The sequence below is a fragment of the Bidens hawaiensis genome, unplaced genomic scaffold (assembly GCF_021521415.1).
Source record: "Bidens hawaiensis isolate Kalapana, Puna unplaced genomic scaffold, B.hawaiensis_p1.1 tig00020696_1, whole genome shotgun sequence".
NCBI lineage: Eukaryota > Viridiplantae > Streptophyta > Magnoliopsida > Asterales > Asteraceae > Bidens > Bidens hawaiensis.
In genome coordinates, this window is record NW_027493183.1 from 175,706 (window position 1) to 303,218 (window position 127,513).

At 37.4% G+C, this 127,513-nt stretch overlaps 7 protein-coding genes and 1 pseudogene across 7 annotated transcripts; 6 read left to right on the forward strand and 2 right to left on the reverse strand.

Moving 5' to 3' along the window:
• Positions 1–4,157: 4,157 nt before the first annotated feature.
• Positions 4,158–6,386, reverse strand: LOC143561512 (ACT domain-containing protein ACR8-like). Its single transcript, XM_077049577.1, has 6 exons — positions 6,304–6,386; positions 6,130–6,175; positions 5,934–6,048; positions 5,760–5,827; positions 5,081–5,650; positions 4,158–4,625 (listed from the first exon to the last, which is right to left on the reverse strand). Exons 1-6 carry the CDS (start codon positions 6,372–6,374, stop codon positions 4,161–4,163), a joined length of 1,335 nt encoding a protein of 444 aa, XP_076905692.1. The 5' UTR covers positions 6,375–6,386; the 3' UTR covers positions 4,158–4,160.
• A 36,661-nt stretch (positions 6,387–43,047) lies between these two features.
• Positions 43,048–43,932, forward strand: LOC143561513 (AT-hook motif nuclear-localized protein 24 pseudogene; annotated as a pseudogene).
• A 13,574-nt stretch (positions 43,933–57,506) lies between these two features.
• On the forward strand, positions 57,507–58,829 carry LOC143561514 (uncharacterized). Its single transcript, XM_077049579.1, has 4 exons — positions 57,507–57,704; positions 57,810–58,046; positions 58,313–58,530; positions 58,611–58,829. Exons 1-4 carry the CDS (start codon positions 57,507–57,509, stop codon positions 58,792–58,794), a joined length of 837 nt encoding a protein of 278 aa, XP_076905694.1. The 3' UTR covers positions 58,795–58,829.
• A 382-nt stretch (positions 58,830–59,211) lies between these two features.
• On the reverse strand, positions 59,212–62,483 carry LOC143561515 (putative aminotransferase ACS12). Its single transcript, XM_077049580.1, has 4 exons — positions 61,836–62,483; positions 61,611–61,736; positions 60,959–61,119; positions 59,212–60,250 (listed from the first exon to the last, which is right to left on the reverse strand). Exons 1-4 carry the CDS (start codon positions 62,313–62,315, stop codon positions 59,404–59,406), a joined length of 1,614 nt encoding a protein of 537 aa, XP_076905695.1. The 5' UTR covers positions 62,316–62,483; the 3' UTR covers positions 59,212–59,403.
• Positions 62,484–74,813: 12,330 nt separating this feature from the next.
• On the forward strand, positions 74,814–79,175 carry LOC143561532 (protein TPX2-like; the record flags this gene model as incomplete). Its single annotated transcript, XM_077049592.1, has 13 exons — positions 74,814–75,305; positions 76,671–76,814; positions 76,908–77,139; positions 77,263–77,347; positions 77,497–77,547; positions 77,627–77,724; positions 77,830–77,905; positions 77,977–78,039; positions 78,504–78,590; positions 78,692–78,750; positions 78,824–78,902; positions 79,002–79,067; positions 79,140–79,175. Coding segments are annotated over exons 1-13 (1,278 nt in total), but the record flags the coding sequence as incomplete, so codon positions are not given.
• A 10,344-nt stretch (positions 79,176–89,519) lies between these two features.
• LOC143561516 (protein STAY-GREEN 1, chloroplastic-like) lies at positions 89,520–93,670 on the forward strand. The gene is made up of 4 exons (XM_077049581.1): positions 89,520–89,655; positions 89,743–89,916; positions 93,119–93,286; positions 93,353–93,670. Exons 1-4 carry the CDS (start codon positions 89,539–89,541, stop codon positions 93,668–93,670), a joined length of 777 nt encoding a protein of 258 aa, XP_076905696.1. The 5' UTR covers positions 89,520–89,538.
• Positions 93,671–100,303: 6,633 nt separating this feature from the next.
• LOC143561517 (protein MODIFYING WALL LIGNIN-1-like) lies at positions 100,304–101,561 on the forward strand. Its single transcript, XM_077049582.1, has 3 exons — positions 100,304–100,414; positions 100,499–100,689; positions 101,228–101,561. The coding sequence occupies exons 1-3, from the start codon at positions 100,319–100,321 to the stop codon at positions 101,544–101,546; spliced, it is 606 nt and encodes a 201-aa protein (XP_076905697.1). The 5' UTR covers positions 100,304–100,318; the 3' UTR covers positions 101,547–101,561.
• A 14,580-nt stretch (positions 101,562–116,141) lies between these two features.
• Positions 116,142–116,996, forward strand: LOC143561518 (protein MODIFYING WALL LIGNIN-1-like). Its single transcript, XM_077049583.1, has 3 exons — positions 116,142–116,254; positions 116,372–116,562; positions 116,629–116,996. The coding sequence occupies exons 1-3, from the start codon at positions 116,159–116,161 to the stop codon at positions 116,972–116,974; spliced, it is 633 nt and encodes a 210-aa protein (XP_076905698.1). The 5' UTR covers positions 116,142–116,158; the 3' UTR covers positions 116,975–116,996.
• Positions 116,997–127,513: the final 10,517 nt, after the last annotated feature.

Consider the following 127,513-nt stretch of genomic DNA (forward strand, 5'->3'; position numbering starts at 1 on the left):
GGCAACATGCAGCCAAACAGAGGGGGAAAACCCTGAGAGGCGATGAGGCTGTCAAGATCGGCCTGCCTCAATTTGCAGGGGATTTCATTCCACCTCTTCACGGCCTTGGTCCTCCCTACCTCCTCCGATGAGACCTCAGCAGCCTTCTTCCCCTTGCCGGTCTTCTTCAATGTAGACATCACTAACGATTTCACACGGCGATGGATAGGGGAGGTTGTGTTGTCTGAGCTATCAGACATACAACTGTAAAACGGACAAAGGATGATCTGAAGAACAGAGACCTGGAAGCAGAAGACACGTAATCGGAATAGAAAGAAAGAAAAGAGCTCAGAATAAAACAGCAAAGAAGATGAAGAAATAAAACTCTAAGGGCTGGCTTTTATAGGCCCAGGAGAGAGAAATATTGGTGCTGATCGGACTTCACGCGCCCCCACTCGCAGGTGTAAGCCAACGCGAGCGCGACACGTGTCCCTGACACTGTGTGGGGGGACACGAAAAGAAACTACAGCTGTTGCCAGAATTCACGCGCCACCACTCGCAGGAACGGACCAACGCGAGCGCGACACGTGTCCCTGACAGCATGTGAGGGGACACGAAAGGCAACTGTAGCACCTCGAGCACACGAAAGGTCTGACACGTCTCCATCACTGGCCCACGTCAGCAACAACCAACCATGTACAGGGACGATTCGTTTGCAACCAAAAGGATAGAATTTCGCGCAACGATGAATAATAAGAAGAAAAAGACAAACCCCTACTAAAAGAACAAACTGTTAAGTCTAATATCTATCTTGCCTCGCTCGCGCGAGACAAGACACACATTAGACTGAGGGGGCTTGAAGAGGTATGTACCCGCCTCAACACCGAGCAAGGCGGGTCAACCCACAAGATATAGACAAGAGGCTTGAAATCAAGACATTATGAAGGCACAAAGCCAAAACCTATGCGCATGGCGCATATCACATATGCTCATGCATCACATGCTCAGGCATCATATGCCCAGGCACCACACATGCTCAGGCATCATATGCCCAGGCACCACAGATGCCCAGGCATCACATATGCTCACGCATATCACATATGCGCGTGGCGCATCAGCGCGCGGCGCATATCACATGCTCGTGCATATCACATCTGCGCATGAAACATCTGCGCGTGAGAATAAAGAGAAGACCTCGCGCATCCTCAGGATTGGCGCATATCACACATGCACATAATCAACCTCGTCCTTATCCAAATCAGGATTAGGGCAACCTTGATTGTGCACGTCAGACAACCTTCCAGAAGGTATCTTTTTAAGGAATAAGAATATGCTGATGTTGACAGCCACCAATGAAAGGTGGACAACTCAGCAAAACCTATGTGCCACCACGTGGTTATAACCAATGAAAAAGCACCAGGTGTCCCAAAGGACACGTGGCGCAAAGCTACTGGAAGAGGCTAACAAAGCCCTAATTGGGTCTGAGCCCAATCATTGGAAACCCTAGCACTATAAATACAGCATCAACTCCACAAGGAGAGGACATCATAACACACAGTCACATACAATCACAGAGTATTCAGCTATTAAGCAATACACTCCAAATTCCTTACTCTCTGATATTATTATCTTCTCCCACAAATACTTATTCTCACACCGGAGGGTTACCCCAAAGAGGACCCCTCTGTCCCTTTCTGAGGGGTAAGTTGACGGTGCTGTTCATTTTGTAGGTGGAAGAACCCAGATCCAAGAAAACCATCGGTGAAATAGTATAATCACACCCGAGGAAAGTAGATCGTCTACCAGTGAGTCGATCCACGTCTCTTCAAGAAGCCAAACTACCCCTTTTAGTTTGTTTCATATTTTGGTCTTATGGTGTGCTTTCCTTGTCTAAAAGTTAGTCGACAAAATAACTAATTTGCTAGTTAATTGATTTTTTTTTTGTACATTAGCTCATATTGTTTCTAAGCCTATATTCAATAACTCTTAAACTTTCAAACATAAAGAAATCATGACGACACTGTTAACTTATTAGAATTTCTATCGGTTTAATCAAACATGTTACAAGATTCACCTCTTGCTTAAATCTTGATGATTTTGGTTTCATCTAAATCATTTTATTATAATTAGAATCAATTAATACTGGATGAAAGTTCGAATAAATGATACGAATTAGAAGGAACGTACAAATACATTCATGTCTATTATTATTATTATTATTATTATTATTATTATTATTATTATTATTATTATTATTATTATTATTATTATTATTTCATAAACTAGCATACTTGTGAGTTTAAGGAGGTGGCGCCTCTTGGTGGGGGGTTTGGGGCGACGTCCAATGCGAGGTTAGTGGTTATTCTAGAATAATGAAAACCCCCGTAAGGTATAACGTATTATTGACCAACTATATATAGAAATACAATGAGATAATATAAGAAAACACAATCTCCTAATTATGGTAACAATATAATATTCAAACTTTAATAATATATTATGCAATATTCTTTAATATCCCCCCCCCCCCCCCCAGCAGTCAGAGTGGTAAAAAATCGGATGCTCAAACTGGATCAAAAAGCTTATGAAGATACATGACCGGCTGTCACGTAGAGCAAGAACTCAGTCAGTTGTAGGATCTAAGAAGATCGGTGCGTCTTGACTGTGGTCAAGCGATGGCTAGGCGTGATGACAAGAGCTTCGACTGCAACAACAAGAACTATGGTTGAGTTGGATGATATCTTTGTAATTATGCCATGTTACATATCTTTGCCCCCTCCCGTGCTATATAATTCTTCTTCCTTTGGTGTTTATGTGTAAAAGCATGTTACTTTTTTTTTTTTTTTTTGGTTTTTATTTGATAAAAAGTTGTGGTTACTTTGTATGCATGAACTTATGGTTGAAGAATAGTTTGGAGAAAATTAGTGGAGAGTGTGAGTTTATTTATAAGTGAATTTTTTTAATCCAACGGTAAAAAAAACCAAAAAAAAAAAAAGTAGCCGTTGAACACACACCAAATCTTTTCATCAAATAGTATAACCTGTAATTGTCATCGACAGGTTTTTTATTGGGATGGCGACGGTGTTGCTTGACTACTTAGAGTACCCGGACCAACCTACCCGCTCCTACCCCCATCACCCTTAGGGGTGAAATCTTTTATAAACAACTACAAGGTCTTAGTTTCTACTAGTTTCAGATGACTTGTTACAAACTTTCACACTTTACTTGGCACCCTCATCAGATATACCACACTCAAGTCGATTGAAGCAGCAACTTTGATTCTTAGCTTAAACCTAACTAGTGTTTTTTTAACAGTTGAAACTATCCCTAATGCCAGAGTGAGTCTCCTTGAGACGAGATGTCAACCATCCAAACTGGTTTTGACGCTCCAGGTCTGCCACCAAGTAAGAAAACCATCACTATGGTAAATCCTCTTGAGTCAAGTTTTCGAATCAAAGAATTTAAGATTACAAACCTTAACCATCACCATCATGGGCTCATGGCATTAGACCAAAGTGTTAATGGCATAACTAATTAGTTTACATTGTTGTAAGACAAACATAAATATACTTAAAGAGCATTACAAATCCATCCTCGTCCTCTATTTTAGAGGTGATTGTAAATGGTTGTGAGTGGAGAAGAGAGAAAACCGTTCATGAGTAAATTTTTAGGAGAAACAATGTTCATTCTTACCGGCAAATTTTTTTTAATGTTTTTAAAGTGGTTCTGAGTAAATAAGAGAGAAAATGTAAAGATAGATGTATAAAAAAATATTATTTAATTAAAAAAGAGAAAGAAAAGATGACGTTTTTAGAATAATTATGAGATAGAGATGAAGATTGAATCCTGATTGCGCTTAATTAGTTTACACATATGTTAGACATTGGGTACATCTTAGGATTACCAGATATAAGGTTAGACTAAAATTGTTCTACTACTATCAAAAACAAAATTCAAAAACAGACCAATAAATCAGTTGTGAACCAATATATTTTAATATAAACTTACCTATATAAATAAGATAAGATATATGATATAGCCCTATTCACCATCAAAATCCTAATGTATATCCACCAAACCAACTATCTAAATCACTTTTATATACAAAACATTAACACCAAACCATGCATGCCCTATAATTTTTATCAACAATATAACCATAAATGCATGATGTATAGTCCTCAAGAATAAGACTTGATCAACCCCAATAGATTTCTTCTTAGCAAGCTACCAAGTGAAAGCAAAACCGCACCACCAATACCACCTGTGTTTTGTTCATCACTATCTGTTTTCTGATGATACATTGATGGTAGCTCCTTTACTCTTAGATAGCCCGACCCAATTCCTTGCATAACTGAATCTACAAGTTTTGAATCCACAGGGTTTCCAATCGCGTCCGTTACATAGAAAATGTTTAAAGCCATGCCCATTTTTGTGGATATCTCGGCTTGTGTTACATTCATAGCATTTTCTCTAAATGTTCGGGTCACTTGGGCCAAAAGCCCAGGTTTGTCGGGTTTATATAGTTCAAGCCTCACACCCTCGGGTGCCCGTCTTTCAATAGCTGCTTTTAAACACATGATCACTCGTTGCTTTTCAGCTTCTGAACTAATTGGGCTTCCATCAATATGCCTGATAAAGAATTCCTGAAAAAGATTCAAATTTTAGCAATATGAACAAAAGCTCGTGAAAAAGATTCAAAATTCGGCAAAATGAACAAAACCCCATTTTAAAATTTTCTTTAAGTAACCGTCAGAAACTAAGAAACCACTGTCAACTGGATCTGGACCTAAGGCCTCTGCTCGTGATCGGCATTAGATAAAATATATTAGCTAGGGTTTGTTGTTATATGGTTACCATAGTTAGAAAAATACGATTTGATTACGATTCCTTTGTAATTATCTCATTGTTTAAGGATATGATTTAATGTATCTCATCGTAATCATATACTAGCCAGGGTTTATTTGTTATATCATTACCATAAGGAGATAATAAAATCTGATTAGGCTCCTATCATATTAATTATCATTACACAATACCTTACAAGGTTTTCATTATCCTATAACCAGATAACTATAATATGAATGGTGGGAATACATACCAGATACGCTTCGTCTTCTCTAGTAATGATGGTTGCATGAAACACAACGTATTGCATATCCGTTAACGTGCAAACGACATCAAACAAAAGCTTGGGCCGATCTTTACACTGGATATTCACAACCGAGTACTCTTTCTCCGCACAATTTTGAACCGACACCAACGGTGCATATCTCCCATGAGTCTTAACAATCGGAGTTCTATCATAATCACGATCCGCAAACATCATCTGGTGAAGCCTTCTTTCTGTGTGAGTAACAGCCAACGAAACCAACGTCTTGGCACTTCTTATATCATTATCCCCTTTCAACACATTCCTTAACCGAGCCTCGATTTTCTCAATCTTTTTACGGTCTTGAATTGGACACCCGGAATCACAATCTTTTAAGTGAATTATCGATGCGATTCGACCGTTATGCGTCCATACTTTTGACTCAACCACATCACAGTTAAGTTCAGACAAAATCGCAAAGATTTCAGATAATAATCCAACTCTATCGGTACCGGTTAACTCTAATGTCGTCATACCATCAATGGAGTTTGAACTTGTTCTATGAATAGTTCCAAGTGACTGTATTAAACAATGACAGAATATTATCATTTATGAGTAAAAATTGATAAACAATGACATGATCTTATTATTAAAAAGTTACATTAAGATATATCAATATAACAATCACCTGTTCAATGCAATTGATGATGCTATCATCTGCTAATTTACTGCCATCCAAATTGGTGACATGGAAAACTGCAGATAATGAATCAAAACAAAAAATCAGACCGCATAATAAAAAGTCAAAAAGTCAACAAAAGTCAAAAAGTCAACAACGTCAAAATTAAAAAAGTAAACTTACCATCCATGTTCCATCTTCCATCTGATGAAACATAACCTTTTTTAATTGAAAGATTCAGATCTGTGAGAACTTGAACAGCCTCAAGAAGAATCCCATCGTTTCTGGCACTATCAATCTAAAATATAAAGATTAAAATAAAAAAAAAAATCATTAAAAAAATGCAAAGCTTAACCAGTAAAAAAATATAAAAACTTACCATGATGCGAGTTGCATCTGCACAACCAGCATTGTCAATCATAACCCTACAAACAATAACACACCAACGACATAAGTTACCAATTTTAACCAAGAAAACTAGGGCAAAACCAATTAAAACTTAAAACCCTAACAAACCCAGATGAGAATAACAATTATACAGCAATTAACTCACCTGGGTGTGTTCATACGAACAATTAGCTTCTCATACTCTTCCAGAAATGGCTTCCGGTCCATCTGCATCATCTTGTAGTCTTTTTCCGGGTTTGAAGAGTGAACAAGGAGACAAGAAGAAAGAGTACAGGTAATAGAGAGCCCAGATTTGAAGAAATTGGTAGCTTTATATATTTGTTATATTATATTATCGACTAAACCGCCATGAAAGCTCTTTCTTTCTCTCTCTAGGGAAGCAGGCTTTTCGGTTAACTGTCTCCTTGGGGAATGAATGTGAAGGTATTTATATTGAGGCGCCGGTTTGGTTGGAGGATTTTAAAGGATTTCAAAGGAATTGAATTCGAATTCCATTGTTTGGTCTGTTTGGTTGGGTATATGAAGGAATTGGAATTGGTTTCCATTCAAATTCATCATTTAATGGAATTTAGATTCCTTCCATATATAAAAGGATTTTAAGGTATTTCAAATGAATGTTCACAATTTACTCAAATAACCCTAGCAAGTAGTAACCAAAGTCACCTGCATAGTCACCAACTACCACCACTGAAGAGGTAGGTCCCAGCAGAGCCCAGTTGGACCCGCAAGACCCACCTTGAACAGGGACGTCTGCGCAACGACCAACTGCTTCCGCAGGACCCACCATGCTCAGAGAAGACCTTACGCGCAGTACGCCAGCTGTACCCGCAGGGAAAGCCTCCCAATGGTGAAGTACCCCGCTTGTTCCCGCAGTTGCGGATACAAGCCATCAGGGAAGGCTACCCGCACTGATAGCAAGGCTACACGCACAAGGCACTATTGCTACTTCAGTAGTCACCTGAAGGAATGAGCAAGGCGGGAATACTCCCGCCCAAATGAGCCAGTCCGTATGCTTCTGGAAGATCTTTTGTACTATACCTACCAAGGTATGGGCAAAACAGACGATCTGACCAGAGACGCCCATGAACCAATCACAGGGTGACAGCTCACCGACAACAGTACGAGGAGGAGCACCCTCTAGTACTGTTTGTCACTATTAGCCGCTGCCTACTCACCAACCCTTACTGTGGGACGTGCGCAGCCTACAGTTGGTGGAACAGTGCATAGCCGGCAGTAAAGGAACAGTATACAGCCGACCTTGTCACTGTAGGCCGCAGCCTATCCACCAACCAGCATGGCTTGAGCGTAGCCCACTGTTGGTAGAACAGGAATACTATTCAGCCGGCTGTACCTTCTAGGAAACCTACCTTCGGCTATAAATACGCCAACACATTGGAATGGTAAGGACATCATCTGATATCTCGTTATCTTATCTAGCAATCTCTTAATATACACTTATATTCAGAGCAATCTAGTCTGATTCTCACGCCGGAGGGTGGTCACAATGAGGAACCCCCCCCCCTTCTCAGTGACGAGCTTACGGTGTCTGTTTTGCAGGTCACCTGAAGAACAACCTTCTCTGCTGGACCTCATCCTCGTGGGAAACATTACTTAACCCCCAGATTATCCGTAATCTGCCCTGGGTCATTTAGTGTTTCTTCATTGGCGCCATCCGTGCATAAAAGCTAGAACTAATTCTTAGTTTTTTCAAAATTTCTGAAGAAATGGTTAACGTTACTCCGGTCCCAAGGCCAGTAAGTGACCAAGAAACCCCGGTGACCACAACCCCAGCAACTGGGAACACCGGCGGTTATACAAATTTTACGAACACTACCCCGGTTACCCAAGCCGGGACAAGTGCAGTAAACAATATTTCACTGGGGTTCACTGATGCCCAGTTGGAGAAACGGACGAGGGTCCCTCGCCAAACACTAGATCAAGTTAAGGCATGGGCCGAAGCATGTCAGAAAGAGTTCCAAGCTGAGTTGGATGAACGCTTGCGTTCACTTCAACAGGCTGACGAATTCGGCAGTACTCGCCAACATCTCAATATGAACAGTGAGTGCGAGTACTCAGACGATGGGCGGGAAGAATCCGATACCGACACAAACCCTCGCCATAAGGCAAAAGGGAAGCGTAAGGAAACGGACTTCCAACCGACAAGGAATTTTGGAGAAGCCTTTAAACCGACGAATGCGGAGAGAAACCCGCGTGACTTCTCCAAAACCTTTAGACCAACTGCTGCAAATGCAGGAAAGTCAAAGTTTGCAAGGGACATTGCGGAAGCAATCGCCCCGAGAAGTGCCAAACAAATGTCCAACATCGGCACTTATGATGGTCTATCCGACCCAGACGACCACTTGAACAGATTCATTGCGGAGGCAACCGTCAGTAACTGGACGGAACCCACGTGGTGTTATATGTTCCAGATAACTCTGGTTGGAGCGGCCAGGGCATGGTTTGATCGTTTACCGGTCCACCACATCTATGACTGGACGGACTTTCAGAACAAGTTCAGCCAACACTTCAGCCAACAAAGGAAATATACTGACGAACAGTGGACGATTCTCAACTGCGTGAGAGAGGATGATGAATCTTTACTAGACTTCATCACTCGCTTCAACTCCAAAAAGCTAAGTCTGGGCAACATAAGTGAAGATCTTGTTCGCCGCTTTCATCCAGGGCGCCGAATACCCAGAGCTTATCCGCACATTGACGGGTAAGGACGGCATGCCATCCACATGGGATGCCATCATGACGGCGGCCAAGCGCTTTGCCGAGACGGAGAAGCAACTGGGAAGAGATCTTCCCCAGAGTACACACCTCTACACGCAAAGGACTAGAGAAAACAATGTTCGGATCGCCCGGCAGAACAAAAAGAGGAAGCTAGGTATTTGGCAGTCAAGGGTAAACTTTGACACCTCATCCAGCTCTCACCCTCTTGTTGTCGGAAGAGATAACACACACCCTTCAAACCGAAAACACCGGTGGACGCCACTCACCAAAAGCGTCACGGAGATATTTGCCACCGAAAAACTACCATGGCCAAAAGCTCCAATGATCCGGCAGCGACCTAATGCGGATCAAAGCAAATCCTGTGACTTCCACGGGACAAAAGGTCATAGTACGGAGGAGTGTACATCCTTGAAGGATATTGTTGAAACATTCGTCAAAGATGGAAGACTTGCACACCTTGTGGCATCAATCAAGAAGGGAGGAAGGAATGATAACCGATACAGAGGCAACGGACGAAAGCCCGTTGACATCAGCATCAACATGGTTCATGGTAAGATCAGAGGAAGAAAAAGGCGAGCGACAGAACCATGCGCATGGAAGGAAGCTGAGGTGCGCTTCCCGCGAGTGCCAGGAGGACCCAGCAAAGAAGGCCCTATCGTCATCAAAAGCCAGCTGGGGCACTACATCACTTCTCGCACTCTTGCTGACAACGGCGCCTCGTCAATGGTGATGTACAGGCAGTTCTTCGACAAGCTAGATGACGAAGACAAGGGACGCCTGGAAACGATCTACGCCTCGATGGAAGGGTTCGACGGCAGCACAAACACCCCCCTGGGTATCCTATCTTTCCCCGTCACTCTTACGGACGGGAATCACTCACGCACAGAAGACGTGGATTTTGTCGTAATGAGGAAGCCACACCACACATACGACATTCTCTTCGGAAGAGACGGGATGGCAAGATTCAACGCCGTGGTATCTTCAGTCCACGGCATGATGGGATGGCCAACAGCTGAGGGTGTAGCGATGATCACCGGCATTCCCCAGGTATGCATCGCATCTGTCTCATCTAAACCCAAACCAAATATGGCTAAACCAACCATCACCGAACCGGAAAGATGGGCCTTCAACGGCAAATACCCCGACCAGGCCGTTTCCATTGGCCCAACAGTTGTTGATCCCACACGCACCTTACTCAAGCGCTTATTACAGAAAAACGCTGACATCTTCGCGTGGACACCAGCTGACATGACTGGTGTACCCCGAAGTAAGGCAGAGCATAAGCTCAAATGCGATCCGGCTGTTACGCCAGTCGTACAAAAGCGCAGAGTAATGGGGCCAGAACAAACTAACGCGTGTAGAACCCAAGTCAAGGAACTCCTTGACGCAGGCATCGTACGCGTTAGTAAATATCAAACATGGGTTGCAAATCCCGTTATGGTACCGAAGAATAACAAACAATGGCGCATGTGCATAGATTTCAAAGACTTAAACAAAGCATGCCCTAAAGATTGTTATCCGTTATCCGAAATTGATCTTAAGGTGGATTCGTTAGCACCGTTTCGCCTTAAATGCTTCCTGGATGCGTATAAGGGGTACCATCAAATCCACATGGCCGTTGATGATCAGGACAAAACCGCTTTTCGGACGCCGGATGGCACATTTTGTTACCAAATGATGCCATTCGGACTTAAGAATGCCGGGTCCACATACCAACGCCTGATGGACAACCAGTTTCATGCCCAAATTGGGAGGAACTTGGAAGTCTACATGGATGACTTGGTCATCAAAAGCCCTGACGCAGAAGCGATATTGAAAGACATCGAAGAAACTTTCAACACGCTTAGGAAGATAAACATGAAACTCAACCCGGGCAAGTGTGCCTTTGGAATGGAAGAAGGGAAGTTCTTGGGGGTCATCGTCACTAAAGATGGCTTCAGAGCGAACCCTGAAAAGGTCGAAGCCATTATCAAAATGGAATCACCTACTACCATCAAACAGGCTCAGACACTGAATGGACGACTAGTGGCACTTAATCGCTTTTTGGCAAACCACGCGGATAAGTCGTTTCCTTTCGTGTCAACGTTGAGAAACTGTTTAAAGAAAACGCACTTCCGCTGGACACCAGAAGCGGAAGCAGCTTTTCAGGAGATTCGGTCACGCTTGATTGAACTCCCAACGCTCACAGCACCAAAAGCGGGAGAGGAGTTAATCCTATACCTTTCCGCAACAGATAGAGCAACCGGGGCAGTCCTGCTAGTAGAGCGAAAAGGCATCCAGATGCCAATCTATTATGTCAGCCGTATCCTAACAGACGTAGAAACCCGGTACTCTACCCTCGAAAAATTAGTCTTAGCACTTATACACGCTTCACGCAGGTTAAGACGATATTTCCAGGGTCACCCAATCACCATTCTCTCCAACTTCAAACTTGCAAACGTTCTACGCAAACCCGAGTTATCGGGACGCCTAGCCAAATGGGCAATTGAGTTGGGGGAGTACTCGATAAAGTATAAGCCAATACCAGCCATAAAAGGCCAGGTTTTGGCCGACTTTATTGCGGAAGTGCCTGCATCGCGGGAAAAAGAGTGCCAGGAAGAGGCTCAACCCTCTCCAGCACAAGACATCAATGATGTCTGGCGACTCTACACTGATGGAGCAGCCAGTAACGAGGGTTCAGGCGCAGGGCTGAAACTAACCAACCCAGCAAGCCAAGAATACACTTACGCTATTCGACTGGATTTTCCAAGTACGAATAACGAAGCCGAGTATGAGGCATTCTTGGCTGGGCTGAGAATTGCGCGTAAGATGGGAGTGAAACACTTGGAAGCCCACGTGGATTCCATGTTAGTAGCCAATCAAATCAACGGGACGTACACGGCCGTGAACGACACAATGGCCCTGTACCTCGCACAAGCAAAAACCCTTATGCGCGATTTCAACGACTGCAAAGTCATACACGTTAAGCGTAGTGAAAACAAATCTGCGGATGCGTTAAGCAAGCTTGCATCATTAGACTTCACCCACTTGGGAAAGGACATCCGCATTGAACTCCTCGAGGCACCTTCGGTCCCGCACAAGGAAATTTGTGTCATCCAAACCGGCACAGAAACGTGGATGACACCAATAATAAAATACCTCGCGGCAGGTACACTACCAGATTCAAAAACACAGGCAAGAAAACTACGCTGTAAAGCATTGAATTATCAACTCATCGATGACATCCTTTACAGACGTAACTTTCTTGGCCCACTCTTAAGATGCGTGGACAACCAAGATGCTGACTACCTCATAAGGGAAGTACACGAAGGCATCTGTGAAGTACACGCAGGTCCACGCGCTGTTGTAGCTAAGCTAAACAACGCGGGATACTTTTGGCCGGGGATGCATACGGATGCGCTGGCATACATTAGAAAATGCAAGTCTTGTTAGCTCTACGCACCCAACACGCACCGCCCGAAGAATGAACTTGTTCCAGTCACCTCTTCATGGCCATTTCAGAAGTGGGCCATCGATGTGACAGGCCCATTTCCTACAGCAGCAGGAAATGTTCAGTTCCTAGTGGTAGCCATCGACTACTTCACCAAGTGGATAGAAGCAAAACCCTTAGCCCAAACAACCGCGAAACATATCAAAAAATTTATTTGGGAATTTATTATTTGTCGTTTTGGACTTCCACAGAATTTGGTGAGCGATAACGGCACCAACTTTGCTGACAAGAAGCTACAACAGTGGCTGAAAGAACTTCAAATCACCCACACCTTTACCTCAGTGGCACACCCGCAAGGTAATGGTGAGGTGGAAAGAGCAAATAAGAGCATCGTCGAAGGCATAAAGAAAAGACTCTTGGAACACAGATCCGGCTGGGTGGACGAGCTTCCGCACGTCCTTTGGGCAAACAGAACGCTGAAGAAGGCCAGTACGGAAGAAACCCCGTTCAGTCTCACTTATGGCACTGAAGCCATGGTCCCGGTCGAAATTGGTTTACCCTCACCAAGGGTCTTGATTCAGCCAGAAGACAATGATGCGGAAAGACGGTTAGACCTTATGCTAACCGAGGAACGCAGAGACTTAGCCGCAGTGCGTGAAGAGAACTACAAGCGACAAATGCAAAAGTACTACAACACGCAGGTAAAACTCTGCAACTTCAATGTAGGAGACTACATACTGCGTAACAACGAGGCTTCGAACCAAGAACGCCCAGGAAAGCTGGCCTCGGTCTGGGAAGGGCCATACATTATCAAAGAAGTTCTGGGAAAGGGCGCATACCGGCTCGAAAGGCTCGATGGCACTCCCATCCCAAGAACATGGAATGGAGCTCAATTACGCAAATGTTATATGTAGATCAATTCCAAACTTGTAAAGAAAAGGCCTAGAGCCACTTCTAATGGAAATGATTCTCCTTTCACAATGTGTTGATAGCCTTACCTTTATACTTATGAACTTCCCACACTGATGTGCCGGTATTCACCGCATAAATAGGGGAAGAAGTAAGTCGTTACGTGTGGAAGGCGGCAAAACCCGCATAAACACAACGGTAAAAATTTCAAGTTTTAAGGAAAACCTACACGCAGGTCAGATGTAGGCAAAGTTAAGCCATCCTACTAAGTGCAAGTGACGGTCTTACCCGCACAATCACGAACAAGGAGGAAAAACTTCAACCTATTATCTACCACGTTCAAAGGTTAACTTATTCTGAACACTTAGAAAATTTCAAAGGAAAAGATGAGGAAAACTTCCACGCAGGTCAGATATAAGTAAAGTTTAGCCATCCTACTAAGTGTAAGTGACGGTAATACCCACACAATCATGAAAGAGGAAGCGAAACAAACTTATAATTTGCCACGTTAAAAAGTTAACTTATCTAAGTACTAAAGAAATTGCTAAGTTAAAACATGCGTAAAATAAACAAGGCAAGGAATTAACACAATCTTTATTCCATTAAAATTTAAATATTACAAAGATTGCTGGTGCATACCCGCATACAAAAGAAGCTATACAAAAACAAAAATCTACGCTAATGGTGGAAAGGGATCTTCAGGATCATGCTTTAGGACCACTTCCACTTGGACCCGCACCATCAGTAGAGCGTGGCGGTTCAAGGAAAGCTTTAAGGATAGCTAGCCCATCATCAGCAGCAGCGATTTCGTTTACCTTCTCCACCACCGGATGCGGGAAGGCGGCATACTGATTCACTGCTTGGTCATAAACAGCTTCAGTATCCACATCATACAAAGGGAAGTTGGAAGGCGGGATGCCTTTCTCAACAAACCCTAGACCAAGCAGGAAGCCGGCCTTTTCCCCATCCTCATGAGAAGCGTTGAGGGCTGTGCTCATAGCATCGTCATAAGACGTCTCCGTGAAGACCCGATGCACAACCTACAAAAAGAAAAAAAAAATAATACAAGTATCAAAACCTTTTCTATTTACAAAGAAAAGCGTAAAGACATGAAAAGCTTACCTGGGACAACGCTTCTCGAAGAAGCCATTCCTTGGCAACCAGAGCTTATTGGAGGGCGGCTTGAGCTTGGTTACAGGCGCGTTCGGCTTCACTTTTATTGAGGTTGGCAAGCAACACTTCCTTTGCAGCAGCCTCTTCGACGCCCTTTAGCTTCCGCTCAGTGTGGTCAAGCACGCCCCTCTGGTCCAGGATCTCTTGGAGCTTCTTCGCGTCCTCCATCGCCAAGGCATCATGAGCCTGTTGGAGCGCCTCTAATTTAGCTTTAAGTTCCTCATTCTCGAGGCGTAGAGGCTCAGCAACAGCTTCAGCCTTGGTGGCCCTTTCAGTTGCGTTCCTAGCAGTTTCCTTAGCCAGCCGAAGCTGTTCGTTAACAGCTTGGGCAGCCTTGGAACGGGCCTCGAGACGGGCCTGAACCTCAACTTCAAGGGCCTTGAACGCCTTCTCCTTCTCCGCAGCCGCGGCGGAGAGCCTCCTATTCTCCTCCCGGACAGCCCGCGCCTGAGCTACTTCTTGAATGCGAGCTGCTTTTAACTTGTCGTTTTCACGACAAAATAGCTCGACGCGCGGCTGCATCCGGGCCAGGAGAACCCGAAGCTCATTGGTTAGCCTACCCTCCTGGTAGCTAGCCATGGCTTCCCCCAACGCACCACTGGGAGCTGCGTGACGAGCCCACTCCACGCACTCCACAGGTGTGCGAAGGGTTGTTCCTCGGCGGATGTTCCATCGTGGAACATACACTTCATTGGAATCCGACACTGCAAAAAACAAAAAGCAGTTAAGAAAAGATGATATATAAAAAAAAAGTATAGGCCAAAAGAACCCTACGCACCTGTAGGGTCAATAACAAGCCGATAGCCGCCAAACCCATCACCTGAACCCAAGGGAAATCCGTCCAAGAGGTCAGGTAGATGGGAAGGAGGCAGAGGTTGGCGAGAAGCCCCATGCATACCTGAAGGATCGGCCGTCGTTACCGATGACGGAGGAGGCATGGTGAAGGCCGCCGCGGTCGCCGCCGCGGAGTCCGCAGCAAAAGTAACCGCCGGCTCAGTGAAAGATGCGGTAAATATGGCACTGACGGCCGGCGGTGATGTCATCACAGCTGGAACAGTTGGCTCAACGGAGTGAGCAACTGAACCAGCGGAAGCAGGCGTAGGCGCAGCCGCCTGGGTCGTCGCCTCAGGTAGGCTGACCAAGCCTACCGTCATGGGCGGGGAGGTACTCCTCCCCGCTCCACCCTGGAATGCGGTAGCATCCACGCCTGCACAAGGAAAATAAGTATTAATGATGGAAAGCTATGAAGTTAAAAATAAAGGAAGTTTGTACTTATGGGTTTTCTTGAGCCTAAAAGTGCGAACAGGCGGGGACGAACCCGATGGAGCCGGCCTCTTTGCGCCGCTCACCGTCGTCATCCTGGGCTCTCCGGAGGTGACAGTCGCAGCCTCCGGAGCAGTGGTCTTATCACCACCGGGGTTCCCCGCCACCTCCACGCTCTCGGTCTCTGAGTCAGACCGAGGCACCGGATCGGCAGTGGAGGCCACCTTCGCCTTCCCCTTCCCGCCGGCAGCCTTCTTCTTCCGCACCAACGAAGGACCATCTGCGGATTCCTCATCAGAACACAGGATTAGAGGAATTCCAGCAGAGGTTTCAACATTGAGGGGTCGAGGGTTGAATAACGCCTTACCTGGCCGCCTGGCGCTCAGGATCTCGTGGCCTGGCGGGTAGACCTCAACGAACCGATCCGCCATCTGTGCAAGGATGGGCAACTCGTTCTCATCTAGAGCACGAGTACCCATCCGAGCGGGACTATCAGCCTCCCGCGGATACAGGAGCGACTGCAAGTCGTTCCCCTCTGAAATAAAAGACAAACAGTTAGAAGACAAACAAATATAAACAAAGAAGACAGACCGTACCGTAAGGAACAGAGTTCAAACCGTATTCGAGGACGATCGGGACCTTTTGCGCATCCGCATCCTTCCATACCCGGCTCATCCCGAGCATCACCATCCCGGACTCCGCAAAGAAGTAAACCGGAGATTGGACTCGGGATATCTTTGAGAACCATTCCGCCTCCTGGTAGTTGGAGGCGTGAAGGCTGGGAAGTGCTTGCCCATTCTTGAACTTCATAGCAAGGGGGATGGCGCGAGCGGAGATAAAAAAGAACTCCCGCTTCCATGAACTAAGACTGCGCTCGGTTGCGCAAATCTTCAAACCCTTGATCCGGGTTATCAGGGTATACCACCCCTGGATGCACCTCCAAGAGTAGAAGGTCATCAGGCGGTCAACGAAGGGCTCAATGCCCAGAATCCGGCACACCCACTCGAAGTGGCGAATCTTCGCGATCGCCATCGGGTGCACCTCGGTCAGGTGTACACCGTGCCTCTCTAGGACACGGTACACAAACTTTGTCAATGGGAACCTAAGATTCCCATAGACAAAGAATGCGGCATATACCCCGATCTTGCCTCTGGGGGCATCATACACCGTCTGATGAGGTTCAGGAAACTCAGGCTCGAGAGACTCGAGCATGAACTTCCTGACGATGTACTGATATAAATCGACAGGCAGAGCACACTGGCACTCGCCAGCAGTACTCTTGTCATCCTTGTCGGACGTGGATGACGGGTGCTCGGCGTGCACCCCAGCCTCCTGGGCTGTACCCTCAAGATCGTAAGCAGAAGACATCTTGCAGATATGAAAGAAGAGAACGATTTCGAGAGAATGCTCGACTGAAAAGTTGAGTATTCGCCGGAAATCGTTTTGAAGATGAAGAGAAAAGTGAAAGTGTGGATTACAAAGAACCCTCTCCCCCTTTATATACTAATCGCAATTAATGCGGTGAATTTAATGCGGAAGAGAGAGAAATCGAATGTGCAATGAAACTATGACACGTGGCAAAAAGCAAGCTGGCAACAGCTGTTGAAAGGACGCGTACCATTAATTTCGCGGCCACGCGCCCGAAAAATCGCGCCCACGCGCCTGAAAAAGCGTCTGGAATGACCAGGTACCGTCACGTCGCCATAACTTCCTGCACGTCCTGACACAGTCAGAAGAAACCGTCGCACGACGTTTCAGCAGTTTGGACTGTTCTTATCCTTTCACCAACTCTTCGAATTTCAAAATTTTCAAAAAAAAAGATTCAAAAGTAAGCGGGAAAATACCCCTTACCTTGGCAACCAAGTAACTGTAAGACAGGTGCGGGTACAGTGTTAAGGCAAAACCCTTCACATACTTAGCACCTGCAGGGAATTGAAGCCATGAATACCTCGGCAACCAAGTAACTATAAGACGGGTGCGGGTACAGTGTCAAGGCAAAACCCTTCACATACTTAGCACCCGCAGGGAATTGACGCCAGGAATACCTTGGAAGTAAAGTAACCGTAAGACGAGTGCGGGTACAGTGTCAAGGCAAAACCCTTCACATACTTAGCACTCCGCAGGGAATTCAAACCAGGAAGGATCTTCTGGGCCATGCTTGCGGAATCGGGAATAACATCCCCGCATGGCGGGAACGTCGAGAACTATATTGTTTGAAACTCCAAGATGGAATTGGTGGTTTTAACATAATTGATCACTATGTTGAAAACTACCAAAACCCCATGGAGAATCCACACAAGGGGGACTCAACGCTCCTGACTTGCGAGGAGGTTACAAACCTACCCGCTTCATACCCAAAGATCAAGCAGAAAAGTCGGGAATTTCTGCGTGACATTAGGAAAACCGCGGGAAGAATCCCCACGGAAAACCTTAAAACTAAAAACCCTTTTCAAAACCCCTTGCTAGTCCAAAAGTTCACCTCACTTATTAATAATTCATGAGAAGAACATTGGACTGGGGGGACTTGAAGAGGTAGGTCCCAGCAGAGCCCAGTTGGACCCGCAAGACCCACCTTGAACAGGGACGTCTGCGCAACGACCAACTGCTTCCGCAGGACCCACCATGCTCAGAGAAGACCTTACGCGCAGTACGCCAGCTGTACCCGCAGGGAAAGCCTCCCAATGGTGAAGTACCCCGCTTGTTCCCGCAGTTGCGGATACAAGCCATCAGGGAAGGCTACCCGCACTGATAGCAAGGCTACACGCACAAGGCACTATTGCTACTTCAGTAGTCACCTGAAGGAATGAGCAAGGCGGGAATACTCCCGCCCAAATGAGCCAGTCCGTATGCTTCTGGAAGATCTTTTGTACTATACCTACCAAGGTATGGGCAAAACAGACGATCTGACCAGAGACGCCCATGAACCAATCACAGGGTGACAGCTCACCGACAACAGTATGAGGAGGAGCACCCTCTAGTACTGTTTGTCACTATTAGCCGCTGCCTACTCACCAACCCTTACTGTGGGACGTGCGCAGCCTACAGTTGGTGGAACAGTGCATAGCCGGCAGTAAAGGAACAGTATACAGCCGACCTTGTCACTGTAGGCCGCAGCCTATCCACCAACCAGCATGGCTTGAGCGTAGCCCACTGTTGGTAGAACAGGAATACTATTCAGCCGGCTGTACCTTCTAGGAAACCTACCTTCGGCTATAAATACTCCAACACATTGGAATGGTAAGGACATCATCTGATATCTCGTTATCTTATCTAGCAATCTCTTAATATACACTTATATTCAGAGCAATCTAGTCTGATTCTCACGCCGGAGGGTGGTCACAAGGAGGAACCCCCCCCCCTTCTCAGTGACGAGCTTACGGTGTCTGTTTTGCAGGTCACCTGAAAAACAACCTTCTCTGCTGGACCTCATCCTCGTGGGAAACATTACTTAACCCCCAGATTATCCGTAATCTGCCCCGGGTCATTTAGTGTTTCTTCAACCACCATTTTTTCCGCCCACTAACATTTTATTCCGGCACCACCATTTTTTCCGGCCAACACCAACGAAATTCCGGCGAGATCTGAATCATGTTTTTCCGACCCGGAAACAACGGCTAATTAGAGCGTTTTCCGGCCAGATATAAACGTGCGTTTTCCGGTCAGATCTAAACCCGTATTTTCCGGCCATGTTTAAGTCAACGCAACCCTTTTTTTCAACAGTTTTGATTGCTAGCGGTGGTCGGAGATGGTGGTTGACAGTGCTGACCGACGGTGGTGAGTAACAAAGGAGCAGTGGTGGTGGTGACGATTGTGACCGGCGGTGGTGGCTGGCAGCTTCAAAGAAAAAGGAAGAAGTCTGATAATTTTACAAATGGGTAGGGTTAGTTATATTTGATAATTTGGAAGGATAATTTTGTCTTTTTAGGTGTTTTTCAATTCCAATTCCTTTTAACAAATGTATAACCAAACAAGATATGGATTTGTAATGGAATTCATAAATTCCAATTCCAATAAAGTCCACGAACCAAACGCACCCTAAGTTTTTAAATAATGGTAAGAAATAGTTGAATTTGGAAACATTATTATTTTTGTAATAAATTGCTTTACTTATGAGATTCTTCTATAATAATGCTATGTAAATATATATTCTTAAATTTATTTTATGTGATTGTAGAGGATTTTTAAAGTCCGTTAACACTCTAACTCGGCTTATCTTTAACGTCCCTTAATCCATGAAGGGAGTGGTGTCCCGTTCGTTAACCTTTGTCAAACCAGCTTTAATGTCCTGAACGTTAAATCATACGCTAAGGCTTGGTCTTCTTTAATAATTTAAATTACGAGTATCTAGTCTTAACTACGAGCATTCATAATGACAACTCTAAAAACCGCTACTTGTCTCTCTCGCAACCAAAAAGTTGGCAGAAATGTCAACCCACCTCCCAACGTCACTCATATAAACGCTACCTGCCCCTCTCGAAACCATAAAAGCCAACAAACATGGCATATCTTTCTCTCCAACATTCTCATAACTCATCTGATATCATCTTGGTACGCAGATGATTGACATATGGACTAGAGCCAACCTAAACGTGTCCATTGTAAATGCTCTAAGATTAGTTGGTTGCATGAATTATTTTCGAGTAATAAATATTCAAAAACATGTTGTTATGTTTCTAACCAAAAAAAAAGGTTTCAGTGAATATACTTAATTCATATAGCTTCTAAAATCAAAATAGTATATCTATATATAAAAGAACTTGGGCGTTGATAAATGTAGAATTTTAATATCAATTAGTTTTTATTATGAGTTATTTTAAGTAAAAATATATAGTTATTTATTTTTGAAGTAAAAAGTTTATATATTTTTAGGAGTTTATTTGGCATATTTTGTTACATTTATGATTTATCTGCAAATTTCATTTTAAAATTTCCACAAACAAAAAAATAAAGTTAAAATATATGGTTATGTTATTATTGTTTCTGATTTTCAATAAGAAGATAATTTATTATGTGATATAGATTTCGACGAATTTGGAAAGCCGGATTTTGCAAGATTTCAATTTCTTTCTAAACAAGTCAAACTTGACACGTGTCGGTAGGATTGGATGCCATGTAGGACCGTTTGGGTCAGCTGCTACCCTTTGCTTGCCTTCAACTTCAAACCATGGGAACATTCTAAAAGAAGCAACGGCAGGGGGGGGGGCCGGCCACCTGGAGAATAGTCATCCTTATAATTAATTAAGTTTTTTTTTTACCCCAAAGGCTCGGCCACCCTGGATTATTTTGACAAATATATCACTTTTACGCATGAAAAACGAAGCATGGTTATCCAACGCATTCATCTAATTGCGTTAGTCTACTTTAATAAAATAAAATAACCGGAAACATACGTCACTTGGACATTTATTACTAGCCTAAATTTTTCACTCAAACAATTTTCTATTTTTAATAAAAATATATTTATATTTATGTCAGTGAATTAAAACGTATAAATCCATCATTTAATCAAATAAATAGTTACCCAAATTATAGCAATTCAAAATATAAGGGTATTTATATCAATATAATCAAAATATTTATATGTTTAATGAAATTATATCTAAACTTTTTTATTAAATCAATTGAGAATATCTCAAAGAATAGTAATCGACTTTCAAAAGCGTTCCAATTAGGTCACTCATGAGTATTTTCCCTAGATCGGGTCGCTAAATCTTTAAATTGAGTCTCGCCGATTTTTTTGTGCGTCAAGAAAGAAATGGAGGATAAGATGTGGGTATCGAAATTTGCAATATATGTAGTTAAATTTTAAAACTTAAAAAACATTAATTATATTAAAATTTAAAAATAAAAAATAAAATCCACGTTGCCACTTAAAGTCAACTTCAAAATAAGATAAAAAAATTTTCTATGTGAAATAGAAAAGACTAAAAAAACATATTAAAACATTTAATTTAAAAAAGTATGAAAGTTGAATGTATTAATTGGAACACTTTTAAAATTGAGTAACCTAATTGAAACACTTTTGAAACTTATTCATCTGGGCTGAAGAATTTAAAAAACATGCAAATTTCTATGAAGGTGATTTTCAGACCAAAGTTACCGGCGAAGATATATTTGATTATAAAACTATCTGGGCCGATTGATTTGAAGGCAAAAGCCACATGGTATGTAAGGCTAGATACACTTGCCAGACTCTTATAGGCCGGCGAAATCCATCGCTGGGAATACCAATATCAAGGATCCGATTGACTTGGGCGAATTGTTTTGGTAAATTAAAATTTTCAAAAATTATTTTCATACTCTCTCTATAAAAATGGACTAATTTTAGAATTTTCCTAATATTCTGGGTTCTATCATTTAATTGATTTTAAAATATTGATATGTACAAGAATTGAAGTGATGGACCAATCATCAATCATTTTGAATTATGATATTTTAAGAATAATATAAATATTTATATCTATATTTGTGTTTTATGGCAAATTAAGGTGTTGATGTACAAGTCTTTATTGCATATGGTACAAGTCTTGTGGTGACAATAAGGCTGCCACCGTATCCAAAACTTGAATACTGAAGGAATGCTCACGTGACCGGCAAAATGGTCAGTGATGACGGTTCTACAGTCCTACAACAGGCACACGATATTCGTTTGAGAAAATTCTCGAAATAGTTTCTTTTTAGAGAGAGAAGTTTCAACATAACCTCTTTTTTCTCCAAATCTTTTATAATTTGGACTGTCAAGACGTATTGGAAAAAGATAAAAATAAAGACGAGATTTCGAAAGAAAGTCAGGTAAAAGACGAGATTTTGGGAAATAATGTCGGTAAAGTCCAAATTATTTGTAATCTTGAAGCAAAAGTTCGATTTTTTTCGAAAACTTTTTTACTCAAAAAAACCGTACTGTTTTTTTATGTTTTCAACCTTTCCTGTCCAGATTTTCAAATTCGTGAAAAAATATATTTTTTACGATTATACCCCTGAACCACCACCATCACCGACGCCGTCGGCCCCACCCCATCACCACCACCACCGTCACTACCACCATAGCCGCCTCCACCACCACCTTGAACCACCACCATAGCCAGATCAGAACCATGTCGCAGATTTCAAAATGGGTGAATAAATAAATCATAAGCACCAGAAAGATTAGTACTTTGTACATAACTTGTGACCAAGTTATAATCAGCATGGCTGATCATGAGAGAGAGAGAGAGAGAGAGAGAGAGGGTTTTAAATTGGGGATTTATTTGTTTCTTTTGTTTGTTTACAAAACCGATTTGTAAGTGACCCTTGATTGCTTGAACAAATAGTGGGATTGGGACATTCACGGCCAAGAAAGTAATGTAAAATAGTGGCTTTAACATCATCGGTGCTGGTGGATCTGGCTATGGTGGTAGTGACGACGGTGGTTCAAGGTGGTGGTGGAGGCGGCTATGGTGGTAGTGACGGTGGTGATGATGTGGTGGGGCCGACGGCGTTGGTGATGGTGGTGGTTCAAGGGGGTGGGGTGGTTCAGGGGTATAATCGTAAAAAATATATTTTTTCACGAATTTGAAAATCTGGATGGGAAAGGTAGGAAATATAAAAAAAAGTCTCTCAAGACGGTTTTTTTGAGTAAAAAAATTTTTGAAAAATTTGAACTTTTGCTCAAAGATTACAAATAATTTGTACTTTACCGACATTATTTCCCAAAATTTCGTCTTTTACTTGACTTTCTTTTAAAATCTCGTCTTTATTTTTATCTTTTTCCCAATCCGTCTTGGCAGTCCAAATTATAAAAGATTTTGAGAAAAAAGGGGCTATTTTGTGACTTCTCTCTCTAAATTGGGCTATTTTGAGAACTTTCCCTATTCGTTTTGCAAATTACCGCCCGTCCTTTTCAGTAACGAACGTTAATTATTTTTGTTCAATCAGTCACGTGTAATATACGTAAGGGTATTTTAATCCTCTTATCTATTTATCTACAAAATATATATATTTAAAATAAAATTTACCCGACATCCATCATCTCCAACACTAACCACATTTATATTTTATTACGCCGATCACACTCCATTTTATCGGCTTTTGATGGTATCCCAATGATGGATACTAGTAATCCATACAGAAACCTCTAGGGAGTCCATAGATTTCACGAAAAAATACATATATTTTGGTATTAAAAACTTAAAATTTAAACCAATTAAAAAGAGTTATAATGCCCTATAATTTTCTTTTGCCTATTCTTTCACGAAATATCGACTTTCAAAATCACTAATTTTTTTTAAGAAAGTTAAAAATCATAAACTATGTCTTATATCATACCCTTTATTGAATGAAAAAAATAGACTTGTATAATTTTATTATTTTTTTTTGAACTACAGAATTTTCATTTAAAATCCCTCAAATATTTCATTTGTAAGGATTTACGCCTATGATCCATCAGTTTACAACCTCACATTATAAGGGAAGACCATATCAACAGATCAATGTTTATAAGTACTTTATACAATTTAATTAATTATATCATATCACGTCGGTTTTAAATTATAAGATAATAATTAATAAGGTATTTTGAAAATGCAGAGTTTTTAAAATGTGACTTTATAAAACTATAAAATATAAGTAGAAAACAAAGGAAATTTGAATTTAGCAATTTGAAGCTAATTATTCAACTGCACCAAACACCTTGGCGCGAACATGGTGGGGATAGGATATATCTTCCCGCCACAAAATCCAAATGGGATATACTCATTGGACTCATTTAAGTAGTTATTATTGGACATATAGACAACAGGTCATCCTTTTTTGAAAGGTAAATTTCTTTACTGGTAGTGAGACTTGAACCCAATATCTTGATGATAATACCATTAGGCCACCACCCCAATGACAGACAACAGGTCATCTGACAAGACACTTGTAACTTTTTTTTGCATCGTTTCTAATTTCATAAAGCATCTATATTTGGTTGATAAAGAAAGAAAATTATATCGTTGTTTCTTTATTACAACTTATTACAAGAGTGCCTAACTGCCTAATGAAAGAACCATGAATTTTGGTTTGAGGTGACAAGGTGTATTGGTGGGAACACCATCCCCGCCTTCAGGTGTCACCAAAGCTACAACCATTGCAATCTATGATGAAGACAAAAAAAAAGGGCGAGGAAGCCTCGCGCTTTCACTTCCTCCGCTCTAAGAGAAAGCTAGGAAAGTACTTACGAGAAATAGTTGTGTACATAGACAGGATATAGTGAATTAATGGTTACAATTACATATATAACTTCGCTTGTGTGTATGAGAATGTTCTCATAAACCCAACTAAAAGGCACGTCACACGCAAATTATCACTTGTGTATCAAAAGGAACTTACGCTCGCATAACATTATCAAATGTACGGCCAATTGACCAAATGTTTAACGCATATGTGAGATGGACTCTTGAAGCATATGTTTTATATACGCATTTGGTAATTATTTAACGCGTAAATATTTTGAGTTCTACTTTAGCCAAATCTACACAATTTGCACCAACTAATTAAAACATATCAGGTTTCTTCAGATGTTGTTTTGTGGTTGACTTGTAAGACCAATCATGCAAGTGACGGTGTTCAACATTTTCAACTTATGAAGAAAGCAGAACATGACTTGTGCTGTGCTATCGGTGTTCGTATAGATATGTAGAAAACTGGATTTTGGATTTTGCCAAACCTAGTCACTTTTAAAACCGGTTCATTTTATCATTAAAAATTTACAAGCATGCAAAATGTGATATATGAAAGTTAATCACGTGTGGTACATAGAAAATAATTGGCATAGGGCACAACATACATACAATGATACAAATGAGATTTAAGTCTACATAAACAAATATGAAAACATACTACTTAAATTAATTTTTTTATTATTGTAATCTAAAGATATAATTGTGATGACTCATGACTCATATTTCATTTTTTATTTTTATTTGTCAACTAAAACTTTAAAAGAGCTATTACGTAATCGATGGTCAAATGTATATTTGACATTGCGTATTGTGTTATTTCGGCTGGGCAAAGGAAAGACGAAAAGAGCGCCATATTTGGGGTGTGGTGAGCTTTTGCTTTCTTGACCATTTTGGCTCCTCATCAAGTTTTTTGGCGCCAAACTGGAGTATTATTATCTATTTAATTGTTACAATACTAACAAGAAATCATATGTAGATGATATTATATAGTTGTTAATGATAAGTCGCCTAAATTTTTGAGGTGAGACAATCAAGAACATCAATTTTTAAAAATAAGAGGCCTTGGGTTCAAGTCTAATTTGTGATAGAAGAAAATAGAGGGTTTCAGATTGAGCTAAAGAGTTTTCTCACATAAGATGGATTTTTTTAGGGTGGATAAAGATGATCCGTGAAGATGATCGAGTGGGTCATTAGCCCGTCAGTTATTCAAAAGGTCTTTCAAATATAGTCACGATGTAACCATTGAAACACATTTCCATTAAAATAGCTAGCAATATAAAGCCAAATATATACATACAATAACAATTGATATAAAGTTTATAATTATTATATGAAAAATTGAAAACAAAGAGGTAAAGTTGAACCTCCAGTACCTTAATTTGTAAACAGTAATCACAAAACAATTAAATAAATATAATAATAATAATATTGTGGCCGGTGTTGATTGTACATATCACGGGAAGAAAGTAAACCATGGGTGGGGTGGGGTGGGGTGGGGTGGGGGTGGATTTGTACCAAATATTGGTGATACGAGGATCCACTGGCCACGGAGATCGCTCCGCCAGACACTCCACGCATGTTTTCCTCAACCGTTGACTTCTATCTTAAATATGTTAAATTAATCCACACATGCAAACCTGTTAGTCTTGTTTTTGTGTGCGTGCCATGATTCATGTGAAATCATCTACACCGTACAAACCAAATCCAACGACTAACTTTGAAAGTTGAAACCTGTTGAATCGGACCTAGTCAATATTGGACGAGAGAGGTGGACCAGGGCTACACGTCTAGAACCATATTTCATCCTTTTGCTTTAATAGATATAATTTGACATTGATGTATACATTTTTGATACTTACACTATTGGGGGTGTATGCGTGCAATTTTACTTCCTACTTTATGGTGTCATGTTAGTGTCACATCAATTCACTTCACTCTTTTTAACAATATCAAAGAGAACGGTGATGGTGGACGGGTGGTGGCAGACGGCAGGTGATGGTGGTTGTGACGGGTGGTGGACGGTGGTGGTGGTGGGCGATAGTGGGTGGTGGTGGTGGCAGACGGCAGGTGATGGTGGTGGACGGTTGTGATGGGTGGTGGAGGTAGTGGACGATGGTGGCGGCCGACAGTGGGTGGTGGTGGTGATGGACGGTGGTGGTGGCGGACAATGGGTGGTGGTAGTGGACGATGGTTGTGGCCGACAGTGGGGGGGTGATGGATGATGGTGGTGGGGGCGGTGGGTGGTGGTGGGACGGTGGCGGCGGCGAACGGTGGGTTGTGGTAGTGGACGGTGGTTGTCGCTGACGGTGGGTGGTGGTGGTGATGACGGTGGTGGGTGGTGGTGGACGGTGATAGTGGTGGCGCACGGTGGGCGGTGGTGGTGTTGGACATTGGGTGTTGATAGGATGTGAAGAAATGTGAAGAAGTTGAATAATAGCTTATTTTTTAATATCATAAAAGCATTTTTCAGTTCTTTTTCTTCTAAAAAAACAAATAGTCTTTAGAAACTTATGTTCACGCACTCGCAGACGTAAACCCCTTGTAGAGATTTTAAACAAAAACAAACAGAACCTTAGAGCATTCACAACCCGTTCCCCATCCCTATCTCTATAATTACACTAAAAAACACTACATTTCTCTCTTCTATTCAATTAAACAATACTTTTTTTATACCTTTATCATTACAGTTTTCTCCACCCTATAATTTACAAAAAATCACTACCTTTTCTTCAAATTTATAGGAAATCACTACATTTTCTCTCTCAACCCTATAATTTACACTCACAACCACTCACAACCCCATCCTATAATTTACAATCCATCCTCACATAATTTTAGAGGATGGATTGAGACTGCTCTTAAAGTATTCTCATCCATTCCCCCATTTTAAAATTCAAAATTAAACTAAAAAATATTACATTCTTTCTTTCTTTTTTTTTTCAATTAAATAATAATTTTTCATACTTTTATTATTACCTTTTCTCTTACATTCACTCACAAACCACTTTCAACAAATAGTAAAAGCTATGCTGGCAAACCCATGATGATATGTTGTTTATTGGTCTAGCTTGATCGACAATAATGATAATGATATTCAGCTAGTTAGGATAAAGGCTAGATGGATGTTGTACGTAGTGTTGAAGAGTCAATGTCGGTTCGTAGATTAAAAAGACCCTATGCTAGTATGCTACCAGTAAAAATGGTTCTTTAAAATAGAAACTTATATATGTGTTTTTGTTAATGATGTATGTGGGTCTTTAAAAATTTGAGATCGGGCTCGACTTATTTATAAACCGAATCAACTTAGATTGGTTCGCTTCAAGTACTAATTATACTTGTTTATGCTTTACAATGATAATAAAGTTCACAATTTAGAGGAAGGGGTACTTGTTTACGTTTTAGATTTGTTGCTGGGTGTACGGGACATGAATGTTTAGGGAGAGAAGGACAAGGTTTCTTATTGTGGAGAATGCGTAACTTACAAATGAATAAACAAGGAGAAGTGAGCAAAAGAGAAAGAAGTGCTGCGGATTAATCTTGAACCAGTGACCTTACATGTGGTGTTGAAGAGATTCTTATTGAGGTTGTTAAGACCATATTCACTAGCAATCAGTGATGAATACATGACTTTTCGAGAAAAGGGGAAGAGGGTGGGTTTTGGGGGTGGATACAGGTGGGTAAAAAAATGGGTCTAATAGATTTTTTTTTGTTATAAAACGCCGTTAAATACAACATAAAAGATGATTATTTCTTCAACATAATAGAAACTTGCTGGATTGCACATGTTCCCTATATGTTTACCACTTAAATCTAATAATTTATGCATAAAAGAAATATTCATCTATGGAAAATATAAAATTAGATAGATTTTATCTTGGAGATGAAACCTTTAAAAAAAATTCTATAGCTAGTAAAGGAAAAGATAAGATATAAATTATTGTTTAAACCAACAGTTAAAACAATCTAATATGAGAAACAAAGGAAATTAAATTAAACAACTATTAAAATTCCCTTTTCTTTCAAATAATTCTCAAAGCCTTAGCATGAATCAACTAGTCAACTAATCAATCAATAATATATATAAACGAAACCTTTAAAAGCCATCAGGTTACTTTCTAAATTCTCTCAAATCATCAGATTGCTTTATTTGTAAATGAAGGCTTCTCATGTATTTGACCCGAATTCACGGGTATGGGTCTCACCAAACCCAGATAGATCTTAAACGGATTATAACATCTCATTAAATTAAAAATTAATGTTACCAAATATTTGATATTTAATCCTATAAAATAGGGATATAATAAAAATTAATATCCGATTTAAAAAAAAAAAGATATTATTTTATAATTAAGAAACAATTTTATAGTAAAAAAATAAGCGGGTCATGGGTCACCAAACCCAGATAGCTTTTAAACGGGTTATAACATATCATTTATTTGTAAAACCCTTTAATCATCAAACCCTAAGTATATTATTAACATTCTTACAATAAAAAAAAATTAAAATCCAAATAATAAATTTAAAAAATAAAAAATGTAAAACAGCCCCCGTAATACGGGAATAAAACCTAGTGTAGATTATAACATTGACGCTGGAACTTCACCATAGGCTTTAAAAACGATTTTAACAGTTCATGTTAACTTAATTGTGAAATAATTACCACATTTTATTTAAGATACTTTTAAGCAATGTTTTAAAAACCAGTATTTTACTTGTATCGGATTTCATTCAAAAATAAAAAATGATACAACCTGTTGAACCGAAATGTACTGGAAGGTTCAACTGGGTTGAATAATTAACATTATAATTCCATATAAACGCAATTTTAACTCAAAAGTACATTAATAATTTTCACACTTGAGTCAAATATTACATATGAACAATGGTCGGGACAAATTGAAAGTTTGTACTTTGTATACGAAATTAGTCAATCACAAAAAATGTATCAACATTGGATTTGCATGATACAAAATTGGTTGATTAATGAATTGTCGTCTACCATGTTTACTCGTTTCAATTTTATCCGATATGTTAAAGTCATTTTAAAAAAATACGGGCTGCAAAAAAATCAAAATTCTCTTGTATTCAAAACAGGTTTGCCGGTTTAAACTGGTATTTATAAAAAAAAAACCGACAGTATTGATGGTTGGGTAAAAGTTAGTTTATTTTATATATTAATTAGTTAGTTTTAGTTAAATAATCGAATGAACATTGGTACTTCAAGTATGTTTATGTGTTTTCAGGACATTGGAAGCTATGGAGCTTAATGAGGATATTTACGGGCTTGGAATGAAGATCGAGAAGTGAGGAATTGGAAGAGCACGCATCACGAGGCAATCAAGAAAAGAAAATAATAAATTCTGAAAAGTTGCATCTTCGCGATACGCGAAGATGCAGGGGAACAACTTCGCGATACGCGAAGTTGCAAGAATTCAGCCGCGACTATTTTGTCCTTCGCGATACGCGAACGAGCATGCCTATCATATTCGCGATACGCGAAGATGCTCAAAGTCGGCAAAAATTAGGGTTTGCCTTATATAAACCCCTTTACTTCCCCATTCGGATTATAACGACTTCCAGAGGCAGTAGAGGCTACCAAGGACGACTTTCAGCCATCCCGAAGCTTCCGGTTCCATCATTGATCGTATGTTCATCAAGATAAGTGCTTTAACGATTATGTCGATGTCCGGTTAATTGTGTGTGTTCGTTGTAGGCTAAGGTTTTGTGTGAAGTACTGTTTTGATCAGATTCTAATGCTTAATGGATATAGCTTGATTTATTTTATATGATTTGCCTTGCTTAGTTGATTATTTGGTTGATTAAAGTTTGTGTTTGCGATTATTGATTTGTGTAACGTTTGTTTGGTTGTTTATCGGGTTTAAGCTCTGTGTCATTGAACTAAAATCATCAAACCTTATCATTGAGTTAGTTGTCCTAGACATAGATTTGACAATTGTGGAGTCTGGGTTCATTTGTGTCAACAATTCGGTTAGGGTATCGTTTGTCATCATAAATTAAACCATAGGACTAGCAATTATTATAACACCAAAGACGAGAGAATCTGTGATTAACGTATAGAACACATAACCCGAACCTAGAATGAATACTTTTAATTAATATTGTTTAAAAATCTTTTTAAGTAATCATTAGTTTTAATTAAATCTTTTTCTAAAACCGCTTGACATCGTCTGTCCGCTTAGATTAAATAATTAGTTATAAATTAAATAAACTTGCACCTTCCTTGAGTCCATGTGGAGACGACCTTACTTACCCGTACTCTTTATAGGTATTTAACTCTTTAATTAATTGTTTTTGAGTAGATCGCGACAACCTACGTCAAGTACGATTTAGCAAATCGCTCAAAAATATTGGGCTTTAAATAACGGTTACCTTACGAAAATCCGGTACAACCGGTTCAACTGACTAGTACGTACCAACTTTTATAACATTGGTTTTGAGCACAAACCCAACAGACGTAAACTATGTAACTAAAACTTCCAACACTATTAATTTGCAAATAATGTCATGTGATAATTCTATATTGACATGTTGTAATGATATATCAGAGTGCATGGAAGGATAGAGACCATAGTGGGCCTCATTTGTACCTTATTACATCCACTTCACACGCATTGTGGGCCTTGTGGCTAGATCCAAGGTTCCATATACATGGAGTACAGGACAATGCAACGAGACACGTGTCAAGTTATACTGGGTTTCCACCTCTACCTAATGAAATCCCAGACGGTACCCGGCTCAAACCCGTCAAAAATCCGATTATATCAGGAATCGGTTTTTACCCGGCACGATTTTTGACTCTGTTGACCAAACCAAAACCCGTTCCTACCCAATTCTCGATTCCTGAAAAACCCCGATTTGCCCACCTCTAAATCAAAGGCTACATGGTTTTGATGTTGACAGACTTCATATAAGTTATAACCATACCGGGCTGTTTTATTTATTAGGGCTCAACTTGAATCATTACGAATTTTTAAGAAATAAGTGGCAAGTTGGGCCTCTCTTCATGGGCGCTTAGTTAAAGAATTAAGGGTGTAATAAGAGCATTGTCAGCCCATCATTTTACAAATTATAGGGTATAGGGTGAAATTATGAGTAATTGTGAGTAGAGCAGAAAAAAAGTTAGTAATTTTTTTGTAAATTTAGGGATAGTTTGTTTGCCCCTATTTATTTTTTAATATTTGTTGAAATTGGTTGTGAGTATAGCAAAGAAAAACTGTAATAGTAAATACATAAAAAATTATTTAATTGAATAAGAGCGAAAAATTTAGTTATTTTTAATTTAATTATAGAGTGGAAATGGAGATGAAGGATGGGCCAGAAATACTCTTAGGTTATATTCAAAATTGTCTCTCTTTTGGGCTTCCCAATTACATTGGATTGTTTTCAAACGTTTCATGTGATTACTTCTTAATTTATAAATCATTACTCTTATATTTATCATAGATTACCCAATATTTATTGTTAAATAATTTACAGAATGTCAATATTTTTTAACTTAATATTCATTATATTACATCTTGCTTACTTAATTGCATGAAACAAATATCCCCCACTTGTAGCCTAGTGGTAAGAGACTTATGTTCTCTAGTAGAGACTCAAGTTCGAATCTCACTTGTGTCATATTTGGGTAGAAATTGACAATGAAGAATTTGAGCTAGGCTTGTGTAAAGGTTGTCGGTTCGAATCCTGAGCCCACCTAGGTTTTCATCCCTCCGTGTGTTACGTTAGAGAGTTCTGCTCTTGTGGTGACACAACGGTTGTCAAGTGGCAGTTGGTGGTATGGTTTCCGGGGGGAACGCCCAAGCCAAACTCTGAAGCTAGTGTGGGCCTGACTAAGACAACATAGTCTGGCCAGAATTGGACATCGGGGCTCTCCAAATCTGGAGAGTGCGATAGCCTAAATATAAGAAAGTCGCCGTTTTAAAAAAAAATGCATGAAACAAACTGACCTTCATAAATTCGATCTTTGTTCATACCATATGCGTCAATGAAATTCACAACTTTATTAACCCCCCCCCCCAACACACCCACACACCGGTTTCGTCCAAGTTTCACCGGTGCTTGGTAAAAGCTTAATCTATGTTTTACTTTTTAATTGCTCCTTTTTTGGTAACACATCCATATGTATATCTACAAGACTACAACTAGGCCACCTTTTTTTATGGACTTGTATGTGTGAATAATTTTGTGTTGTAAACGTGTTCTTTAACGTTAACATCTGAAAGTGACCTGCATACTCATATAAAAATCACTAATTGTAACACTAATATAATTTGAATTGTGTTACCTAGCATGACCTGTGTGAGTTCATTTAATTGAGGTTATGATCGGAGTGTTAATAGTTTAACATATTGTATTACAGTCTAAAACCTAATTATTTTTGTAACGTGTTTAGGGCGTCAGGTATTAACACTCCAAATTTGTATTTGCATATTAATTTTTTGTCTTTTAAATGGTGTAGCTTTATTAAAAAAATTCTGGTTGTATAAAGTATAAATTAGAGTGTTGAAGTATAAGGGCTGGATTTAGGAAGATATTCGGACATACAATAAATTCAAATGCACTTTAGCACATTAGTCCTAGTTCACCATTGCGTTACACAATTTATCAAAATTAGATAAACCTGATTGGAAAATAGACATTTATAAAGTGATAGTAAATGATACACGATAAGGAAGTGGTTACCAATTCGATTAATGATATACACAATAGGAAAAAAAACAAAGAAATACACGATCAATACTTGCAGAGATACAGAAGACGGTTTTCGCTACATTACTGATAGACAAGAGTTCTCGACCCTAGATTGGAATTTGATGGTAGAAAAATAGTCCCGGAAAAAGTGCATCTTTAAGTTTTTAGTGTTTCTAATTGGATTCTAACGCCACATATATTTATATATGTATATACATGGGTAAATAAACTAAAATGACACATATTTATAAAAATGTGAGGATACGACATGCATGTGCCAGGGAGAAGGATAATTGCATTTTTGTATCCTTTTGTTTTTTTGCGGTACTTTAGGTGTTACCAACATAATACTTTTTATCAATGATGTCTGGTAGCCGATGTTTATAAAACTCAAAACAATCATAAAAAATAATCTAATAGTTAATTAAAATAATCGTTGAAAATCAAAAAAGTAATGTTGTAATTGCATATGTACTAATATTAATCGAATATTAATTATAGTCAACGATTCCAAATGTGTCGCTAATTAATTTGAGCTTCTAGTAATAAACAATATTAAGTTAATGTTTGAATATTATAATAAGTTTGCCACATTCGTCACTAACAACGTTGAATACTTTCTTGTCCTTTTCATGGCGTATAGCTAGATTACTAGATCTAGAATTTAAACCCCTCATAAGGCCGTTTGTTATGGGCGGGGTTGAGGGCGTCTTTGGATTTGAACATTGCCGAGGGGATTCGATGTCTTATTTCTTATGTGACAATGATGTGACGATAATGTGAAGGGGCTTTAAAGTCTCACCATAGTAAAGAGCATAAGCATAAGCATAAGCATAAGCATAAGCATAACATTATTTTTATTCTTAATTTTATATGCCAATTTCTATGCCCATGTCAGAAAGTTTTATACGTGTTTCATGGCTTTTTCCCATTTCAGTTTCTATGCACTAACCCAACACATATAAATGTGATGTAATGTTATTTAATATAATAAAAAGTTGTAGAAAAACATAGATGACAAGTGTCTTATTTTTGTTTTCCCCCCATATATGTGACTTAGGGCATCTATATGGATGTCAACATCGTGCCCAAAAACCTAAAAATTTATCCCTAAAGCATAATTACATAGGGGCTATTTGTTTAGTTAGATCTAACAGGATCAAAAGTGATTCATTCTTTTTCCCATTCAATATCAATTAGAAGCTAACTGATGTTGTCCTATTAAGATGTTTTTCTTTTTGAAACCAAATAGGCTGAGCTCTCACCGAGTCTGATGCTCCCCTCTTGATGGTTTCGTTTAGATGTAAACAAGCATTCCTTTGAATTAAAGAGAATAAAATTATTGATTTTAAACAACTTTTTTATAAAAATAACACAATGTATAAAAGTTTTGTGTGTTTGAAAGATGATTGAAGTAGATAAAAAGTCAATAATTATCGTTTTTTTCTCTCTCGATCATGGTAACACCTAATTAATTACAAAACTGATACAATCTCATTCGAATCATTGATTTATGTTCCAAGATGTAATCAGAGCTCACATATTAAATCTAGTTTTATGTCTTTTTTTAAGAACAGCAAAACACACACTCTAATCTTACTCCCAGAGTATAAATCTCATAAGACTCAAAACTCTTCATTACATAAGAAATAGTGAAATACACACATGTGTGGAGCTTGTGTAACTGTAAGCGGAAAGTGTGGAAGGAATCCTACATATGGTGTTAGACGTAGGTGGGTCTCACATGGCTAGCATCTCTATTAAACTAAATAATAAGTTAATAACCCAACCCATCATTAGTTATTTAATTTGATGCCAAAAGTAATGGATATGTTTATTTATTTGGATAATAACTTGTCATCTATCAATATCTATTTTAATATGTTCGTTTGACATTAAAGTTTTGAGTCCTTCAATATGGCCTTTCACCAAACAAGCATGCATATAATGGACTAACCTTTTCTTTTCCTGTATTCGGCTCCTATTTATATTTGGCCTTTATACCAACGTTTTATACGTTCTAACGCGGATAAATGTATATAGAGAACAGTTTATGATGTGTGGGTGTTTACAATTACACTACTACACAAATGACAATTATCGAAAGCTAGTTTCAGGGGTCTTCCCTAGGTGAAAGTACTTACCGATGAGATCCATCGCTGAAATACCGCCAGTAATGCAGGTTTAAGTAATTGATTTTCATATTTATAATTATAAAAAACGGTGGTGATATTGGCACAAACTCTCAAATAATATAATTTCTGTTTAGACAATTGACAAAGAATTCAATACTAATCCTACATTATCGCAAAGTTTAATTATAAATAGTTAGCACAACGATAAAACAATGAAATTATCATAAAATGTGTATTTATCCATAGTAGCAAGTAGTCTAGACTGATTATGTCCATGTATTAATTGTTTAGCATCTCTAAATCGATCATCATAAGATTAGCATTTAGACACCATCAATAGGTTAACTTGAATTAGACCTAGGTAAATATAGAAGTATATATTTGGTTTCTAAAGTTTTAGAAACTTATTAATTAACCTCACCCTCGCATACATGCTTTCAGGTTCGTGTTTACAGTTCTATTTGAATGGAAACCTTTTTATTTTGTTTGTATGTGGTGACAAAGAGCATCTTTGGTGGTTTACAAATGCATGGAGTTTGATGCATGAGTTTCAGAATTACCAAATCCCAACAACAAGAAAGAAGAAGAGTGGTGGATGATCAGCAAGGAGTCCGCCGGTTGGAGTGATGGGGAGACTGCACACACAGCCCCACGCTAATATTCTATTCTTAATGCTAATATTCGTCTTTAATTACAAGACAAAATACCTATTTGGTTAAAATTAATATACATAATTATTAGGAAAATATACATCAAAATCACTTATATTATAATGCCATCATATGTTATCCCTCCAAAATATACTTGTCAAACCCTTTGGCTAGACAGTGTGGGAATGAACGAGGTGCAACTGTGCAAGTGGTACTAGAGAGAACACCCTAACGTTCGGTACCACAACAAATGCTTATATATGGCTTTAATTAATACTAAGATATATGTAGTCATTAAAAAAAGGTTTAATAAAAAGTGAATATCAAAAGACAACGGACCTGATGATATCTAATGGTGTAATAGTCGACGGGCGCTTCCTCTCTTTTAAGAAAGAGTGCTCAAATCTCATAGTGATGGATTTGGTGGAGTTATGAGTAAAATATTAGCCATTGTAAAAGGTGGGATTTTCCATAAAGAAATAGAGAATATGAATTGGTTGGTCAAACCCCATCTTGGATTAACTTAGTCTTTTAACAAGATGAGTTCTGAAAACTTGTGCCATTCACCTATCCACATGTTCACTACCATGCCTTTATGTTCCTTTTTCCTAGTTTTCCAAGCACGGTGGGGACCGAGGACAAAAAAAAGTCACTTCAAACATGTTTTATGAAACTTTTGCTTCCAAAGGCATTTGTCTCTTTGAGGTAATTATATATCCAATTTGTCGTAACCATTACCCATTTTCCTAAATTTGTTGAACCACTCATAATATCTGAGTGAGCATAGCTTCTTGAGATAAGACAACTGTTGATACTGATTTTGACGTTCCGCAGCTTGACTTACCTACAAATACCATGAAAAAAACTCGCCACTATAAAAACTTTTTTGAGTCAGATTTTAAACCTGAGATATTAAGACCTCAAGCATTAACCATCATATAATGTCCTTGGAGCATAAACCAACTATAATAGAATTATATATTAACAAAAACTATTTCAAAAATATTTTATGACGGGTCAGTTTCTGTATAGATAAATAATAGATAGATATTCTTTTAGTTTTTTAAAAAATAGTTGAATAAATGTATTTTATTATAATTAGAAACTATGTACAGTTTGTTTGTAAATATGTGTTTAGTTAAGAAAAAAGAGTTAAATCTTTAATTAAATATGTTAGATTCTTTTTAGTTAAATCTGTTTTAAAAGTGGAAAAGAGATCCGAAGAAGGAGGAGAACGTGACACGTCAATGACGTGTAAATGAAATAAAACACTTTTAAAGGTAGAATAAAAGATAAAGATTTCCTTGTAGACGTACACCTTGAAAACAATCGGATTTCATCTCAATAAGGTTCCAACTCATTTGTTTGTTTCCCATTTATGGTTTTCAAGGTTTGCATTCCCCACATTTTAAGGCTTTTGGAAAAGTTTGATCATCATCACAGTTTTATACTTTTATAATCCCTCTTCTAATTAGAGATGAGCTTGAAATGATATAAGCACTGATCGGTATCGATCTTGAAAATTGAAAATATTTGATATTGGTATCAAAATATTCGGTTCAATACAGGTATTTTGTGCAAAATTCGGTAAATGCCGATACTGTATCGGTACCAGTACCGAAAACTCAAAACTTAGTACGGATTCGGTACTGACAGTACCAAATCGATACCGGTTTGGTATCCTACCGAAAACGATCATCCCTACTTCAAATAGATTTATAAAGGTTTTTAACACTTTAAACTTTCAATTTTTTAGATTCATCAGAGCATTCACAATAGCTCATCCATAAATATGTGAGTATCTATATTTATGAAGTAGTTGTGAGCGAAGGAGGAGAATAACTTATTGTTCATGAGTAAACTTGAAAACACAGTGTTTTTCATCTATAGGTTTGTAATACTTTTTGAAAGTAGTTGTTAGTGAAGTATAGATAAATATATAATGATACAAATGTAAACAAAAAATATTACTTAATTAAAAATTATAGAGAAAAAATAGTAGTTTATAATGTAATTTTTGAGATAGAGATAGATGATCTACGGGAATGCTGACATACTTTCAAATTTAGAGATTAATTTGACGTAATATACTTATATTATTGTTTCACTGGTTACATTTTTCAGCGCTAGAATATACATCCAATTTAATTATTAAAAGAGAATGAACAAGAATAAAAAATCACAGCAAAAAGGTTGTTTGCAACGGTCTTATGCTCCATCACCGATTATCACGAACTTAGCACCAATGAAGTTCTATATATATCAACTCAGTTAATTGATGATCAGAATATATAGATCATTGTCAATGTAAACAACTAAACTAAACTAAAGTTTCATAATCATGAAATACTTGATGAAGGATGAGTTACTTATTAAAACATAAAAATTATGTAGTATTGAGCCCACATGCCTAAATAGATATTTAAGGTTAAAATATCTTAGTTTCCTTCTGATATCTATATATTGTCCTTTATCCTGGTTTCATCCATGTTTTCTTTTAAGAACCCGGGATAGGGGATTTGGCGACAATCATTCAATAATATTATTAGGCTCTCTATCATGTTCATTGCGCCACAGCGGCCTCATACATACAAAAAACACTAGGCGCCGCCACCACCGAGAACAAGAAGAATTAGTTACTTGGATAGTATCTGGACTTTAACGAGAAGAATTTTACGGGTAAGATATCATAGGATAGTATTTTTAGTTATGCCTAGTAAATTCTTGGCCACAATAACTAAAACCTATCTCCAATTTCTCTTTTAAGGGATGTCTAAGAAAAGGAACTTCCAACATGAAGCTTAGGGTTTATGCATGATTTTTAATTTGTTATGGTTTCTAAAATTTAGGATTGGCGCCTAAATTTTAGTTGTCTCAGCTTTAAAAGTAAAGGTCAGTGACTGATTTGTAGGAATGACATAGAGAGAAAAAGACAAGATAACAAGTATTTGGTCTCGTTAATAGTTATATCTTTGATACCATGAAAGTAAAGGCAAAGATATTAGTGATTATAGCGATGCCAAGTTGTTGGGGTAATCTGGGTTTACTTAAATACCAAATGAAGAAATCGTAACAAACATTAATATGAGCTAAGAGGTATGAAGTATATCATTCTAGATTACTGTGAATGAAAATTGATTTTCCAAGTTACTGATAATAAGACAAGTTTCTACTGATCATTAGTTGCTCATAAGCATCTTAGTCTAGTAGTGACAACTTAATGTCATCAGTGGTAGCTGCGATAAGTGGAAACTGATCGTCAATGACATTATGGGTAAGCTATAATTGTGCAACAATATCATTTTAAGCAGCATCTGGTTCCCACTGACATAACTGATGCGGTCACTCCCCAACTGCCTTGCCTTTTCACAAAAGATTGCGACATTCAACTCGAATCATTGTGTTGATTCAATCCCTGTATAATAGATCGTATGGTCTGATTGAATATATGTAATTTAATACTTGGTTTTTTAAATAAAGAATAATATCTCGTTTTTGAGTTAACACTTTTATCTTTATTAGCATATAGAATTATGTCACATAATACTTTAATGTGAATTAAATTTAAAACAATTAATGGAGTAATAAGAACTCTAAATCCCAAAAAAGAGACTGCCTATAGATTAAATATTGGTGTTTGAATATTGTTTCTAAGTCCTACCGACACGACGCACCAAATAATTGTCAGATGAATCATGGATGTGAAATATATGTTAGTGATATTATATGTTGACCATAATGATCTAAGTATTATTTTAGGATAAGAAAAATATACAAACAGTGTAAACAATTTAATATACAAGTATATAACTGAAATATCTTAATTAATCAAAACGTGATATTTACAATACATTTCTTTTTTATTTGTCTTCTACGGTACTAGTGTGGACGGTGGCAAGTGTCATACAAGAACGTAATCGGACGCATGCATGATGTTGGCTACGACACACCCAACTCAGAAATCAAATGTTCGTCGGCATAGCTTCCTTCGTTGTGTCCAAAGTTGCAATATATAAATATATATAATCTACATTCTACATTTATAGTGGAGTATGCAATAATCTAAATGACATGTGCTTGTTAAGCTTCAGGAATAAACAACATTAAATATATATTGCACATAGCATGTCACACACACACACATGATTAATAGCGTCTTAAGACGAGATGTCAACCGTCTATACTGATTTTGATTCTCCATGTCTATCTTACGCAGAAGCACCATAAAAAAGGAAACCACAATAGAAGAGGCATTAATTCTTTATGTACTCTTGTTCAACATGTGAACTAATTGAGTCATACTCAATTCAACACAATATGCAGTCTCTCTTATGCATATAAGCTACTAGACTGAAAACGTTATAATAAAATCACACACTCTTTATTTTTCTGAGCAAAATGTATATATGTTCTACCTTCTAGACCATGACTTCAAATATTCAATGGATATATTGAAACTTCGATACTTTATTAAAACTCGCATTTGAGGGTTTCATGTACACATCTTTTGATTATAAGTTCCTATTAAGTAAATGAGTTTCGACATCCATTCGTTATGTTTCGTAGTTTTAATATGTCATAGGCTAATTAGAATCCTAACAAATTAAAGTAAAGCATAACTATCAAATTATTACCCTTTTTCTTCTAGTTTCCATATATGATTCTAAGTTTTCAACAAATGCATATCCATGGTTTTCATCTTAGTCGATCAATATCATGATTTCATGAAATGTTTAGCTAAGTTGCATAACTTTTTAAGTGAATATAAACTTGCATTCTACGGTCATACTATTCTAAGTGTTTCCAACCACATGCATATAATATTTTTTGACAAAGACCAACACATATAACTCTTGCGCCAAAGTTTAAATTTTATGATTATTAATGAAGAGTCTTGATCGGAGAATCTTGATGTGTAAGGTGCCTCTCTCATGTGGTGGCAAACTGGCAATTAATGCTATAGTGTATATGTATAGAAAGTAAAAGTAGATTTAGTTTAGATATGTTTTAAAAGGACTAAAGAAATATTTTCAATTAAACAAAATGTATTAAAATAAAGGCGTTGAATCAGGTGCTACGTTACTAAAATTAAGTAGAACAATAAACCTTGAAGTAAACAATTCCAAGAAGATAACACTGAAAAGGACACATAAACTTTATAACTCTTATAAATATTGAGATCATCCGGTTAAATATCTAAATATTATATTCGTATATGTAGATACGTACTTATAAAGATATATGAGCTCTGCTAGTGTTTTAGACTTGTGTTGTATATATAGACCTCTCGCTTCTTTTTAGTTGGGCTTTTTAATAGAAGTTATCGTTTGAAAAAAAAAGATATGTCAATGTTTTTTTCCCCTAAATTGATCTTTTAATTAATCTTTAAAAAAAGCAAAATTGAATTTTAATGATCAAAACCAATATCTATAAGTCATTTATAATTTATATTTATGACTACAATTTTACAAATAGCACTTATTACTCAATTTTGCTTTTATTGTCAACGATATTTTAATCTGAAGATTGAAATATCATTTATTGTATACATTTTCATACACGTCATATGTCATGTCATTAGAGCCATACAAAGTTACGTCTATGTTACAGTGCGATTAACACTCCAAGAAAATGAGAGTTGTAAGTGCCAGTCCAGTTATTAATATTAGTTATAGTCGACCAATGGTTCCTAATTTGAATTGTTTAAATCCAATTTGCCTAAGAAGTAAAGCTCATCTAGAAAAATGAATTTTGCTCGAGGAGCATCCTTTCTAAGTTCAGCATATAAGAAGCATAGAGTACTTATTTTACCCTAGACTAGTGATTATTATTATTATTATTATCTTGTAAGGATCAAAGTTAAATACAATTCGTTCTTATTGTACGAAGCGAAGAAAGAAAAGACTTGGTGTCAAAATTGTTACCTTGAATAAAGTAATCACGATGCAACACATATACGACTAGCATAATTATAATTACACTGCAATTTTACTAACCGAAATAATACTTATTACACTTATTCAAATGTGTTGTAGCATATTATATTATATATAGTACAACAAAATTAACTAGTTTAATAATATTTAAACTAGCTATTAATTTTAACGTAATTATTATTATACTAATTTAAAACTTTCTTGCAGCGAATTAATGTCACCGTTTATTTTTTGCTTCACTACGTACGCTTAAAAATTGAGTATGTCCTCTTACTCATTAACGAAAATGACAAAAGTTATAGTTTACTCACAAGGAAAAAAGAAAAAAAAAAGATGTAGTAAATATCCAGTTCTCTTAAAAAGTTACTACATCCGATAAAAAGTCACCACATATGTTTTTAGTTACCTAACCGTTAATTTCTGATCTCACAAAAGACAAAAACCCATATATATACTTCAAATCTGTTTCATATGTCCTAAATATAAAGATAAGCACGAACATAATTATGTCAACTCTAATCCCCTATCCCATCTGTATCTAACCCTAACCCTAATCTTATTCCATATCTTGTAATAAGCATGAACTCACTTCATACACCTCTTCAAAACCCTAAACCTACCATCCAATTAAACATAACATCATCAGAAGAACCTGTTTAAAACCCTATCTAGATCACCTTAATTCATCACACACTTTATTTCACCAATTAATTATTCAATTTAGTTGTTCGTCTTTAGAGATATGGATCCAGCTTCAGCTCACTCTCTTCCACCTCCGTTTCACACAAGAAACTTCAATTTGCACCAGTTCCAGAGTTCCGAAGCCGATGAACAAAGCGGTACCAGTGGTTTAAACATCGGCGGTCACAAATGCGAACGAGAAGATCAAAAGAACACGGAAGATATGATGAACAACAGCGGCGGTGGCGGTGGTGGCAGTAGTGACGGCAAAGAAGGAGATATGGGAAGAAGACCCCGCGGTCGTCCTTCGGGGTCTAAAAACAAACCGAAACCACCGATTATTATTACTAGAGACAGCGCTAACGCGCTGCGAACTCATGTCATGGAGGTATCCGACGGTTGTGACGTTATGGATAGTATTAGCACGTTTGCTCGCCGCCGCCAACGCGGTGTTTGTATAATAAGTGGCACTGGTACCGTCACAAACGTTACACTCCGGCAACCAGCGTCGCCGGGGTCAGTTTTGACGTTACACGGAAGGTTTGAGATCCTGTCTTTGTCAGGATCTTTTCTGCCACCGCCAGCCACACACCTGCTGCCACAGGCTTAACTATTTATTTAGCTGGTGGTCAAGGGCAGGTGGTGGGCGGTAGCGTGGTGGGAGCGTTGCTAGCGGCGGGGCCAGTGGTTATCATGGCCGCGTCGTTTAGCAACGCTGCTTATGAACGACTTCCTCTTGAAGAGGAAGAGAGTACTTTGCTGGTTCCTGGAGGCTCACTTGGGTCTCCGGGAGCCATCACACAACCACCGGGTCAACCACAACAATTGATGTCGGATCCTTCGATGTTTAAAGGTATGCCACCGAATCTACTCAACTCAATTCAATTGCCGAATGATGGTTACTGGAGTAACAACGGCGGTAGTCGCCCGTCGTTCTGATTAATATTCATGAAGATCACAATTTGTGTGACTGCATATCATCGATCTAGCAAATCTTCAGGTTTAAATTCTTTGATTTAGTCTTTTGTTGTTCCTAATTTATGTCAACTATTTTGCTTCTTGATAACATTGTGTTTTAAGGTTTCTTGACTTGTGTTTGATGTTAAGATGACAATGTATGATTTGTAATGTAAGAACCTTTTAAAATTTTGATTCTTGATAATTTTATATTTTTATATTACCCTTGCATCCTTTTTGTTTACAAACACATATATAACATCCATTATTTTTAGAACCGTTTTATTTTTAATCTAACATTTATCGGAAAACTTACGATATCACGTCAATACAATGATAACAAGATCATGTTTAGCAACACATGCGCTAGACATGTGTCATGTAACAATAACAATGTTAGAGTAGGATACCAGTAAAAGCAAGATTTTAACGGAAGAGAATTAGATGCTTATCATAACACCTTAGTAAAGCATTCTAGAGCTGTTTCATTGGTGGAAACAAGTTGTATGTAAAGCATCCATAGTTGTGTTTTCTTAAATCGCATAAACATATTTGAATAAGTACAAGTTACGCTGCCTGCATTGGTTTGGTTATTTTTGGAAATAGGGATCAGATGCTTTGTAATGAAGCAATATTCAAAAACACAAATTTCTTTTTATTTTATCTTTTACTCTTGATTTACCTGTGTTTGTCTTAATTATAATACCAGAAAGGGTTGTGCTAGATAGAGTAATCAAGGGGAAAAAATAGAACAATAAGTTGATATTAAGTTAAAAAGATTTAATGTACCACAATTCATCCAACGATAATAATAGCATTATTATAATTAAGTAATCCGCACACAGACACATGTAGTAGGTTAAGTGGGCATCAACTGCACGAGGGACAACTGTATTACACTATTATGGTTCATAGAGTCACAGTGGTTCCTAGAAGTTAGTTCTCTATTATTTTTTGAAAGTTACAAAGCACTCTTTTTAAAATGATGTCAGTACTAGATACATGCTTTCTATATAGTTTAAATGGTCGAAAATTTTTATGTGACAAACAACACAACGAAATAACAAAAATATCTCAGATATTGATATAATTTCTTCTATTGTTCCATCATAAAGTTTAAGTTACCAAAGGGATCACACGAAGCAGTTTTCTTAAAATCTTTGGTTTGTATGGTTTACTGTAGGTTAGGTAGTGGCACATGGAAAAGCATACTAATCTATAGTGGTGTACTTCTTTTTTTGAAAAATATAGAGGTGTACCAACCAATGGGGTTGACACTTTATATTTAACCAAATCAATGAAAACCATGTTTTCTAATATAAAATCACAAATATTTATCATGTATGAATATGAGATGTTTAGACTACCAATATGTTTCACAAGATCAAATCAATCGGGAGGATCCATTATGTAGGCCAAAAGCATATTATCGTCAATAGCTGGTGCGGTTGAAGGATCCATTATATATGTCACATGTCGACCGGTAATATCACATTATCGTCAATTTTTAAAGTCGTATGCAATAAAATGCACGCATCCATCACGTTCATAATCTTTTCCAGCTTATAAGACCGGATGGCCTTCTAAGTATACCCCATCTAGCTTTTAAAACAACGAAAAGCGTGTTCAAAATCTTTTTATTTTTTGCCAACTCATGCATCTTCTTGAACTTCTTTTCTGTTGATTCGATTATATGGAAAGCTTTCACAAACGTGAACCAAGTAGGATAGATCCTATCAATAAGATAGTAGCCACGTCATTATTGTTGGCATTTTACATGAAATGGACACCTTGACGCGGTTGCAAGCAACTCGTTAGTAGATATTGGAGATTTTTGGCAAAATTGATGTCGTTGTTTGAGATGGATGGACCACAAAATGCATGCATGCTAAAACCACAAATCATTTGAAGCCACTGTGTGTAACGTCGTGAAACTCTTTTTCAGCCTTTCGTATAGGCCCTCCTGAAATCATTCAAACATAGGCTTGTGTGTATAATTGGGTTGGGGGGGGGGGGGGGTCAGTGGTCCAAATAATCGTTCAAAAAGAAAGATATATGCGTATTCTTACAAAATTTTTAAATCTAAAATAATCTTATCCTCTTATTTGTAGATTGTAGAAGTATAATAATTAGCAATTTATAATTGTTAGAAAAACTAAATTATCAAAAATATAGCATTACTAAGAGTATAATAAGATATTTGATATTTTAAGTTGGTTTGTCATGAGCTTAAGATCATGTTTTGAGTAGGAGTATCACCTGTAAAATTTTAAACTAAACTACAATATAAATGCGTACGCACGGTACTAATGAAAAAAACTTGTAAAGCCAATGTAATGCCAAATGGTTGTGGGCGTATGCCTGTATGGGACATAATTTTAGAACACGGTTATAGAAACTCGTCTCACAGCCATAGCCGGACCCAAAGGGAAATGAGGGTGGGCCAAGGCTCACCGTCTAGCTCTAACATGTAGTCTCGCTCTAGTTCGTAGCGTAATAATAAATTGCTCAATTTTCTTGTTTTAGTCTAACTGTCAACCCTCCAAAACTTCAAGCCAAAGGCTCAAACAATTAAATCTAATCCTGATTGGTATTTTGATTTTTTAATACATCGTGTGATCGTGAATCAACTTCTGCCTCCCAGACACCGCTTCGACTTCTCACATTCTGTCCCTCACCCTGTCGCGTAGCCCAACTATCACCGCCTATCCGTAATGTGCCTCCATACAAAAATTTCTTGTATCCGCATCTGCTCATATATGACTAAATGCGGTCCCTACTCCCTAGTGAAGAGAAGCAAACCGTTATTGATGTTGTTTTAGTTTACTTTTTTTTTTAAACATTTTTCTTATATGCATTAAATGGTTAAATACGTACTTGAACGTTTACATGTAGGAAAAGATTAGAATAGCTTATCCGAGCAAATTAAATATACCTCACGTCTATTCGAAACATATGAATTTAATTAAGTAAAATGATGTAATGTAACATGATTATAAATATCTCTCATAAATATGACTTTTAAATAATCTTAAAGACATAATAACAGGATGTTTGTATTTGATATTTGAACATGTAAACACATGCAACAGTTAGATGGGCTTCACTTAAGCATTAAATGGATCCGTAAGGAGGCCCAAAATACGATGTTCTTTGCTTCATTTTTTTTTTATTTTTATTATTATAGTTTACTATTATCACAAATCCTCAAAACGAAACTCGTAATCAAGTTATGCACCAAAACCTTTATTAATGAATAAACTCTTATTGCCGATATATACGTTCAGCTTCTCACCAAATGATGAAGAAGACGATACAGTAAGTCAATATCAAACAAAGCAATCAGCACGATTGTTAAACAATATTAAAACCCAAGTAAACCAATGAAAATGATGAGCGTTTAGGGTAAAACAAAGACGATGACCCAAGACCGAAGGCTTGCCAGCTTTTTTATCTTGATCCACCAGCTACAAGCCCAACACCAGCCCAAATTCAGCCCATTTAAACATGTATAAACAAATACAAAAAATAAACCAACAATTAAAACTAATATAATCATATTGATATATTTAATATTATTATTTGCTATTGAACTAAAATCTATATATCCTATTAAAAAAATTCATTTTAACTAATTCTTATTGGTCAATTCGTTTTGTTTTCATAAATATCAAGCCATATTATAAATTCTTCTAAATATAATAATTCAAAATTAATTTTATATTTTGATTCAGACGGAACCGAATTAAATCTTTTAACCCATAACCCGACCGAATTCAATCTTGCAAACCCATCGCCCTAAATCTTCATTGTATCTTCTTCCTCGTCTTCCAAAATTCACCCAAAAACTGTGTGTTCAACGTGTCTTCGTCTCTGCTTCTTCTTGATGTTTTGAATTGTATGACATCTCTCGCATTCCCATTTCCGATTCGATTAATCCATGCGTTAAGTGTAAGTATTATTATTATGATCCTTTTTTTTTTCAATTTTCAATTGCTTATTTAGTTATTTGTGTATCATGTAAATCAATTGGAGAAGACTACCTACATATGCTTATATCTTGTGAATTGCTTATGATTTTATCTTTAGATTATGTAATTCAATTGTTAATCAATTATATGGATTCATTTTATAACGATTCCCACCAAATGTTTGATGAAATGCTCTTGACCATATTTGATGACTGCAGTCTTGTGTCGTTCATTCTTTGAAATCAAAATGTTTAGAGAAGCGATGTACTCTAATCTTAAAATTCTACTTATCTTGCATCCATCACAAATCGCATACATATGTTACAAAGATACTTAAAAAAGACTTTGATTAAGATTATTAGTGTACTTTTCTTGCCTGATGTTCACTACTTGAACACCTTTCTTGCTTTTAGAAACCTTTATTATTTCTTCTATTGTCCGAGTAAACACTTCACCTGGTTCATATTGTTGAGCTCATGAGCATTATTATTGATTTTTTTTCTCCACTGGCACCTGCCCCTTTATTGACCTCACAAAATATTACATATGATCTCACTTGGATTGGATCACAAAAATAATATTGCTTCCGTATTTTCAAGTTTTCAACCACTGGCATTTTCTAATTGTTAGTAAAAAGTTAAAGAAAACAACCACATAAACACGTTTCTTCTAATTAGTGAAGAAGTTTAAACCGTGGCATATTTAAACAAAACAACCTGGTTCTTGCATGTTCGCTGCTTATTAATTTTGATTATTATTATGGTTCTTATGTTACATATGTATATATGTATATGTGTTTATTGTTTTTAAAATTTTCTTTCTGAATCCATCACAATCGAAGTTATATATAATTTACTATAAAACGATTACAATAAAGTGGCAGGCAAACGGGCAACAAGCTGCGCCGCAACCCCCTTTTAAAATTTAAACATTCACTTTACTTTAGATCTTTTAATTTTACTTTTAAATATGGTAATGTACTAAAATCAAGGCTTGGCATTCCTAACTTGTGTATACTTATTTAAAGAATGCCGAAATTGTTCAACAGTTTTTGTGATGTGCCTTTAATCTCAGACCGTTTACATACAAGTCAACTATTTTCTATATATAAAATTACAACTGTTTAATGTTGCAATAAAAAATATTTTAAAACATGCATTCTATTATTAAATTAACTTACCAAAATTAATATGTTAACCTCCCAATAAATCATTGTAGTAACATAGAGTTGTTTCACAGCATCATCTTTTCAATCCATTTCATAAGCCTTCTGATTATAAGTGTAATTTCTATTATTCAACTTGTAAATGCATGTATGAACATCAATATCAGTGCTTTGCTAATTGCTTTTATACGATTTTTTAATTTCAGAAACATCCAAATGGAGCAACAAAAGCTAATCATGTGGAAGAATGATCTGGATGTTCTTAAAAATGACCGTGTTCTGAATGTTCGTATTTTGAAGTTATGGTGCTTATTATGGTGTTTAAAGGATGATTTAGCAGTTGGATATGTATCTTCTTTTTTAAAATTCAATTAACCTAATTCTAATTATAAAACTTTTGTAACCTTTATAGAATTAAATAATCTAATATTCAAATGTATAAGTATATATGTTTACTGTATAACGGGCTGTGACTTCAATCCTCGTGTCTTTCTAGTTCTTTTGGTGGCATGCTTATTTTTCTATTAGTGTTTCTGGTTGTAATGGTGTTTCTAACGTCTTGCTAGTTTGATAAATATAAATTTTGTTAGTCGTTCAAAAAAAAAATATATGTTTAGCTGACGAAATTACTAATTTCCACCCGTGTACTACACATGTTAGTAACCTAGTATCTATATATTTGAACAAATATCTATATATTTAAATTGTTGCCTTTCTAAAATAATAATAATAATAACTAACTATTGTCATTATTAAACGGACACAACTCGTATTCATATTACGTGGTTTTTAAATATGCTTAGTTTATAATTAACGTATTTAACTCGAACGTATACGTAAGCCATTATTAGTTAGTCAATTTCAAATCATCAATTTAACTCTGGCAATCCGAATATGGTAATCCAACATGATTACCGTTTTAGCAAAACCGACAACTAGCAACAAATCCTCTTACTCTAAAAACAGTTTTATTTGATGTAATTCTTATAATGGATCAATGTATTATTTTTAAAGAAATGAAAGAGAAGTAAATATAAATATTCTAATAAACTTCTAATTAGTGATTTCTAGCCGTACAAATTCGTAAATTAGGAATATCATTAGTATATAAGATTCACCATCGACACCATGACAACAATTAGGATAGATATTCAAGACTAAAAAACTTTTCTTATTAGCTATGCGTGAAAACAGATTTGACAAAACAAAAATATGTGTCACAAGTTACGACAATTTTTGTGAATTTAGTCTCCTCAACTGTAATCTAAAATGCTCTTTCATACGAATTTGGAACTTGTTAGTATACCCCACGTGGTTTTAAACTTTTAATAATAATAAAACATACATTAAGAGAAATTAGAAAACCACCGAATGTGTCATTCGTGCTAAATATAACGAATAAGCTTCTAGGTACACATATTGAAGTGTAATTTGTCATTAAAAAATGGTAGATCATTGTGTAAACACATGTGAAAAGATTTAGAGATAAAATTATGTAGAATACTTCAAAATATTTATATATTGACCTTACGCTAGTAAGTGTATAAACTTAATAGTTTGCCATGAGCGAAGGTGATCAATATTGGACCTATTAGTCTTAGACAAGTCTTAACCATGTGAAGAAACACTAATCGACCCCGGGCAGATTACGGATAATCTGGGGGTTAAATAAATGTTTCCCACGAGGGGTTAGATCCGGCAAAGATGGTTCTTCTGATAACCTGCAAAACAGACACCGTGAGCTCGTCACTGAGAATGGGGGGGGGGGGTACCTCATTGTGACCACCCTCCGGCGTGAGAATCAGACTAGATTGCTCTTGAATATAAGTGTATATTAAGAGAATGACTAGAACCGATATCAGGTAATATATCAAGATATGAGATATGAGATAAGATGAGATGATCATACCATTCCAAGGTGTTGGAGTATTTATAGCCGAAGGTAGGTTTCCAAGAAGGTACAGCCGGCTGAATAGTGTTCCTGTTCTGCCAACTGTGGGCTACGCACATGCCATGCTGGTGGTTGGTGGGTAGGCAGCGGCTGATAGTGACAAGGCCGGCTGTGTACTATTCCTGTTCCACCAACTGCAGGCTATGCACGTCCTCCGACAGGTTGGTGAGTAGGCAACGGCTAATAGTGACATACAGTACAAGAGCGTGCTGCTCGTCATACTGTTGTCAGTGAGCTGTCGTATCTTTGGTCAGATCTTTTGTCCATACCTCGTCAGGTACAGTACAAAAGATCCTCCAGTATCGTACGGACTGGCTCATTTGGGCGGGAGTATTCCCGGCTTTGCTCATTCCTTCTTCAGGTGACATTACTGAATTATTATGAGAGTTAAGTGCCTTGTGCGTGTAGCCTTGCTGCGCGGGTAGCCTTCCCTGATGGCTTGTATCCGCAGCTGCGGGAACAGGCGGAGTACTTCACCATTGGGAGGCTTTTCCTGCGGGACCAGCTTGCGTACTGCGCGTAAGGACGTCACGTCTCTGAGCATGGTGGGTCCTGCGGATCCAGTTGGTCTCTGCGCAGACGTCCCTTAAGTTTTGCGGGTTCAACCGCGCAGACGTCCGTTAAGGAGTCTTGCGGGTTCAACTGCGCAGACGTTCCTTTTCAAGGTGAGTCTTGCGGGTCCAACTGGGCTCTGCTGGGACCTATCTCTTCAAGTCCCCCCAGTCCAATATTCTTCTCATGAATTGTTAATAAGTGAGGTGAACTTTTGGACTTAGGCAAAGGGTTTTGAAAAGGGTTTAGTTTTATGGTTTTCCATGGGGATTCTTCCCGCGGAAGTCTTAATGTCACGTGCAGAAATTCCCGACTTTTCTGCTTGATCTTTGGGTGTGATGCGGGTAGGTCTGTAACCTCCAAGCAAGTCAGGAGCGTTGAGTTCCACTTGTGTAGATTCTCCATGAGGTTTTGGTAGTTTTGAACATAGTGATCAATTATGTTTAAACAACCAATTCCATCTTGGAGGTTCAAACAATCTAGTTCTCGACGTTCCCGCTATGCGGGGATGTTATTCCCGTTTCCGCAAGCACTGCCCAGAAGATCCTTCTTGGTTTCACCCTGCGGAGTGCTAGGTATGTGAAGGGTTTCGCCTTGACACTGTACCCGCACTCGTCTTATAGTTACTTTACTTCCAAGGTACTCCTGGCTTCAATTCCCTGCGGGTGCTAAGTATGTGAATGGTTTTGCCTTGACACTGTACTCGCACCCGTCTTATGGTTACTTGGTTGCCGAGGTATTCTTGGCTTCAATTCCCTGCAGGTGCTAAGTATGTGAAGGGTTTTGCCTTAACACTGTACTGGCACTTGTCTTATAGTTACTTGGTTGCCAAGGTAAGGGGTATTTTCCCGCTTACTTTTGAATCTTTTTGAAATTCGAAGAGTTGGTGAAAGGATAAGAACAGTCCAAACTGTTGAAACGTCGTCCGACGGTTTCTTCTGACAGTGTCAGGACGTGCAGGAAGTTATGGCGACGTGACAGTATATGGTCATTCCAGGCGCTTTTTCAGGCGTGTGGGCGCGATTTTTCGGGCGCGTGGCCGCGAAATTAATGGCACGCGTCCTTTCAACAACTGTTGCCAGCTTGCTCTTTGCCACGTGTCATAGTTTCATTGCACCTGCGATTTCTCTCTCTTCCGCATTAAATTCATCGCATTAATTGCGATGAGTATATAAAGGGCGAGAGGGTGCATCTTAGTCCACACTTTCACTTCTCTCTTCATCTTCTAAACGATTTCCGGCGAATACTCACTATTCCGTCGAGCATTCTTCTGAAATCGTTGTTCTGTACATCCAAAACATGTCTTCTACCCGTGATTTTGAGGCCACTGCCGAGGAGTCTGAGTTGTTCGTCGAGAACCCGACGTCGACGTCCGAAAAGGACGACAAGAGCACTGCTGGCGAGTGCCAGTGCGCTCTTCCTATTGACCTCTACCAGTACATCGTCCGGAAGTTCATGCTCGAGCCGTTCAAGCCTGAGTTTCCGGAGCCACACCAGACGGTGTACGATGCCCCCAAGGGCAAGATAGGGGTGTACGCTGCATTCTTCGTTTATGGGAATCTCAGGTTCCCATTGACGAAGTTTGTATACCGTGTCTTGGAGAGGCACGGTGTGCATCTGACGGAGGTACAACCGATGGCGATCGCCAAGATCCGCCACTTTGAGTGGGTGTGCCTCATTCTGGGCGTGGAGCCCCACGTTGATCGGTTGATGACTTTCTACTCCTGGAGGTGCATCCAGGGGTGGTACACCTTGGTCAATCGGATCAAGGGTTTGAAGATCTGCGCTACCGAGCGCAGTCTTCGGTCGTGGAAGCGGGAATTTTTCTATATTTCCGCTCGCGTCGTCCCCCTTGCGATGACGTTTAAGAATGGGAGAGCACTCCCCGCCCTTCACGCCCTCAACCACCAGGAGGCGGAGTGGTTCGCCAAGATCTCCCGGATCCAGACTCCGGTGTACCGCTTTGCGGAGTCCGGGATGGTGATTTACTGGATCCACAGGACTTAAGGGACGTCTGCGTAGAGACCAACTGGATCCGCAGGATCCACCATGCTCAGAGACGTGACGTCCTTACGCGCAGTACGCAAGCTGGTCCCGCAGGAAAAGCCTCCCAATGGTGAAGTACTCCGCCTGTTCCCGCAGCTGCGGATACAAGCCATCAGGGAAGGCTACCCGCGCAGCAAGGCTACACGCACAAGGCACTTAACTCTCATAATAATTCAGTAATGTCACCTGAAGAAGGAATGAGCAAAGCCGGGAATACTCCCGCCCAAATGAGCCAGTCCGTACGATACCGGAGGATCTTTTGTACTGTACCTGACGAGGTATGGACAAAAGATCTGACCAAATATACGACAGCTCACTGACAACAGTATGACGAGCAACACGCTCTTGTACTGTATGTCACTATTAGCCGCTGCCTACTCACCAACCTGTCGGAGGACGTGCATAGCCTGCAGTTGGTGGAACAGGAATAGTACGCAGCCGGCCTGGTCACTATCAGCCGCTGCCTACCCACCAACCACCAGCATGGCATGTGCGTAGCCCACAGTTGGCAGAACAGGAACACTATTCAGCCGGCTGTACCTTCTTGGAAACCTACCTTCGGCTATAAATACTCCAACACCTTGGAATGGTATGATCATCTCATCTTATCTCGTATCTCATATCTTGATATATTACCTGATATCGGTTCTAGTCATTCTCTTAATATACACTTATATTCAAGAGCAATCTAGTCTGATTCTCACGCCGGAGGGTGGTCACAAGGAGGTACCCCCCCCTTCTCAGTGACGAGCTCACGGTGTCTGTTTTGCAGGTTATCAGAAGAACCATCTTTGCCGGATCTAACCCTTCGTGGGAAACATTTATTTAACCTCCAGATTATCCGTAATCTGCCCGGGGTCGATTAGTGTTTCTTCACCATGTAACGTTGGGAACAAAGTTACTAACCTTGTAGTTGCATGGTCGTTGTGATTAAAATGTTGCATGTCTTGCTTCATTTCACATTAACCTTTTGGGGTTAGTGCCTTAGTGGTAGGCCATCCAATGTTTTAAAAATTGGAATTTTATTCGTACCGAATTAGATTAAAAAATGGTACAACCGGTTGAACTGGGTTGTACCAGGAGGTTCAACTAGATTGTATAGTTTACTCTAAAATCTCCTATAAATGCAACTTTAACTCTAAAAAAAACTAAAAAATACATAATCTATAATAAAATATCATCCAAAGTTAATCCTAGGGGTGTTCATCGAATCGAATAACAAATTTTCAAGTTAAATCGAATCGAATAATCCAAATAATTGTTTTTTTTGCCAGTATTCGTATTCGATTAAAAGTTGAACTATTCGATTCGTATTCGTATTATATGCCCAATTCGAAATTCAATTCGAATTCGAATAAATTCGATTTTCATTCGAATAAATACAATCTAACTCAAGTTTACCTATGCTAAAAATTTGAAAACCATAATCATAATTGCAAAAGAAACATATAAATTTAAAGTAGCTACAATACCACATGATAATAAATTCAAAACTAAACTACAAATAGTATGAATTCAAAATATTCAAAACGAGAAGTAAATAACACCCATATTAGTATAGGCTAGGAAACAATAATATGGCATATTGGGTTTAATAATTTGTAATGGATATTTATTATTTATGGATTTGACACAAATAAAAAAATATTATATATATACATATATGTATATAATTTGAATTCGAATTTCGAATCAAATAATAAATCATAAATTCGTATTCGATTCGTATTCGATTAATATACTCGAATACGAATCGAATTCGAATTTTTTAAAACCGAATTCGAATCTTAATAATCGAATTTCGAATGTTTCGAATACGAATCGAAATCTGAACACCCCTAGTTAATCCATATTCAAAAAATAATACAAAAGCACTTGAGATTTGGATACTAAATCAGTCAATTGCACAATATCAATATGGTATAGACAGTTAGAAACGACCTTGATATTGAAGCTTCAATAACAGATTAGTAGTTCTTATACAATTGATTTGAACTTCTTGTTTAATCAATTATTGTATAGTCGGTTAGCAGTTCCAATTGTGAAGGATGAGTGAATCGTTAGGAAGCTAATATTATTTAGGCTAGGCTAATAGTAATTGGTAAAAAACTGGGCCCGACAAAGAAAAAAACAGTGGGCATTAAACCAGTTTAACAGTATAAACCGGTTTTATAGAAAACCGGTCGGTTCAATGTCTCTCAAAATCGCTTAAATAAACCGGGTACAAAATACCAGGCTGCTCACCGATATTACGCTTATTTATTCTGATATAATTATTATTTATTCTATTATAATTGTTGATATTACGTTTATTTGGAGATATTTTAGTGCCGAAAAGATGTGTATAAATTCATATACATCAAGCTACCACTAGAGGATTTCATAAAACAATAAAGAAAATACTAGATAGAATATTAATAATTAAAAACAATATACAATATTATGGGAAAACAATAACAAGCAAGTCCTGCTAAAGTGTACCATTTTTTCTAAAGGTCCTTAACCAGAATATTACGTCTCATAAAAAAACTATCATAAACCATGTCTTTAGAGAGATGTAACTTTGTCAACTCTTGCCCAATTTGTTCATCCTATTTCCATAATGCTAGTTTCCACTGCTCTAATTGGTATCATCTCTTGGTTCTTATTCACATGACTAAATCATCTCAATTTACCCTTCCAAATATCATCTGATATATTAGATAATCCTATTCTTTTCATTTCCATAATTTATTGATTAAATCGAAACAGAGTCAAGCGGACAACAAGCTGCGTTGTTACCCCCTTTTGAATTGCAAAACCCAATCTTTTAAAAACTACATTTGCGGATCTTGGCGTCATAACATTACTATACATGACCCGTTGAACACGGGTAAGTAACTCCACAGCTTCAGTCGCGAGAAAACCAAAAATATCAAAAGCAAAAGGAATAAACACATGTTGATTGTCAAGACACACCTTCTCATGTTTGGTCGTCTTGCCTGAAACAACTTTCAAAGCAGCTTGATCGGCTGTGAAACCACTATTCTCTAAACCCACCATAAAAAAAACCCCGTTAAATCCACACAAATATGTTATCTGGCCTAACTTCACGTGTCCAAACATTTATCCCGTCATTCTCATCTCTGTTATCCCTCAACTTTAGGTGGCCTCACAAATGTAAATCTATTAAATAAAGTAAGACCATGTATTACTACGTATGCTGATATTAAATTAGAAAAGGCATCTTGGAAAGATATACAGGTTTTACGGGACAATGTACCTTTACTTATACTTGTTGACTTTATTCACTAACAAGATTCTTTTCTTATCTTATCTTATTTTTATTCATTAAATATTAAATATTAAATATCGAATTTTAATGATGAGTTACTTTATTAATATTAAACAAGTGCATTAATTGGATGTGGCTTAATGGTATGGCATTTACTTTACAAGTATGAGGTAAGGGGTTTAAATCTCACTATCACCAATTTATAAGGGAGATATAAGGGATGACCCTGGCTTGACAGGGTTCGAGTCCTGATCTCACCCGGTTTTACCGGCTCCTCGTTGTCGTGCCGTTTGGCAAGCGTGGGGTCGGAATTTATCCGGGGAATCCCTCAATAGGTGGACCGCTAGGGACTCCGTCCGTCCGGACTCGTGGCCGGCTCGGGCTTCCTTTAGCCAATAAGGACTGCGTATGAGGTACCCGACGTTACTTAGTTGTTGGTTAAAAGAAAAAAGAAAAATATTACAAAAGTAGACGTTGCATTGATTAATAATTTAAAGCTTTATATCACCAACTTCGCAGTACCTATAAGGCTATTCTATCATTTGTTTCCCCAATTTTATATAATCTCATTCTGTTCCATTGGCATTATTATATCATTATCATTATGACGTATGAAGATGATAAAGTTAGCTTGTTGAAGATCTCAATTGAAGAACCCAGAGACGATTATGCGAAATTAAACGCACCGGCGGTGTCTGGCCATGGCTTCTGGTGGTGGCTAAAGCTTGCTTTTGTGCTAATGTTTTTAATTTTTTTGGGTGTTTCGTTTATTATATGGGTTGGACCGTTTCTGATGAATAAGGTATGTTAATTAATTAACCCAATTTCTCACTCAATTGTTGATTAAAAAAAAAAAAAAAACCCTGATTTGTGATTTGATTGAACCCTAAATTGAATTCATTTCCAGGAGGTTATTCCAGTATTGAATTGGGAAACAGAAGCTTTTAGTAAGCCAGTGTTAGCAGTTATAATATTTGCTTCAGTGGCATTATTCCCAACTGTGTTTATACCGTCCACGCCGTCAATGTGGGTGGCCGGGATGAGCTTCGGGTACGGTTTCGGGTTTCTATTGATCATTGGTGGAGTTACAATCGGCGCGTCGATTCCTTATTTCATTGGTTCTCTCTTTTACCACAAAATTCAAGTGAGTGTTAGTTTAATTGGGGAGTTAGGGGGGGGGGGGGGTTGGCATTTAAGCTAACCACAATGCCAAACACGCCCTTTATGATCATTTACGTCTGTTAGGAGAAAATTGCACAAATGGTCGATATGGTTTGTTTAACCGCTAATGTTGATATCAGTTAGTTTTTTACGGAAAAGTGATGGCCACGTGTCATTCATGTGAGGGTAATTGTATTTTATAACGGAGATTTCTCATACATTATTATCTCAACTATTGTGGTTATGTAGGGGTGGTTAGAAACGTACCCGAAGAAAGCGTCAATCTTGAAATTAGCCGGTGAAGGAAACTGGTTTAACCAATTTCGAGTGGTTACATTGTTAAGAATCTCACCTTTTCCATACATGGTCTATAATTATTGTGCTGTCGCGACCGATGTCAAATACGGTCCGTACTTGTTGGGAACGTTATTGGGAATGGTGCCTGAGATTTTCATTGCAATATACACGTAAGGTTTTTATGTTTTACAAATTATTGATTTGACACGTTAAAAAAGTTGTGGTTTTGATTTTGGTATGGTTATTGTAGGGGTATAATGATCCGGACATTGGCAGATGCTTCAACCGATGAACAGGCACTTTCGGCAATGCAGATTGTTTGTACGGTTTTTGGGTTTTTGTTGACTGTTTTGACCACCGTGGTGGTTACGATTTATGCTAGAAGACGGCTGAGTGAGTTACAGAAGGATGAAGAGCAGTTATTGTTGCAGTAACGTGTTGAGAGGTTGTTAAGATAAACAAGAACTAACAAAACAAGGTGTTTTTTCATTGGTTTTAGTACATTAGTGTTGAACAATATCTTTGTTTTGTTTGTCTTGATTCCCTTTATGACCTTATAAAGTTGTATATAAATGAAGTGGTGGTCTATTTTTGTTATCGTTTTTAGGGTATTTTAGTCATTTCATGAGCGATTTAGTGCATATAAAGGGTCTAGCCTCATAAGTATCTTTCTTGGTACAATTGCTTGAATCTTTGGAGGGTTTGATGCATCATTCAACAGCTCAATGTAAAATGAAAAAACCGCTTATTGGATGAGAATTACAAGCCAAAACTTGCCTTGTTACCTTGAACCATGAGAACCCGTTAGTAGAAAAGTCATTGTACACGAGCCACTTCCATTATTAAATAAATCAATCAAATAATACACATTAAAAACCATGAATGCCTACCTACAAAACAATATATATAAAAAAAAAACAAAATTCCCAAAGAAAAAACCATTTATAATACAATTCAAGGGTGGGAAAACCTTCACACACTTCTTACTTCCTTCCATCATTGTGATCAGTTTTACACTTTTGAGCCCTGTACTTTGCACATCTTCACAGAACTTTCCCAATTCTTTCCAGAACTATCGGAATCTCGCTTTCGGTCAAACCTGTGAAACAGAACCTGAACCACCCTGGTTCTATACAATGACAACAAGATCCGGGAGTCGCGTTGACTTTGACCACATTTAACAGCTTTTCCCACAATTCAAGCTCACCATTTTCACTATACGGGCGTATAAACGCGCTCATATCAGCCCAACAGTATGTCCCATGACTACTTTTCATACAATTGATTCCCAAGTTTTTCAACCCGCCCACGAAAAGATCTGACATTTGTTCAACTCGTTCTCGAGTAGTCTTAATAAACTCCCCAACAAATCTTGAATCGTTAAACATTGAAACAAGTAATCTTTGAGATAAAGATGATACCGATGAGAATCTCATGAGTTTCTTGGATGCGTTTAACACGGTTTGGTTGAACGAATAAACTACCCCGACTTTAAAACCAGGGAGAGAAACGTCTTTCGTCAACCCATAAATGATATGAACTCGTTTTCTATCGTATTCTTCAGAATCTTGAGAATTGATGATTTCAGCCAAACTGACAAATTCTTGATTTTTATCATTGGTGGGACCCGCTAACGACTCGTTGGCGATGACGTGGAGGTTTTTTTCGGTTGCAAAGTCTAAAAGATCGTAAAGGGTTTCTCGAGTAAGCGAATTTCCAACTGGATTTGACGGGTTTGATATTATCACACCTTGTACTTTGAGACCGCGTTTTTTTGCTTGGTTGTATGTGCGATTAAGTGAAGTTGTACTTAAGGTGAAATTATCAGAACTCCGACATGGGACAGGTATAATTTCCACTCCGGCTCGCCATTTAATATCTCTATCGAGACTGCAAATTACAATTATAAACCATCATGTATTATGCATTAGTATAAATGGTAATTGTACAGAATAGCAACAAAGTTTCTTAACTGTATAACTAAAGGAACTCAGTTTTTTTGTTCCGCTATAGTCACTCAACATTATCAAGTGTTCTAATCTTGTGTAAATGTTTAAATAAATGCTATACTTTTTAAAAATTGAGGCAGATTTAACATAGATAAATCATGATTCATGTTTAGTGATTTTTTTCCAGTTTTACTGAAGAACAATAATGCAATTTGGTCATTATAAAGTGAACTTTATTCACTAAAACTCTAAATGTAATCAAGATTCATATATTGCCTCAATTTAAAACACCTAATGGAGTTGAGTGATTCAGAAACAAAAAAGCTGAGTGACTTTAATGGAATATTTTAAAAACTTGGTTGCGTGTGAAGTTTAATGAAGCATAAAACAGGCATCTTTGAGGTCAAACAAGGAACTTTCAAGATTCAAATTGAAAAGTGTTTTCTCATGAAACTAAAAAGAATTTTTGTAATCTCTAGCATTGTTTTGGTGTTTAATGAGATGATCGAAAAATGCTAGAAACTTACACGACTCCATGTCATCATGAAGTTGAAAAGTTGTATGCTTGACCTCAAAAGTCAACCTGTATGGAGTAATATCAATATAGTACACTTGAGTCGAATCAGGGCTGCATTAGAAGGTAACTTACTCCGGTGAATATGGAGACGGAACCAGAAACGCATTTCCAATATCCGAAAGGCAAAAAACAAGCATTTCAATCGCAGATGATACTCCAGAAGTCAAAATGATGTTTGACGGGTCAAACAACACGCGCCCTTCGGTCACTTGCGACATGAATCCAGCAACTGCCTGTCATTTATTAAAATTCAGAGACAAAAGTCACAATAGGTGGACAAATAATCAATGTTGCAGAATTCGCTAGGCGCTGCCAGGTTGGTTGGCTAGGACTTGAGAGTACTCAGCCTATGAGGAGAGAACTTGGGGCGCACTCGAACATTGTAAATTATATAGACTTTTGGGAAAGTATACATATGCCAAGTATCATAGGTTACTAATATTTACAACAAAATACGTTAATATCAATATAAATCGAAATTATAAATGTTCAAATACTAAAGTATTTCAAAAATTGATATTATTTTTTTAATATTATATACATAGTAATCATTTAATTCTCGTCTTCCAATGTATCTCCATGGAAAAACAGCGAAAATGGGTGAAAACAACGAAAATCCGACTTGACCGAGCTTGACTGATTCCGCATAATGTTGGCCGAGTAGAAAAAATCGCCTCAGCACCCTGCCCAGTACTCACCGAGTAGAGAATTACTAGAAAATTACCATTTTGAGGTCTGATATTCCATCAAATGGATGATAATTAGTGATCCCATTAACTTGCAGCTGTTGACATATGGTCGAACACTTGGTGTGCGTCATTAGCCAGTCTTCAACCAAATCCAGTGACAACTATAATTCACAAACCCAAATAAGAATTCAATCATAATTATCCATAAAACAACTAAACACAATTTTTCTTCATAATGTTACTTAACCACTCAAAATTACCTTGTTTTCATCTAACCCTAATTGAATAATCCCATCCGGGTTACTTAACTCGTCGTACGGGTCCAGCAACGCCTTGTCTAACCCAACGTAATAAGGAGAATCCGGCTGTTTAATTACCAAACTAGCCCTGGAAGAAACCTGAGCTTGACCGTTGGTGCCACGTGGCGACCAAATTGACCTAACCGACGGAACCCTTTGCAGTCCACCAGCAGCCGGAGGAGGAGGAGATAGTTCCGGCGGTTGTTGTGGTGGTGATGATGGTGGGGTGGTGGGGTTTTTGGATTTGAAATAGAGTTGGAAGAAGTAGAAGAGAGCACAGGGGATGATTGAGCCGAGAACCAAGCCGCTACCGCCGCCCTGAACCACGCCTTGTAAGGGTACTATCACCCTCATGTCTGTTGTGACTACCGTGGAGCCAGTGGTGGTGGTGGTGGTTGAGTCGGGTGGATTGGTATTGGGGTTTTGGTGTGTTTGTTTCATCGTTGGAGCATGGTGGTGGTGGACGGAGTGTACGACGGCTGTGACTGACAAAGCCCAAGAGGGTGACTCTCTCTCTCTCTATATATATTTGTGTGTGTGTATATATACGTGTGTATTTTATAATTTCTTTCTTGTTAAATATCGATGATTTTTGAGCTGGTGGGAGGGAAAACACATGGTTCTTTTTTTAACATTATATTTAAGAAATGCGTTATTAAAAATACTTTTGTGAGTTGAAAGCCAAGTTTTTTAATGAAGAAAAACTGAAATCTTAATGAGGGTTCAGTCATTGCAAACAATATTTTAATGAGGGTATAGATGGTTTAATGAAGAAAAACTGAAATTTTTGTGATCTTCAGTTGAATTCTAATGGCGTTTAGGTTTTACTACCAGTTGGCCTTCGAGCTGTGGGTTTTTTCCAGAACTAGAGATAACTTGGAGGCGCTTAAGGGTTCCGTATAGCTGGGTTGGGCCAGTTGGCAATGACCTTTTGTTATTGGGTTACTCTGTATGAAGTACCTGGACAGTTTTCTGTTTGTTAACCGTTGAAAAAAAATTTCTTTTTTGAGCATTTGGTTTTGTTTTACCTAATGCAAGTTACAAACTCCACATGTTGCAGCGGCTCAAACTTGATTTATGAAAGAATCCTAAGGCCTACGTCGGTTACCTCGTTAAAAATTCGAAAGAATCCAAGCCCTCTCTCTTTAATTGCTTTAAAGATGTTCGTTGCGACGAGAACGTGACATAACTTAGTCGATGTCATTTCGTTGCGCCACAATATTGTCAAAAACAAGTTAAATAGCCAAAGTTGAAATGCTAAAAGTATTGCGTCAAAGGATAAATACATGAAACTTTGATGGCTACAGTTTGAATGTCAAATAACTTTATGGCCAAAGTTGAAAGTTTCAAACTTTCTAAGTTCGAGTGTTACTCTCTTAAAATCATACGTCTCCTCGTATGTGATATATCAAATAAGAATAGTAATAATCAAATAAGAATAGTAATAATATCATGCTAGTTAATTGAAATGTATATTTGAACTCAATTCACTTGGTAATGATTCATTGGTTAGGATTTGAGGTTGGCTCATCTTCACCAATAACCATCAACCACAAATTGTGTTAGATACCACAGAATCCAAGCAACGGGCAGGCATACAACCTTCCAAACTATCATGGGTCATCTCCATTTTGTTTGGAATCTTTCTTGATTTATTTATATTGGTTTAAGCTACATGTGACAAAAGAGGTGAATTAAATAACGGCTCAAAATTGTTCAGATTTTAATTTAAATGGATAGAATTTGTATCGGATTTAGATAATTTCGGTCTTAAAAATATAAGTTTATATGTTTTGACTTATTATAAAAAGTGTGTGATGATTTAGGCTTAAAGTGTAGAAGGTAGAACTTGAGGGTTGCTATGTACGAAAAGCATACTAATGTTAAAGAATTAGAAATAAATTTGAGCTTTTGAGGGGTCATGCGTGTCGACCTTGAATTGATATAATACCTCAACTCTTGTTCGAGAAGGATAGTCTTCTGATGTTTCTATTTCATTCTTTGTGATATTTCTGCTTGCATATGATGTCGTTTAACAATTTTTATGTCTTCGTGTTTAATATATGATGACATTCAATGTGGTTAGGAGAGTAGGGACGCACGCAACACGCCCCACCCAGGTAGTCTTTGCCACCTGGCTACATTGGCGCTAACAAATTGGGTAGGGCACTTGGCTATATGGCTCGGTTACTTGTTGTGAGTTGAATTTAGTGATTGAGTTGTTGGGCAACGACATTATAGCCGTTGTACTTATAAGTGAAAAAGAAAAAAAATAATTTTTTAAATATTCAATTCTTTTTACCAATTTAATTCACTAGAAACTTGCATTTGCTCGCTATTTCAGGTTTCGGTTTAAAATTACATCCAACATCGAACCGGTCATATGGTCATAAGAGTCCATAATAATTTTCAAGTCCCGATCAAATTGTTTTTCCCTCCCTCTGATCCATTTTAAAATTCGGGTTTAAAATATCCAACTCTTTTTACCAATTTAATACAGGGAATGAAATTATTATAAGTTTAAACGTCAATAATTGAAATGTCAAAAGAGAACTTTTGAGCTGAAATGGTTAAATAGGTCAAACCATATGGCCTAAATGGCATTTTATTTTTACTCACTAAACAAGATAGCATGGGCCGATATGATCACTAAAGAAAATTCAATTATTTAAAACTTAAAGTACAGTAATATCATTATAAATATGCAAAGATTCTTGACTATTTTTGTTCGAATATATGACTCTTGGGTTGGGGTATGATGGTAGTGATAAGATGTATTTTTGTCCCTTCAAATGGCTGCCACATCCAATCAAAATTGACATCCCCACACCAACGACATCTAAAGCTTATGGAGCTCACACTTGTTATCTTATCTTAATCAACAACCATATATTACACTGCTTAATCTTATTTTATATTTCTAATGTGTATAATATACTGCTCATTTTAATAATCTCAAAAATTTTATAAACTGTTTATTATTATAAAATAAATCTAATTCAATCATTTTCTCCTATGCGTCATTGAAAATGCTCATACACTTTGGTCTCGAATACTCGTCGTCGTACGCCATCTTAATTAAAGAATGGGACCCTAAAATTAAAAAGCATTATAAAAAAGTATTAGATGATACAATTAAAATTTGTGTGGTCCGTATTAGTGTTTTAATGTGACTTTGAATATAATTAAAGATATTTAAAAATACTAGAAAAACAAGTCCTTTTGAATTATACAACAATTTTAGCGATGGATTTACAACAGAAAATCCATCGTGAATATTGCTTTTAAAGTTAAATATATTGGTGAAGTCTTTGGGAAAACTTAATGTGGGTAATCGTTTCACGGCTTCACCTGTTGATGGAACTTTTAGTCACGCTCGATTATTCTCACAAAACTTCATCAGTAGATATATTATTGACCGTTGATTTTATTTACCAGCGGATCATGTCGTTCGAACGTCTTTTGATTTGTAGTCTTGGGTAATTGGTTTTGGTTATTCGTATGTATGGTATGACATTCGTCAATTTCGGGTCTTGTTTGTATTCGTTTTTGTATTTGTTTATTATGTAAACCGACCCGATTTGTAAACCGAAGCTTATGTTATAATCAAAATGATGGATTTATGTTACAATATTGTTTCACACTTTTTGGGTCTTGAAAACATCATATTTTTATTTGTACTTTTATTTATTTATTATTTATTTATTTATTTTTTTGTTATTTTGTGTTTTTGTCTTGATCCATTTTGCATGAAAACGCTTGTGTCTCACACCCATATTTGACCACCAACATTACCCTATATATACACCACATTTCCTCTTCATTTTCCCTTGCTACAACTCCAAAAAAAAAAAAAAAAAACTCTTTCAAACATCAAAGATTCAAGGTTATCTTCTTAAGTGTTCTTGAAGGATTTTGGTCTTTCATCTTAATTAGTTTATGTAGCCTTATTAATACTTGTTTATGGTTGTGCAACATATATATAATATACACCCCTTGTTTACCTTTGGTAGTTACTTCTCCGATTCCGGTCGGTGAGGTTTCGGACCCCATAAGGCAAGGCTTCATGGAGGACTTCGTGTCCTTGATATATATACATCTATATAACTTGTTCATACATATTAATCTTGTTTATTTTAGTTTGTTGGTCATGTTTACAAGTTCCATGGTTATGGGTTTTTAAAAGTCTATGCTTCGGTTTAACCGTAAATAGCTCTAAACCGTAAACCGAACTTTGTTACTAGTTTTGTTTGTTTAAACATACTCAGTGTTAGATCTAAGTTTCGAAAATCATTTTTACAAATTCTATGGTTATGGGTTTGTAGAATCTTACCTCGGTCTAAACCCGAAACACGATCTGAACCGAAAACCGAACTTTTGTTTAAAGACTTTATTGTTAACTTTTGGTATTTTTTTATTTGTACATTATTATACAAGTTCTTTAGTGTTTGGACATGTGGAAACCATCTATGAACTTGTTGTGAGATGGAAACCGAACCAAACCGATTCTTGCTCGCTTAAGACACACAAGTGTGTTTTTTTTTTAGCCATCAAGACTTGTATATTTCTTTAAAAGTAGTTACAAATTGATTTTTAAATATTTTCTTAAGTACTTGGAAATGTTGGATCCAACTTGATCTCATAACAAAGTTTGGACCGACAAAACCGAACACTCGCTTAACGTGCGTTGTTAGTTCTAAAACAATGGAACTACATGCTTGGTTAAGTCTTATTAAATTTTATTGAGTTATCTCATAACATTCAATATTTTGGAAAGTTGACTTTGGGTTTGACCAATTATCAAGACCCGAACCGACAACCCGAACACTCGATAAAAAAAACCCGTTTTAGTATCTTTATTCCAAAGGGATTTGCATTATTGCATTTTACCAATCTTATTACTTAACATAGGTTGAGTAAATATTAAGGTTAGATACTTTAACCCGGTTTCGAGCAAACTTACATTTTTAAAGGGTTATTATTATAAATTCTTAAATAGTCACATTTTAAACTTTGAACTTTAATTATTTACATTTCTCAACATTTATTTTGTTTAAAGACCTTCAAGACAACCTTTCTAATGTATACATTATATTGCCCTGCTGGCGGTGCACGCATATAATATATATATGTGTGAACTCTCGGGTGGGCAAAAGTAAAATTGCACTAATTTTGACGTTATTTTACTAATCTCGTGAAAATAACGTTAAAAGTGGGGGAAGGTTATTCAGGCATCATGTGGTGGCGTTGATAGCCGAAAGACAAGGGCACATGCACCAATCAGCCGGTGTCCCGATGATTGAGTGCTATGTGCCTTATGTCCAAGGCTTGATGCAAAACTACTATCGAGCCGGGGGTCTCATCAGAAGCAGCCTCTCTATCCCTATGGGGTAGAGGTAAGGTTGTCTACATCTTACCCTCCTCAGACCCTACCATAGCATTGCTATTGGTGGGATATACTGAGTACGATGATGATGATGATGATGATGATGAAGACAACCTTTCTAAATTCAATACTTCTTTTCTTTTTAAGCATTGTGCGTTAAACTCGTCGTTCCGACAAATCTCCAAATTATCATCTTTCAAGTTTACCACTTGAAGGTGAGTACTTCATACCCCATTTTCCATCTTTTATTTTGGGGTGACATTTCATACTTATTCAACAAAATGCTTTATATTTGAATCTTAAACCACAAACGTAGTTGTATACTTTACCTAAATAATTGCTCGATTTGGTGTTCTATGCTTATATGCCTATGTGTTTATCGCTTTTGGTTGGTGGAACTATAAAATCCTAGACTATTTGGCATCCCTTTATAGCAAGGTGTCGTTAACGTAATGCAATTAACGATAACTATAAAATCCTAGACTATTTGGCATCCCCTTATAGCTAGGTGTCGCTAATGTGTGTAGCGATATCTATTTATCCAAATTACCACTTTTATTTATCGTTTCGTATGCAAGTTTTGTGGTTATCTTTGTTATATACTAATATGATTAAACTTATGAATTGCTCACCAACCTTTGTGTTGACAAACTTTATTTTATGAAATGTTGCAGGTTTGCATCTTGGTTGATTTATGATTGTGAAGAAAACGAAATCAAAGACCTTAGGATATTAGTAAAAACGAACAATATCAAATTTACCATATTTTGTGATATCTTGTTTATGGTTATTTTATGGATAATTGTTATGTGACATTTTCGATGTTGTGAAATGAAATGAGTTTATTAAATACTGTCACTTTAATTAGTGTCATGTGCTTATGGACAATCGTTATACCTCGGCATGTTCCGCCGCCTTTGGTCGGGGTGTGACATATGGTTCATCCGTATTCGTGATTGTCTAATTATATTTGTGTTACAATGATATCGGGCTATAGTCTAGATTTTGTATAAATAAAACAGGTGGCAACTTTAAGGGCTCGGATGAAAGTCATGAAACCTTTTGTACGTACGTGGTTTTTTGCTGCCTTTCTTCTTGGGTCTAAAACCTTTTATCATATTATTATAAATGTTAGATGTTAGATTTAACAATATCTGATCTGTAACACAGGGTCTTCTCGAGAGTAAGCTAAATAAGGCAACGGTTTTAGACGTCTAGTTTTATAGGGCCTCAATCTTAAAAAGGGGTTATATGTTATGGGTTTTTGAAAGTAGAGTTATTTTTAGAATTAGTAACTCATTGATAAGCTACAGGCTAAGGAGGTTTGTCTCATATCAATTATCACTACATATCATTCGTATTTCATAATTTTTGGATACTCTCAGTCTCTCAAATGTCATATGCATCAAAAAAAAAAGCCTCAATATTTTAATTGATTTTTAGGCTTCTGAGGCCGTTGAGCCGGCTCCGCTGTAAGCAAAACAAAATGTATGTGTTATTATTGGGAGATGGAAGTGTTTTATAAGTTTAGAAAATGTCCTGTTTGTTAAAAACATCTATATTGCTCCGATGCTCGGGAGTATACTTCTACAAGTTAATATGAGGCAGGCGAACACAAATATAAACTCTTGGTCGTTCATCATAAGATATCTTCTTTAAATATAAAACGACAATTATTGATATGTGGTAAATAAATTCGTAGTTTTTCTTAAAGATAAGCATGCGTTCAAATATGTTTTTTAACAATTAAAAACAATAATGTTTTCATCACTCGTGGTTGTTCTTGTAAGGACTCCAAGAGGATTCATATGATGTTTGAATCTAAACTCCTATATGGAGATGTTCACATCAACTTGAACTTTGTTCCAAAATGTCAAATTTAAGAATGTGGTCCTTTTCACTACCATGTTCAGTAGGATTCAACTATGTGATTCTAGAGAAAGTTGTTGATGTCATACATGGCCTAGGTACAACATTTGACGCATAAAAACAAAAGAACACAAAATCATTTAGGTACCACTCATTGCGTATATAACGAACTTATATGATAGATAAAGCCCGAGTTCAATGATTAATTGATGAGACAAACTAACCTAGCCGCTAAACATATGATTCATTCAATTCACTCACCTCAAATGGCATAGTAGTGCATGTATGAGCCACATAAGAACAAAGGTATAGGCGTTGCCTTACTAGTCTAACATATTTCAGATTCTGGCATGTGTTCATAAACTGGATCCTGAGCAAACCATATCAGGTCAAGGATGGTAATAGGGATTAGGGGTAAGCAACGGTAATATCGGTTTCATCATGTCTGACATGCATCCATGAAGTACCCGGTTACCTAATACCTGTCGGGTATCATTTATAATATTTTGTTTGTTAAAATTACTCCATATATACTTCCACTATTTTAATATGTACATAACTTATTTAATAGAATTAAAAACCAAAAGTGAGTGGATTAATAGATTTCTCGTTAAACGGATAAACGAAAACAAAAATGAAAAGAAAATGTTTACATGCATTGTTCGGGTAAACGGGTATCTAGGTAATCGGTCGTATATCACCTTAAATACCATACTCGTCTCATGCTAACGAAATTTTTTGAAACTAATCAAATAACTGGTGCTTATCCATCCGGATACTCGTCTTGAATGTTTCAGATTTCTAATTTAGCCTTGATTTAAATTCGTTTGCTAATTGCTATCCCTAAATCTACTTTCCGTAGTATGATGAATGTGATGTAATTAGAGGTGCACACAGAAACCGGTTAACCGGTGTCTAACCGAAGTCTAACCGGTTACTAACTGATCCTAACCGCCGGTTAGTAACCGGTTTATATTATTGATTTCAAAACCGGTTACTAACTGGTTAACCGATTTTTTTTAATTATTTTATTAAAAACTGGTTTTTACCTGACCGGTTAACCGATTTTTTTATTAATTTATCAAAACTGGTTACTACCCGACCCTATTAACCGGTTAACCGATTTGTGCACCTCTATATGTAATATTTTCTTGATGATCAAGGCCACAACAGTTCAGAAAAATGGGCTACTGCAGATGGATTTGGGCCTAGTTACATCTCTTGAGATCCTAATTGGTATGGGCGATAGAAAATCATTTGCAATCACTTATACTTGACTTGTGATGGGTAACATTTGATGATATCATGATGCATGGGTGTGTGACTAGATTAATATCAGAAATTTAGTTAAAAGAGGATATAAGGTTCAAGGTTGTCGCAAATTGATCAATATATAATATATAAGGAGGTGGTTCGTGTACAAAATAATTTTAACATGAGAACATAGTAAACTATATCAATCAATAAAAAATGAGAGCGCATAAACAATACTAACCACAATAACAATCTACATAAGCAATGCTTTATAATAACAAAGAAAAATCTTTAATAATAACAAAAGAATTAGAATTAGCATCAAAATGATAACAGATACTTATAACATCAAAAGAAAAAAAAAACAATAATAACAACATAATATAAATCAACAAATACTTATAATGTCTCGTAATCAGATCGAAATCAGCATGTACAATCAAAAAATACAAAAAAAACACTTATAAAAATACACCTAATAACAACAAAAATTTGCTTTCATTGTTTTCATGTTAAAAAATATTGTATTTAATCATGTAACTAATATATAAATACTACAAAAAAAGGGTTTGAGTCAGATACAAATTAAATTAGCGTGCTAAATGTGCAAATTAAATGGTGTAATTATTTATACAAGAGTGTAATTACACTACATACAAAACATTATACAAAACAACGACTTTACATAGCTGCACTACTTGTACGTATATATAATTACACTATTAGATTTGCACGTTTTGTACAGTTTTTTAGTTAGTACGTTAACTTTCCCCATGAAACAAAACACAACTCATGGATTTTTTTTAGACTGAACTAGTTAAAATGATCAAACTGCATTGCATAGACAAAAAAATGTCAAAATCTTAATAAAGTTTAGAGAAAAATGTATTCCATCAAAATTAGAGGACGGGTGTGAAAATTTTAATGTGAATTCTCTTAGTTGTACTTTTATTAACGAAATCTTATTTTTTATTTCGCATTTATTATTTACATTTTAATTTAAAAGGCAGTAGAATGTGAGAAATGAGAATTATAAGTATTCTCATGAACGAAGGATGATTTAGAGTTGAAATGAAATTAAAATAAAAAAATCAATGTAATAGGACGCCTCCATTTATAAGGTAAGTTAGATCACGAGCAGGAATGAGGAGCAAGAATCACAATATGTGGTAGAAACCAATATAATATAGAAACATGCTCACCTTTTGGCTTACATGTTGGAATTCTAAAAGATAACACACAAAACATGCATGTACTAGAAGGGAGTTTTAGGATTAAACAAATGGGAAATAAATCTAATCGGTAGTACCAAGTTATTTGTTTAATGTATTGCTTTAAACCCCTATATTTTTATCATTTAGCTTGTATGTTGTATATTTTTTATATATTTTGCAACCATTGACTAATGAAACTAGTAATATTTCGATAAGTTCGGGCCAATGTTGAACCATAAAAACATCTTTGTTTAACTTTCCATTAAAGACAATCATATTGACATCCATTTGACACGCCTTATAGCCATGATATTTGACGTATATAACAATCAATATTTTTACGAATGCAATCTTAGCTTGCTAGCAGAGACTCCTTGCGTTCTATACCATGAGTTCAAGTAAACTTTTGCGTCATTAGCCTTGATTTGAAAGTATGTAAATGTCCATATTTGGTGATCCTCTTCTTGATGATATATTCACTCACAAGTCGATAAGTCTACAACCTAGTTTTTTTAATATTGAAAGTATGTAACTTTCAATATTTTAAAAATCTTAACAAAGAAACAAATAAATATATGTTTCCATTTCTATTTTAAAGCATACAAAGTATGGCTTAAATTGAACTCTTTATCTGGCTCATGGCATCTTTATTTCCAAAAAAATTTAAATAGTTAATAGAAGGGTGATTATGTTCTGTTGGTTCCCCTCTTGAGGGAACACACAAGACGCTTGAGTTGAGTGTGAAATTGTAAATAAACAAAAAGCTGAGGGGTAAAGCTGAAAATGCGCCGAAATTTCAGTCATCTCATACATGAAGAGTTGCAGTAGCTGACATCGGCCCAGTGCTTTACTTTCAAAGGGTATATAAGTTTAATTAACCTTGTAATATCCAACCCCTTATTTTATGGGATGGATGTTTTTATAATTTAAAGAGTGATTTAGGATGTTGTAAGTGAAGAATTCTTATATTTTAGAAAAAGTAGTGATTTTTCTATAAATTTGAAAAAGGTATAAAAAGTATTATTTAATTGAAATGAAGATATAAAACAAAATGTGTTTTAATGTAATTTTTTGTTTGGAAATAGAGGATGGGATGAATAGAGTTCAAAGTAGGGTTATTGACTTAAAAAATTTTAAAGTTTCACTTGTAGGTTGGAAACACCTCCGTCAATAAAATTTCATCATTATTTTCAACTTTTAACATTCCCAACTAACCATACCCTAACTCGATTAATATTATTTGTTGAAGTGGCATGTTCATGTTTCAAAAACATTAACTTTTGTTTAGAAAAAAATATGTATTTTATTCAAATTGAAAACAACTAAACAACACTACATAGGAATCTCTATAATAGAGAAAAATTTATAGAAAACTAACACACATTCTAAATTTATAGAAAACTAAAATTCTCTATAATAGAGAGACAATATACTCAATCCTCTATATTTTATTTATTTAGTGTATAAAAGGATAAAATAAAACAATCGAACAAGTATTTCTAAGTGACCTGTGTGGTTGGTGGTTCATTGGCAAAGAGAAAACCTTTAAAACACCAAAGGGTTAGGAGGTCTTGGGTCCAAGTCTCTCAAATGACAGAAATTCGCCGTTCAAAAAATAAAAAGTATTTGTGAGTGAAATAAAGATAGAAATAGAGAGTTAAATGTAAAAAGTTTTTAAAAAGTAAATAAAATTTTTTAAAAAAATATGTTTTTCAGTTAAATTATAGGTTAGAGATGGAGTATCGAAAGCTGAAAAATTTTAGAATCTCATACGATAATATAAGGTCTATATGATCGTAAGGAGTCCAATAGTGTTTGGATAACTTAAAGGGTGTGTGAATAACCAATGCTAAAGTGTAAAGTATTAATGTTATGCTTAAGGATTGATCAATTGACCTCCTATTAAATCGCAATAATAATGTTCAAATTAATTATGCATTTGAAATTCAATTTTTCTTACCCCCAATTGTATTTATTTTGGCCATAATTATAAAAAAATATTCATATTAAATGCTTTTATCTATAAAACCTTGTATAGATAAAAGTAATGTTGTCTAACCTTTTTATATTTCACATCTCTCTCTGTTACATGCTGCTGTTGAAAATGATCCAACATCATAATACAACAAAAATTTGAAAGTTGATGTCCACAACTCTCTCAACTTGCATATTCCTGATCATTATATCTGTCATATAACTAAACAAACATAAACTGAAAGTTTATATACCGTTTTCAAATAAAAACTCTTTGGTACATGTTCTTGTGATGTCACATAATTTTTTAATTTTCTACAGAGTTACTAATTTATTTCGTATAATCAAATGAAAACTCATTTAACTAAATTTGATAAATTTACTTCTTAGTTTAACTAGTCATAACTTAGAGGGTTAGTGTTTTTTTCTTCTAAACTTTATGTGTAATTTACATGCGATTACCCGCTTATATTTATGTATATATATTGTTTTCTGATGTTATTTATGTCTATTTTTTTTAAAAAAATGTATTTTATCACTTATTCCTTTTATTTGTAGCTTTTTATTTATATATTTTGGTTGTGGGTTAATAAAAATATTAGAAAAATGATAAAGAAAAGTTTATTTTATTTTTTTTTTGTCATACCACTGTAAAAAATCAAATCAATATAATTTTTTCTTATTTTGATTACATGAGATTAATGCTAGATGGGGAAAGAACCAAACGTTCATCAAACCAAATATTCTTTAATCATTTTAAAGTATGAACAAATGACACGAATAAATATTTTTAAAGAATATGGAAAACTTAAAGCAATGGTGTGTATGTTTTGCAACAAGCCAACAAATCAACAATCTTACTCATTTCAAATGAAAACTCATTAAACTAAGTTTGATAAATTATTTACTAGTTTAACTAATTTGAAACATGCTAGACGTATAATAATGTGAAACTTGAATTCTTTTCTAAATATAGAATGCATTAATACGCTATCAACAAGATAATAATATTCAATCAATCAATTACGTATTCAAAATTCAAAAACAAAGATCCACGATATCATAATATTCTTACGGTCAAAATTAAGCCAAGTCAAAACATTTTATATAAAATTTAAAATTTTCTAAAAACATATATAAATAAAATAACGATCCGATCTTTCATTTATTTATTTCACAAATTTTTAAAAATCTCATCGTTCACATCTCTCAAAGACACACTTCTCTATAATTCATTTAAAATAAAATAACAAGGGCATATTCGTCCTTTCACAAAACATAACGTTATCTAACTTTACCATTGATTCAAATTCTAAATCTCGTTTAATACCATTCCCTTGTCTGTTGCTACAGTCTCTTAAGTCTAAACCTATAGATACACAAATATGTATCTATAGGCCTACTACACCTACAAACACTCAATCTATGTGTATTGCTGTCTTCTCTGCACCAACACAGTCCCCAAAACTCTCACCTTCTGTACAAAACCTGAAGCAAAATCACAAGTTTAATTTCTAGTGAAAGTTTTTGAAATGGAGGTGGAGATGGAGCTGGAGGATGATAATAGCAGCAGCGGCGATACGGCGGTTGAGTTCACGTTCACGGCGGTGGAAATCGATATCGATTACGAGTTTGAAGCGGCGAGGTTTTTCGATTTTACGAGGACGGAGTCGATCGATGAAGCTCGTGAAGCTGAAATGTGGTTCGAGTCGGTTGGAAGCTATCCGCCTTCGCGTAAGCTGTTGAAATCTGTTTTAATTGAGTAGTTGTTTATGTATTTTAGGTTTTGGATGATATTTATTTTTACTCATGATAATTTAAGCTTGTGATTGAGTTGTTTATGTTAGGTTTTTAGATGAATTTTTTGCTGATAGATGTTAGTATTTATTATTATTATTATTATTATTATTATTATAATTATTATTATTATTTTAATATTTATGCTTCTGATTTTTTATGATTGAGTAGTTATTTAAGGATTTTAGCTGATAAATGTTAGTATTTGCTGGTTACATTGCTAATTTAAGCTAATGATTGAGTAGTTATTTTAGGTTTTTAGATGATTTTTTTGCTCATAAATGTTAAGTCAAATGCTGGTGATATTGCTGATCTATGCTTCTGATTTTTTATGATTGAGTAGTTATTTTAGGATTTTAGCTGATTTTTTTTCTGATAAATGATTAAATGTTAGTATTTTCTGGTGATATAGCTATTAGCTAATTATGCTTCAGCTTTTTTTTTTTTAATATGATTGAGTAGTTATTTTAGGATTTTAGCTGATTTTTTTATTACTGATGAATGATTAAATGTTAGTATTTGCTGGTGATATAGCTAATTTGTGCCTCTGATTTATGATGATTGAGTAGTTTTAAGATTTTTAACTGATATGCTCTCGAGCGTAGTTGATTGAAATTATTGTAATTTCATGTCTATATGCGCTCTAATGCTTGACTTTTGAGGTCAATCAGAGATTTCTAGGTTGACATATGGTAAATTCAAGGAAAGTATTGGTTGCTAGATCAAGTTAATAGTCCAGGCTAAATGTGGTAAATATTTTGGATTTGAAATTCTAGGGTTGACCTTAAAAGTCCAAATGCATCCATTGTTCTGCAGTGACATGGTGTTTGGTACTTAGTACTCTAATTGTAATAAATAATAATGGTTGAAAAGTATTACACGGATGAATATGCTAATAGTAGAAATCTGTGCTCATTTGGTATGGTGTAAATTATGGCTTTGGTTCAGGGTCTGGTTCATGTTGATGTTGTCTTGTAGTTGTGGTCCATTTGTGATTGCAGAAAATAAAAACAGTATTCCACATATCAAGTGGTCCTGGTAACCCATTATTCCTGAGATGTTACTGTCCCAATGCAATTTTGAGATCTCCCCAATTGTGGTTATATGATGATTATATGGTTTTCATGTGCCTTTTTACATTGCATGCATTCTGATAGTAATTTGACTTGTTTGTCGTGAATATTGTTTTATTATCCAGAATTTTCGTATGATAACTTATCAATAAAACCATTATTTGTTGTGAAAAGTTTCTGTCAGCGTGACCGCAATCCTTGCTAATTTGTGCATATATTTTGATTTCAGCATTTGCAGTGAGGTTGCTTTCAAGAGAAAAAAGTGAAAACGCCAATGGTTCTGCATTATCCAAAGGCTTTGATGATGCAAATCAGTTGGATACCGCCTCGAATAGAGCACCGGATGATGCTACAGTGGCTTTGAGCAATACAGGTATAACTAGACTTCAAACTAATTCTACATACACAATTAGTATAAAATGTAAGATGCCAGTTATTATACTGTCTGCGGATACATATCTCACAGATGCTGATGTGGCGAATGAGGGAGTTCCTTTGGACTTGAAGAGTTATTATATGCAAGCATTTCAGAAGCAACATACTAGCTCTATACCTAAAAATAATACAAGAATTGACAGTTGTAAATCTAAAGCAAAACCAAGTTGGAAACCATCTTTTCCGAGGACCTCAACTTTAATGAAACCAACAGCAAGTCAACTGGCTAAACAAAATCAGGAGCGTTTAGTTGACCATTTCAGGTACTTACTGCTAAATTTTTTATTCTTTTTGATACATGATCTAGTGCCGTTACACACCCATAAGTAGTATGATTGTTTGAATGAGTAAATATTACATCTAGCCCTCTTTTTTCTGTGTGTTAGAATTCAAAAAATTGGGAACAATTCTTCGGGTGTCGAAAGTCAAGCTGCAAAAAGACAAAAGCTCGAGGGAGGCCACTTGTTTAAGGTTAGATGTAATTTGTGTTCTTCTGGATAATGGTTTTCTTTTTATAATTGTGCATAACATATCTAAAACATTTGTTAATAAAGTAACTAAGCATTTCTGTAACATGTTGATCAATGTGATTAACCATTTCTGCAATATCGGTTTGACAGGTACCCGACACGAAGCAACAAACTAATTTTATCCACAAGGCACCAAAGAGGGTCAGCTGTCTAAACTCCGTGGTTCACTTATTTTTTCTGAACATTCTCTTTATTTAAATTTCTTTTTGATGATTTCTAGGAAGGCATTCTAGACGGTAATTTAGGTCACGGGCGGTTAAGAATCACGGTTCCTAGACCTCCCGATCTTGCAACAGCTCAACGGGCACACAGAACAAGGTTAATTCCACATATTGCTTATTTTATTCTTTTGTTTTGGAAAATGGATATAAGACATGATTTATTTAAAGTGTTATTTTAAAGTATTGATTGTTTTGGTATCAGGCAAAAAGATGATAATGAAAACCAGCACGTGACATCAAGAGCTCCCGGATTTCGAGCTCGTCCGCTCAACCGAAAAGTTTGTATTTTTGGTGTTTATTATTCTGCGGGTTTTTATGCTTGTTCTGTATATATCTTGGTTACTTGCAGATTTTTGAGGCACCTGCATTGATACACCAAAAAAAACCCACTCGTCAATTACCAGAGTTTCAAGTAAGTCGTTGCATAATAATCATATATAAAATGGAAAGATTTAAATTTTACATGATGGATCGTAAATGCACATACATGAACAAAAAGTTTCTGTTCTTTTATTTAAACAAATGAGCATGAATGCATGTCTCGTTTGCTCATTTATGTTTGTGAATTTTGTTCATTTAAATTCGCTTATGTTCATGTGTTTGCAACTTTGCACTCATTTATGTTTGTTTAAGTTCATTCATTTACATTCGTTACCATATTTATTTAACCTTTTTAGGTCTGTTAGAATTTATTCTAGTTTTAATAACTTTTTAAGGCCAAACACATTGTTGTTCACGTTTACATTTATTTGGTGTTAGCTCAGTTATGTTTGTTTGACCGTTTGCTTGGTTAAAGCTATGAACAAACACTAAGATGCTTCATTCGTGTTCGTTCGATTGGTTTACAAGCTTAATCATATTGATACTTGTTATCAGGAGTTTCACTTGAAGACATCAGAGAGGGCTGCACAAAACACTGCTTCTGCAGTTACATCAACTTCATCATGCTACAGCAATTTACAGGTTATATAAATAAAAGGCAGTTGACATACCTGGTTTTGAGTTTTTCTTTTCTTTCATTAATATTAAGAGATAATGTGATCTAAAAAATGTATATTTTGCAGGCACCACATAAGCCTAGTCTTGCATTTGGAACGGAAAGTAGCAGTAGAGAACCCAAAGGGTATTCTTGTAATTTTACACTTGATTTTATTTAGATATTATATGCATGGTCTAACAGTGTATGTCTCTCTCAGATCACATGCTTCTGGTGTTATGAAACATGAGGATTGTGAAACAATTCACAGATTTAAAGCCCTACCCCTTAACAAGAAGGTATTTAATATCAATTAATATATCAGTCAGAAATAAAAGCTTAATTAATTTACAGTACAAATAAAGTTATAATTAAGTTGCATACTTTTGTAAATGTAGATATTTTCAAGTAAAGGAGATCTTGGAGTTTTTAGAAGTAGCAAGAGGGAGACTACAGTTGCAATGGTAGTTTAAATGCTAATTTCAGTAATGCCATAAATTATTAAATTTGTGTGTTTTTACAATTTTTCTCAACAGGCGTTTAATTTCCAAACCGAAAAACGAGCTCACCATGCTCCGCCGGTTGATCTCTTTAACAAGGTATGGTTATGATTTAACAAGCTTGCTATAATCTTTTGGCTGTACATAAGGCTTATTTGGTTGTAATTTGAAAACTGTTCAACGCTACATAATTGTAGCTCTCGTTGACATCAGAACCTGGTTCTCGGTCCACTAGGCCTCCGTCTATGTTCACAAAGGTTATTCCTAGTCCCTCTCCTAACTTAAAATATATATTTTTAAACTTTTACCGACTTACATATTATGTTGGCACAAGGGCTCAAAAGAAAACCGAGTATGCTCGTATCAACAACAAAGTGCGGTAACCATACCAAAACTGGGATCAAAACAGACTAACTTAGCCAAGACAATTAATGAAGGCCCTCCCTTATCAATAATTAGCAGGTAAACACAATGTTTGGTATGGCTAGGGGTGTATGTGGTTCGGTTTTGGGGCTCAAACTGAACCAAAACCGAATTCTCGGTTTCTGGATTTTTGAAAACAGTTCGGTTTCTTTTTTTCTTTTTCCTTTTATTTTTTTTAGGTTTTACCATTCGGGCTGGAAAGAAACTGGCTCAAAACAACGAATTTGACTTTAAAACTTTTTACTAATTAATGATTAATTGATTATTATACATTTGGGCTAAAATGTTTGAATTACACCATTTATTAAATTCTTATGAATTATTTAACATTCAAAACTAAAAATGAAACTCTATAGATAATGCTCAGTTTTAACTTTTTAATTACATGCTAGAACAAAAAGAACAAACCTTAAATGTTTTATTTTTCTATCAATGATTCATATATTTTGACAGTAACTTACAGACAAATAATGTGTACGTAATGTACATAAAAATCATTAAAGTAATTTATTCATATGTTTTTGTTTTTTGTTTTCAAAGGTTTACTTTCACATGCATAGGAAATATATACATACATGATTTATACTTGTAGGTTGTATAACTAAATGATTTTTTTAATATATTTTTAATAAACATCCCATACATATTGAATTCTCATTGTTTTGGAAACAGAAACCTGGGAGCCCGTTAAAGTCTATAACTCTCTTATAGAAGACTAAAGGAAGAAATTTAGCGCATTGGCATCAATGTTGGCCACTTCTGGATCTTGCAAATCTCATTACCGACTATAATACACCATACGACCTTTAACGTGCAAATAAAACGCGTGAGAAGGCAAGTTGTACAGTTCCTCATAAGTGGTTTTTTTTTTTACTTTTATTGCAAGGATTAGCCATATTTCATAGAGGAAGTTGATGCTAGTTTGTCTAGTCGGTGACCGAACTTTGGTCCGGTTTAGTGGTGGTGCATGGCTGTATTGCTTGCTTCTATAAATTTAAAAGTTTTAAAAATTAAAATAAAAAAGATGAAGATTGCATTTAAATAGGAGATATGTTATTCGTACACCCTTTGGTTATCCACACACCCTATATACGATCGTATAGGGGCTACACGATCGTATGAAACCCCACTTGAAAGGGTGTGTGGATAAACGGGTTTTTAAATAGTACTAAAAGATCCTCTAGAAAGTACACCGAGTGCCTGAAACATAAAAGACAATAACTCACATGCTTGAAGTTTTGATTATTGTACTTTTTTGTCCTACTGATAATGTTACAAAAAGTATACGATTTATGTATTATTATTACGTATTCAGTTTATTTATGAAAAGTTATTAGTTTTAAAACAGAAGTTTAATCTGTAACTCTAAACAAAAGTTGAAGGTGATGTTTCAATGGAACCCAAAAGTTTGATACAAAGTGTGGTGGTTACGAGCTGTGGCGACATGTTTTGATTTAGGAGGTGTTTGAGATTCCTTATTTTCGCCTCCTTATAACTTATAACCGACAATAAGTTAAAAAGGTGTTTGAGATTGCTTAATATGTGAGTGGAAACGTTGCATAAGTCACAAAGATTTAACGTATGACTTATGGATAAGTCATAAGGAGGTAAAAATAAGGAATCCGAAAGACCCCCTTAAAAGGTTTGATAATAAATTATGTTACGTGAATAAATAGAGGGTCAAATAATGTAATTTAAGTTAACTATTCAACCTTCCTAGTTTTTAATATCAACATTTACCATTCATATTCTTGCTTAATGGCATAGTGGTGACGGTTAAAGTTTGGGATCTTTAAGGTATTAAGTTTGAAACTGATTCAAGGATCATGCCTAGATAGTCAAAATCAGTATGTACGCTTGATGCACTGTCTCATAAAGGGTCACCTTGGTATTGGGTGGAGTAGAGATGTTCAAAACGGTTTGAGACTAGGAACCGGAACCGGTTCCTAACTGGTTCCTATATTCAAAACCCCATTATAAACCGGTTCCAGGCTCGAACCGGTTAGGGAACCAAACCGGTTCTCCCACCCTCGGACCCCTAACCTATCTAACCGGTTCTTACCGGTTCCTAAACCGGTTCCTGTACTGTAACCGGTTCCAACCGGTTACAGTGTAAAATTTTTTTTTTTTTTCGTTTTTCGTTTGCGATTTGGATTCTAAACTACGATTCGTATTTGTATAACATGAAAAATAAAAAAAACAATTAACATAAAATTCATTTTATTTACTTTAAGAAGTTCAAAAAAAAAGGTTACATGTTTTAAAATATTCAAAAACAAGCTAACAAAACATTAAACTTATAAATATAAAGTTGTGACATATTATTTCTAGAAAAGCCTTCTTGTTTGTCGTAATTATTGAGCGGCGACTTCTTCCTCGGAATTACTTGTAGAAATGCCTTCTTGTTCGTCGTGCACTCGAACATCAAGTGGTGTTTCATCTTCGAGAGTGGTTACGTGTTGAATACGATCGATTGAGTCCAAGTGATCCTTTAAGCAAATGCACATCTCCACCGACTCCGAATTTAGTCTTGTTCTTCTCACCGATATTACCCTGCCACTAAGAGAAAACGCGGATTCTCTTACTCTAGTAGAAGCTTGGACGATTAGTAAATCACGGGCCATGGTGGCAAGAATCGGAAACTCGGTTTCCTTTACCTTCCACCAAGCCAAAACATCAAAAGTGTCATATTCCTCTTCGGATAAACCGGTAGAGTAATCATTTGCACTATACCTTCCTAGTTCGCTTGAAGGGGTGTTACCCCTTTGTTTTTTAGCCGTTACGTTGCGAACGGTGTTCATAAGGCTAATCATGGGATCTCGTACTCTAGTAGCACTTGAACTTGATGAAGACCCCCCTGGCATAGGCATGTGTATGTTTGACCCATATTTATTTAAATAAAAGTTATACATAAATTTAAAATTCAAGTTAAAATAATTTTTTGCCTCTGTTGAAAAGTTTGGGTCAACTTCATGCATATCTAAGGCTGAAAAAATTTCGTCTATCACACATTCAACCCCCGTAACATTTAACATTGGGTTTAAAGCGGCGGCGCAAGTAAAAACCGGTGGCAATTCAAGAAAGTATTTTTTTAATTTAAACTTCATTGGTAATATGATGTTTGAAAACATTGGACTTTTATATTCAAATTCTTTAAGATTGTTAACCATTAAAAATAACTCCGAAAGAACCAAGGGACTTGTCGGATAATACGTTCCCGATAGTTTCGTAGTTGATGTTTTAAAAACTTCAAGAAAAGTCGATAAGTCATTGATAATTTCCCATTTCTCATTTGAAAAGGGGATTGCTAAATCATTCTCGGCAAGACTAGAATGAAATATTTGTAAAGTTTCTCTTTGTTCCAAAGCACTTTGAAACATTATGCAAGTGGAATTCCATCGATGAGGTACATCCCAATTAGCTCCCAAAGCTTTTCTTCCCGTATCTTTACAAAATTTTCTATAATCCATTTGTCTTTTTTTACTTTTCTTAAAAACTTCATGTATCATTAGTCTAAAATCGTTTATAACCGATGTAACCTCATCCGAAGCAAGTCCGTCTTGCACGATTAAATTAATGATATGTGCAACACACCTTGAGTGAAAAAATACATCATTGCAAATCGGCGTATATTTTAATTTTAATTTATCAACCGTCGATGTATTATTCGACGTGTTATCAAATGCCATTGAAAATATTTTATTTTCTAGTTTATAAGTTTTTATAACATAATCTAAAATTTCAAACAAATTATCTCCCGTATGGGGATACTCAAAGAGTTCGAAAGCAATGGTGCGTTTCATCATTTCCCACGATGACGAGTCTACCCAATGAGCGGTGACACAAAGATAAGATTCGGGTAGACCATGTGGAGCCGACCAAACATCACTAGTTAAGTTTATTCCCGTATTTATATTTTCAAAATATGCAATTAGTACCTCTTTGGCCTTCTTCCACAATTTTAAACAATAACGTTTAAGAGTATGACGACTTACGTGAGTGTATTGTGGTTGAAGCGTATCTCGAATCATGGCGGTTAAGCGAGGGTTGTCGAAGTGGCTAAACGGCAAAGCTTCTTGAATCACAAACTTTGCCATAAGATCTTGAACTCGATCAATTTGGTATGTAAATATTCCGCCTTCACTATCCATTTGCGTTTGTTGCGAATCGACGTTCTTTTTCAACGCCTTGCAATACGATTTTTCGATGTGTTTCTTCAAATTTAAATTCGAAAGTGGGTTTAAATAAATCCCACAAAACTTGCACCGAGCCTTCAATGAATGGTCACTAAATTCAACCAAATCCCAATTGCACCAAATATCTTGATTACGATTATGAGGTACAATACGAACGAAACTTGGTTCGGTGTTGGAACCTTGACCAACCGATGATTGTGAGGCAGCCATAACAACAAATATGAATATAGAAGAAGAGAAAACAAGATATTAGATAACTCAAAACGTTGTAATAGCGTTTTTTTGTATTTTTTTGCGTTCGGGTTTTGCGTTTTGAGTGTTGTGATGAACCCATGACACCAAATACCTATTTATACTAGTAGTGGGGTGATTGGGGGAGCAAAAAAACGGCTATTTTTGACCCCAACGGTCAAAAACGGTCAAAAAAACGATTTCCAACGGCTATACTCGATCCAACGGCTAGAACCGGTTCCGGTTCGGTTCCGGTTCCTACCCGCCCCCACTCAGAAACGCAAGAACCGGTCACGGATCATCGGGTTGAATCAGATAGAGTCCGGTTCCTACAAAAAACGGGTAGGAACCGGTTCGGTTCCGGTTCGGGTCTACCGGTTCGGTTCCAGGAACCGGTTTGAATGATTATCTCTAGGGTGGAGTTCTATGCTGCTAAAAAAATCTTTATGAACCGATTGAATACTTGATAATTACACTACTCACACAAAATATTGACTACTTTTTAACCTCATTTACCAATGTTTTTAAACAAAATGGTTATAATTTATTAGGCAATTTTAAAAAGCTTATTTGGACAAAAGGATTCCGTTTAAGAAAGCTTCGTGTGGTCACTGTCGTCAAACGAAAATTTAGTCAATTGAAGTAAATCCTCAACATTTGTCAAACTGATCAGCTTTTATGAATTATAAAAACTTCGTGTTTTGTCTAGAGTGTATATCACAATTTTTTTTTAAATAAATGCAATCTTTTTAGGCGATTAAACACTAACAAAAACTTTTTTGAGCCTGCAGCCTATTAAAACTTTAGTACATAATTTTTTTGTAATATCTTTAACTATATGTCTAAATAAAGAAATTATTTAAATAAAATTGAAACTCAATGAGCAATATTGTTGTCCAACTGGATAACAATTCAAAGCCTATGGTGGTCAATGGCCCATTTGAATTAATAACCCAATTAAATATAATACACAATTACACATTTGCCAAAAATCTAAGTAATTAAGTTGATTGGATTTGGTGAGTTAATTTAAGATAGCATGCTAGTAGTTAAACTATTTTGTCTTCTATTTCAATGAATAGTAGTATATGTAATCTGTCTCATGTTCTTGATTATGAGTAGCTAAACTTTAACCTACCTAGGTTTTGGATGATTATTGTTTGAAGAAGCAGAGTTTAGGGCAGTAAATGCCGCAGCTTGTAAAATGATTTGAATATTAAAGTTAGATAATTTTCAAATCATATTCAATCTTTTGACTGATTTACATTGTGATAGTAAGGTTGCAATTATAATAGAAGCTAATCCAATGCTAGCAAAACATTTTAAAACTGATTTATATTAATTTTTTTAAAAATTGATACATGTGAATGTGATCAAGTTTATATTTTCACTAAACAGTTATGCGTATCTCGACATAAATTGTTAGCTAAAAATTTGTGTTTTCATGATATGTAATAACTAAATTGAGATGGGGTATTAAAATGATACATGTAAATTGATCACTTCAATTACTAATGTTGGTTTTTGTGTTATCTATTTTTGTTGGTTGAGTGTTTTTAACGGGTTGTTCAAGTTTAAGTGAAAATGTTGAAGTTCATAAACAATGAGGGACTAGTATTGGATATAAAGTGCCGAAGTGTAGGGTCTAATATGTAAAATAACATACGTGAAAGGGGCTGGATTGAGCCGAAGATTAGTTGCTGGGATATATCTATTATCTATATAAATGAAGCCCCTAAAATCCTACGTGTCGTGATTTGGTTGTTCCCCTATTTTATGCAAGCCACCAGATTGCTTAAGTTTTAAATGGAGGTCTTTCATTGATTTAACCCAAATTCATGGGTATGGGTCTTACAAAAACTAGATAACTCTTAAACGGGTTATAAAATCTCATTAAATTAAAAACTAATCTTACCAATTATTTGATATGAAAATCTATAAAATAGGGATATACACAAATTTAATATCCAATTTAAAAAGAAAAAAGATATTATTTATAATTAATAAACAATTTTATAGTAAAAAACATAAGCTGGTCATGTCACCAAATCCAGATAACTTTTAAAATGTTTATAACATATCATTTATTTATGAAACCTTTTCATCATCAAATCCTGAGTATATTATTAACTTTCTTACAATAAAGAAAATTAAAATCCAAAAAATAAATATTAAAAACGAAAAATGTAAAACAATCATTCTCTCAAGCCATCATATTGCTTTATTTGTAAATGAAGGCTTTTCACGCATTTAACCCGAATTCACGGGTAAAGGTCTCACTAAACCCAGATGGCTCTTAAACTGGTTATAACATCTTATTATGTTAAAAATTAATCTAATCAAATATTTGATATGAAAATCCTATAAAATAGAGATATACTAAAAATTAATATCCTATTTTATTTAAAAATATATATATTATTTAAAATTAAGAAACAATTTTATAATAAAGAAAATAAACGGGTAATGGGTATCACCAAACCCAGATAACTTTTAAATTGGATTATAACATATTATTTATTTGTGAAACCAATTCATCATCAAATCTCAAGTATATTAATTATTAACTTTCTTACAATAAATAAAATTAAAATCCAAATATACATATATAAACATTAAAAACAATACGATGGATAAAATCTAGTAATTATATAAACATGGTTAATGGGTTTCAACCCCAAACAAAAGATGTATTTATGTACACATTTGAGCGTGTATTAAGAGTATTGTAGTTATGCCGGTAAAAAAAAAGATTAAGAGGTCATAATCTAATAAAGTAATTTGGTTGTCTAATTGTCTTATCAACTTCCATATCTATGTATTTTTTACAACCATTTATCTCTATCTCTATAATTATACAAAAAATTATTATATTTTTCTCTATTATTTTCAATTACTTTATATATATATATATCATTATCTTTTCCTTTTTTTTTTCTTCACTTAAAACAACTTTCAACAAATATTAAAAAATTATAAAGTATGAACAGTGTTTATCCATTTCACTCAAGAACAGTAATATTGGGTCAAGTTATTTTACAATAGGGGACAAAAATGAGAAGGATGAAAAAGATTTATAGACACATAAAATAACCCTAAAAAAATTAATAAAAAAAACATAACTCAAAGTTTAATAAAAAAACGAAAAAAGTAAAAACACAAAAATATTTCAACCGTCTTTCTCGTTCTCATAAAAAAAAACACAATGTTGAGTGAAAAACATCATTGTGTTTTGTATTTATTTTAATCATTGATGCTGTCTTTTTTCCTTGGTATTGTGTCTTTTTTCTTGATATTGTATTATATTACTCAACATTGTGTTACATTTTGTTCAGAATTATGTTATATTTTGCGATCAGTTGTGTCTTTTTTAGTTATAATTGTGTCTTTTGTTCATTTTCGTCATTGTGTCTTTGATCTCGGCATTGTGTCTTTTCATCGGTTTTTTTTTTGAACGGGAATGAGGATGAAAACATTTTAGTTTTTTAAATTTTTCGTTTTTTTATTTATGGTTTAAGTTATGATTTTTTTAATTTATTTTTAAAAGGTTTTTTATGTGATAAAATCCTTATCACACTTCTTATTTTTGTCACCCTTTATATTTTAACTTTACCCAATAATATTTACTGTTTGTTACACACACAATCATTTATCATACTCTAATTTCTTGAAGATAGAGTACACCTTTCATTATATATTGCACATTCTCAGTTTCTTGTACTCTCATCTTTAATCTTTATCTTTATGCATAGCGATGCTCTTCACATATATTGGACTTTACACTTTCTCACTTTTTTCCTAAATAGGTTTTTGTTGATTAACCATGATACTTGTCATGGGGTTATTTGTTAAAGAAATTCATGTGAATGTCTCATTAAACAACCCTAAACTTGTAACACTCTTTGTTGAAAATTGTATTCTTTGGTTTTGATTTAGGTCTACTGATTTTTCATTTTTGTCATTGAATGATGCTATGCTAACAAATAATCAAACAATTTCCTTAAACTATAGAAGCTATGGTTTCCAGAACGACCCTTTTATTGTTCGACAAAGTTACAATCGTAACAAGGTGAATGTATACATTATATATCAATAAAAGCACAAGAATAATAATTTAATTCCATATTCTCTTATTGTCTATTGCTTTTATTGAATGCTTTTGCTCATCAGTATATGAAGAGATATGCTATCAAACCCGTCGTTCAATTTAAGCTTTGGAATTTGGATCTATAGACTCTAGAATGTGTTACGTTAGTGTTTTAAAAACTTGTTCATACCGGCCGGCCGGTTGAACCGGTAACACCTGATTTCGCATATACCAGACCGGTATTTTGTGTCCGGTATTTTTGGGCGGTTTGCTAGAGCATCGAACCAGCGGTTTTTATAAAATATCAGTTTAAACCGGTTCTAAGTCCATGCGATTTTTTATATTTTGCAGCCCATATTTTTTAAAGTTACCTTTAACATAGTAATTAGCATCGAAGAGTGAACCTTTGGATTATTTTTGAAAATCGAAAGCTTTTGCATTATTTTTTTTATTATGGATTAACTTTTGGATTATATTTTATTATGGAATCATATAATTTTGGATTATTTTTTGAGTTGAAGTTACGTTTATATAATATTACTAGGTAAACTATTAACCCGGTTGAACCTCTCGTTACAACCGGTTATACCGTTTTTTAGCTAAATCCGGTACGAGTTAAATACCAGTTTTTAAAACATTGGTTTACGTACCCACAGCGCTTTTTCTATGTGGCAATCTGTGTGACGTGCATGTTTACGTGACCACCAATCATATTTAAGACAAAGGAAAATGTAACAGAATAATAACCAACTTTTAAAAGTATCCCAATTGAGTTAATGACTACATCTTTAAATTGGGTCTCATCAACTTTTTTTGTGCGTAAAGAAAGCAATGGAGGAGAAGATGTGGGGGCCATTCACCCTCTCGCGCATACTTATTCTTCCGATGGTATCTCGGTATTGATTTTCACGCCGAATGATGGCTATAGATCGATTTTACCTTCGGTGACATGGCCAGTGACGCTTTGTTTTGCAAATTCATCCAATTAATTCACAAAACCGCTCAGAATTCGTCTCTAGTGTAAGTATCCAAATCCTCTCGGTGTCTATTCATGCTTCTTGAGTATATATGAGTATTCACGACAACCAACATTGACCCCGTCATACACATGAATATTCATCTCATCATTAACCCATCATGCAACTATTTAATTTCAAGTTCATAAATCAAACACGTGTTCTTAGTGTGTTATGTGTTCCATTCATAAATTCAATGAAGCATTTTGGAAATATCCCATACAAACAAACAAACAAAAAAGAGAGGAAAAAACATGGTCGGCTTCACCAAGAATTTAGGACTTTAAAGCAACATCTTTAAACCCCAACACGCCACTCCTTCCTTACTTTCAAGATTCAACTTCAAAACAAAACATATATTATATTATTTTATTTTATTTTCTCACTTGTGTTCTTGGTTAGATTTGCTCATCTAACTTTCTATTATTGTACGTACAAACAATCAGTTCTATTCTAATTTCCAGATTTAGCAACAAACAAATATGGGTTCTCTAATCATCCCCTCCAAACTCAACACTTCATCTTCAGTTCTTGATCACCATCAAACCTCTTTGTTCATCTTCAAAACACCATCAAAGACCAAGAAGAGTCACTCACCTGTAACCATAAATCATTCAACCTTTTTTAATATTATTATTTGAACCTTTTTTTAATGGATAAATGGTTTGTTGTGATTGAATCTGCAGGTTGCAAGATTATTTGGGCCATCAATATTTGAAGCTTCAAAGCTTAAGGTGTTGTTCTTGGGAGTTGATGAGAAGAAACATCCAGGGAATCTGCCAAGAACATATACACTTACACATAGTGATATTACTTCTAAGTTAACTCTTGCTATCTCTCAGAACATCAATAATTCTCAGGTAATTTTTGTCTTCTTGTTTATTATTTGAAGAATTTGTTTTAAGAAAAATGATAGAATGAATACCGCCGGATTAATTATTCAATTTGAGTAATAGATATATTGTCTATTATTATTATTATTATTATTATTTAAGAGATCTACATATTTAAAGGAAAGCCTTTAAGGATGTGTTTGAGATTCTTTATTTTCTCCTCCTTATGACTTATGATGGTTGAATAAGTCCTTTTTGTTTTAACAATTGTTTGGAAACATATAAGGCCTTTTCCATATCTCTTTATCAACAATGCCAAAATAAGGGTTTTCAATAAGTCGAAGTTTACTAACTTATCTTCTTATAGGATTAGAATACCCATTACACTTTTAAAGTCATATTCCACCCAACTTATTCACTTATGCAAAAATGTCCTTAATGGTCATTTTATATCAATAAATTAAACTAAATACTTTTTAAAAAGCAACTTATTGTCTTGTGTTTAATCCAAACACTTTTTTAAAAACTCTTTATTAAAAAGCCACAAGACCTTTTCAACTTATTACAAAAAGACCTTTTTACCTTAAATAAGGAATCCCAAACACACCCTAAATATTATTATTATCGTTATTATTTAAAGGTAGAGCCTTTAAATCCTCTCGTCACAAAGATAAAAAATTTACTCTTAAAAAAAATCTACATGTTTAACAGGTGTAAAGGCACCCGTTAAAATTTCTATAGCTTAACGATTTCCAGAGTAAGTTTGGGCCCGGATTTGTTAAACAATAAACTTATATTTTGAGGCTTGAGTTTCTTGTATTGCTTGTTTAAACTCTTATTTAAGGTTTTTATGGATCTGATTCATCCAGTTCACGATTCATCTACTCTTTTGCCTCTTGTATCAAAACATGTCTTCGATTTTCTTTTCTTTCACATTTTATTTCATCATGTGTCCCTATCTTCCTCTCAGACAAATATACGATTTTTTTTATATATATTATGTGATATGATATTAATTATTTTATATTTTATATTACAGGATATATATTATTTAATTAAAGTATATTGTATATAGTAATTTATGTTGAATGTGAATAATAAGTATATTACTTTAGAAAAAATCACAAAATGACTCATTTTAGGAAAGAAAGTCCAAAATGTCATTCACTTTTGCTTAATTTCAGAAATAGCTCATCCCTATCTAATCTTGGCAATGAGATTCTAAGGTCTGTTTGGTATGAGTCAATAAAATGAATAAAAGAATTTAATAAAAGTGGTAATGAAATGAACAAATGAATGAAATAGATCATTCTATTATCATATATGGTTATCAAATAGGAATAAAATGATTTTTTGCTTTATTATTATTATTAGTAGTAAGTATTATTATTGTTAATAATAATAATAATAATATTTACTAATAATAATAAACTAATAATATTTATTATTATTATTTACTACTTATTATTAGTAGTAGAATATATAATAATAATAATAATAATAATAATAATAATAATAATAATAATATGAATATTCATAATAACTAGTTTTTAAAACCCGCTCGCTATAACGAGATTATTTAATCAAATAAAAATAATTGTGAAAACGTTGAATCATGCATGCGCGTTGTAAAATCTTAACTCACCAAATTTAAATATAATAATAATTCTAATATAATAATAATTATATTATAACATACAAATCAATAATAATAACAATATACTATAATAATATTGACAATATAACAGTAATTATAATATAATAATAAAATTATTATTGTTATTATTATTGGGTGATTTACATTCCTTCAGGGAATGAAAAAAAAACCCCTTTCTTAAAGGAATGAAAATCCTATAATTGGAAGGAGTTTCGTTCCTTAAGAAATAACTCACCCCATTACCGCATGACAACCAAACATGTTTTAATTCATTCATTTCCATCCACCATTCTTTCATACCAAACACTACCCTAGAGTCAACGTTTATTTTTAAAAGACCAATAAAAACTGACATGTAGGCATCCAAACTCATCTTGACAATGAGTTTTGAGCTCAAACTCATCTTCACGATGAGTTTTGACCTCAAACACATCTACTCATCTTCGACGATGAGTTTGGATGCCACATGCCATCTTGTCATTGGCACATAAATTTCATCATCATGATTGGGATGAACTATTTATGGAATTAAGCAAAATTGTGGGCATTTTTGGACCCTCTCTCATCTAAAACGAGTTATTTTTTGGAATTTTCCCCATTACTTTTTATTTATTTTCCAAGGCTTAATTCTTTTTATTATATTATTATGATTAATTTAATAATATTTATCATTTTATTGGTCGATATATTATTAAGGTATTTGACAAGTTCGAATCTGACCCTTACTGGGTTTTATCGTAGTGGGTTTTCCCCGGAATAGGTGATTTTAGCTTTGGCTATCCAACGCTGTCTACAATCATGGGCGTATGAAGTCGTCTTTTGATATTGAGTTACCTCAAGTAACCGGACTTTATTCATTGGTCGATAAATTTTTTTGACACGTGCTAAACTATAGTTTTAAGAAAGGGGAGTTCTAGGGACACCACCCCATTTTCCTAAAAAATCCATCAATATGCCTCGTATAGTCCTATACTGTATAGGGCCCCGTATAGCCCAATAAGAGACGTATTGGGGGGGGGGGGGGGGGGGGGGTTTGGGTATCCTAGTATGACCATTAAAATTCTACGCACGTAGACAATATGACATTGATTTTTATTTGACGTTGATTCATCATCATGTGTCCTTGTCTTCTTTTCAATCATATGTAACATATTTAATGCATGCATATTACATTATATGACATTCTATTCTCCGGTAACCAATCAACCAGTACAACTAAATTATATACCGAAACAAACATAGTTTTCTCACAAGTAAAGATATTTAGTACAAATTTATTTATAGTCACCAAATTTCACATAAAAAAAATTAGAAATGGCTATGTTTATTAAAAAGCAAATAAAGGTATTCATACACAATATAATGAAATAAACCAAATTATATTAAATAAGAGATTACAAGTTTGGGAAAATGTCCATTGGACCTTTATCTTTTAACAAGGTGTCACGGTTATCTTTTAACTTCATTGTGGGTACCCTTATAACGAATACGACAACGACTATTTGCTCTTTTAAGTGCTTTTACAACAAAAGGGCAAAGACATAATTATGATATTATTATTTGGAGTTGTAGTTGCAAGGGTGGTATAACAAGTTATACAGGGATGAAGTGGTGGCAGAATGGAGAAAAGTGAAAGAAAATATGTCTCTTCATGTGCATTGCCACATTAGTGGTGGCCATTTTCTTCTAGACTTATGTGCTCGTCTCAGGCTATTCATTTTTACCAAAGAACTACCTCTGGTATGTACAAAAATGAATGCATCTAATTTATTTGTAAAAGTATTAATGCATGATGCTCAACTATAGGTGTTAAAGGCATTTGCTCATGGAGATGGTAATTTGTTGAACAATTATCCTGACCTGCAAGAAGCTTTGGTTTGGGTTTATTTTCACTCCAACATTCCCGAGTTTAACAGGGTGGAATGTTGGGGCCCGCTCAAAGAAGCAGGTGGGTCCTCTTTTAGGCGTGGGCCCACCACGCCTATTGATATGATTCCAAGTCCGTGTCAAATGGACTGCTCGTGTTGTTTTCCATCAGTGACCTCAATCCCATGGTCAAAAGACGTGGCCAGTGGTGTGAGAGACGAGAATGGGACACCCGAAGGCTTAGACCAAAAAATTTGATTGATCCGCTCTTCATAGACGAATTTGGGATTTGCGATCCCAGGTAAGATCGGTCCAGGATCATGGGATCCTTTTCTATCAGATAGGAAGGGCTGAAAAGGCGCAGCCCTGCCGCCCCCCTAGCCGCCTACCTACTCGTGCCATTGCTGGAGTGATGGGCGCATGCTTCTCAGTACTGATTCGTATGGAATTAGCACGACCCGGCGATCAAATTCTTGGTGGGAGAGACCCAATCTTGGGTGAAAAAAATACCGCGACTTCTATCTTTTTCAATAAAATCATCACGTAGTAAATCAACAAACCCCAAAGTGATGTCTCTTTCCCCTTCAAGTTTACCTACTACGGTACCGGAATGAATGTGATCTCCACCAGACATACGTAAAGGGTCATTGAAATGTAAATGAGATCCTATCAGAACCCTATCAAGATGAAAGATAATGAAGAAAAATATAGGTGTTGATGTTGTTTATGTTTTTCATGTTGTATGCATTCTTTTATTGTGACGTAATATATGAATATATGTTGGGTGGTTTATGACGATTTGCAAACAAGCAAGTGCACCGGTAAAATCCCACTCATACGGTAAGGTTCTAGAAGGTGGGACGAGGGCAAGTTTTCCCCATACCAAGAGATAAAAGATGCTTTCATTGAGACATTCGGCTTCATTTGTTTTCGTTCATACGAAATAGGGGTGGCTCAGTGTATTTTAAGGGTAAAGGCTAACTATAAAATTGGGCCCTTTCCAAAAATTTTAACCTTTAGCAGATTCCTATTTCAATTGTAGTAACTCTAAAAGATTGTTAAAAATCTAAACACATACTCAATTTAAACAACTAAATCCAAACCGAAAATTTACGATATCTATTATTCTATTTTATGATTTTATCTGAACGACTAAATATTATTAAAACACAGGCCCAAGAATCAGCCCATTGCTGGAACTGAAAACAAAAGGCCCAAAGAATTACATAGAACAAGAAGAAAAAAAAGTAAGAACATTCTCATTCGGTTCCCCAAAATTTTGTGAGAGGAGTTATAAATTATAGGGTGGGGTTTTAAGTGGTTGTGAGTGTAAATTATATGGTGGAGAGAGAAAAAGTAATGATTTTTTGCAAATTATAGGGTGGAGAGATAAAACTGTAATAATTAAAGTACAAAAATATTATTTAATTAAACAGAAGAAAGAAATGTAGTGTTTTTTTAGTGTAATTGTAGAGATAGGGAGAGATGATCGGTTGAGAATACGCGCTCTTACAACAATAATGGTTCAGCAAATCTGGACTTCACCATAGATCGCTTCTTCCATGTTTTAACCATTATAAATATATATTAAAAACCAAAATCTTCATCACTCACTAAAATCACTATTCATGAAATGTACAATTTCTTTCGCATCATATACAACTTATATATGCACCATGTTATTAACATGTATCATGCAAAAGAAAAAAAGGATAACGTCATCAATCACCATTCACCAAACAATAAAAAAGTAAAAAAATATAAGGAGATGGTTTGATCTATTTTGCGAGGGTTCACATAACATTTAATATATGAGTGTCGCTTACTAAACTACCTTATTATTGTTTTTAAAATTTATGATTTTCTTTAGATTTTTGTTTAAATTTACCTAGAAAAATGTAAATATCAATTACTATTACATTTTTTAAAGTTATTTTTTTCAAAGTTTCAAACTCATGTCTTATGTTACTTTATCATTTTGACTTATTTATTATTTTCTATATTTTTTGTTGTTTACTGTTTCGACTTAGTAATTATTTTATGTGTTATGTTTCGGTCTAATTTTTGTTAGTTAACGTGTTTGCGCGACTCAATATTTTTATGTTTAATTTTTGTTTGGTTTAACGATCCCGTAACAACGCACGGGTCTTAACACTCGTTAATATTAATTGTTTGGGTGGTTGCTCTTGGATTTCACTATATTAATTAGGTGTGAATTTGGAAAATAAAAATCTAGAAATTTTTTAAATAAAAAAAATACCAAAGTACTGACTTACATTAAATTATTAATTAATTTCAATGCGGTGGCATTGACACCTACATTAGACCATATGGTTTAATTATATAAAGGCAAAATTCTTAAAATGCGGTATTAAAGGAGAGAGATTTATTTTTATTATCATAAATAAAAGTTTTTAGAAATGACTCATGTAAACACGTATTTGACGACATGTTTGGTCTTAACGCATCTTTTACGACATGTTTGATATCAACACGTCTTTCATGACCTGTTAGCCTCAAAAGCCTCTTTCACAACATGTTTGGCCTCGTAGTTGCTTATTTTGTTTTCTTAAAATTACATTATTATAAATAATTTTATTAATATTTGTCTTTTTAATAATTTTTAATGTATAAAGTTTTATGAAGTTCCAAATATACTATTGATTTACTTAAAACCGGGCTTGGTCAAATTTTATTAAATATTTATTGAACATTTTGATATAAATTTCACACGACTCGGTTTTGAGTAAAAATTATGACAACATGCAGATAAAAAATAAGCATGTCTCATTGGAATACTTGAAATTATATATAACTATATATTAAAAGTTATAAAACGTTCTGCTTGCGGTGCGCGCATATAATGTATATATGTGTGGACCCTCGGGTGGGCAAAAGTGAAATTGCATTAACTTTGACGCTATTTTACTAATCTCGTGAAAATAACGTTAAAAGGTGGCGGAAGGTTAATCAGGCATCATGTAGTAGCGTTGATAGCCGAAAGACAATGGTACATGCACTTATCGATCGGTGTGCCGATGGTTAAGTGTTATGTGCCTTATGTCCAAGGCTTGATGCAAAACTACTATCGAGCCGTGGGGTCTCACCAGAAGCAGCCTCTCTATTTCTACGAGGTTGAGGTAAGGCTGTTTACATCTTATCTAGAGGTGGCAAATGGGATGGGTTGGGTTGGGTTGGGTCGAACGAGTCATGGGTCAAAATGGGTTTGGGTCAGAATGGGTCAACTAAAAAAGAGTTGTTTTGGTTTGGGTCATAATAAGTTAGGGTCGGAATTAGTCAAAACGGTGTTTTTTTAACGAGAATAGCGGCGAAAACATTTTAATTCTTTTAGATTTTTTGTTTTTTATTTATATTTTGAGTTATGATTTTTTTATTATTTTTTTTTGAATTTTTTTGTAAGGGGTTTCCTATTAAGAACAAAAACCCCTCAAAAAAATATTCAAAAATAATAATAAAAAAACATAACTCAAAATATAAATTAAAAACAAAAAAAAGTAAAAAAACCAAAATGTTTTCTACGTTGCCCTCGTTCCATTAAAAAAAAAAGAGAAACCGAGAAAGTTGACGGAAATGAAACAAAAACCCAAAACCGAACCAAATCAGTTGAAATCAAAAAATCGATCACAACGAAACTAAAAAAACTTAAACCGAACAAAAACGAAACAAAAAAAAAACGGACACAAACGAAACAAAAAACCAAAAACGAGTCCGGAATCGACCAAAAAGAAACCAAAACCCAACCCGTCATGTGTGAAAACTCATGTTGGCTTGAAACTAGAACCGGACCCGTTCCAATCTCAAACTCGTTTCGTGCCGAAACCTTTCCCGTGCCGAAACCCGTTCTGATCCGAAACCTACCACATTTCCGTAGGACACTAACCCACATCGACCCATTTATTTGAATATGGCGACCTAATTTGACCCGAAAATTACAAGATGAAATTTCAAATGACCCATTTTGACCCATTTAGTTAAAATCCTTGACCCAAACCAACCCATTTAATTTTTAAAACAATTCAAATTGACCCATTTGAAATGGTTTGGGTCAAGATTGCCACCCCTAATCTTACCCTTCTCAGACCCTACCATAGCTTGCTATTGATGGGATATACTGAGTACGATGATAATGATTAAAAGTTATAAAAGAAAAACCAAATATGAGTAAAATTAGTTCTAATAATTTAATATTAAAAAAACAAAAACAAAAGAGGCTAAATGCATCGTGACAGATGCGTTGGAGGTTAGCAGGTCGTGAAAGACGTGTTGAGGCCAAACATGTCGTGAAAGACGCGTTTAGACTAAACATGTTGTCTAAGACGTGCTTATATGGACATTTCTGAAAGTTTTTATTTATAGGACAAAAATGAAATCTTTATCTATTAATAGAAAATTTTAGGAATTTTCCCTTATAAAAATACCCCATCATCGTCCTCACACGTCATCATCTTCATTTGTAACTATCGTATAGAGAACTTTTCAATGAGAACTTTTCTACATTTTGTTCTTCTACTTTATCTACTCTTTGCTGCAACCACTCTTCACCAAACACTTTTTGAGGTAAGAAGAAAAATAACTCCCTGGATGAAGGATTAAAATATGCATGACCGAAGCATGAAATGTTAAAACTTAACATCAATCAAATTACTAGTTCAACTCACTTCCTTGGATGCAATTCTTTTTCAAGGTTTTAGAAAGGCTATATTTTAATTTGTGTTGTTATGACACTATACAAAAGTAATGTTTTAAGGAACCACATCGCATAGCGGTGAACAAAAAGATACATATCACACAAGTGTTCAAGCTAAAACAGAAAAATAAATAAATATTTTCTAATATACATCACCCTTGGTATTTATAGTAAAAACAAGTTGAAATACCTCTATCAAGAATTAATTAAAAAATTAATGGCATTGAACGTCTACAATGCTCATTATTCTCTTTAAATGCTACTTTATTTGACTAGAATTGTCTTTCTTAACAAAACAACAATGGAAGCTAGAACTGTAAGTGCCAAGAATAATCGAGTACTGGAAACAACTTCTCAAGACAATTGCCGAGGACGTAACGGACTAATTGCTACCCAAACGTCTGAGCAGTGGAAACAATTGCTGTTGAGCAACTACTTAGAAAAAAATAGTAGTGGGAGCGACTGTTGAGCAACCAACTAGTTAATTTGCACGTCAACAGTTCCAATGCTCGTCCAACCCGCATTAGTCGCACCTTAGAATGCCAAGTGCGCTCGTGTGCGAAGTTAGGGTTCTTTGTGCCTTTAAGGCCCCACTAATGTTTGCCTTAAATAAAACTTTATATTTAAAATGATCCCACTTATAACCCATTGGTTTAATGATGTCGAAGGGGTTTGTAACCCGATGGAAGATCAACCAACTCCTAAGTAATGATTCTGCAAGATATAAACAATTTCATTCTTCTTTCCATTGAGATCTTTTTGAAGAGGTAATCACTTGATGGTAGGTATTAATCCTTGGTCATGCATTTGCTTCGTCTAGGTTCATCCTCTTCAACCTCTGGTCTTTAATCTCTCTCATCATGAACAATATCACCAAGGTACAATACCACATGCTGGTTAAATAAATCCCTTGATAATTCGAATGCTAAAACAACCGATACATGAAGCGTACTTTAAGATGGTACCACACCCAACCACATGTCAATAAGTTCACACTTAGGTATCTACATTTTGCAATGGAATACATTATACATGCTATGATTGCAAAGAAAAAAAAAATACAAATTAGCAAATTATTTAACTTTGAATAAGTGTGAGGTTAGTACGTGGTGTATGATGAATTGATGATTCAAGTTCATTGAAATACATATCAAGTGAATAAATTTCTCATAATTGCATCTCCAACGGGCATGTTTAAATGGAATTGGGTGTCCACAAGTATTAGAGAAAAGAGTATATCTATATGCAGGGCCGACTCAACGATTTTGGAGGCCTAAAGTTGTCCTTTTAAGACAATTGTGTTATAAACCAAAAAATATTGTTAATAACCAATCTTGAACTAGGGCCTACAACTAAGCAACACATAGGTTTACCACAAAACCGGTAACTATTTATGTTTCTAGTATGCCGCTTAAGTATATATCCATATATAATGTTTTTTTTGGGTTTTTTTTATTGAAAAACCTTAATTAAGTGTGAACTTAAAACCCTATCTTCACTTTGCTGACCCACAGGCCGGGCCTGTATAAGTATATACCAAGGGATCTCTGAAAAAACCTAGTAATATATATATATATATATATATATATAAAATAATATGAGATTAGAATGTCACTTTCTATAATTTATCGATAACTATACATACTAATTATCAACGAAAATGTTGACCAGGATTAAACCAACACTTACCGACGACAGCTATAATGAGACTATTCGGAGTTATTGGAGAATATTATCCGTCCGCGAACACTTATTAATTAGAGATATATCAAAAGTGTGAGAACAACAATTACAAGTAATTAAATAATTAAGTTTTACTCATCAAATTAAATGCTAATATGATATTTAAATTATAAACTTGCAAAACGTACGTAAACATTTGTTTGAAAAATAAACACAAATATTACTATACAAACTTTCAAAAAACTAATTATATATAAAAAATTTCAACGGAAGAATGGCAAGACAGAATCAAAGAAAAAGATTCATACAATATGAATGTATAATATGTCATGTTACTCTCAGAAATCGTTGGCGACGACTTTAATTAGTCGACGCATCAAAGTAAACCTTATATACAATTTTGTTCTTTAGTATCAATTTGCATATTTTAAGTCAAAGTCTACGACTAACTTGAACGTCTCATCCTTCTATATATACTTACGTTTTCAGCCATAATATTCACACACCTCACAAAAATGGAGAACAAAGTGTTGGGCTTCTGCGCAATTGCAGCGGTGCTTGGAGTAATATCCGCTGCCACCGGATTCGCTGGGGAGGCGACAAGAGTTAAGGTAACAACTGAAATTAATAAGTTTGTTTAACTAGACTATAAGAAATGTTTTTGACCTTTATAATGATATTATATATATGTGCAGGCTTCTGATGTTTTTATTTATGATGATTCGTGTGTTTATCCAAGTAGTCCGGCTCTCGCACTTGGAATCGTGTCAGCCGTGTTCACGATCATTACACGGATTTACATAAGTGTTTCATTTGGAGGAGCTGGTTGTTGTCGAACTGACCCTAATTCGACTCCGATTTCCAAACTACTTTTTGTACTCTCATGGTAAGACTTTGATCTTGTTTTTAGTTATTTTTATGACAATATTTAACCTAGGGTATGTTTGGCAAAGAGCATTTAGGAGCTTTTAGGAGCTTCTAGCTTCAAGCTTTTAAGAAAAAACTCATATTCAATGAAAAGATTTGTTTGGTGGAAGAAGCTTCAAGCTTTTAACTTTGAAGAAAAAGCTCCATGTTTAAACGCTACTAGTAGCAGCGTTTTAGAACAGCTAGAAGCTTTTACAATTGAATTTACAAGTTTGGTACTTGAACTCTTATCAACTCTTATCAACTTTTATCAAGTGAATCACATACCGACACTGATTATGCGGTTGATGTCAGGTTTCGCGCGTACTCGGCCGCACCGCGCGGGCGCCCAACTAGTTTTATTAAAAGCTCCAGTTACTCTACCAAACACCTAAATATATCTAAAAAACTATAGATACAAGCCACCAGCTTCCAGCTAACAGCCACCGGCTAGTTTTGCCAAACATACCGCTAGTAACTATATAATAATAATAACTGGTTAAATGTTGGATATCCAGGGTAGCTTCAGTTATAGCAGTAATTCTACTATTGACAGCTGCAGGATTAAATAATAGACAAGGTGGAGAGGTGGATGCATATGGGTATATTGCATGTTATGTTGTGAAGCCTGGAATCTTTGCAGCAGGAGCTATTTTAGCTCTCTTAAGTGCGGTTTTTGGTATTGCTGCTTATATTACATTAGCTCCGCCATCGCAAACTAACGCATATCCTGTGGTTGCCATCCCGATGGGTACGGCTAATGTTGATCCAGAGAAGAATCCTGTGCCATTCCCTCCTCAGCAGTACCCTCCTCAGCAATACCCTCCACAACAATAGTCAAAGTAATAAGATATATGGGACATTTTACACTAGTATCTGAATGGAATTATAATTGTGTGGTTCATATTGTAAGTCTTGTTTTCTTTGTTGTTTGACTTTGTAATTTCTTGTTTCATTTTCAGTACTATTTCATGATATGGTATGTGTAAACAGTGTAATAATAAAATGATTATATCAATTGTTTAAATAAGTTATTTTCTCAACGAAGATTTAGTCGAATACGTGTTGCACTTCATTAAAAGATTTGACTAACTACTATCACTTCTCATGTTCTGTTAATTTCTCAAAGGATGCTACTTTTGAATCTTATATATTAATATATGATCAATTACAAAAATCTAGTATTCTTGTATAAAGCAAAATGTATTTCACTATTTTGTACTGTAAATGGTGCTCGTTTGCAATGAAAACGCATGTACATGCAATAATTAGTTAAGTGTTAAGATATCAATTCATTTCTTTTGTATATTTCTTTCTAATGTTCAAACAAAAATTATATGACAAATATATAACGGTAGACCACTAGAACATAAAAACCAAAAGGATGAAATGATGCAGTAGTATGCCCTTGCAAGCTAAATCTTTGCAACAACGTGAAGCTTGGAAAGAAGAACGTCAACTTGAGTGGAGAACGACTAACCTCAATTAGAAAACCAGCAACTTAAGTCGCATTAAGAACATATCGAACTAGGATTGTTTGTGAAAGCACCATATCACAGGTAAAATTTAAACAAATCTCAATATGTTTCACGCATTAATGAAACATCAGTGGCAGCTAAATGCCCAAATATATGGCGTCAATGGTGTCACACTATAGAGTGGGATAACCTGCAAAATATAAGCATAAAATCGGATTATAATGGCATAATAACGAACCTAAGTTCATTAATGGGTAGGAGCCTGATACTTTTCCTTAATGGTATTAGACCTCACAACAGTATACTTTTTCTTTCAACTCAACCGCTGAGGTTGGACCGACGAAATACACAATAGGTGTAACACGTACTCTGTCTTACGGGGTAGAGTTTTAAACGAGGAAAGATACTTATAACTTGAAAGTGTACTTAAAGATGGTGTACGTAAATGGATAATAAGGTTAAACAAGTCTAGTAGGGCATTTGAAAGTTGAGGATTGCAATCTCGTCAAATCTGCAAAGTTAAAGTCAAGGGACTAAACAGTATATTTGTGAAACTCGACCTATATATAGGGGTGTATGAGATCCAGACGGGCCATATGACAGCTAATAAGCAATATTCGCATGTGTCTTTGCTTTTGCTGCAGTTTCATCATCCATGTTTCACTTGTTAGAAAAGGAAACAAAAATATTGAGAAATTAACGAGATTCACCTTTGAATAGACAAGCAAATCTATCAAGACAGAATAAGACTAGCAAATCTCAAGCTTTCTTTTAGCAAATTATTTTCTTGTTTAAGCACGACTTGTATCTATATATTTCTATACAAGTGTTTAAAGTAGTATAACAAAAAGGTTCAATACAATTCAAAACTCTTGATTCCCAACATGGTAATGTGATGCTTGCTCATGGGACGATCAAGGCCGGCTAGGGGGTGGCGTCGGTTGGACCGTCGGCCGGGGCATGTAATTTTTAGGGGCCAAAATTTTTTGTATCTATATTTTTTATATATACATTTAATAATATAAAACTTATAAAATATAAATTGCTCTTTACCATCTTATAATTATTGGGCCCGAAATTATTTTTTATCCATAATCCATTTAATTAAGTTTAAATTATTGGGCCCAAACTAAAACTAAAAACTAAAAAAGTTAAATAAAAACCCAATGCAAAATAAAAGAAATAGCGGTCGATTGAAATTTCTCTTTGGTTCCTTCATTCTTTGCGAATGATGAGCAACGAGCAACCCAGCCAACTACCACTGTTGGTTCGTTGTTAACCACCAAGCTCCTCCACGGTTGACCAAGCTAGCCAATAAGTACCAAGCTAATTTTTTTTCCAATGTTAGGACTTAGGAGTGTTTCACGAATTATTGGTTAATCGTTAATTATTATGGTATTTGATTTTAATAATATATTTTTCTATGTTTATTGTTATAACATTAAGCCTCGTTTAAAAAAATTAGCTTATATATTTCATTACTCGTTAAGGCTACGGACCTTTTTTTTTCCAGCTCGGCCGAGGCATTTAAATCCTCGGAGACGGCCCTGGGAACAATTCATAGGGAATCATGGTTTTGGCATAGAAGATTAGGACATACGTCCACCGGTTATTTGCATCTTTTGTTCCCTAAACTCTTCCCTTCCAACAGTATGTTAAATTGTGAAACTTGTATCCTAGCCAAAAGTCGTTAAAAAACATTCAAACCAACTAACACCGTCGGTTTACCTTTTTCGTGAATTCATTCTGATGTTTGGGGTCCAGCCAAAGTTAAAGGGAGACAAGACTTTTGTTTTTTCCTATTATTTGTAGATGACTGTACTTGTATGACATGGGTGCATTTGTTGAAACACAAATCAAAAGGTTCTGATAAGTACATTATTTTTACACAATGATCAAAACCAAATTTAAGAGCAATATTCAAACCCTATGATATGATAATGGATGAGAATTCGTTAACGTCTCTATGAAACAGTTCCTTGTTTCCAAGGGAATGATTCGTCAAACCACTTGCCCACACCATTCTGAACAGAATGGGTAGTCGAACGAAAAATCCGCCTTCTGTTGGAAATAACTAGGGTTCTTATGCTTGAATCTAAGGTGCGTAAATCTTTTTGGCCAGAAGTCCTTGTCACAGTCGCCTAAAAGTTAAAACCAACCCAATCTAATCATGCAACGCAACTCATAACTTTCGTTTAACCACCAAACCCATCGAGAGTATGGCCCTCTAGCTTCAACGCATACACCACGTCTATGGCAGTAACATTTTCCTCGTAGATGAGGCCACTGATTCGTTTAACACCATCATGTCTTGCCAGATGCCGAATCGCAGGCTTCATGATTCCTTGAACTTTATCCCGGAGAACCTTGGCTCCGGCCCTTTCCCAGCCCCTTGCCGCCTATACCTTTTCTGGACATCTTTGGAGTTGGAGATTATTTTAGGAATTGGTTTACTGAAAAGGGAGGGTAAAGAGGTAATTTTGAAAGGTTAGAGGAAATGTGCAATTAAATTTAAAGGGGGTAGTGGCGTAGCTTGTTGCTCGTTTGCTTTCTGTTTCGATGTAATATAAAAATTTCTATTCCTATTTAATAATTTAAAAACTTATTTAAAAACGTAAATTTAAAGGGTTAGCTATATATGTAACTAAGAAGGTTAATGAGGGGATATATATAAATATCTCCAAAAGTTACGGCTAATCCAAGATGTATAGCCAGATTCTTCATACCCTTTTTGAATATGAAGAAACACTAATGGACCCTGTGACATCTGCCCCGATCCGACCCGACCCAGGTACCCGTTTCTCCGATCCGATCTCTTTCTTTTATGATTTAATATTTATTTATACTTATACTTTACTTTTAATAATAATAATATATTTTCCTTCCTTTTTCTTCTCTCTTTTCCTTCCCGCCGTCCCGTCCCTCTTCTTCTCTCTTTCCGCCTTCTTTTCCCTCTTGTTGCCATCCCGCCTCTTTCTCTCTCTTGTCGTTGTTCCGCCCTTAAGCCTTGAACCCCTAACTGTCCTTTGTTCCTTCCCGCCTAAGGTTGTCTGCGCAGCTCCACGCGCCAGACTCCTTACAAGGAAGCCTGCGCGAAGACCAGTTGTTCCTGCGATACGCGAGGCGAACTGTTCTCGCAGCGCGCTAAGAATGGTAGTTCTTCTCGCAGCGCGCTAAGAACGGTAGTTCTTCCCGCGACGCGCTAAGAATTGAAGTTCTTCTCGCAGCGCGCTAAGAACGGAAGTTCTTCCCGCGACGCGCTAAGAATTGTAGTTCTTCTCGCAGCGCGCTAAGAATGGTAGTTCTTCCCGCGACGCGCTAAGAATTGTAGTTCTTCTCGCAGCGCGCTAAGAATGGTAGTTCTTCCCGCGACGCGCTAAGGATTCTAGTTCTTCCCGCGGCGCGCTGTGGACTGTTCTCTGTCTGCCTTCGCCCTCGCGCGTGCGCTCGATGCCTTCTCGCGCTAAACCCCTTTGAGTTTTCTTCTGTTTAATCTAGCCGTTTACTTTTGTGATGTCTTATCTTCTGTGCTGTTGACCTGACCTATCTTATGTCTGAAAAGCCACTTTTGGCGCAGCATGCGCACTGGTTGACAGAAAAGTGACTGACATTATCTTTTGAGATCTGCTTTTTCCATGCTTGACCAGTACCTTTATCTGACCCTCCCATGCCTGTTTACTGTTACCTGTCAGCTTTTCCTTATCCCCTGCAGCTGCCATATCTTTTGATATCTTTTGCTTTTGGAATCTTTTACTTTTTGGAGATCTTTTCCCCTTTTCTAGGGATTTTGTGTTCCCTAGGGTTTCCCTATAAATAATAATGTTAATTTCCTAACACTACACACACAAAGCACTTAAACTCTCCTGTTCTCTCTTACTCCTTGCCGTTGTTCTTCCTCTGCCGTCTCCTCTCTCTTTGCCTTCGTCTTCTATCCTGTTCTGCCCTGCTTTTCCGGTAATATATGTATTATATATAATAATTTACTTATTAATTATGCTAACTTATAATCAAGACTTAAATCAAACCATTAAAACAATAATCTTATCTATAGGTTAACTTGTGCTTGTTTAAAGTTGGTTCTTGCTTTATCTTTCACCGCACCGTTTATCAAGTGAGTAATCTCGTACCTAATCCCTTTTTATTTTTAACGTTTTGGGATGTTCATGTGTTCATACAAACTTAGAGTCTTAAACTTATTTATGAACTTTATTCGCGCAGTATCCCATGTGTTGAGGACGTTTACTTGGCTGTTTATTTGTATGTGTGTATCATTAACCGCTTTGTTCGGCCTATTCCGAAGTTTTCATGGATCCATTAGATGAACACGGGAGACCTATCGTTTACGGTTTTCTTTGTTTACACTTGCACAGATGTTTTCTTGTTTTTGTGCTCATTTGGGAGCACGGATTGAACTATGAACTATGATCTATTTAGGCTTGATCACAATCTGATCACACCCTTGTTAAACACCAGACATACACGTGTTGCGCGCAGATTTATTGTTATCTATGTATTGTATTAAACTTGATTTCTCACCAGCACGCAAGTGTTTGACGTTTTATTTTAACACATGTTCAGGTTTGCTGTAGCTACATTTGGAGCTTGTGGACACGTAGAACGTTTTTACTTTTGGACCTAGATTAAAATGTATCAAGACAAGTTATTGTTGTTCGAATATTTTGCCTTATAATATATTGATTTATGTTGATTTATGTTATCTCGTGTTTACGTTGCGCGTGCGCGAATGAATATATTTATTAAATATTGACACCCAAATAGTGTCACGAGTAATGAAACAATATGTGGCGCCCCGATGTATAATCCGCCTTTGGTCGGGGTGTTACAGACCCCGGGCAGATTACGGATAATTAGGGGGTTAAATAGATGTTTCCCACGAGGGGTTAGACCCGGCAAAAATGGTTCTTCTGATAACCTGCAAAACAGACACCGTGAGCTCGTCACTGAGAAGGGGGGGTACCTCCTTGTGACCACCCTCCGGCGTGAGAATCAAACTAGATTGCTCTTGAATATAAGTGTATATTAAGAGATTGCTAGAGCAGATATCAGGTATAAGATATAAGATACAAGATAAGATGAGATGATCATACCATTTGGGGTATTTATAGCCGAAGGTAGGTTTCCAAGAAGGTATAGCCGGCTGAATAGTATTCCTATATACGCAAATGAAAATACCCATGTATAATGTTATAAAAACAAAGGATGTGTATAAGAGTTATAAAAGTAAAAGATAACTATATGTTACGAAGACGAAAATACTAATAATACTTATCATATACATGAAGAAATGATATATACAATTAATACACATATATTCCTATATATGTGCAACAAGTATAAATATAAAATACGGGTTTTTGGGATGGACATTGCGAGTAACTGGAAGGGTGGAGGTGCCGGTAGTCGGGACGTCCTGTCTAGGCTGGTAACTGAATATATCATAGATGGGCCCGTTACCTACCTGGGGACTAACGATGAGAGCTCCAAAACCTATTAGGCTAAAGCATGTCACGAACGTCATGATTACCGATGAATAATTTGTATCGAGCATTCCCTAATGCTCGGAGGATATATATATAAAGAGGATATAACGGATATACATAACAAGTATAAGACGTTGTCTAACGTCCGTATCGCTAATGTATAAAAAGTATACATATATACCGTCACCTCATAAGTATGTATCGGGCTAAGTATTAATAGTTATATATTATGTACTGAAGTGCATACGTATACGATATAATACAGGAAACTCGCCGAGTATAACGGGACATTATTCCTCATTTAAGGTGAGTCTCACAGCCCCTATTTTCACTATGTTTTAAACTGTTTTCGGGGCGAGGGACACGTGTTTAAATATGTTTTATCATGGTGTATATCTTGATTTACAATGTGCGTGTACATAAGATATTTGGCGCGCTCATGGTACATAAAGTCCCCGGTATATATTGTAACCATAAACTATAGGCAACTATAGCCGAGGAACTCTACGGGTAGTACTACTGGTCTGACCAACCCACTCGTAAGTGGTCGCGCCACTTTATAAGACGGGTGCTTAGTTTTCCGATTTATTTATTCCCTCGTGGACTCGTGGGATGTTATGTGGGGCTTTATGGTGTATATATATAGTCAAGGAATGGTTACGAACTCATGTATTCACGTTACACTGCAAGTCATGGATACTGCATTCATGACGTTATGAGAATTATATTATAAAGCATTTTATCGAGTCACAAAACTTGTGAACTCACTCAGTTTATACTGATTAAATTATTTTACGTGTCTTTCAGGTATTTAGCTACGTGGAGAGGTCACGGTGTCTCACTACGGTTTTATGTTTAACTATGGAAATTTCATGTATGAGGATTTTATATTTTGGAGTTTTCACGGTTATATCTCCCTTCGGCAGGACATAACTGTGAAATCTCAATATGTTATATGTAAACCTTTTTATGGATATTTTTGTAAAACTTATATTATGAATGAAATCCTCATGAATTTTATCATATAGTTGTTGCTTAACCGCGCTCTCGAAAAACCTTTCATGAGTCGCACACCGGTTGTTTCCGCCTATGGACCGGGTGTGACAATCGGGTTCTTCCCCGCCTGTTCGCACTTTTAGGCTCAAGAAAACCCGTAAGTACAAACTTTACTTTTTAACTTCATATATTTCCGTCATTATACTTATATCTTCTTTGTGCAGGCGTGGATGCTACTGCATTCCAGGGTGGAGCAGGGAGGAGCACCTCCGGACCCATGACGGTAGGCTTGGTCAACCTACCTGAGGCGATGACCCAGGCGGCTGCGCCTGCTTCAGTTGGTTCAGTTGCTCACCCAGTTGAGCCAACTGTTCCAACTGTGATGACATCTCCGCCGGCTGTCAGTGCCATATTTACTGAATCTTTCACTGAGCCGGCGGTGACTATTTCTGCGGGTACTTCCGCAGCGGCGACCACGGCTGTGAGTTCACCTCCGGTGAGTTCACCTCCGTTGGTTTCTACCGCAGCGGCCTCTATGCCTCCTCCGACGTCGGCAGCTACGGCCGATCCTTCAGGTATGCTTGGGGCTTCTCGCCAACCTCTGCCTCCTTCCCATCTGCCTGACCTCTTGGATGGATTTCCCTTGGGTTCAGGTGATGGGTTTGGCGGCTATCGGCCTGTTGTCGACCCTACAGGTGCGTAGGGTCCTTTTGGCCTTTTTATATATATATCATCTTTTCCTAACTGCGTTTTGTTTTTTGCAGTGTCGGATTCCAATGAAGTGTATGTTCCACGATGGAACATCCGCCGAGGAACAACCCTTCGCACGCCTGTGGAGTGCGTGGAGTGGGCTCGTCACGCAGCTCCCAGTGGTGCGTTGGGGGAAGCAATGGTTAGCTACCAGGAGGGTAGACTAACCAACGAGCTTCGGATTCTCCTGGCCCGGATGCAGCCGCGCGTCGAGCTGCTCTGTCGTGAAAACGACAAGTTAAAAGCAGCTCGTATTCAAGAAATAGCTCAGGCGCGGGCTGTCCGGGAGGAGAACAAGAGGCTTACCGCAGTGGCTGCGGAAAAGGAGAAGGCCTTCAAGGCCCTCGAGGTTGAAGTTCAGGCCCGGCTCGAGGCCCGTTCCAAGGCTGCCCAAGCTGTTAACGAACAGCTTCGGCTGGCTAAGGAAACTGCACGGAACGCAACCGAGAGGGCCACCAAGGCTGATGCTGTTGCTGAGCCTCTACGCCTCGAGAATGAGGAACTTAAAGCCAAATTAGAGGCGCTCTAACAGGCTCATGATGCCTTGGCGATGGAAGACGCCAAGAAGCTCCAAGAGATCTTGGACCAGAGGGGGGTGCTTGACCACACTGAGCGGAAGCTAAAGGGCGTTGAAGAGGCTGCGGCTAAAGAAGTGTTGCTTGCCAACCTCAACAAAAGTGAAGCCGAACGCGCCCGTAACCAAGCTCAAGCTGCCCTCCAGGAAGCTCTGGTTAACAAGGAATGGCTTCTTCGAGAAGCGTTGTCGCAGGTAAGCTTAATTTCATTATATCTTTACGCTTTTCTTTGTAAATAGAAAAGGTTTTGATACTTGTATTTTTTCTTTTTGTAGGTTGTGCATCGGGTCTTCGCGGATACGTCTTATGACGATGCTATGAGCGCAGCCCTCAACGCTTCTCATGAGGATGGGGAAAAGGCCGGCTTCCTGCTTGGTCTAGGGTTCGTTGAGAAAGGCATCCCGCCTTCCAACTTCCCTTTATATGACGTTGATACTGAAGCTGTATATGACCAAGCAGTGAATCAGTATGCCGCCTTCCCGCATCCGGTGGTGGAGAAGGTGAACGAAGTTGCTGCTGCTGCTGATGGGCTAGCCATTCTAAAGACCTTCCTTGAACCGCCACAGCCAACTGATGGTGCGGGTACAAGTGGGTTTGGAGGGAGTGGTCCTGAAGCTTGAACCTTAAGATCCCTTCCCACTGTTAGGATAGGTTTAGCTTGTATAGATTTATATTCTTGTAGGCGGGTAGTTACCCGGCCATTCTTGTAATGAATTATTATGAAATATAATTCTTTGTGCGGGTAAGACCGCTACTTTCACTGGATGACTTGCTTTATAAACGTTATATGACTTGCTCATGCATACTTTAGTTTAGATTAGCAATTTTCCAAGTGTTTAGAATAAGTTAACCTTTAAACGTGGTAGATAATAGGTTGAAGTTTTGCTTCCTACTTCGTGATTGTGCGGGTAGGACCGTCACTTGCACTTAGTAGGATGGCTAAACTTTACCTATATCTGACCTGCGTGGAGGTTTTCCTCATCTTTTTGTTAGAAATTTTCTAAGTGTTTAGAATAAGTTAACCTTTGAACGTGGTAGATAATAGGTTGAAGTTTTGCTTCCCCCTTCGTGATTGTGCGGGTGAAACCGTCACTTGCACTTGGTAGGATGGCTAAACTTCACCAATATCTGACCTGCGTGGAGGTTTTCCTCATCCTTTTGTTAGAAATTTTCTAAGTGTTTAGAATAAGTTAACCTTTGAACGTGGTAGATAATAGGTTGAAGTTTTGCTTCCCCCTTCGTGATTGTGCGGGTGAAACCGTCACTTGCACTTGGTAGGATGGCTAAACTTCACCTATATCTGACCTGCGTGAAGGTTTTCCTCATCCTTCTGTTAGAAATTTTCTAAGTGTTTAGAATAGGGTATCCGTTCGACGCGTGGTTGTCAATAGGTTAGTTCGGTTTCTTCTATCATGATTTGTGCGGTTAAGACCGGCACTTTCATTTAGTGGGATCACCAAACTTTACCTATGACTGACCTGCGTGAAGGTTTGCCGTTTTTTGTGTTTATGCGGGTTTTGCCGCCTTCCACAAGCAACGATTTCTTTACACTTATTTATGCGGTGAAAACCGGCATCAGTGTTTTGAATAAATTAACCGTTCGACGCGTGGTTGTTAATAGGTTAGTGCAGTTTCCTCTATCATGATTCGTGCGGATAGACCGGCACTTTCATTTAGTGGGATGACTGAACTTTACCTTTAACTGACCTGCGTGAAGGTTTGCCGTTTTTTGGGTTTATGCGGGTTTTGCCGCATTCCCCACGCAACGACTTTCACACTTATGTATGCGGTGAAAACCGGCATATCCGTGTTCATAAGTATAAATGTAAAATCATCAGCGTCAATGTGATAAGGAGAATCATTTCCATTAGAAGTGGCTCTGGGCCTTTTCTTTACAAATTTGGAATTGATCTACATGCAAACTGTGTAATTGATCTCCCTTCCATGTTGTTGGGATGGGAGTGCCATCGAGCCGATATGCACCTGGTTCGGGATCTCGTTGTTTACGCAGTATGTAGTCTCCAACATTGAAGCTGCAATTTTATTCGTGTTTTCCCCAACTGGGGTTCTACACGCATCAGCCTGCTCAGCGTTCGTTACGCCACGAGGTGCGCGAGCGTCCCATCTCTGACAAATGCTTCGACGATGTCCTTCACGTCTGTGCATTCTTCGGTGTTGTGGCCTTTTGTCCTGTGAAAGTCACAGTATTTGCTCCGATCAGCATTGTGACGATGTCGGATTATTGGAGCCTTTGGCCATGGGAGCTCCTCAGTGGAGAATATCTCGGTGACGCTTTTGGTGAGTGGCGTCCATCTGGAGTTCTGGTTCGACTGTACGTTATCCCTTCCGCCTAACCTATGTTGCAAGCCGGATGAGGTGTCAAAGTTTACCCTTGACTGTCAAATGCCTAGCTTCCGCTTTTTGTTTAGTCGGGCGGTAAGGACGTTGTCTTCTCTTGTTTTCTGGGTGTAGAGGTTTGTGCTCTGGGGGAGATCTCTACCCAATTGCTTCTCCGTTTCCTCAAGCGTTTAGCTGCTGTCATGATGGCATCCCATGTGGATGGCATGCCATCTTTACCCGTTAAGGTGCGGATGAGCTCTGGGTCGTTCGCGCCCTGGATAAAAGCAGCGCGAACAAGATCTTCGCTAATATTACCCAGACTTAGCTTCTTTGAGTTGAAGCGAGTGATGAAGTCTGGCAAAGATTCATCTTTTTCTCGAATGCAATTGAGGATTGTCCATTGCTCCTCGGTATACTTTCTTTGTTGGCTGAAGTGTTGGCTAAACTTCTGCTGGAAGTCTTCCCAATCGTAGATGTGGTGGACCGGTAGACGATCGAACCACGCTCTAGCTGCCCCAACAAGCGTCATTTGGAACATGTAACACCACGTAGGTTCCGTCCAACTACTGACGGTTGCCCCCGCTATGAACCTGTTCAAATGATCGTCTGGATCAGATATACCATCGTAAGTGCCGATGTTGGACATCTGTTTGGCACTTTTCGGGACGATTGCTTCCGCAATTTCCCTTGCAAATTTGGACGTTCCCGCCTTTGCAGCAGTTGGTGTAAATGTTTTGGAGAAGTCACGTGGGTTTCCACCTGCGTTTTTTGGTTTGAAGGTTTCTCCAAAACGCCTTCTCGGTTGGGAGTCCGTTTCCTTACGCTTCCCTTTCGCCCTATGACGAGGGTTTGCGTCACTATCGGATTCCCCCGAATCATCGTCCAAGTATTCTTCGAATTCCTCAGGCTGTTGGAGTGAACGTAAGCGTTCATCCAACTCAGCTTGGAATTCTTTTTGACGTGCTTCCGCCCACGCTTTAACTTCATCGAGTGTTTGGCAGGGGAGCCTCGTTCGTTGTCTCTCTAACCGGGTATCGATGAATCCCAGTGAGCGATTATTTACTGCACTTGCCCCAGCTTGGGTAACTGGGGTAGTGTTCGTAAAATTTACTGCACTTGCCCCGGCTTGGGTAACCGGGTTAGTGTTCGTAAAAACTGTGTAGTCGCCGGTATTTCCCCCAGTAGCTGGGGTTGTGGTTACCGGAGTTTCTTTAACCATCTTTCCAGAAGTTTGAAAAAACTGAAAAGAAATGAAGTTCTAGCTTTTATGCACGGATGGCGCCAATGAAGAAACACTAATGGACCCCGGGCAGATTAAGGATAATCTGGGGGTTTAATAGATGTTTCCCACGAGGGGTTAGACCCAGCAAAGATGGTTCTTCTGATAACCTGCAAAACAGACACCGTGAGCTCGTCACTGAGAAGGGGGGTACCTCCTTGTGACCACCCTCCGGCGTGAGAATCAGACTAGATTGCTCTTGAATATAAGTGTATATTAAGAGATTGCTAGAGCAGATATCAGGTATAAGATATAAGATACAAGATAAGATGAGATGATCATACCAATTGGGGTATTTATAGCCAAAGGTAGGTTTCCAAGAAGGTATAGCCGGCTGAATAGTATTCCTGTTCTACTAACTGTGGCCTACGCACGTGCCATGCTGGTAGTTGGTGGGTAGGTAGCGGCTGACAGTGACCAGGCCTGCTGTGTACTATTCCTTTTCCACCAACTGCAGGCTATGCACGTGGTATGACAGGAGTTGGTGAGTAGGCAGCGGCTAATAGTGACATACAGTACAAGAGCATGCTGCTCGTCATACTATTGTCAATGAGCTGTCGTATCTCTGGTCAGATCTTTTGCCCATACCTCGTCAGGTACAGTACAAAAGATCCTCCAGTATCGTACGGACTGGCTCATTTGGGCGGGAGTATTCCCCCTCCCGCCTTTGTGCGGGATTGTTCCCGGCTTTGCTCATTCCTTCTTCAGGTGACTACTGAATTATTTGAGAGCTAAGTGCCTTGTGCGTGTAGCCTTGCTGCGCGGGTGGCCTTCCCTGATGGCTTGTATCCGCAGCTGCGGGAACAGGCGGAGTACTTCACCATTGGGAGGCATTTCCTGCGGGAACAGCTTGCGTACTGCGCGTAAGGACGTCACGTCTCTGAGCATGGTGGGTCCTGCGGATCCAGTTGGTTTCCGCGCAGACGTCTCTCTTCAAGGTGAGTCCTGCGGGTCCAACTGGGCTCTCCTGGGACCTACCTCTTCAGAATAGTACTCCATAGATCTTGTGATTGAAGTAGTACCTTTATGTTTATGCCCTGATGATAATAATTCTTACCGTTTAGTTTCAGTAATTGAAATTGCAATCCCCTATTGTATGATGCCATTATTCCCAGATTCTGATCTTCCCTTGGTTGTCATGTTTCGTTTAGCCACTGAGGTTATTTTGCCTATTCAATTTGAGCCTACACACAAAAATTGGATTACCTAAGGCTAAGCATTGTAGGGTGGTACCCTAAGCCACCTCATCATCAAACCTCCAGCAAACCATAACCAGAAGGCCAGGCGCCAAGCGTATTGAGAACCCTTGGGCGTTACCATGTTAATGGGCATGAGAGCGAGGCGTGGGCCCATGAATTTTCCAACCAATCAAATTCACCCTATCATATTTTTATTAAAAAAAGTTAACAAAATAATTATTATTTTAGTAAAACCACACATTATATATTGAGTGAAAAGATCGTGAGAGCCCCCATGCTTACGTGACGATGACATGATATAACGTTTTTCAATTTTTACTAAAACCACTATACATAGTCCAATCATTGTTTATTGATAGAGTATCACCGATGCTTGGGGAGGGCCTACATCATGCGCAAGGTAGGCTATCGTGCAAGGCTTACAATTCCACAATTTCAAGATCATTATATGAATAAACCAGAACTAAATAGAAAATGTTGTTTGGTTTAGCGGTAGAGCTGGATACGTTGAATGCTTGGCGTAGGTTCGAGTCCCCTCCACACTCATTTTTCCAGTTTTCTACTAAAAGTGGCTAGTTTTAGTTAGGTTTCGTTAAATAAAACCACACCCAATATCAAAGCTAATTCTAATAAAAAATAATCTATATATTTTTTTATTTTTTTTATAACTAATTAATTATGTTTAATTTTTTGAGGCACATTTTTATTACTCGTAAAAGGAGTAAAGGACCACGGAAGCCCTCGAGCTCTCGGGGACGTCCCAGCGGTGGTACCAACCTTCACTGACACGGCATTCCAACGAAACTTCCCTCGATGATATTCATCGGTTTTGTAATGAAAATTTGTAATATGCTGTTGGAATGTTAGAAATATACAACGCATACACAAATTCTAAATATGATAAGTCACGAATAAAAAGTTTTGAAAGATTAAGCATTAAGTCAATGAGAGTTTAAGGTTAATATATAAGGTTTAGAGAACATGACAACTACTACTGAATATAAAATACACTGATTTTTAATGTTCGGTAAGTTAATATTTCCAGTCTAATGTTTTTTAATACTATAATGATGTGACTATCATAAATAAATAAAAATAAACAGCTAAATTAGTTCCAACATTCTGACCAAGCCCTAGGTGGACATCAGAAAGTAAACATTATTTCTTAATCAATATACTAATATTAAAATGTTCATTTACATATTTTAAAGGAATCTCTCCAGCAATTTTATGTCATCATTCCATCTATATATACTTAAATTTCCAGTTGCAAGTTTCTTCATCCACAAGATCTAAAATAATATCTACATATTTTCTTACACAGCTCATAAATGGAGAGCAAAGCGATAGGTTTCTGCGCGGTTGTCGCTGTGCTTGGAATAATATCCGCGGCCACCGGTTTTGGTGGGGAGTTCACAAGGGTTAAGGTAATTATCAAAATTAATAAATATATCCATTCCAATAAAAATTTGTAAATTTGTGATACATTTCAATATAAGTACATAACATGAGATATCATGTGTTATGGGCATAAATGTATGCAGGCTTCTGATGTTACTATTGATGATGATTTGTGTGTTTATCCAAGCAGTCCGGCTCTCGCTCTTGGGATCATATCAGCCGTATTCGCAATTATTACACAAATTTACATAAGCGTTACATTTGGTGGGTGCAGATGTTGTAAAAATGACCCTAACTCGACCCCTATTTCGAAACTCTTTTCTGTTTTGTCATGGTACTATGCTTGTGACAATATTGTTTTATGCTTATGAATAAAACTAAACTAGTGTTGAATATTCAGGGTAGCTACTGTCATTGGTGTGATTATGCTGCTGACTGCTGCTGGGCTGAATAATAGAGAAGGCGGACAAGTTGATTCATATGGTTACTTTACATGTTATGTTGTGAAGCCTGGAATCTTTGCAGCAGGAGCAGTTTTAGCTCTCTTAAGTGCAGTGTTTGGTATTGCTGCTTATATCACATTAACTCCAGCACCGCAAACCACCACGAACCCTGCGGTTGCATTGCCGGTGGGTGTGAATGTTGATCCGGAAAAAAGTCCAGCGCCTTTCCTTCCTCAGCAATACACTCCCCAACAATACCCTCCTCAGCAATATCCTCCTCAACAATACCCTCCTCAGCAATAATATCAAAAAAAAATTGTTTAATTTGTCAAATGCATAATGATTTCATGAATAAGGGTGTTGTTTTGATGGTTGTTATTATTATTATTATTATTATTATTATTATTATTATTATTTTGTGTGATTTGCATTTCTAGTTTTGACATTGTATTATCTCAATTTATATTTGAGTTTCTTGAAGGTTTCAATGGAACTTTTTGAGTTTTATTCACATTTCCTTAGCTTTTGAGATTTAGTTAATATTGGTATTTAAATTTTGTTTGGAGAATGTATGAATAAAGCCTTGGTTTTATTTCATCCCTTCTATCTATCTTCTCTGCATAAATATTAGTTGATTCTATTGTGTAGCGTTTAAAATCGTGAAGAGAAACAGAAAACCGAGTTTTTACACAGGGAGTTACTAGAAACTGTTTGACCCCGGGGTTTACAAAACCCGTGTCATCCAGATCTGTGTGCCCGGTTGCATAAGTCTCTCTAGGCCTCAAACAAACACCAAAAGTACAGTAAACCCCTTTTGCCGCATTTATCACCAAATGTGGTTTTGCGTAGCAGCACAAGTGATTACTTGTATTCGTATATGAACGCGATACCCAAGTGGCATGTTTGCCTTTGTATGCTGATAATATTATACTTACTGTTTCCAATCCTAGCCTTTTCAGCATATTATTACATATTTATCACTAGAAATTTGCGACGTCAAACCACGCTAGAATATTGCACCATTTTCTCGACATTATAGTATTGCCAAGAGACGAGACGGTGTCTTTTTATCCCAATCATCCTATATTGATGGCATCTTGGCTTGGCAAACACGACAAATTGCAACTCGCTCACCGCCATGACAAGTTGGATCCAGGACATACTTCTTGAGCTCGGCATTACCTCATGGTCTGCCACCATTATCTATTGTGATAATGTCCACTTGTCAGGAAATCCTATACAACACCAACGCTTATGTGTAAATTGGCATCCATTTTGTTCGCGAAAGAGTTCAGGTTGGTCATGTATGAATTATTTACATGATTCAGATCCAGTATGTGCATTCGTCTTGCTACTGCTCAAATTGTGAAGGATTATTAGACAAGATGAATAATCATAAATATTAAGTATATAACTTTTGTAAATAGATTGATTGATTTCCCCCCAGTATCTTGTAAAATATACATCCCATGTCAGTGAATTGGATTATTCATCGAATTATCAAGCTTTACAACTACATTTAGGATCTAACAAAGATTAAATATGCAATGTATACAATATCTCTACATGAACATATTTTCATATTTATGTGTAAATTTTGACGTTAAGCATATGTGTAAATGATCAAAACATATTAACGTATTACAAATGTGATTTTCACAAATCCTCATCCCAAAGTGACTTGTTGATGGTTTACCAATCTTTGATTCTTAGAGATCATTTTATAGTAGCTAAAGGTTGTAAAACATTACAAATAGCATACTTTTGTTTAAATTCGAATGTTAGCATTGTATTACCGAGGCTTGTTGTTGTGGGCTGTAAAGGGGTCTTCAAAAGTAGATATGGCCCGGCTTTGACGTTTAGCACATCGCGCCGGGGTGTTAAAGCCTGGGCAGTTCGGCTTCAACACATTAACGAGCGGCAAAGAGGAGAAATTGGTGGGGCCTTAATGTAGTAGACGGGCTTTAAGCCACAACGTGATTTTAGAAGTGAAGTACTTTTAACCTGACGCAACATTTTAATTTGGAATTTGAAGCTCCAGCATCGATAATTCAACCAAGGACACTCATTATCAATTTATGAACTTGTAAGTTCTAGTCAAAAGTGGATTTTGGGGGTGTTTGGAATTGCTTATTTTCAGCAACTTATATCTAATTAACTTTCTAGAAAGGAATATAATGTTTGGGATTGCTTTTAATGTGAGAGAAAAAAATTAATATGTTATACTTTTGTAACTTATTAGCTTAATGAAAAGTGATAAGAATATCCTATCAGTTCGGAGTAATTTTCTCCACAAACAGATTGCCATATCAACTTTTCATTTATTTTTTTCACAAACATTTTTATCTCCATAACACTTGTCTTTTCTATCATTCTGATAAATCTTCTTCACATAAACTATGGATGACCCTGATGCGAATAATACAAAAGATGAAGTAAAACAAGGAATCCCAAACACCCCAACATACCAAGTTTCCAACACCAAATTCTCGATAGCATGGATCATGCCATTTTAAACCACAAAAACATAATCGCATGGATGATGTCACAAACGCCATTAATCAACCCATCTAGAACCAACCAACACCAAAATTTTAATTTTAATAATAATCTCACCTTTCATTTCCATTAAAGTCACCAACTTTTGTACAAATATGGGGTTTCTAAGAACAGTTGCAGCAGCAACGTCAACAACGACGGCCATTTCAACCCCGTCTCATAATAGCAGTCACAACTTCACCAAACCCATCTTCAATCAACCCTCTTCATACTGAAGAGGTAGGTCCCAGCAGAGCCCAGTTGGACCCGCAAGACTCACCTTAAACAGGGACGTCTGCGCAGAGACCAACTGGATCCGCAGGACCAACCATGCTCAGAGACGTGACGTCCTTACGCGCAGTACGCAAGCTGGTCCCGCAGGAAAAGCCTCCCAATGGTGAAGGACTCCGCCTGTCCCCGCAGCCTCGGATACAAGCCATTAGGGAAGGCAACCCGCGCAGCATGGCTACACGCACAAGGCACTTAGCTCTCGATCAGTGTCACCTGAAGGAATGAGCAAAGCCGGGAGCAATCCCGCACAGAGGCGGGAGGGGGAATACTCCCGCCCAAATAAGCCAGTCTGTATACTGAAGGATCTTTTACTGTACCTGACGAGGTATGGGCGAAAGATCTGATCAGAGATACGACAGCTCACTGATACAGTATGGCGAGCAGCATGCTCCTGTACTATATCACTATTAGCCGCTGCCTACTCACCAACTACTGTCATACCACGTGCGTAGCCGGCAGTTGGTGGAAAGGGAATAGTATACAGCAGGCCTGGTCACTATCAGCCGCTGCCTACTCACCAACTACCAGCAAGGCACGTGCGTAGGCTACTGTTGATGAACAGGAACACTGTTGCAGCTGGCCATACCTCCTTGGAAACCTACCTTCGGCTATAAATACCCCAAATGGTATGATCATCTGAACACAACATTACATTATCTTATATCATCATAATATACCTGATATCTGCTCTAGCAATCTCTTAATATACTTTTATATTTAAAGAGCAATCTAGTCTGATTCTCACGCCGGAGGGTGGTCACAAGGAGGAACCCCCCCCTTCTCAGTGACGAGCTCACGGTGTCTGTTTTGCAGGTTATCAGAAGAACCATCTTCCAAGGGTCTAACCCCTCGTGGGAAACAGCTATCCAACCCCCAGGTTACCAGTAATCTGTCCGGGGTCCGGTTAGTGTTTCTTCATTGGCGCCATCCGTGCATAAAGCTAGAACTACAATTTTCTCCAGTTTTTTCAAACTTTTACAAAGATGGTTAGAGAAATTCCGGTAACCACAACCCCAGCTACTGGGGGGAATACCGGCAACACAGTTTTTACGAACACTACCCCGGCTACCGAAGCCGGGGCAAGTGAAGTAAATTTTACGAACACTACCCCACTTACCAAAGCTGGGGCAAGTGCAGTAAATGATCGCCTACTGGGATCCACCGATACCCAGTTTGAGAAACGAAGACTCCCCCGCCAGACTCTCGATGAAGTTAAGGCATGGGCGGAGGCACGACAAAAGGAATTCCAGGCTGAGTTGGACGAACGCTTGCGTTCCGTGCAACAGGCCGACGAATTCGAATACTGGGAGGATGACTCGGAGGAATCCGACTCCGACGCGAACCCTCGCCATAGGGCAAAAGGGAAGCGTAAGGAAACGGAATCCCAACCGAAAAGGCATTTTGGACAAGCCTTCAAACCAAAAAGCACAGGTGGAAGTCCACGAGACTTCTCCAAAACGTTCAGACCAAACGTTGCGAATGCAGGAACGTCCAAGTTTGCAAGGGACATTGCGGAAGCAATCGCCCCAAAGAGTGCCAAACAAATGCCTAACATAGGCACATATGACGGTTTATCTGATCCAGACGATCATTTGAACAGGTTCATAGCGGGGGCAACCGTCAGCAATTGGACGGAACCCACGTGGTGCTACATGTTCCAAATGACGCTTGTTGGGGCTGCTAGAGCTTGGTTTGATCGTCTACCGGTCAACCACATCTACGACTGGGCAGACTTCCAACAGAAGTTTAGCCAACACTTCAGCCAACAACGGAAGTATACCGAGGAGCAATGGACAATCCTCAAATGCATACGAGAGGAAGATGAATCTCTGCCAAGCTTCATCACTCGCTTCAACTCAAAGAAGCTAAGTTTGGGCAATATCAGCGAAGATCTTGTTCGCGCTGCCTTCATCCAGGGCGCACATGACCCAGAGCTCATCCGCACCCTAACGGGTAAAGATGGCATGCCATCCACATGGGATGGCATCATGACAGCAGCAAAACGCTATGCGGAAACAGAGAAGCAACTGGGTAGAGATCTCCCACAGAGCACAAACCTCTACACTCAGAAGACGAGAGAAGACAACGTCCTCACCGCCAGACTAAATAAAAAGCGAAAGCTAGGCATTTGGCAGTCAAGGGTAAACTTTGACACCTCATCCGGCTTGCAACATCGAGTGGGCGGAAGGGATAATGTACAGTCGCACCGGAACTCCAGATGGACGCCACTCACCAAAAGCGTCACTGAGATATTCGCCACTGAAGAGCTCCCATGGCCAAAGCCTCCAATAATCCGACATCGTCACGATGCTGATCGGAGCAAATACTGTGACTTCCACAAGACAAAAGGCCACAACACTGAAGAATGCATAGACGTAAAGGACATGGTCGAAGCATTTGTCAGAGATGGGACGCTCGCGCACCTCGTGGCACAATAAAGGCTGAGCAGGCGGGTGCGTATAGAACCTCAGCTGGGGAAAACACGAATCAATTCCAGCTTCAAAATCGAGACAACATGCTGCGTAAAGAACGAGATCCCGAACCAGGTGCGTATCGGCTCGATGGCACTCCCATCCCAACAACATGGAAGGGAGCTTATTTACACAGTCTGCATGTAAATCAATTCCAATTTGTAAAGAAAAGGCCAAGAGCCACTTCTAATGGAAATGATTCTCTTTAAGAACATCGAAGCTGATGATTTTACATTTATACTTTTCTGAACACTAATATGCCGGTTTTCACCGCATAATTACGTGAAGTCATTGCATGGGAAGGCGGTCCTACCCGCACGAACCCAATAACTTGACAAACCTTCACGCATGTCAGTTGAAGGGGAAGAATTCAATTATCCCATTAAATGAAAGTGCCGGTCTATCCGCATGAATCATTAAAGGAAACTGAGTAATAACCTATCAACAACCGCGCGTCGAACGGTTAAACTATGCAACACTGGTGACGGCGTTCACATTACGTGAAGTCGTTGCGTGGGAAGGCGGTCCTACCCGCACGAACCCAATAACTTGACAAACCTTCACGCAGGTCAGTTGAAGGGGAAGAGTTCAATTATCCTATTAAATGAAAGTGCCAGTCTATCCGCATGAATCATGAAAGGAAACCGATCACTAAACTATCGACAACCGCGCGTCGAACGGTTCAAAACAAAATTCTTAAAAAGGATAAGTAAAACCTACACGCAGGTCAGATAAGGGTAAAGTTTTGCCATCCTACTAAGTGCAAGTGACGGTTCTACCCGCACAATCACGAAAGAGGAAGCAAGACTTCCTGTTATCAACCACGTTCAAAGGTTAACTTATCCTCAAAAGGTGAGAAAAACCTACACGCAGGTCAGATAAGGGTAAAGTTTTGCCATCCTACTAAGTGCAAGTGACGGTTCTACCCGCACAATCACGAAAGAGGAAGCAAGACTTCCTGTTATCAACCACGTTCAAAGGTTAACTTATCCTCAAAAGGTGAGAAAAACCTACACGCAGGTCAGATAAGGGTAAAGTTTTGCCATCCTACTAAGTGCAAGTGACGGTTCTACCCGCACAATCACGAAAGAGGAAGCAAGACTTCCTATTATCAACCACGTTCAAAGGTTAACTTATCTTAATGCCTTAGAAATTTCGAAAAGGAAAACCTACACGCAGGTCAGATGAAGGTTAAAGTTTAGCCATCTTACCAAGTGCAAGTGACGGTTCTACCCGCACAATCACGAAGGAGGAAGCGAAACTTTAACCCATTATCAACCACGTTCAAAGGTTCTTATTCTAAACACTTGGAAAATTGCTAATTTAAACTAAGTATGCAAGTCATAAGTTTATAAAGCAAGGAACCCAAAGAAGGAAATAACAATCTTATACGCAAAAAGATTAATATTTCAAGAATATATTACAAGAATGGCCAGGTAACTACCCGCCTAAAAGAATAAAACTATACAAGTCTTAGCAATGGGAAGGGATCTTCAGGATCAAGCTTCAGGGCCGCTTCCACTTGGACCCGCTCCGTCAGAAGAACGGGGTGGTTCGAGGAACGCTTTGAGGACAGCTAACCCATCATCAGCAGCAGCTACTTCGTCCACCTTTTCCACCACTGGATGCGGGAAGGCGGCGTATTGGTTCAATGCTTGGTCATAAATGGCTTCGGTATCCACATCGAACAAAGGGAAGTTGGAAGGCGGGACGCCTTTCTCAACAAACCCTAGACCAAGCAGGAAGCCGGCCTTTTCCCCATCCTCATGAGAAGCGTTGAGGGCTGCGGTCATAGCATCATCGTAAGAGGTCTCTGAAAAGACCCGACGCACAACCTACAAAGAAAAAATACAAGTATTAGAACCTTTTCTTACAAAAGAAAAGCGAGAAGATAAAGCTAAACATACCTGAGGCAACGCTTCTCGAAGAAGCCATTGGAGGGCAGCTTGAGCTTCGTTATGGGCGCGTTCGGCTTCGCTCTTGTTAAGATTGGCAAGTAAAACTTCCTTTGCGGCAGCCTCTTCGACGCCCTTAAGTTTCCGCTCGGTGTGGTCAAGCACCCCCCTCTGGTCCAGGATTTCCTGGAGTTTCTTGGCATCTTCCATTGCCAAGGCATCATGAGCGCGTTGGAGAGCCTCTAATTTGGACTTGAGCTCCTCATTCTCCACACGCAAAGGCTCAGCAACGGCTTCAGCCTTGGCAGCCCTCTCGGTTGCGTTTCGCGCAGTCTCCCTGGCCAGCCGAAGCTGTTCATTCACAGTTTGGGCAGCCTTGGAGCGGGCCTCGAGTCGCGCCTGAACTTCAACCTCGAGGGCCTTGAAGGCCTTCTCCTTGTCGGCGGCAGCTGCCGCCAGCTGTTGGTTCTCCTCCCGAAGAGCACGCGCCTCAGATACGTCCTTGGCGCGAGCTGCTTTCAACTTGTCGTTTTCACGACAAAGCAACTCGACGCGCGGCTGCATCCGGGCTTGGAGAACCCGAAGCTCATTGGTTAGCCTACCCTCCTGGTAGCTAGCCATGGCTTCCCCCAACGCCCCATGAGGAGCAGCGTGGCGAGCCCAGTCCACGCACTCCACAGGGGTACGAAGGGTTGTTCCTCGGCGTATGTTCCATCGCGGAACATACACTTCATTGGAATCCGACACTGCAAAAGAAACAAGGTCAGTAAGGAAAAGATGATAAAAAACAAGGGAAAAAGAAAGGAACCCCACGCACCTGTAGGGTCAATGACAGGCCGATAGCCGCCAAACCCATCACCTGAACCTAAAGGAAATCCACCCAACAGGTCAGGCAGACGGGAAGGTGGCAAAGATCGGCGGGAAGCCCTGCGCGTATCTGATGATCCGGCCATCGGTGCCGGTGGCGCAGGCATGGTGGCAGCCGCCGTTGTCGCCGTTGTGGTCGCCGCCGTGGTCGCCGCCTCGTAGTCAGCAGCAACAGTAACCGCCGGCTCTGTGAAGGATGCTGTAAAAATCGCACTCACGGCCGGCGGGGACGTCATCTCAGCTGGAACAGTCTGCTCAGGAGCAACTGAACCAGCGGAAGCAGGCGCGGTCACCTGGGTCGACGCCTCAGGTAGGCTGACCAAGCCTACCGTCATTGGCGGAAGGGTACTCCTCTGCGCTTCACCCCGGAATGCGTCAACATCCACGCCTGCACAAAGAGGAGAGTGTTGGATAAATTTATGAAGTAATAAATCTACAGACATTATGATTGTACTTACGGGTTTTCTTGACCCTGAACGTACGGACGGGCGGGGAGGAACCCGATGGAGCCGGCCTCTTGGTACCGGTCACCGTCGTCTTCGTTGGTTCTCCGGAGGTAACGGTCGTAGCCTCCGGAGCAGTGGTCTTCTCACCACCGGGCTTCCCCGCCACTTCTTCACTATCTGACTCCGAGTCAGATAAAACCACTGGATCAGCTGTGGAGGCCTTCTCCTTCCCCTTCACGCCGGCAGCAGCCTTCTTCTTCCGCACCAACGGAGGAGCATCTGAGGATTCCTCAGAAGAAGACGGGTCAGGAATTCCAGCAGCGGGTACAGCATTGAGGGATTGAGGAAAGAATATCGCCTTACCTGGCCGCCGGTGGCTCAGGATCTCGTGGCCCAGCGGATAGACCTCCACAAACCGATCCGCCGTTTGCTCCAGGATGGGCAACTCGCCCTCGTCCAGAGCACGAGTACCCATCCGCGCAGGACCGTCGGTTTCCCGCGGGTACAGAAGCGACTCCAAATCATTTCCCTCTGAAAGAATAAACAGTTAGAAGACAAACGCGTATCAAAAAGAAAGACAAGACATACCATAGGGAATAGAGTTCAAACCGTATTCGAGAAGGATGGGAACCTGAGACGCATCCTTCCACACCCGGCTCATCCCTAACATGACCATCCCGGACTCCGCAAACCGGTAAACCGGAGATTGGATCCGGGATATCTTCGAAAACCATTCCGCCTCCTGGTAGTTGGGGGCGTGAAGGCTCGGTATCGCTTGGCCATTTTTAAACTTCATGGCAAGGGGGATGGCGCGGGCAGAAATGTAGAAGAATTCCTGCTTCCACGCGCGAAGACTGCGCTCGGTGTCGCAAATCTTCAGACCCTTAATACGGGTCGTCAAGGTGTACCACCCCTGGATGCACCTCCAGGTATAGAAGGTCATCAGGCGATCCACATGGGGCTCGATGCCCAAAATCCGGCACACCCACTCAAAATGGCGAATCTTGGCGATCGCCATAGGGTGCAGCTCGGTCAAATGAACACCGTGCCTCTCAAGGACACGGTAAACAAATTTTGTCAATGGGAATCTAAGATTCCCATAGACAAAAAATGCAGCATAAACCCCGATCTTGCCTCTGGGGGCATCGTACACGGTCTGGTGGGATTCAGGAAACTCAGGCTCGAGATGATCGAGCATGAACTTCCTGACAACATACCGGTACTGATCGCCGGGCAGAGCACACTGGCACTCGCCAGCAGTACCCCTGTCGTCAGCTATAGCTTCAGCATCACGAGAAGACATCTTGCAGAGGAAGAAAAGAACGATTTCGAGAGAATGCTCGATTGAATAAAGGAGTATTCGCCGGAAATCGCCTTAAAGATGAAGAGAAGAGTGAAAAGTATGGATTACAAATAACCCTCTCCCCCTTTATATAGTAATCGCAATTAATGCGGTGAATTTAATGCGGAGGAGAGAGAAATCGAAGGTGCAATGAAACTATGACACGTGACAAAAAGCAAGCTGGCAACAGCTGTTGACAGGACGCGTGCCAGTAATTTCGCGGCCACGCGCCCGAAAAATCGTGCCCACGCGCCAGAAAAAGCGACTGGAATGACCATGTTCTGTCACGTCACCATAACTTCCTGCACGTCCTGACAGTCAGAAGAAACCGTCGCACGACGTTTCAGAGGTTTGGACTGTTCTTATCTTTTCACCAACTCTTCGAATTTCAAAATTCAAAATTCGAAAATATTAAAAAGTAAGCGGGAAAATACCCCTTACCCCTTGGCAAACAAGTAACCGTAAGACGGATGCGGGTACAGTGTAAAGGCAAAACCCTTCACATACCTAGCACCCGCAGGGAATTGAAGTCAAGAACCTTGGCAAATAAGTAACCGTAAGACGGATGCGGGTACAGTGTAAAGGCAAAACCCTTCACATACCTAGCACCCCTAGCACCCGCAGGGAATTGACGCCAAGTAAACCTTGGTGAACAAGTAACCGAAAGACGGATGCGGGTACAGTGTTAAGGCAAAACCCTTCACATACCTAGCACCCGCAGGGAATTGAAGCCAAGTACCTCGGCAACCAAGTAACTATAAGACGGCTGCGGGTACAGTGTTAAGGCAAAACCCTTCACATACCTAGCATCCGCAGGGAATTGATGCCAGGAATACCTTGGAAGTAAAGTAACCGTAAGACGAGCGCTGGTACAGTGTTAAGGCAAAACCCTTCACATACCTAGCGCTCCGCTGGGAATTGAAACCAGGAAGGATCTTCTGGGCAATGCTTGCGGAAACGGAAATAACATCCCCGCATAGCAGGAACGTCGA

Excerpts from the sequence above, each read along its gene's own strand:
- LOC143561512 (XM_077049577.1), bottom strand. The coding sequence starts at position 6,374 with ATGATGCAGATGGACCGGAAGCCATTTCTGGAAGAGTATGAGAAGCTA. Across the intron at positions 6,176-6,303 it reads GTTCGTATGAACACACCCAG|GGTTATGATTGACAATGCTG; the intron begins GTGAGTTAATTG and ends TATTGTTTGTAG. Across the intron at positions 6,049-6,129 it reads CAGATGCAACTCGCATCATG|ATTGATAGTGCCAGAAACGA; the intron begins GTAAGTTTTTAT and ends TTTATATTTTAG.
- LOC143561514 (XM_077049579.1), top strand. The coding sequence starts at position 57,507 with ATGACGTATGAAGATGATAAAGTTAGCTTGTTGAAGATCTCAATTGAA. Across the intron at positions 58,047-58,312 it reads TCTTTTACCACAAAATTCAA|GGGTGGTTAGAAACGTACCC; the intron begins GTGAGTGTTAGT and ends GTGGTTATGTAG. Across the intron at positions 58,531-58,610 it reads ATTTTCATTGCAATATACAC|GGGTATAATGATCCGGACAT; the intron begins GTAAGGTTTTTA and ends TGGTTATTGTAG.
- LOC143561515 (XM_077049580.1), bottom strand. The coding sequence starts at position 62,315 with ATGAAACAAACACACCAAAACCCCAATACCAATCCACCCGACTCAACC. Across the intron at positions 61,737-61,835 it reads TAGGGTTAGATGAAAACAAG|TTGTCACTGGATTTGGTTGA; the intron begins GTAATTTTGAGT and ends TGTGAATTATAG. Across the intron at positions 60,251-60,958 it reads CCGTCTCCATATTCACCGGA|TCTCGATAGAGATATTAAAT; the intron begins GTAAGTTACCTT and ends TGTAATTTGCAG.
- LOC143561516 (XM_077049581.1), top strand. The coding sequence starts at position 89,539 with ATGGGTTCTCTAATCATCCCCTCCAAACTCAACACTTCATCTTCAGTT. Across the intron at positions 89,656-89,742 it reads CCAAGAAGAGTCACTCACCT|GTTGCAAGATTATTTGGGCC; the intron begins GTAACCATAAAT and ends TTGAATCTGCAG. Across the intron at positions 89,917-93,118 it reads AGAACATCAATAATTCTCAG|TTGCAAGGGTGGTATAACAA; the intron begins GTAATTTTTGTC and ends TTGGAGTTGTAG.
- LOC143561517 (XM_077049582.1), top strand. The coding sequence starts at position 100,319 with ATGGAGAACAAAGTGTTGGGCTTCTGCGCAATTGCAGCGGTGCTTGGA. Across the intron at positions 100,415-100,498 it reads GGGAGGCGACAAGAGTTAAG|GCTTCTGATGTTTTTATTTA; the intron begins GTAACAACTGAA and ends ATATATGTGCAG. Across the intron at positions 100,690-101,227 it reads CTACTTTTTGTACTCTCATG|GGTAGCTTCAGTTATAGCAG; the intron begins GTAAGACTTTGA and ends TTGGATATCCAG.
- LOC143561518 (XM_077049583.1), top strand. The coding sequence starts at position 116,159 with ATGGAGAGCAAAGCGATAGGTTTCTGCGCGGTTGTCGCTGTGCTTGGA. Across the intron at positions 116,255-116,371 it reads GGGAGTTCACAAGGGTTAAG|GCTTCTGATGTTACTATTGA; the intron begins GTAATTATCAAA and ends AAATGTATGCAG. Across the intron at positions 116,563-116,628 it reads CTCTTTTCTGTTTTGTCATG|GGTAGCTACTGTCATTGGTG; the intron begins GTACTATGCTTG and ends TTGAATATTCAG.